This window comes from Rhipicephalus microplus, chromosome X (assembly GCF_043290135.1).
Source record: "Rhipicephalus microplus isolate Deutch F79 chromosome X, USDA_Rmic, whole genome shotgun sequence".
Lineage (NCBI taxonomy): Eukaryota > Metazoa > Arthropoda > Arachnida > Ixodida > Ixodidae > Rhipicephalus > Rhipicephalus microplus.
In genome coordinates this window covers 321,979,297-322,123,475 of record NC_134710.1, presented here as the reverse complement: position 1 = coordinate 322,123,475, position 144,179 = coordinate 321,979,297, and the positions used below count along the sequence as shown (strand labels likewise).

Sequence of the window (144,179 nt, the reverse complement as noted above, 5' to 3'; positions counted from 1 at the left end):
GCGGCAAGCGCTACGAGCTAGTACCGACCACCGGCGGTGCAAAGAACTTGTTTCACAAAAAATGAAGGCTGCTGGGATGTGTAACAGTCTTCTGCGCCTTGCGACCGCAACTGTCAATGACTAACTACAAGGCGAGCGCCGAACGAGGCGGAGTACGATCGTCAGCGATTGCACCGTAAAACTTCGAAGCGGTTCGAAGTAGGCTTCGCTCGACTACGGCAGGCTGGCCGGCAACCAGTCTGCGAGTTGCGCCGGCGACGCGCTCGCCCCGTCTCCGCCGATAGTAGCTTCTCGGAGTGTCACCGGTATTTTACCGGCTGCAACATCTAAGCGGTAGGAAGGCCTCGATATGGCGTCGGTATCAAGCCGGCATCGTATCGAGCTCGCACTGCGCACCGGCCGCCGTGGCGAGCTCTGCGAGCTATACATGCAGTGCATGCGAGCAACGGGAACAGCGACTGCGAACCGTCTCATTCGTTTAAGTCTATCGCTCCGTAGCTTAAACTGCGTGGATAGCGGACACCTATTTCTGTTCATAGGAAAAACGAGACGTAAACTGCACATCAGCAAGCATTTTGTGATCGCCAGCTCTCATTCATCGAATCACCGTGCCGTACTCGTGAGTGAGGCCTAGTCGTCGAACGCGGTAGCGGCGGTCTACCTCGGTTCATCGCTGGAGCTGCTAAATGTGCCTCGTTATTGTGTTCATTCAAGGCCGCGCGCACTTTGTGTATGATTCCGTGCATTTTACGGGTCCACAAACAGCACTGCTAATGCAAATTCAGCCCGTACGACAGAGCGTCAAGTGATGAAACTTTTCGCTATAGTAAAAAAATAATAAATATTAGGCAGGCTTAGGATAAAAGGCATGTGTGTTGAAGTGCGTACATCAGACCACCGCAAGTTCATACTTACGCCGTGCGTATTTATTGCCTAATTAATAGCGAAAAAAAGGCTTTCACCAGGGCTACATGGGAGGTAAAAATGTGGTGCATATATATACCCGGTGACTATAGGGTAGGTGTGTACTGCGTGTGGCAAGCTGTGGTGAGTGCAAGTGTTGTGATATAACGTGAACGTTGTGATAATGTTTGTGTACTGTAATCATTGTTGTGCGCATTAAATGTTATGTAATTAAAGTTACGCTTGCGCATGGTACGGCTGCTGACGTATTTTTTTTTCTTTGTCGATGCAAAAAATTTACTCCCATACTGACCTGAAAAAGTTCCCCAATGGATGTAAATAAAAACTCCCCTGGCACCATACAAAAACCCCCTTCTGATGGGGAGTAAATTTTTTACTCCCTCCGGACGGTTTTTTAAAACTCCCATCTGGGCGTGCGCTAGAGGACAAGGTCATTTACTCCCATCTCGGCTTATTTCTGTTTACAGTGTACCACTCAGTTTAGAAGGAGTCGCTTCAAGATGTTGGCAACAGTGGCAGTAGTCAGCGTTGTGTCGTGTTTGATTAGAAAGACCTTTCACTCTAGTTCGGCTGCCTGTTATTGTTGTTCGCGGGTCGCCGACATGGTTTTGACTAAGTGCCGAAAGCGACTGCTTCTGTTAAAGAAGAAGGTCCTTTTCGCCCAAATTATGCTTGAGGATCAACGCCAGCGGAGGTGGTGGGTGCGCCCGTCATGGCGAACGCGGCACGCCGAGAATGAATTCTTCACCCCGGTACGTATACCAGTTATCGCATTACCGCCAATAAATTACACTGCTAGTTGCGCACGCATTAAACCATTTCGCTAAGCGTTAAAACAAAGCATAATAATAACTCAAGATGGTTCCTCGTCAGAGCTATAAATGTGCATTGCGATTCTATATTTTCTAAGAAAGCGTTGTTTGAAAACGTTCTAGTCTCGTTTGTTTGTGTGATTTTAACGTTCTTCAAAAGTAAGTTGATCATCGACAGTGCGGGTGAGCTGTCAATTAAAAAGTGTTTTGATGGCTTTGATGAAACTGCCGGCACCGATGTAGCCACCTTGTCAGCACAAAAATTTGGCAATATGGCAGCTCCACTAGCTGGTTCACCTGCTTCGTGGCACGTCATCGTGACGTTTTCATCTTCGCGCTGTAATTGGCTGCTGCAATGCGACGGTGCGACGCTGCGACCAAAATATCTGGCCGGTTTGGTGCTCGCTGCACCGGATATGCGGCGGTGCGACGCGATGATACGTCACGAAACGTCACGAAACGTCACCACTCCGGCAGTCGCATTGTCGCACCGCACGCCGAATCGCAGAGAAAATCGCACGTCTGTCTCGCGCTTAATCTGTGGTAACGAGGGACGGGGTCTGGGTTACACAATAAGGTAGCGAAGAAAATACTTCAGTTGGGTGCTCGAGCTGCCTATTCAGACGACGCTGCAGAGGGCATTGTTAACTCCCCCAAGATTGTCTGCTCCATGGTCATTTGAAGCAAAGACATGGGGCGAATTTTCGCTCAGCCGCCGATCTCATCCGAAACACACGCTGGCAGTCACTGTCGTCGTCGCGGAGTCACGGAAACACAGAGAAGTGTTTACGGCTGTTCCATCGTGCCGAAGCACCCTCGACCCTTCGGTGTCTTGGATGGATCGCTACCGTGCGGTGAGGGCGCGAGCGAGTGAATTTCGATAAGATGGCGATAGCACGGTGATGGTTTCAATGAGCGAAGAGGCTCCGACTGTCAACGGGAAGTGCAATCACGACGCTTTCAGCACAGACAGCAGCAATGCCATTATTACGACCTGGATCGTCGTATTAGCTGCCTTGTTGTAGCTTGCGAGGCACTCGTGCGCATCCGTTCATGCAGTTGTCGACGAGGAGGCACTTCACTTCAGATGGGCTGGCTGAACTGGCGTCTATTTCACACGTAAATGTGCGCGAGGCTTCCATGTCATTCCGAACTGCGTCGTTGACTGAAACAGGCTTCACGTTTGATGTGTTGGCGTCTAATTCTGATGAGAGCGTCTGGGCGTCTGCCATTACAGTCGGAATCGCGTTTCTGCAAGGGCAATTGGAACTGGTATGGTGTGTGACAAAAGTGCGATGCATGTGATTGAACGTTAGATGGTGATTTCGAACTTTAATTCGCACATGAGCGTCGACCATGCCAGCAGTGGCGCGTATGATGTAGTGGTTGATTGAATAAAACAAAACAAAAAAGTCACTCTTCTACAACTTTTGCGGGTAGCATGGTTCGGCTCAGCTCTTACAGGGAGAGGGAAAGAGGGATGCAGAAAGGCAGAAGGGAAGACGATAGTTATAGCGCGAGAACAAAACGACGACACAGAGACAAGATGGAGACGTCCTTCTTGTCTCTATGTTGTCGTTTTGTTCTCGTGCTATAACTATCGTCATGCCATACAAATTAGCCTAAGCGGCCGCAGAAGAGAAAGGTAGAGAAAGAGTGCGGCGGCAGGTTGTGGGTGCTGCCCTACGATAGAACAGCCGGAAAAACTCCGCACATTCCATCGCGGGCGCGTGCGTGCGTCACCAGCATGTCACCTATAGGCGTGCACGTCTCTTACAGAGAGGAACCAATAGCGCGCGAGCAGTCCTGATGCTCGCGCCGGCGTCCTCCTCGCACTCTTTTTTTTTTTCCTCTTTCGTGCGATGCAGGGCCAGCAATTCCAAATACGTGGCCACCACGAACTAGTTTTCGCTGTCGCGCGCGCCGACTCAGCAGCAGCCACCCCGGTATCTGTAGCCCCAGATAGGTACCTCGGCTCCAGGGCATCGTCAGGTACAGGCAGGCGGAGCTCCACGGACAGCGTCTGCGCCCGGCGTGACCTACAGCTGGAGCAACAGCCAACGTCTGGACTACCAGGCATGCACTAGGTCCTCGCCTGAAAAGCCAAGACGATCTCCACGGACGGCGCTCTGCTCCGGCGTATCCTTATAGACTAGCTTCCTCGGCTCTCTGCGCGGTCGTTGCTTCGTTTGAGCTTTAAATCAATATGTCACATACCCACTCTGGAGACTGGTCAAGAATTCGCAGTGTGAAATTTTGTTGATAATTTGAAGAAGATTCAATTATACAACAAATATAAATAAAACATAAAATAAAATAAACTGACTTGAGTGAGTGATAGGGAATATACGAATTCAACGTTGTATTTACTATGCGATTGAGATAGTAGACCTGACTGCCGTACTCGCCTGGTGCTAGCGATTTTGAATACTTTCTTTATTTTGATATATTTTCAATGCTCATCGAACATGCGTTGTAGTGCAGATTGAAATATAATACTTTGGGAAGCAATAAAGAAACTACACTGTAAAAAACTACTCGTCATTTTGATTGCCATTTCTTTATTATTTTTGACAAGCTGCCGGCGTCACATAGAGAAAACAGTAAAATCACCGTCAATAGTAGTGGAGAGAGAGCAAAGAGGAGGAGAGCAAGAACCCACGGGCGCTTTGGTTGGTTTCCGTACAGGATACGTCACGGGACGTCACTCAACACGTGTTTTGGTTGTCGGCGCGTCACCTCTCTCTCCCGCTTTCCTCCGAGCCGCCGTCACCGCCATTGCTACCGCGTGTTTTTTTTTTTGTCTGTCTTTTCGTTGTATTGCAGAAACCGCGTGCGCGTTGCGGTTGTGCTCACTTGATTGAATCATTTTGCGTTTTGGAGGCGACACATCGTGGAAATCGTGTTCCAGAAAGCACAGCCCCGAAGCTAATGCGCCTGCAAAAGGTGAGTATTTTTTCCGTGCTTTCATTCTTGCAAAATTCGGGGATAAGCACCGAGCCGTGCTCGCGCCAGGTTTGCAGAAAGTAGTACCATTCTGGCGCGAAAGGGCTTGTGCCCTAATTATCGAGATTTCGGGGATGTCAGGAAAGAACACGAAGCATCAGCTGAACTCAGTGGGGAAAATGTGTCGCAGCCGATAGTCCGGCCAGGCACTGGAAGTTGACGGCTCTGTGGCGCTTGTATACTACGCGTGTACTTCGGCCAGTCGGGATTGGCGTATCTCGTTTTATTCGGCCGCGCGCCTGTCATGCTCTTTTGCAGTACGTTCTTCGTTTGGTGTTGTCTGCAGATCTCAAATGTGCTTTGCTGCCACGGCGGGTGCTGCAGATTGTACTACACGTGCAGGTGCCGCATTGATGAGTACGGATTCGATCGAAACGAGGCGGGCGTAAGACGACCGTTTTCCCGCGTGCTGTCAGTGAAAATAAATAAAAGCCCCTACTCGCACAAAGCTTATTGGCTCATGTTGAGTAGAACTGGGGACACCGTGCATAACATAAGCGATTAATGTTCATGGCACTTCGCTGTCTACAGAAGGGTGCCCTCGTGCAATGGTTTTTCTATCATTCCTGTAATCAAAACTTGAAGTTTAACTGTGTCCAGTCCTTCAGTATATGTGTCTAGAATAAATTGGATGTTCTGAACCAAGGTGAGACGAAAATGCTCTTCTGCTCTTTGTCCTTTATGACCCATGCGGCAAACAGTTCTACCATCGGGTTTGATGGAATAAACCGTAGAACATAAAAAGGGCACGTCATATAATAACCGTGGGGAATAATATCGGCGATCAAGTTAAGAAATCAAATTTTCTGAAGTTGAAAAAAAAACGATGTAGATTGAGATGAGCGTGCCATCTTGGTTTCGAAAAATTTGGCATATTCAGCCACCGATATTCATTAAATGGCACTGACGTCATCCCCAGGGGAGGTGTTGTACGGGGGTTTGAAGCCTCATTAAATGTATGTGTGTTGAGGAAGGTACACAAAACAATCATGGCAGTAGTGGCTATGAGAGTCACTTTGAGGCACAATTTGATGGAGGTGACCTTGAAACACTTGCCAGTGGGGACGTACCATGCACCACTGTTGAATTATTACCTCCAGATGTTCCTAACTCGGTTGTGCAGTCGTGGAAGATAAGAAATGCTGCCCTATTTTCAATGAAGTTAGAATCATTTCACCTTGTACCGTCATCTGTGGTACAGATTATCAGTAAGGAAATCAACTTCATGAGTTCACAGTCACAAGATCACAGGCTTCAAGCTATTGGAAAGCTACTTGAAGAACACAACATAGGTGAAGAAATATCTGCCAAGATCCTGTCATCACTCAGTAATAAAGAAACACCATTCAATCCAGTTGATGGTGTGCTGAGAACCAAATATATGCGGCAAGACTTCTATAAGAAAGAATTCGGTATGATAGAGCCTCTTGAGGTGAGCTTTAAGAACGAACGAAGCTGTCAGTACGTACCAATCAGGCAATCTCTTACAGCTTTTTTTTTCGGATGACATGGTGCGGCAAGAGCTAACCAAGAGCAAAATTTGCGATAGCAAGTATCTTTCTAATTTTAGTAATGGTACTCTTTGCAAGAAATCTTCCTTTTTGAAACGGAACACTACAGTTGTTTAACTGGTCCTGTACCAGGATGCATTTGAAGTTTCAAATGCACTTGGATCAGCTAGAAAAAAAGCACAAAATCATAGGCATGTTATATACTGGCTGCCAGTGGCCCATGTCGAGCCGCGGCGCGTGCGTAAACTGCCGCGCTCAAACACAAACCGCTCTCGCACTCACTGTTTGCAGCATGTGTTGTCAAGTGTGTATAAGACTTCATAATCGCCGAAGATAGAAAAATTCTGATTAAAAATGTTTTATGGCGTTTTCCACATAACCATTTGGTGGCTAGACACTGACAAGTTATTTTTCCGTTGCGCTAAAGAAAATATCTGCCCTAAAAATTAGTTGTCATTTTCGCGCCGTTGAATTTGTAAGGCAATAAGCTCTTCCTGTGAATACATTCCATGAATATTTGAAAAAAAAATGTTTCGGGGCCCTTTTAACGGCAAACCATTTATATACACCATACACTGCGGCGGTCTTCCAACCTTCAAAACATTAGCGCGTTTTCGTTATCCGAACGAGATGGCGCGACGAGCTTGTGTTGGCCACGCTCTCAAGGTCGTCGCCTCCACGAAGTTTCGCCTCCACGGAGCGTGGTCTCTCATGCGCACGCGCTTATCAGACCTGCAATTCGACATCTATAGGACGAAAGCCACTTTTCATGCGGTAGCATTTCTGAAAGGAGCACGCTGCTTACACACGTCGCAAGAAATACTTGTGACAGTTGTTCGCACTTGTCCTGTGTATACTTGTGCGCTGGTTTCGTGCGTTTTTCTTTTAGGGGCAAAGCGCCCAATGGCATGGCTTGTGCGTCCCCCATCGTCATTGTGCGTAACCACCGGTGGCACATACCCGACAGAGGATAGATGGGTATGTGCCACAGGGGAAGGAGAGAGACGATCGCGCGGCTGTGGTCGCGATGAAAAGATGCGAGATGGTGGTACTTGGAGTGTTCACTAGATGGACGGATGAATGAACGAACGGATTGAATGACAGACAAGTAAAAGGACAGATGGATGGACGCGCGGATGGATGGATTGATTGATTGATTGATATATGGGGTTTAACGTCTCAAAACCACTACATGATTATGAGAGACGCCGTAGTGGAGGGCTCCGGAAATTTCGACCACCTGGGGTTCTTTCACGTGCACCCAAATCTGAGCACACGGGCCTACAACATTTCCGCCTCCATCGGAAATGCAGCCACCGCAGCCGGGATTCGAACCCGCGCCCTGCGGGTCAGCAGCCGAGTACCTTAGCCACTAGACCACCGCGGCGGGGCGCGCGGATGGATGTACGCGTGTATGGGTGTATGGACGCACGGACGAACGTAGGGATGGACGCACGGACGGACGAACAGAAGCGCAGACGGACTCACGAACGCTTCGCCCCACTACTCATCATCATTCACTCCGTGGATATGTTGTGATTTTTTTAACAGTACGCTTTAAGCGTCGAGCTGTTATAGTTGTTCGCGCTCGTTTTGTGTATGCTAATTTCATGCGTGCTTTCTCCTTGAGGTGTGCGCTGCGAATTTCGAGCTCTTTTTGGTTTTAACGTGACTTCGTTAGTTCTGCTGAAACAGTTCACAATTAACGCTCAACCAACTCGGTGAAGACACGTTTCACTTTCGTGTTATACCGATTCCTAAGTAAGGGGATCAGCCACTTTTTTTTTTCGTTGTTCACACAGTTCACATGAAAAAGGGAGGCGTCGGTTGGTGAAGCAAGAAAGGGTGCGATATCAATTACTTTCCTTTATGCTACAAAGACAAGGCTGTTTTCCTGAATCCTTTACCATTTGTCAGTCGCCACAGTAGTTTTCCAATGCTACGTTATGACTGACGCCTAATTAAGAAAGGATTTGCGGGCAGCCTACAGCTCCGGTCATGCTCGAAGGCTGTCAGTGGCCACAAAGCAGCCTGCAAAATGCTCGCTATAAGCAATTGCGATTCGAAAAAAAGGAAATTCGCCATCAGTTGTCACGGGGCACCTGTCGAGAAGAAGGCCGTTTCTTTATTTTTTCCGTTCCAGCGAGCATTACGTTTACTGTTGTTCTGACAGGAGACAGGCTGTATATGGCACTTCATCGTGAGCTGCCTGCAGCATTTGTCTATCTGTTTCCCCGTGCGTTCCCAATCTGGTGTATTTATAGCTCTGTCCTCGCGCGCAGCCGTGCGTGTCGAGGGTGAGGGGAGAATATTGCACTTTACAATCACTTTTTTCTCGCGTGCACTCGCCCCTGTGCCATGCGTTACTCATGTCGTTTTGTTTATAATTTCAAGAACCAGCTTTTTTTCCTTCCACCTCGCAAAAGTCTAACTCGGCCCCAAGCACTTACATTAAGGCTTTTGCAAACGCGGATGTACCCTACTTTGAAAATATTACACATCATCTACCCTGACCTATACCCAAGCGAGCTTTGCCCACATTGTGGAGAAATAGCTTAATTAGACGTATACGCTCTGGCAGTGTATCCAAATTGCTCATTTATCGAACATCACCTCTGCCAGATGGGAGGTGGCCATCCGCAGCTCATCCTTGGCAGATCAGCTCTGGGCTGCCCACCAAGCCTGCGAGGCGGCTGAGGAGCTCGGCATCTCAGTCCCCACGTGGGAGCGGCCCGCAAAACAGTGATCTGGGTTATGGAAGACCCAATAAAAGTTTATCCAATCTAATCACTGATTGAACTTCCCACATCTGCGCGAGCACGTGGGCACCAACATGCCAAAAGCTGCAGCGTGTTTTCTGCACGGCATCTGCCTCCGTGCAGCCGAACCCAAAGGACATGTCGACTGACAACAGCGGCAGTGCCATATTTACCATGCGGTGCCCCTTAATCCAGCAGACTGGCTGTGCACATGCTTAAGTTTGGCCACCGTCCGTTATCACTCAGCCTCAGCTATACGCTTATCCGGGTGTGTGCCTGTATATAGAGCTGTCTGTCATGTTATATAATCAAAAGAGTGCATAAATAATTGTTACGTCAGCCTGTTTTAATAAGCGGCTCTCTTGAAGCCTTATTTTTGCAGACATCAAAACTTGTGATTGCATCCTCATACTGCCCACAATTTCAAGAACGTTTCTTGCTTTCCTCCTTTCTTTCTTTCTTTCTCTCTTTCTTTCTCTCTTTCAAGCTCTATCTGTTAAAAATCTGTGTTAAGAGTTTTTGTATCCCTCGAAGTTTTTCGATCATTCTGCTGATTTGAGTGAGAGATGAAGGAAATAGAAACGAAATGCAAGACATTTTATATAAGTAATGACTTCAATGGCGCTTTTGATTTCCTATATTTTAAAAGTGAAATTATTTGTTTCTCTTCTTTTTCCACTTTATCAGCCATGTGGTTTGACAGTTTTCCTTTCCTGCGTTATATGTTGCGATTCGAATGAAGAGCTTCTTGTTTATGATGCATCTGCGCACTTCAGTATAGTGCTGCGATCTCCAGTACTTGCCAGCATATACGTGATAATTACCCGATGCTCGCCGTAGCATTTAGACGATTATTCTATCAGTCGCGTCTCAGCATAAAGTGGTCGATCTGACGTAAGTCTGCTCTTCAGAACAGAGTATCTGTAGATTCCATATTAAGGCAGAAGCCTTGACTTTCGTTGTGGTCACAGCATAGGACCTTCGCTACATTCGAAACATATGTGAGACACAAAAAAAGGTTTTACAATAGACTTCACTATATACATAGTGTGATGTAAAAGTGAAGGCAACCTTTATTAGGCCCAGAAGACACCATGAAGTGACCACGCCCAAGGCACAGACCTCAGACAAGCCAAGTCCCCACAGCAGATGAATATGACGACCACTCATGATGATGAATATGTGTAAAGATAGTAGATGTGCTTAATGAATGCCTACACTAACTCCCCCCCCCCCCCCCACGTGAAAGCGGTCATCCTGACCGCAGTTCTTGGCCGCAGTTTAAAGCGAAGAGGAACGCCGTATGAAAGGCTTCATGCGGGAGACGTGGACTATTTCTGCTGTCCTGTAGCGGTGGTCCGTCGGAAGAAGAACGGGTGCCACGCGAAAATTCACAGGAGACGTTTGCTTCAAGACAGTGTAGGGGCCAATAAAACGTAATTGAAACTTCTCGCACAGTCCGAGAGTGCGAATGGGTGTAAGAAGGAGGACTTCGTCGCCAGGGCTGAAAGACACGGCACGATGAAAGGCATCATATTCAAGCTTGCGATCCTGTTGCTTGGCTTCAGTGTTGACTCGAGCAAGCTGGCGGCAATGAAGTAGACGAGACACGTATTCTTCACTTGAAGATGAACATGGTTTGACAGGCGCAGAGAAGAACGAAACATCGAGGAAAGAAGAGGGGAAGCGACCGTGGACGAGGTAGAACGGCGAGTAACCGGTTGTGCGCTGTACAGAGGTATTATATGCAAAAGTGACAAATGGCAAAATGGTGTCCCAGTTTCTGTATTCGTGTTTGATATACATCGCTATCATATCTGACAGTGTACGATGAAAGCGCTCAGTCAGGCCGTTCGTCTGAGGATAGTAACTGAAGCTTGTTTTCTGTGTAGTGCCGGATGCCTTGAGCACTTCTTCGACGAGTTCTGAAAGATATACTCTTCCACGGTCGCTCAGAATTACACGAGGAGCTCCGTGTCAAAGGATTATTGCTCAAAGGATGAAGTCGGCCACTTCCGAAGCTGATGCAGAAGGCACGGGAGCTGTTTCGGCGTAGCGGGTCAGGTGGTCGACAGCTCCAACTATCCATCGATTGCCCGTGACAGTCATAGGAAGCGGACCATATGGGTCAATGCAAACTACCTCAAATGGTTGCAGGGGACACGGGAGCGGTTGTAATTGTCCACTTCGAGATGATGTAAGTAGCTTGCGACGCTGACAAAGGGCGCATAAGGCAACGTACTTCGCGACACAGGTGGACAAGCCCGGCCAGTAGTAGTGACATCTTATGCGGTCAAACGTTTTCTGGAAGCCCATGTGTCCAGCAGACATGTCATCGTGATATGTTTTGAGGACTTGAGCCCGAAGAGAGTGAGGTAGAACGGGCACCCAGCGTTGACCATGAGGGTGGTAGATATGACGGTACAGGACGTGGTTGTTGAGCTTGAATTGCGTCAGCTGTCGGCGAAGAAGGGCGTTAGGGGGTCGGCAAGTCCCGTCAAGACGGTTCATGATGCGGCGACAGTAAGGGTCAGCACGTTGGTGCGATAGGAACAAACCACACTCGCTTGGAGATGTTGGGTCCACAGTAGCTAATGACGAAACATGTAGGGAAGAGACGGCCGAAAGCTTCTCGAGTGCGGCAGTGGCGGGTTTGTTAAGTGACTCCGAAGAGAGTGGGCAACGCGAAAGTGCGTCGGCGTCTTGATGTTTGTTTCCCGACTTGTATGTGATCGTGAAGTCGTACTCTTGTAAGCGAAGAATCCAGCGACCAAGCTGGCCGGACAAGTTCTTGATTGTCGAGAGCCAGCACAAGGCGTGATGGTCCATAACCACAGTAAAGTGGCAGCCGTGGAGATAAGGTCGAAACTTTTGTATCGACCATACGACCGCTAGGCACTCCTGTTCGGTGATGGTATAATTCTTTTCGGCAGGGGTCAGTGCACGGCTCGCGTATGCGACGACTGTCTCACGTGAAGATTTGTCTCGTAGGAGAATTCCACCAATGCCTCGACCACTAGCGTCTGTATGCAGGAGCGTAGGCGCGGTTTCGTCGAAATGGCAGAGGACTGGTTCGGATGTGAGTGCACACTTCAGTTGAGCAAACGCCACTTCACATTCAGGAGACCACACAAAGGTGACGCCTGATCCGAGCAACTTGTGCAATGGTGAAGCTATTGAGGCGAAGTCTCGAATGAATCGGCGAAAATAAGAAGCGAGGCCGAGGAAACTGCGCAAATCTTTGGCTGTTTCAGGACGCGGGAAGCGTTGGACAGCAGAAATCTTGTCAGGATCGGGACGAATACCATCCTTGCTTACGATGTGGCCTAACACTTTATTCGTCTTGCTCGCAAAACGGCACTTCTTGGTGTTCAGCTGAAGGCGTGCGTTTGCAAGGCACGTAAGAACTTCGTCCAGTCGTTGCAAGTGCTGAGAGAATAATGACGAGAAAATAACGATATCGTCTAAATAGCCCAAGCAAGTCTTCCACTTCAAGCCTCGTAAAACTGTGTCGATCATCCGCTTGAATGTTGCTGGAGCATTGCAAAGGCCGAATGGCATGACGTTGAATTCGTACAGCCCATCTGGTGTTGAAAACGCTGTCTTTTCTTTGTCATCCTCGTGCATGGGTATTTGCCAGTAACCTGAACGCAGGTCTAAGCCTGAGAAGTACTTAGCACCTTGCAGTGAATCCAAAGCATCGTCTATGCGCGGCATGGGGTAAACATTCTTGTGGGTAATCTTAATAAGTTCTGTGTAGTCCACGCAAAATCGCACGGAGCCATCTTTTTTTCTTACTAAAACAACAGGGGATGACCAAGGACTCGCGGAGGGACGTATAATGTTTCGTTGCAGCATATCGGCTACAGTTTGTTCAATGATCTCATGCTCGGACGAAGAGACGCAGTATGGTCGACGGCGTACGATGGAAGTGCCATCGGTCTGGATACGATGCCTAATAATAGACGTCTGTCCCAGAGATGAGGAATGGGTTGTATTGACGATGGTGTTCCAGACACTGCGATCAGACTCAACTCCGTCTTTAAGGTATAAGGCAAAAAATACTTGTTCATTTAACCGCGTTCGGAAGCGCTCTGCTATCACTTGAGCGTCCCCGCATCCCTCGCTCACGCTCTTCTTCTTCTTCGTTTCCTTGTTCCAGTCCAGAACGTGAAAAATAATGAACATTCCCGGCCGCGCAAAGTTAAACACATAGTTCAAGTGGGTACAGTCTTTGTATCGGCCTGATCACAAGGTGACCGCCTTGCAACTTGATCTTGCAAGAACGAATGACACCGTCTGCACTGCGGTACACTTCCGTGACCCTAACAAGCTTCCATAGCTGGCGTGGAGTGTTGTCCGCATGCACGAGAACGATGTCCCCTTGCTTCAATGCTGTATTTGATTTCGTGTCGGCAAAGTGTGCAGATCGTAATTGCAACAGGTATTCTTTTTGCCAACGCTTCCAAAAACTTTCAACCAGCAGCTTCCTGTAGTTGTGTCTGCGTATGGCGTCTGATCGTTCAGAATTACTGCTGACTTCGTCAGTGGTCGCATACGGTATGGAAGTCAATCTTCGTCCAAGGAGAAGTTCGGCTGGCGTCAAAGTGCAAGGTTCTCCTGCATCTGTCTCGATGAAAGTCAGAGGCCTAGAGTTTACGACTGCTTCTACCTCCGCCAGCACTGTCGATATTTCTTCGTAGTTCAGACGAGCTTTGCCGATAATTTTTCGCAGTGGAAGCTTCACTGATTGTACAAGGCGCTCCCACCATCGACCCCACCAAGGAGCATTTGGTGCTATAAACTTCCACGAAATGCCGTTGGTGCTGAGGTGACCAGCGACGTCCTCTTCAGAGAACATTCGGTTTAGCCGCTTTATGTCTGCCGATGTCTTGTGAAAGCTTCGTGCGTTGTCAGAATAGATCACCCTAGGTAATCCTCTCCGAGCTGCAAATCGTCGTAGGCACAGCAGGAAAGCCTCGGATGTCATTTCCGAGAAAAGCTCGAGATGCACGGCTCTAGATACGGCGCACGTAAAAAGTGCAACGTAGCACTTCGTGTCCCCTTTCTCTGTGCGTGCATACAGAGGGCCCGCGAAGTCGACTCCTACAACTTCGAACGGGTTCGTTGGTGTCACTCGATGACTTGTTAACGGAGCAGTCTCAGCAGTTCCTGGGCCCGCACTGAAACGCTTGCATATATTGCAGCCATGCAGCACTCTTTTTACCAAAGAGCGAGCTCGACAAATCCAGTAGCGTTCCCGAAGCTGCGTAAGTGTATCTCTAACTCCTCCATGTAAGACTTGAAGATGGGCTCTGTTTGCCAAAAGTGTCGAAAAGTGGTGACTTGACGGCATTATGATTGGGTGCTTGACATCTTGTGTGGAATGCATGAGGGATAAACGGCCTCCAACCCGAAAAATTCCGTCTTTGTCTATGTAAGGGCGTAGTTCAGCGATTCGAGATATAGACTCGACTGGTTGGCCGTTGGTCAAAGTGGTGAGTTCTTCAAGAAAGCCTTGCTCTTGTGTACATCTTATCCAATACTGTTCAGCGTTCAGGATTTCTGTTGCCACGAGATGTCCTGTATGATTACTTCTTTTTCTGCATTGGTCAGTAAATCTGAAAATCCACGCAGTGACTCTGAGTAGGTGCTGAAGCCTGGTGTACCGTTGAATATCAATTATCGGAACTGAGAAGCGTGTCATTAGTGCGACGTGGACTGTTGTAACTTCACCTTGGGTGGCTTCCGCTATGTCTAGTTTACAGAACTGTAGGGGCCATTAAGTCATCGGTTTAGTTAGCCACTCGGGACCATGCCACCATTTCGAGCTGCACATCAGTCTTTCAAGCGTCGCGCCACGTGTGAGTAGGTCAGCCGGGTTGTCCGTTCCAGGACAGTATCTCCACTTTGATGGATCTGTAGTGCACCTAATTTCATTGACTCTGTTGGCTATGAACTGTTTCCACTTTTTAACGTCACTTTTTATCCATGACAACATCATGGCGGAATCTGTCCACATCGTGTAGTCAACTTGAACATTCCTCAAAGCCCTTTTCACGTATGCCAATATTCTTGAGCCGATTAAGGCAGCCAGCAGCTCCAATCGCGGCAGCGTTGTCTCCTTAATGGGTGCTACACAGAACTTCGCAATCAACAGTATCGGCTTCTCAGGACTTGATACGACGTATATCGCTGTTCCGCATGCCGCTGGACTGGCATCACAGAAAACATGTAGTTGAAGCACATTGGTATTCCTTGCTCCGCCGCCCAGATAGCGAGGAACGACGACGTCTTGCAGTTGCGGCAGGTGGATGACCCAATCATTCCATTCTTTTTGCAGGTCATTGGGTAGGACTTCATCCCACCCAATTCCTCGTATCCACAGTCTCTGAAACAATATTCCTATGGCAATAGTATATGGTCCTACAAATCCCAACGGGTCAAATATTCTTGATGCTGACTGCAAGACAAATCGTTTTGTACCCGTCTGTGCTGTCCAAAACCGGAGTAGGTTTTCAACCGAAAAGTTGAATTCATCCTTTGCAGGATTCCAAACCAAACCCAGGACCTTGACCGATGTCTCGTGAAGACGACCATCTCATTACTAGTAGATTCCACTTGATTTTCAAGCGTGCGCATCAAATTTGCTGAACTTGTTGTCCATTTTCGCAATGTCATGCCGGCCGATTTCATTATTGTGCGCGCTTCTCGGCATAGTTTAGCGGCTTCCTCTTCTGTGTCGGCACCAGTGACTAAGTCATCCACGTAAAACGACTCGGCAAGAGTTTGCGCAGTTTGTGCCATGACAGCCGGTGCTCTTTTCACGTGGTAGAGAATAGTAGCTGTGAGCAAAAATGGGCTACATGTGGCTCCAAAGGGCACTCGTGTCATCCTCCACTCTTGCAGCTTGCCCTTGGATAAATCTCCTTCTGCAAACCAGAGAAAGCGGAAAGCGTCTCTGTCGTCCTCCCGAATCGCAATTTGAAGGAATGCCTTTTCTATGTCCGCAATAACTGCCACCGGGCGCGTTCTGAAGCGTAGCAGAATTTGCACGAGGTCTTGGTATAAGTTGTCTCCCTTCTGAAGGCAGTCACTTGCATCCTTTGGCATGTGACGAAGCGTCAAACACCACTCTCATTTTCGTCGTCAGTGCTTGTTCACGCATGACTTCCTTGTGCGGCATGTAATATAATTTCGTCACCTCTGCAGGTACGTCACTGACTACTTCGGCGTGTCCTGCCCTCAAGTACTCCCTTATGGTACGGTCATACGTTTCGAGCAGTCTTTTTCTGGAGTTGAGACGGTTGACAAGCTTGTCCAGTTGAGTAATGGCTACTTGCCTGTTGCTTGCAAGCTCGAAATTATCCTTCCAAGGGAGGGTCACTTCATATCTTCCGTTTTTGAAGCTAATCGTTTGCTCAAAATGCCTCATGGTGTCGCTCATTTCAGGTGGCTTGTTTATCGCGTCCGTAATTCCTATGTTTTCAAGTTCCCAAAAGGAGCGCAATATCTCGTCGGAATCGGTAGCTTGGGCTTTTAGCACGCACACCATCATTTGTGAAGTAGTTGGGGGGGACACCAAGTGTGATGTGCTTCCCTGGAAGGTCCATCCAAGCTTGGAGTTCAGTGCGATCAATGATTCGTTGCCTTCGCACCGTGAAACTTCGCCGGTCAACACTTTCCACATCTGATCGGACCCGATAAGTACGCTGATGCCACTCTTAGTTATGATAGATGGATGTTGGAGCTCATCGGCAACATCGTTTCCCAGCTTCTTGAAAGACGCAACGAAGGCTACGTCCATTGCAGTCTCTGCGATGTCTTGGCAGATGCTTGGGATCTCTATTGCAGTTAAGACTATTTCCGCGTCGGAAAACTGGCTTCGCAGTCGTAGTTCTACTATGCGACGCCTCTTAGCCTCTTGGTCCGATGTATTTGCGAAAGTATTGAAGGCTATTCGAGTTGCCCCCACGCTTTTCAGCTTGAGGTGCTTGGACAGATCTTCAGTTATGAAAGTCCTCTGACTGCCACCATTGAAAACGCCTCGTATGTAGCGGCAGGTGTCATCATTCATGGCCCATGCTCTGAAAGTCTGAAGAAAAACGGAAGTGGTAGAGTCTTCCTTGACGGGTCTTCTTCCAAGTGATGCACAGACTGTCATAGTTTTTTCGTGGTTCTTGTTAGTATAGTCTGACTTCCGCGAACACCCATCGGGATCGCACATGCTTGTAGCGTGTCGAGCTTGGCATTTGGAGCAGGAAATCCTTTTTTTGCAGTCCCGTGCCCGATGTCCTTTGGTGGTGCAACGGAAACACCTTTTGTCGTTGGAAAGCAGTTCCTTCTTCTGCGTCAGTGACAAGTCAGCTGTGCAGGCTTCCGATCCGTGATGGCTGGACGAGCAGAATACGCAGTTGTCCTTTTTTTCTCGTATCGAGTTGCTGTGAAGCACAGATGACGTCGGTTTTCCACGCCGAGGGTACGTCGACTGACTGGCCACGGGGAGTGATCCATGTTCTCGTCCTTTGGCATCCTTAAAATCACTCTTCTCCAGGCTTTCCAGCTCGATGCACAGGAAGTTCAGCACACGGTCCAGTCCCACGGGTGTAGCTTCAGCTCTCGAGTCATATGCCAACTGGACGGCACATGATCGGTGATACTGCACGACTATATCCCGTGGAAGAGCACGCAGTAGGATGTCGCAGAGCATTGACGAAAATGACGACTTGTGCACACCCAAAGTCTCTAAGCCTCGGATATTCACGAGAACTTGGTCGTACAAGCTGCGTAGCGCTTTGGTGTCAGTCGATGAACGGACAGGGCTTAACATTCGTAGCTTGGCAAAATATTCTTGCTCCAGGCGCGTCTTGTCCCCAAATCGCTTCTGTAGCATTTTGATGGCGTCACTGTAGCGACTTTCTGTCGTCGGAAGGCCTGCATTTACTGATGCAGCGTCTCCTTTAAGATACAGTCGCAGGTAATGAAACTTCTCCGTGGCAGTGATGCGATTGTTACTATGAACAATTTGGTGAAATTGTTCCCAAAATTCGGTCCACTCTCATATATCTCCAAAAAAAGGAGCTATTGTCAGTTTAGGCAATTTAACTCCAGTTCCGTCTGATGGTGCTACGACTGTCTGGGCAACTGTTTCTTGAGTTCCGGTCGATGTCCTTAGCATGCGATCTTTCTTGCTGAGAATCTCAGCGAGAATGCGCGTAGCAACGTCCTCGTGTTGTAAGACAGCGTTATACTCGACCTCGAACTCCTCGTCAGGTATATGCAACTCAATCTCGTTGTTCATGTTTTTAAGCTCTTCGTTATTAGCCTTCAGCCTCTCATATATGGAATTGAGCTGGTCATAGGAGGAAGAGTCGTTAGCGAGGAGCTCACTTGCCTCGTTTATAATCCTCGTGTTCTGTGCTCGCCGCGACGTCCGCTTCGACTTCAGTCGCTCCGTGCCGCTGCAGTTGACTGGTAGCCGTCCGTAGGGTCCTGGTTTTCAATCCCGGGTTTTCAGCACCAATGTTTAGACGATGGCGTTCCAGACACTGCGATCAGACTCAACTCCGTCTTTAAGGTGTAAGGCAAAAAATACTTGTTTATTTAACCGCGTTCGGAAGCGCTCTGCTGTCACTTGAGCGTCCCCGCGTACCTCGCTCGCACTCTTCTTCTTCTTCGTTTCCTTGTCCCAGCCCAGAACGTGAAAAATAATCAACAGGGCATCGAACAATCTTCTATGCTTTTGTAGCAAGGCAAGCAACTCATCTGTCTGTGAAGAGGTCAGTTCTGGACTAATAGTCGCAGCAAGAACAGAAACGCTTGATGAACGTGCAATATAAAGAAGGTCAGAACACGCTGGCATAAGTGGGACAACAGAGACAGGTTGACATTCAGAAATGCAAGCCATTGTGGTGCCTTTAGGAATGAAAATTTTCTCAGAAGTCTGGTTTGTAGCGTAGAGAAGTCCGGAGCCATTGTGAAATCGCGCCAGACCTGAAGCAAGGGCTATACCTCTTTTGAGACAGCGTGCAGATGGTTGGACAAACACGTCACCAGAGTCGATCACATTAGAAGTGATGGCAACTATCCGCTGATGACCAGGTGGTAGCTCGGTATCTTCAGCAGCGAGCAAGCGAACGGGCTCTTCATCCGCATACAGGGCATAGTCAGTTTCCATCATATGAACAACATTTTCTCGACAGCAGATGGAAGCGTTCGCCGCAGACAGAAAATCCCAGCCTAATATAAGCTGGAGGGCACACGAACTCAGCACAGCAAATTGCACAAAATGAAGAAGACCAGCTATGAAAACTCGAGCGGTGCACATAGCGGCAGGTCTAATGGCGTCCCCTTGAGCAGCGTGTAGTGTAGGTCCATCATAAGGGGTGGTGACTTTTCGCAGACGTGAGCACAAAGAACGATCAATCACAGACAAACAAGCACCAGTGTCTATTAAAGCGTCCACGTACACACCTTCTATTAAAACAGATATAGTATCATCTGGACGCACTGGAGAAATTTCTGTCTTTTCGTTCGATGCAGCTTTTCCTCCAAAAGCTGCAGAGGTTAGTTTTCCGGGCGTTGGTTGGTGAATTCCGAGACAGGTCGCATGGAGACGTGTAGCGGTGGAGGGGTGAGGGTGAGCGGCGTCTAGTAGAGCGGTAAGAACTGGTTGGCTCAGATGTCGCAGTTGGAGACGTTGAGCGACGTAGCGGCGGATCATAAGGACGACGTTGGAAAGCGTACTAGCTTGTCCCATTGTCCCGTCCGTAGTTGTCGAATCCACGACGCTCGTCCTGCTGACGCTTCCGACAGACGCGTGCAATGTGGCCCCGATAGCCGCAGTAATAACAGATTGGACAGGGCGGCCACCACGGTGAGTGAAAAGGCTGGCTAGGCGCACTCGGAGTCAACGAAGCCAGCGGGACAGGCGTAGAGTGTGCGGGCATCGGTTGTACGACGGGCGGTGAGCCAGCGAGGACTTGTGCGTACGTCGGCTGGAGTCGAGGTACTGAAGAGTCTACATACGCTGGCCTGGTCAGGGACGCCAGCTCCTCTTTGATAACGTCGCGCAAAGCAGTGTTGGAGGCGGGAGGTGGACTCGGTGTCATTGAGAGGCCGAAAGATTGCAGCTCTTCCCGTATAATCACCCGGATTATGGCACGCAAAGAGGCATCAGTCGTGGTGGTGTTTTCAGCGCTGTCCTGCGGTAACCGTTGGGATTCAAGTTCCTCTAGGCGTTGGCACGTGGCAACAACCTCAGCGACTGTAGTCGGGTTTTGAATGACCAAGGCATTAAACGCGACCGTGCCGATCCCTTCCAATAGATGACGAACTCTCTCTGATTCAGACATGGACGTGCTGAAACGGTGACAGAGGACAAGCACATCCTCTATGTACGATGTGTAAGACTCACCGCATTGTTGCTTGCGAGCATCCAGTGTCTTCTTCGCGAGAGCTGAACGAACCACCGGGTTGCCGAAAATTTGGCGAAGCTGCTGCTTGAAACGTGTTCAGTCCGTAATATCCGTTTCATGATTGAAAAACCATGTTTTTGCTACGCCTGTCAGATAGAAGGAAACACGGCGAAGCTTGGTAGGATCATCCCAGTTGTTAGTGGAACTCGCTCGATTGAACTGGTCCAACCAATCCTTCACATCTTCACCTCGAAGTCCGGCGAACGTGGGCGGCTCACGCTGGTGCGCGGTGATAATCCACAGTGCATAGGCCGCGGTAGCCGGGGCCGTGGAGGTAGACGCAGAAGCACCGGTTGGCTCGTCCTGAGGCATGTTACCCGACACCTGGCACAAACGACGACCTGAGCGGAGCTCCAGGAGGCAGATTGGGCTAGGAGAGGACGGAAAATCGTAGAGCACACTCCACCACTTGTGATGTAACGGTGAAGGCAACCTTTATTAGGCCCAGAAGACACCATGAAGTGACCACACCCAAGGCACAGAACTCAGACAAGCCAAGCCCCACAGCAGATGAAGATGACGAGCACTGATGATGATGAATATGCGTAAAGATAGTATATGTGCTTAATGAATGCCCACAACATAATTATTATATGATAAAAGATTGCTGTTCTCGGCGAAAGTAACCTATCAAGAAAAGTATTGATGAGTTGATCGCTACTAAAAAAGCGCAGGACCAGGGTAATTGGCAGAACGTGACAGAGGCTTTCGCCCTGCGGTGGCCGAAGTAAGGCTGCTGCTACTGCTGGCGCTGCTGATGATAATGAAGAAATTGCGCCTATATGTGGAGGGTTTCGAAGAAAACCTGTACCAAAAAGGCACAGGTCGAGCACCACATGCCCCAACAAAGTACCCATAATAAAATGTTATATCTTGCCACCAGTAAGATGGCGGGTTCTTCTCATTTGAGGTACACCCTTCACTCCAGCAATTTTCGAAATCCTCCTTGAACTGCCTAAGAAGACTGGAAGGCAAAGTAAATTGACATTTCTATATGCACTTTATGTCACTCAATTTAAACTATATAGGGCAATGCTCAGGTAACCTACAGTTATAATCGATACGATACCCACAGCTTCGCCCACTCATGAAGATTAACTTCGTGGAGATGCATGGAGTTTTTCAAGATCTTCGGTGTTGATAGGCTCGATATGGAGCCTGTTTGTGTTTTTGCAACTCACAAACATGAACCCAAAGACGCTCGCACTCTACATCAGAGAAATTGAGTGGAAATTCAGAATCACCAACCACAATTATATGAATAAACAAAAACTCTCACAGCTCCATTTCGTTTTACGTTTTAACGGTCCATCATTATATTGAACTGAATTAAATCAAAAATCAATTCTGGTGTAATATACACTAAAAATTATCTCCATTCGAAGCACGACGAGCATTTATTTTCTTATGGAGAGTATAACGGTGCATTTACTGATTTGAACTCATATGTATGTCTTTTTTAACATCGAAGTGTTTTATGCCACAGCCACAACGGCTCTATGCACTTACTTCTGTCACGGAAGAGACGTTGAAAAATGTAGACTAAGAGACTGCAAATCAAAAATAACAAAAAGGCACGCATTTGCCGCCCGGAATTCAACCAGCAACCTCTCAATTCTCAGTGCATGGTGCTACCCACTACTTCCCGAAGCGTACGTTCCATTGGATGCTAAAAGAAAGCCATATATACACCATATATCATTATACAGACAACAGAGCTTTCCAACGTTAGCGCGTTTTTGATATCAGTGGCGAGATAGCGCAACGGCCTCGCGTTAAGCGTGCTCTACAAGTGGTCGCCTCCACGAGGCGTAGTCTCTTCTGCGGGCGCGCTTCTCAGACTCGTAATTCGGGAGCGGACGAAGGTCACTTCGCGCGTTGCCGCCACCGCGTTTGAGAAAGAAGCGTGCTGCTGACACGCGCCGCAGAAAGCATTGGTACAGTTCGCGCTTGTCCTGTGTGTACTTTTGCATTCGTTCTGTGCGCCTTTTTTCTGTTTGATAAACGCTTCTCAAGTGTCGAGCTATGAAAGTTGATAGTCTGCGCTCGCCACGAGTATGACAATTTTGAGCGTGCGTTTTTTTTAGATGTAGGCTGCAATTTCCCAGCTGCTTACCGTTCTTAACGTGATTTTTAAATTTGTTGGTGTTGGCGAAACAATCCGAAATAATTGCTCAACTTTCTTTGTAAAAACACGTTTTACTTTCGTGTTATATCTATTCCTATAGAGACAGATCAGCCACTTTTTTGTTTTACTGTTTGTTGCGTTCAAAACTTCCTTACCTGTAGAATGCTAAACCGAAAGTTTCTTTGGTGTCACCGCCAAGAAACGAGCAAGCATCGGCTACCGACACTATCGAGAAGTTGTGATAAAGAATATACTTGACGTATACATTGAGTAGAATTCCTTAAGAGGGTGAAGCTCTATAGGGCCTATAGTTTCCTCGGCATCCACCATTCTACACTAAACCAAAACTTACACTGAACACCTGCACAACGAAAAACAAAAAAAACATCTTTAAGAACCAATTTTATGTGTACTATCATGAGCAACATGACCTCGAACTCGTGAGCGCATGGCAAACGGCCTCAAAACCGGCATAGCGTAATACGTGAATGGCGCTGTAGAAACCGGGGCGGAAAGGAGAGGTGCTTTTCTGCTGCCACTCCCGCATCGCTAGCATTGCGGGCAAACAGCTGATGATTGCTCGCAATCTGCCGTTAACGATGCTAACGCGAAGGAAAAGATATATGATAAACAAAGTAAAAGACTTCTATCAAAATGCTCAGCCAACACCATCTACATAGTAATACAGGCATCGCATCACGGCAACCTACATCACAGCCGAGATCTCATAAGCTACATAGCCTGATGGGTCATTGGTTGTGCTTGTGCATGTTATGTGAGTTGATATCACCAGTGGCGGCCACTAACGTGTTATAAGCCACCACTTTGCAGCAACAATACCGAGGCGGGAGTGTCAACAGATATGAGAAGCGCGCCACCTCTTTCACTTTTCTTCCTACAATGAACGCTGCATATCGGCGAGAGTGCGAGGCTATTCGCTACGGGCTTGCGTGTTCAAACTCATATTGCTCACAGAAGTACATCAATAAAGTACATGACAGCACAATACGTGATCACCTGCACCGTCCTTCCATCCGTCCGTCCATTCATTTGTACGTCTGTTTGTCCATTTGTCCGTCCTTTACACTAGTCGACAACTTCAACATATATATGATGGATCTTAGGACATAGCTTCGCCCACTCATCATCATTTACTTCGTGGAGATGCTTAGAATTTTTAGTATTGAAGCTCCTCTCAGTCTAAGCTTGTCTTGTGTCAGGCGTAACCAGCAGTATCAGACAAACAGACTGACAGACAAACAGATAGAAAACCAAGCAGACAGACGGACGGACGGATGGAATGACAGGTGCATGCATGGATGGACGGATGGATGCATGGACGGACGCATCGATGGACGGGCGTACGGGTGGACAGACAGACAGACAGACAGACAGACAGACAGACAGACAGACAGACAGACAGACAGACAGACAGACAGACAGGCGTAGGCTTCACCCCACACAGTATCATTAACTCCGTCGATATGCTAAATTCTTCCCATATTAAATTGAAGCTAGGGAACTTTTGGTGAAAAAGCCACTATGTCATCATGAAGGAAGTCTGGAACTGCACAAAAAGACAAAAACGCGCTTATGCGTTTTTTTCTTTTTACTTTCTGTTCCCTGAAAAACCGACCAAAGCGGCCGATAACGAATTCGCTACGTCGAGATCAGGAGATGAGCGTGCGCTAAGCTACAATATACCGCAGCGGCTGGCACTTTCCTTGCAGCAAGGAAGCGCCGATACGATGGAACAGGCTCCGTAGCTTATTTTATTACAATAATTTCTAGGGGAGCCCCCCCTCTCCCCCTTTCACCCCACATGGTTACACGAGCCCTGTTCAACCCTCACTAAGTTTCGCTCGTTTCTTTTTTTACACCATCATTGTGCGGAGAAGGAACTTGATCAATCAGCACACTTTAAATGGTAGTCAAACAGGCTGGCATATGGTGAGATACATTATTTATTCTGTATATAATTCATAGCTTAGCATATGCATTACTAATGTATTGTCTTTGATTGACATTCTATGCAGAACGTAGCTTGCCGATTTTGCAAGCGGAGCGTTTAAGAAACAGGCTAAAACATCCAAGTCTTCGTAAGCCCTTGAGCAGAGGTTCCTTGTAGAATGCACTGCGTGCTATGGGAACCTCTAGATAAAAAAATTACAGCATATCTACGGAGTGAATGACGATGAGTTGAACAAAGCCTTAGTCCGTCCATCGGTCTATCCGTCCCTCCGTCCGTTGGTACGTCCATCCGTCTCTCTTTGCGCCCGTCTGTCTGTCTGTCTGTCTGTCTGTCTGTCCGCCCGCCCGCCCGCCCGCCCGTTCTTATCATACTACAGCACATATCGGACGGACGGATGGACGGGCGGGCAGGTGGACGGGCACTTGAATTGTGAATTGTGATGAGATGAACCCCTCATCACAATTCACTCCTTGGATATGCTGTGAATTTTTCATTATATAAAAACCACTCATGCTATCTAGTCATATCATTTCCAAGAACAAAAACTCACAACGCCATCTAGTGAGCAATTTTTAAACCAACGAGAAGCGGCTACTACAACATTAAATACGAGGGAATGACCCACACCCTAAGGAGCTTCGCTTCTAAATGTCCGCTGCTGTAACTATTACGCTATGTATGAATGTAACCACATAGGCGAAAAGAACGAACACTACTAATAAGTTCCAGGGTGCCAGGATCCGCATTCAGACAATCGCGTTTTAATTTCGCTATAGTTGCATGGGCCTCACCGGTACAGTGTACTAGAAGGGGGCAGTGGAGTGAACGAGGCGGCTGCGCCGCATCTCGGCTGATTTTCCGGCGGGTGACAGTAGCGGCGGCGCTGTAGTTTCATGGTACTGAAGATCGCGGGAGCGTCTGCATTGGGAGCGCACGCGCCCGAGCCTGCGAAAGCGTGTAATTGCTCGTTTTCAGCGCGTTTAATGAGTTTCTGAGCCTTTATCAGTGGACGCACCTGCTACGCGCCATGGTGAACGAGTAAATATGCAGGCACGCTGAGATTGCGTCGATACATTCACTGTTTCAAGAGCCTGCCGACCCAGAAAGAAAATGTCAATCGAAATTTCCACGGATCCGCCTAGCTCCTTACTCAATCAGCGCTTTGAGCTGCATTACGTCATAGGTGGCTACTGGCGAACTACAAAGAGAGGAGAAGTATCAAAACAATGATTAAATTATGCGCTCGTTTTGTCAGCAGTCACTACGATATCCAGAGCACAGTGTTTCTCATATGAGCCTACATGCGATCGATTGTTTCACAAGAGACCGAGTGTAAGTAACGTTGTCACGACATCAATTGGTGACGACTCTTTTTTATGATGCCAGTTTTGTGGAAGATGATAATTATTGCTTTCCGAAAGGCTTATTACCTGTTAAACTTAATACAACACTCAAACATACTGAAACGTGTCAATTGTATATATAGCCCATCTGTTAATCTGCGTAAACTCATTGCAACCAGTTCCCCGCAGGGGCGCCTGCGCAAGTAGGCGTTTGGTGTGTAGCGACACCACGGACCCGAGCTAACGGGGGAGTTTTGACTCCCTCCGACGCCTAGCCGTGCGTGGCTTTGCCGTGTCCGGGGAAAAGGGGATCCTGGGGGTTGAGCCAATGCTGGGTGATTGGACCTTTAAGGCCCCCCGGCAGAGGTAACACACCCCTTTGGCCCCGGCTTCACGTAGACGGCACCCCTGGGCTAACCCACCCAAGGGAAATCGGCAGTCGCCTTTTCCTATCTCTCTCTGCCTACATCTTCGTCTTTATCTCTTACTATCTATCTGTCCTGTCTTCTACTCTCTTCTGTTTACTTCCATTTTTCCTGGCGGCAAGGGTTAACCCTGTGCAAATAGCCTACCTTGGTCTAGGCGCATTGGGTTATAGTGGCGTTGTACGGCTGGCGTCTGCAGTTTTCAGCGTCTGTAAACTCGTAGCGTCCCCTTGTTGGGCTCCGTGGTGGGTGGCCGCCAACGCTGCTGAACGAAAATAAGACCGGCATGCATGGAGCATTCCCTCAACTGTCTGATCGTACCGGCCTAAAGCGGGTACGCACCGACGACATAAACTTCTTCAACCAGCCAATAGAAACTTTTCCCCACTTCCACGTTATTCACTGTGAAAAAACCGGAAAGCAAGCCAGGGCCGTATCTCCTTTCGTAGTTGCCAGGTGTCTTACGGAAACTCTCGGGGCTGGATACAAAGTAACCAAAATGGCTAGCGGAGACCTTCTTCTCGAAATTCGGGACAAAGCACAATTTGTAAAGCTAGACAGCCTCTCAACGTTTGGTGACGTACCGATCACCGTAACACCACACAGATCCATGAACATCACTGGCGGAGTGGTATCTGATGCAGACTTACTTGAACTCACCGAAACTGAACTTTTGGAAGGGTGGAAGAGCCAAAATGTCAATAATGTACAGAGAATTATCATCAGAAGAGATAATAAGGAAATACCAACGAAACACTTGATACTCACGTTTGCATCCAGTAAACTACCAGATTCCATTCAAACAGGGTACACAAAGACATCTATCAGGCCATATATACCAAACCCTCGTCGTTGCTTCCAATGCCAGAGGTATGGCCATGGCTCTAAAACCTGTCGTGGCCGCCAGACTTGTGCACAATGTGGAGTCCTAGGCCACGTGTCTGAGAACTGCAATCAACCGCCACACTGTGTAAACTGCGAAGAAAACCATGCCGCATATTCACGCTCCTGCACATACTGGAAAAAAGAAAAAGAAATAATTACATTGAAGGTGAAGGAGAACATTACGTTTAAGGAAGCACGGCGAAGAGTCGCTCCATTCTATGGACCTACATACGCTGATGCGGCGCGTCAGGGGGCACCACCGCACCAGCCCTCGCCACCCGTTTGGCCCGCGCATACCGAGCCGGCGGTTGTGGCACTTGCCCCCAAGGCGGCTGTAGCCCAGGCTACACCGCCTACTCCCAAACAGAGACCGGAGACTCCAGAGTCTTCGGGTCTCAAGGCCTCCCCTCACCAGGCAAGGCCCAAAATCCGAAGTAACAGCCCGCACGTGCGGGCATCCAGTGCCTCCGAGGCAATGGATACGTCGGCACCCTTGATGCCGAAAGAGCGGCGTGGCTACTTGGAGCGCGCCAAGAAAACAAAAAAGCAAATAACAGGGACTGGTGACGGCCCTGTTAAGTGAACTCAAACTCCCCGTCTAAACAGCCACTCGCTTTTCGTACACACAGCATTATTTTACATTCATCATGAACACTCAAATTATACAATGGAACGTCACGGGCCTTCTCAGAAACCTTGACGACATCCAAGAACTCTTACACGAACACTCACTCGCTGTGTGTACAAGAAACAGACCTTAATTCAAAACACACAAATTTTCTTCGTAAATACGTTATTTTTCGAAAGGACCGTGATGATGCCATGACATCATCCGGAGGTGTTACCATCATAGCGAATCAAGGAATTGAATGCACACACTTACAACTCCAAACATCCTTTGAGGCAGTGGCTGTTCGAGCGGTTCTTTTTGATAAACTGATCACAATCTGCACTATTTACATTCCTCCTAGCTATCGGGTGCAAAAACGTGATTTACACTCTTTAACTGATGAACTTCCGGAACCTTATGTTCTCCTTAGAGACTTTAATGCGCATAGCAGGCTATGGGGTGACTCTCGGTATGACGTGCGAGGTCGACTGATCGAACAGTTCCTTCTCTCGTCGAGCGCGTGTCTCCTAAATCGAAAAGAACCAACCTATTATAATCTCGCCAATAACACCTACTCCTCCATAGACCTAAGCATAGTATCTCCATCCCTTGTGTCTCTACTACAGTGGAAAGTCGTCAGTAATCTGTACGGAAGTGACAACTTCCCCATAGTTTTGAGCACAAATACAGTAACTGAGTGTCCACCACATGTTCCCAAGTGGCTCATAAACAGAGCCGACTGGGAACAGTTTTGTACCATCGCTCGTCTAGGTTGGAATGACATATGTACTTTGAACATTGATGTTGCTGTCAACTTCTTCACAGCGTTTTTGATTGATGCTGCAACAAAATGCATCCCACAAACAAATGGACACCCTGGAAAACGGCGTATGCCATGGTGGAACTCTGAATGCCGAAACGCGCGCAAACAGCAAAACAGAGCTTGGAGGCAGCTTCGGAACTCACCGACAGCCGAAAATCTTGACACCTTTAAGAAAATAAAGTCTCAAGCTAGGAGAACGCGTCGGCAGGCCAGAAGAGAAAGCTGGCAGAAGTTTTTGTCAGGGGTCAATTCATACACACAAGAGGCCAAAGTCTGGAACATGGTCGGTAGGATAGCAGGGAAACAAGTACACACACTTCCACTCGTAAACACTGAAGGTGATACCTTGGAAGATCAGGCAAACTTCCTCGGGGCACATTTTGAACGGGTATCCAGCTCGTCCCACTATACTGACACTTTCCAGAAATACAGAACAAGAATAGAAAAGCAGAAACTCGAACACAAATCCACTAGATACGAGGCATATAACCAAGCTTTCAGTCTAGCAGAGCTCCGAGCTACCCTAAACTCCTGCAGTGCTTCTGCCCCAGGTTCTGACCGTGTGGTGTATGAAATGTTAAAAAACCTACCAGCCGAAACACGAAAAACCCTACTTTGCTTGTACAATGCTATCTGGTTTTCTGGCACTATCCCTACCTCCTGGAAAGAGGCTATTATTATTCCCATTTTGAAAGAGGGCAAGGACCCTTCTTTAGCTTCAAGTTATAGGCCTATTGCACTTACAAGCTGCTTGTGCAAAGTATTCGAAAAAATGATAAACTGCCGACTTGTACATATCCTTGAAACAAACAATTTGCTCTACCCATTTCAGTGCGGGTTTCGAGAAAGTAGATCCACCACAGACCACCTTGTTCGTATCGAGGCACAGATCAGAGACGCCTTCGTCCATATACAATATTTTCTCTCTGTGTTCCTCGATATCGAAAAGGCGTTTGATACAACATGGCGTTTCGGAATTCTAAGAGACCTGTCCCACCTTGGTGTGCGCGGAAGAATGTTTCATATAATCGAAAGTTACCTGTCAAACCGGACATTCCGTGTCCGTCTGGGCAGTGTGCTCTCCCAAACATTTGTCCAGGAAACAGGCGTGCCACAAGGTGGAGTGCTTAGTTGCACACTTTTTATTATTAAAATGAATTCTTTGCACTTGTCCATTCCCCGCAATATGTTCTATTGTACATATGTCGACGACGTTCAGCTTGGCTTCAAGTCATGCAACTTGGCCATGTGTGAGCGGCAGGTTCAGCTGGGTTTAAATAAGGTCTCCGAATGGGCAGATGAAAACGGATTTCAACTTAACCCACAAAAAAGCGCGTGTGTCTTGTTCTCTCGAAAGAGAGGCATGCACTTGGAACCTGACATTCGACTGAACGGGCAACGTCTGTCCGTCAAAGCCGAGCATAAATTTTTAGGCTTAATCTTGGACAACAAGTTGACCTTCGTACCCCACATAAAGTATTTAAAAACAAAATGTTTAAAAACCATGAATGTTATAAAAGTGTTGTCACGTACTACGTGGGGTAGTGATAGGCAATGCCTCATGAACCTCTATAGAAGCCTTATTCGTACCCGCTTAGATTATGGGGCCGTTGTCTATCAGCCTGCCACTCAAAGTGCCTTGAAAATGCTGGACCCCGTGCACCATTTGGGCATCCGTCTTTCTACGGGTGCTTTTCGCACCAGCCCCGTAGAAAGCCTTTATGTTGAGTCAAATGAGTGGTCGCTTCATCTGCAGAGAACTTACATGTCCTTTGTTTATTTCCTTAAGGTGAAAGCAGACAAGAAGCACCCCTCATACTCTACAATTAATGATTTGTCGAGCTCAACTCTCTTTCAAAACAGGCCTTCGATGAGGCAGCCCTTCTCAGTTCGCCTGAAGTGTCTAGCTGAAGAAACTGAAGTGTCACTTGAACACAGTTTAATGGCTCCTGTAGCATACCCGCCACCGTGGCAGTGGCAGACTATAGACTGCGATGTGTCCTTCCTAGAGGTTACAAAACATGCACCCATTGCCCATATCCGAACATACTTTCTGGAACTTCAACACAAATACCACGTCCTGAGTTCTTCACAGATGCCTCCAAGACTAACTCCTCTGTGTCCTACGCTGCTGTCGGCCCATCGTTTTCGGATGCTGGCCCTCTACATCCACGCACAAGTATCTTCACAGCGGAAGCTTACGCGATACTGGCGGCAGCTAAACACATCAAACAATTACAAATACAAAAAGCAGTAATTTATACAGACTACCTCAGTGTGGTAACGGCTCTGCACAGTCTTAAAAAACAAAAAAACCCAGTCCTTGTCTCACTTTACTCCATTTTGTGCACACTCTACACACACAAACAACATGTTGTAGTGTGCTGGGTGCCAGGGCACCGTGAGATTCAAGGCAACGTGAGGGCGGATCAGCTCGCTGCATCCGTCTATGAGAGCACCGCCATTACATCCATATCAATCCCGGCCCTTGATCTTAAGCCGTCTCTCAAACGAAACCTCAGGGACTACTGGCAGAGCAAGTGGGATACACACACACAAAACAAACTACACGTTACCAAGCCACCCCTTGGCCATTGGCCACCAGTATCAAAATCGCGTCTAACAGAGGTAACACTAACAAGACTCAGGATAGGACACACATACACGACACACACACATCTTTTGTCCGGTGGTGATCCACCATTGTGGGATAAATGTGGTGAGACATTAACAGTTCTTCACGTTTTAATTTAATGTAAACAGTTAGACACTCTAAGAAGACAACACTTTCCATTACCCTACCGACAACATATACCCTTACACCCTGCAATGTTCGTTGGTAGGGAACCATTTTTTAGTCATAAATCATTATTAGCGTATTTAAAGGAAATTCATAATTTTCATATCATATACCCGGGCATACCGTAGCATGACCTCTCTAGAGAGGTTTTTGCTGCGGTGGCTACACAGGAAAGCACTTGCCTCACGGCCCTTGGACGCAAGGGTATGAAGGAGTGAGGTACTTGTGCTAATGACATACATGTCCACCATCGTTTTTCATTATCACTAACTTTTGTCACCTATTCACATCACATACACCTTTCACGACATGGTCATGATTTTATTACTTGTATGTTTTTACCCGCCTTATTGCGAGGAATTTTATGGCCCTTATACAGCCGCTAATCACAATCATTGTCCACATTCTTTGTCCCATGAACTGGCGCTCTTTGGCCATCAAATGGCCCTTGCGCCAAAAAAACACCATATATCATCATATTCATTACAACCAGTTCTCATTTTGTATCGACAGCTTAAATTGTGCAGCTTTCCAAATATTCTATTGGCGTAACGCCATTGCAAGTGAGCAAGTTTATGACGATGTTTTGCATTATAAGCGTAGTTCTACCAACAAGCGTCCAAAGTGTAGGCAGGCAGAGGTGCATCTTGTTTTGAGAAATTTACCTTTCTTTTATATGTACAAAGTAAACACACACACACACACACACACACACACACACACACACACACACACACACACATATATATATATATATATATATATATATATATATATATATATATATATATATATATATATAGTTATATATATAGTGGGAGTAATTATTCAATGGGCCAGTTAGTCTTCGTGAAGGTATGAGATATGGCACAACGGGAGCCTTGTCAACAAGGATAAATATATTTAATTCCCAACAGTTTCGGGAGGGGTCCTCCCTTCATCAGGGGATGAGTTATACTGACATGAGCTTCCAAACTTCGTTGCTGCCGCGTCCCTCTCGCCTTGAAAAATGTTTGCGAGAGTGAGAGGGAACTAGAAAAAGAAAAAAAAATGGAGAAAAAATACGAAAAAGAAAAAGAAAGAAAAGAAAGAAAGTAAAAAAGAGGAAGAACCACTGTCAACACTGAGAACGAAGCCAACTGTCCGTCTACATCCGCATACGGTTCATATCACGTGCTGTTCAGTTCTTGACGTGTGTCGGGCCACCCAAGATTGTCGCCGCGGTGCCGGGAGAGTCCGTGACGGCGTGCATAAAGAAAGGGGTTTCCCCGTAATGGGTCGGTCGGCGGGCGGCGTGCGTAAAGGAAGGAATTCCCGTTAATGGGTCGGTCGGCTATTTACCTTTAATCTCCGTTGACAACGCTCCCGTTGTGCCATATCTCAAAGTTATATATATATATATATATATATATATATATATATATATATATATATATATATATATATATATATATATATATATATATATATATATATATATATTGCAACGAGCAAGGTTGCGTAGAAACACAGGTTATTATTCGAGAAACGTTAGCCGCAACAAGCTGGTACAGGCAGGAACCCGGCAAGCACGAGCCACACACGTACGTCAACGTCTTCTTTGACGCTGGCACAGAGCTGGCGCCACTATGCTTCGGTACAATTACTCCCCAAGCAGAAAGGAGCCAACCTGGCGACCTAGGGAAATGACACGACAAGGGGGTCATAGCACGGTTTGAGGCGTGATACGTGTACTGTTTCACGCCCACGGCAGCGTTGGTCCGAAGGTGGATCAATGGGCTCAACTTCATAGTTGACAGGAGATGTTTGCCGCACCACACGGTAGGGGCCATTGTATTTCGACGAAAGCTTCGGGGAAAGACCGGGAGGGGTAGACGGGACCCAGAGCCAAACCAGCATTCCTGGGTTATAGTGTACGGTAGACGCAGAGGAATCGTGGTCAGTTTTCTGGCGTCATTGGTCTTGTGCAGTAAATGAGCGAGCGAGTTGACGACACTCTTCGGCATAAGCAGCTGCTTCGGAAACAGGCGTCGCTTCGGAAACATCAGGCCTGTAAGGGAGAATGGTGTCCATGGAGCATGATGGCTCACGTCCGTACAGGAGGAAGAAAGGAGAAAAGCCAGTGGTTGTTTGTGGCACAGAGTTGTACGCGTACGTGACAAAAGGGAGCGCTTGGTCCCAATTAGTCTGGTCGTCAGAGGCGTACATGGCAAGCATATCTCCAAGGGTACGGTTAAAGCGTTCCGTCATGCCATTGGTTTGAGGATGGTATGCCGAGGATTTCCGGTGGACAGTGCGACATGCCTTAAGTAGCTCGTCGATGGCGTTCGAGAGTAACACGCGTCCACGGTCACTCAGTAATTCACGAGGTGCACCGTGTCGCAAAATGAGATGGTGAAAACGAAAGGACGCAACGTCTTTCGCAGTGGTAGCAGGCAGTGCAGATGTTTCAGCGTAGCGTGTCAAATGATCCACGGCGACGATAATCCACCGGTTGCTTCGAAGAGACTTGGGTGGAGGATCATAAATATCAATTCCGACGCGGTCGAATGGTCTCGCTGGGCAGGTTAAGGGTTGCAAAGGGCCAGCAGTGCTGTGAGAAGGCGTTTTGCGTCGTTGACACGTGGTGCATGACCGAACGTACTGGCGAACGTGCCGATACATGCCGCGCCCGTAATATCTTAGACGAAGGCGAGAGTAAGTCTTAAATACTCCAGCGTGGCCACACTGGGGGTCATCGTGAAAGGCAGCGCAGATGTCGGAACGCAAATGACGAGGGATGACAAGGAGCCACCTACGGCTGTCCGTCACGTTATTGCGGCGATACAACAAGCCTTCACGGACAGCAAAGAGTCTTGCTTGACGAGAGAGGGAGCGTGAAGTCGTTTCTGACGAACTGTGAGAGAGGACGTCGAGCAAAGAATTGATCCAGGAATCTTTGCGCTGTTCGGATGACATGTCAGTGATGCTCAACGATGACGAATCGCAAATGGCAGTTGATAAGCAGGCAAGGTCAGGAGGCAGTGGAGAACGGGATAGTGCATCGGCGTCTGAATGTCTGCGTCCTGAGCGATAAACAACACGGATATCGTATTCCTGAAGGCGCAAAGCCAAACGAGCGAGATGGCCAGTAGGATCTTTCATGGACGCTAACCAGCATAATGCATAGTGATCTGTGACAACATCAAACTGGCGTCCATAAAGGTAGGTGCGAAATTTTCCTATAGCCCAAATGATAGCCAAGCACTCCTTTTCCGTGACGGAATAGTTGGATGTTCGTTAGTGTACTGCTTCGTTAGTGTACTGCTTCGTTAGTGTACTGCTTCGTTAGTGTACTGCTGGCATAGGCGACAACGTACTCGTCGCAGCCATCCTTGCGTTGAGCGAGAACGGCACCGAGGCCGACACCGCTTGCATCCGTGTGAATTTCAGTGGGTGCATTGCGATCGAAGTGGCGGAGAACTGGCGGAGACGTGAGTAGCCGGCGTAGCACCGTGAATGCCTCATCGCAGTGGGAATTCCAGCCAGAGAGGTCCGCGCTACGGGCGAGAAGTTGAGTCAGAGGGGCAAATATAGACGCAAAATTGCGAATGAAACGCCGAAAATAGGAACACAAGCCTACGAAACTACGAAGCTCCTTTAGGGTAGTAGGCTTGGGGTACTCGGCAACGGCACGCAGTTTGGCAGGGTCTGGTGATATTCCTTCTTTTGAAACGACGTGGCCGAGAATTGCGAGTTTTTGGGCGCCAAAACGACATATCTTCAAGTTTAGTGTCCACCCGGCTGCCGTAAGTCACTGGAAAACTTGTTCTAGACGGGATAGATGAGTTTCGAAATTCGCCGAAAATACAACTATGTCGTCTGATTGGCAAAGACAGATGTGCCATTCAAGTCCCCTGAGGACACTGTCCATCATTCTTTCAAAAGACGCAGGCGCGTTGCAAAGACCAAAGGGCATTACATTAAATTCATATAAGCCGCCAGGGGTCACAAACGCCGTTTTTGGACGGTCTGGTTCCGCCATTGACACTTGCCAATATCCAGAGCGCAGATCCAGTGAACAGAAAAACTCCGCTCCTTGAAGGCAATCCAAGGCGTCATCAATGCGTGGCAGGGGATAAACATCCTTGCGTGTGATGTTGTTTAGTCGACGATAATCCACGCAAATCCTGATGGAGCCATTCTTTTTTCGCACGAGGACCACTGGCGAAGCCCAAGGACTGTGTGATTGCTGAATAACACCACGTTGCAGCATCTCGTCGACGTGTTGAGTGATGACGTCACGCTCAGCCTGCGAGACGCGGTAGGGGCGCTGACGAAGTGGAGTATGATGACCGGTGTCGATATGGTGAGCGACAACTGACGTGCGTCCCAAGGGAGGTTGTCCGTGGTCGAAGGAGGCGCGGAAACGGTCAAGTAGTTGAATGAGCTGATTGCGCTGGTCTTGCGTAAGGCCGATGTCTACGCTGCGCAATAGAACGTCTTCGTCAGGTAGTGAGGGCGCGGTGCCAGCTGTGACAGCATCCACGGACATCGGTGTCGTATCAGAACGGGCATCGAAAGGAAAGATGTCATCATAAGTGTCAATACTCCCAATGCATTCGCCATGCATTAAGGTAGTGGGACAAGGGAACGGATTGCACACGTACACGGCACTGGAGTCATCGGCAAGTGTTATGACGGCAAACGGGATGACAAGGTTCCGGCGACGAGCGCATTCTTGTGACGGCATGAATAGGGCAGTTGAATCGGAAACAGAGTTGCACAAAAGAGATACCGCGGTGACCGAAAAAGCAGAAATGACGACGTCAGCGGCGACGATCACCTTTTTGGGTGAGCGAGGGAGATCTATGAATGTCGTGCTGAGGAAACAAAACGAGTTGAGCACGAGCGCAGTCAACAACCGCATGATTAGCGGAAAGAAAGTTCCATCCCAGGATGATTTCATAAGACGCATGCGGAAGGACGACAAATTCAACAATGTAAAGCACTCCTTGAATCACAAGACGAGCAGTGCATGTGGCAGAAGGTTAGACGTGTTGCGAACTCACTGTGCGTAAAGAAATTTCAACCAGTGAAGTCGTCACTTTGTTCAGTTTGCGGCATAACACTTCACTGATTATACAAATGGCGGCACCTGTGTCGACAAGAGCAGTTGAGCGAAACCGTCCACAAACACGGCCATCTCGTTAGGGGGCGAAAGATGAGGCCTTGGAAATTTCGTCGGTGGCACAGCTCTTGCCTCAGGAACTGCGACTGTTAGTTTTCCTCCTGGGCGTGGTTGGAACGGCGAAGCATGGGGGAAGGAGACCGAAGACGGGGTGAAGGAGATCGACGTCGGCTGAAGTCTGGTCGACGTGAGCGGAGGTCATGTGAATCAGGTGTCACATGCGATTCTGATTGCCGAGGTATGTTGCCGGAATGCTGAACATCATTAAAATAGAATCCACGGCGACGACAGTAGCGCGCGACATGTCCTGGAATACCACAGTTGTAGCAGACGGGCCGGTTATCCGGAGCACGCCAAGAGTTTACAGGTGCTCGAGGTGGTGGAAAGGGCCGATTTACCAGATAAACCGAAACTTGTGACCTGTAGTAGTTGGTGGCTGGACTGTATGAAAGGAGCGGTGGTTGGGCAGGAGGTCGGCGGATGGCTTCTGCATAAGTCAGCGGTGCAGCCACTGATATTGGGGATGCGGGCGAAGAGAGAGCCTCGGCAACTTGCGTCTGAATAGCACGGCGAAGTGAGTGGTCCAGTGTTGTGTGGGTCTCGTTGATGGTGGCGACAAGAGAGAGCTGTCGAGCAACTTCCTCCCGGATGTACTGTTGAATTTGAGGCATTAACACGCTGTAGTCGGGGCCACTGCTTTTGCACTCCAAGGCCGAAATATCAGCTGTTTGCGTATTAGCGCGACGTGTAGAAATTCGTTGCTTGCGCAGCTCATCAAAACTTTGACATAGCTGAATCACGGCCGTGACGGTCTGTGGGTCATTGGCCACAAGCATATGAAAAGCGTCGTCATCAATGCCTTTCATTATATTCTTTATTCTGTCAGCCTCCGTCATCCTGGCATCAACTCGCCTACAGAGGCTGATCACATCCTCAATGTAGCTCGTGAAGCTCTCACCATTTCGCTGAAATCGTCCCCGCAGTCCCAGTTCAGCACGAAGCTTACGCATGGCTGGACGACCGAAAAACGAGGTGACGGCCTCTTTGAAAACAGACCAGGTGGGGATGTCGGCTTGGTGGTTGGTGAACCATAGGTTGGCCAAATCCGTCAAGTAGAAGATGACGTGAGTCAGCTTCGCAGGGTCATCCCACTTGTTAATCGCGCTGGCATGCTCGTACTCTGCTAGCCAGTCCTCGACATCTTGTTCTTCAGTGTCGTTGTATACTGGTGGGTCACGCAGACGAAGTACACCAGAACACATGACAGGTGGCAGCGTGGAAGAGCCTTGTGGGGGATCGACGTGCTCGGTCATCGCGGACTGAGATGGTAGCTTACGGCTGCGGAGCTCCAGGACGTTACCCAGCATGTTTCCACCAAATGCAACGAGCAAGGTTGCGTAGAAACACAGGTTATTATTCGAGAAACGTTAGCCGCAACAAGCTGGTACAGGCAGGAACCCGGCAAGCACGAGCCACACACGGACGTCAACGTCTTCTTTGACGCTGGTACAGAGCTGGCGCCACTATGCTTCGGTACAATATATATATATATATATATATATATATATATATATATATATATATATATATATTCAAGGACCATTAGCACAGGTACTATTTTTAGGCGGTGCATTTCTCGTCCGACTACGTTAGACTTGAACTACATTTGAGACCTCAAACTCTCAAACTCGAAAAGGTGAAATCTACAGTGCGTATTTCTAGAGACACGCTATGTTCCGCTTCACCAACTGTAAGTTATTGGCGCAGGGCTACCCAGGATTTCTTTTTTTTTGAGGGGGTGTGGTTTGCAGGAGAACAGCTAACTTTGGCAATTGGTGATTGCGGTAAATGCCTGTAACTATTTTAGTATACCCTGAAAAGTTAAAAACCAAAACATTTTATAGTGTAGGGGGTTCAGATTCCGCGTTCCTCTCCCCTCTTTCCTAACGGATTTCTGGTTCTGCGTGCGTGTGACACAGTATTTGTTTTTTTTATCTCACAGATTTCTGAGCACAGCTAACTTTCAATAAATCAGCTCAGTTATTCTGAATATTGTAGACGCTTAACCAACGAAGAAAGAGTTAAGAGAGAAGAAATCAGTATAAGACACGCCTTTCTGAATTATTTTCGATCTCTCACAAGGGCTTTTATGGAGCTCAAGTTCACTAAATGGGCGTGTCATACTTCAAGGGCTATGGTATCATGTGCTAGACATAAATTTTGGGCAGGTGCGAAGAAATTTGCATCAAGAAATTACGACGGAGGAGCCAAAGCGCATAGCAGTTCCTGCACGCGGCGCGCGGCTCTTTCAGTACTGTTCGACTGCAGCGCCGCCACTGCGGGCAACGCGGAAGAGATCAAGCGGCGAGGCGCGGTCACGCCAATCAACACTTCTAGTACACTCTATCACCGGTTAGTCATGTGTCATCGTATCAAGCTAGAATGATTTCTGTAATGTTTCTGACCAATATAATTCGCTCAAGATTTTGCGACATTCTTTTAGTGCGGCTGAAGAGAACAAATTAAACAAATTTTGACACGCTGCAACGGTGAAGACTTTTTGTGGTACCAGACATAGCGCACTTGATTTAAGTGAAAGCCAGCGAAGGCTACCTCATTGTGTCAGAATTGTGATAAGCAGGATAATAATGGGTGTTATTTGCATCACACGAAAAAAAAATGAGCTGACGCAATCAAAACGGAGAAGGCAGCGTAATTGTTTCACAGATACAACGGCGGCTAAGGGACGCTAATATGCCGCGTAATAACTACCGAGACAGTGAAACCCCTAGTACTATGAAAAAGTGCGTGCCAAAATCAATAAGCAAATTTATCAGGCTTGTGATAAGACCTCCCTTGCATTTAGAAACACGAATTGCTACATTTCGATCTAAATTTCGGAAAGTAAAGTCGAGATTTTGGTTAAGAGGATGATGCTTTTAGAAATTTTGGCATCTACACGCTCAACGAGATTTGTTAGGAATCCGGTGTATAATATTGTGCTTTTTAATATCTCAATTCATGCTAGAAGAGATGACGTCAAAAAAGAATAGTTCTTTTCAGTTAACATTAGCTGTACAAAATTTATTCAACAATTTTAATTGAATATTTGACAGGAAACAAGAACAAAAAAGAGCAAGAAAACAAGCAGAAGAAAACATTATGAGAGAAGAAAATAGGATCTTCGCAGCGTAATTTGTTGATTTTTTTCTTCATCTTTCATGTTTCCCGTGAAGTCAATAATGAATTTGGCGCAAAAATAGCGAGCTGTTCTCGCATCTCTCACTCTGCGTTGTATTTTCGTTTGTTCAATAATTTTTGGCGAAAGAGCTCACACATTGAAAGAAATCTGTCACTTCACTTTTTTATTTTTTTATTTTTTCATATTGTACCGTCTTTCACTTCAATCAGGGAATAATCATGTGCGCTTATCAGCAAGTGCTTCCGTAGCGAAACGCATATGTTGATTGATTCTACACCACGTAAAAAAGACAGCAGGGGAAGGAACGAGGCGTGAAAGGAGATGGGCTGGTGGGCAACTTCTCGATTCAGTAATGGCAAGACATGTCAAGATGAAGCAGTAAGAATTGTCATGCTACGAACGGGTACTCTATTAGCGACGATGAAAAAAGGATATGATTGGAGAACCCGCTTAGAGTGCCGACGCCAGAGACAACGACAACGTCGAATCACAATAAAGAAAGCAATCATGGTATTCTTTTCAGTCAAGTTAGCTCCTGCGTAAAACAAAAAGAAAAATTAATTCTACTCAGCACTTCTAGATGCCCAGAATTGAGAAATTTGTCTTTCAAAATGGGAACATCTTGTTTTCGTGCATCCATATCTGTAGATAAGTCGATGAAGAAACAGGAAAGCAAGGCCTACCTCACTAAATGCTCCCTTCAATCTGTCTGCCTCAGCGTCCCGTTTAGATGCAAAGCACTCGTAGTTGAGCAGAGTTGAATAAGCGGAGCACACATCAATGAACCCAGGAAGCACGTATTTTCTGAGTATGTGTCACTTTGAGCCATGGGAACATAAAAAAGAAAACTTTCATCGGAAGAGCATTCTTGCAACATTAATTCAACTTTATTGTATTGATCATGTAGCAGTCTGGCATTGTGGGGGCGTTTGAGTTCGGTAACGCGTGCGCGCCGTAATGGGTCGTTCTTGAGTGCTTCAGCTCTCTCAACGCGAAGCGGTGTGGGCACATCACGTAGGAGGGTCTGCTGATCCTGGCCAAGATATCGCAAGCGCCATGGATCGTGCCCTTGTATAATCAAAGTTCACAGTTGCTCTAGTGACACGACTCCCCCCCCCCCTCCCCAACCACCCTTGCCCTAGAGTTTCTTTACGCCACTTAAAATGACTGGGGCATTTGTTCGCTTCTTGAGGAACCATCACGGTGGGCCGCGCATGCGGGATGATGTTAGCGCATGAGTCCTCCATGCAGCAGAGGTGGCCTGCTTGTTTCATTTCTGCTTCAGCCGCATTTGTCGCCACCGCTAGCACGCTCTTACTTGCGGCTTTCTACGGAACATTATGGCGGAGTATACAACAACGACGACGGCAATGGCGAAAACCCACCGAGAGGGTCCACATATTTGCTATCACGATAATATAAACAAATGTGGCTAGTCCACGAAAAAAATGCATATCCAGGTTTGAGGGACACCGACTGTTCAGCGCTTCTAGAGGTCATGGCTGGAAGCTCTCACGTTTTCAATTGAACGGGGTCATTTTTCGACGATTAAAAATTGTATAGGCGGAAATTGGAAAACTTCCTAAAGGAACACGTTATAGGAGCTGTACTGCACATCACAAATGCAGCCTCGTTAACGTCGGATTGATTGATTTGTGGGGTTTAACGTCTCAAAACCACCATATGATTATGAGAGACGCCGTAGTGGAGGGCTCCGGAAATTTTGACCACCTGGGGTTCTTTAACGTGCGCCCAAATCTGAGCACACGGGCCTACAACATTTCCGCCTCCATCGGAAATGCTGCCGCCGCAGCCGGGAATCGAACCCGCGACCTGCGGGTCAGCAGCCGAGTACCTTAGCCACTAGACCACCGCGGCGGGGCTCGTTAACGTCGGAGCTTCCAATTCTGTTCCGACGACGAATTAGGTTTACAAATTGGGACTATGAAGACTACTGAAATGACCCCTTGTTTTTTTTTTGTACAAAAAACGGCCGTCAAAAAAAAAAAAAAGCTAGAGGCACACCTGCAAATTTATCGAAGACCTATTTAGTACGAAGACTAAGCTTGAATTTGCGACTGCGATCATGTTTTGTGTTGCGAAAAATACGGTACAAAATGTAGTTTTCTACAACACAGCGGCGTCTTCGACGCACGTCTTGAACCCTACTATCTTGATAACCCCATTCTTATCGCTGCGCGCCCGGCGGGCGTTATGGCCGAGTTGGTTGAGCGACCGAGCTGGTATCACGTGCGGTCAGTTCGGCGTTGCTTGGCTTTGAATCTGAAGTGAAGTTTTTCATTATTTCATGTTTTTTTTTTCAGAATTTCTGGCAGTGGTTATGGTGCTCAGCTGCCGCTTCGAAGGACACTGGTTCTATCGTGGCCGTGGCTCTAGCATTTCGAGGTAGGTGAGAATCCTAGAGTACTAAAATTGCGATGTGTGTACCATGTGCGTAGGCAAAAATTAACGTGAAAGAACCTCAGATGACCGAAATTTCAGACAATATCATCTGCGCCCTTCTAGCAACAAAGAATAAAAGACGCCCACTACACTCCAAGAGCGTGCTGTAATCGGTAGAGCACAGTTTTTTTTTCTCCAGTCCTCCTCTACACTGTAAGCAAATGTTAGCCGATATGGGAGTTTCTCCTGCACATGAGCCCACAAAACTCTCCTGCCCGAATTATTTACTCCCTGGTAGGAAGTGAACTCGGCCCATGTCGTCATAAATCGTCCCCTGCTTAGTGACCGAGTTTATGAACGGCATGACCTTGTTAAACTCCCCAAGTAGTTTCAGGTCACGTGGTTACAAACTCCCTATGGGAGCTTTAAAAACCCTCTTTGGGCGTGACGTGCGTGTGTTTGTGTGTACGGGCATATGTTTGCACATCGATGTGAAATCCCAGTGCTTTGTGTGGCTAACCGTGTGAGCATCTGTCGACCGGCAATAAAAATATAAGTGCAGTGAATAATTGCAATGACCGGTTGGTGTTTACTGTGAACATTTCATTATAGTTCACACCGTGTAACTATAGTGCCTAGAATATACTCACTAGTGTGCCGACCACGACCATCGCGGTGGCACGGAGAATGATGCCCTCCACCGGCGGCCACCAGATGGCGATAGCCGCAGGGACCGTGCTATGCCGAGCCAATCGCCGAGCGGCCCGAGCCAGAGCCCGAGCGGAGTAATGTCGGCGGCGTCTCTACCACGGCCGCGGCCCTTTCTGCCTACGCACGCGTGCGACAGGCGCCGATGGGCTCTCCCAGCCCACTTAGAACTGTAGAACACTGGTTGGGAAGTGATACGTAATCAAAGTAATTTTTTGTTGCACTGTTACAAACGTACGTACACCCTTTTATTATTATTACGGTATATGATATCTGGTTCTTGATAAAAATTACCAATAAACAAATGAATACGCATGGTTTCCAAGGAAAAAGTCATTTTCAATGAAGTTCGACAAAATTCAACAGGGAAACAAGCGGAATTTGGTTGATTTACTTATGCCAGAACATTTACTTATTATAAGCCAATTTTTTTATTGCTCAAGGTAGGATGAGTTCTTCGCACGAACTTCAATTCTCCAATGACGTTGACGCTAGCTGAGCTTATCAAACGTAAATAGTTTAATTTCATAACTAATATGGTCCGAGTGCTACAGTACATATCATTTTTTATTTTTGAGGATTTTGAACAGATTTATTAGAACACCCATTACCGATGCGGACATTGTCGAGTGGTGCAAGAATAGTAATGAATATTATCGCAACATCATTAAAGAGCTCATTTCATAGAAATGTCGGTGTCGGCCACGCTGGTTTAAGCGAGAAATCATCGTGGCCGTGAAAAGAAATAGAAAGTTGCCAATGAAATGAAGGATAGAAATTTCTCGTTTGAGTTTTTTACGGGTAATTTTAGTGATGACATCATCGACTGTAATTTTTTAAGAGCGCGAAATGTAGCAATGACTAAAATGTTTCTCACTAACGACAGCCGCCGCAGTTAGTATTCCATCCATTCGCTTCATGTTTTTTTTATCCTACTCGGCTCAGCGTTCAAGGTCTGCAGGGCCACTGAATAAAAAGATGCGCTTGTTGTTAGGGCAGTATCCACTCACACAATATGAAAAAAACAAAAACAGTGGTTCTCCTTGCGCCTCCTTTTCTGCGACGACATCCCAGTTTCGTGAACAACCCTTGGTCTTCTATCGTATCGAGCCAAAGCCACCTAGAAGGAGGCGCTGATCGAGCTCGCACTGCGCGCCGACCGCCGTGGCGAGCTCTACGAGCTAGCACCGACTACCGGCGAGGCAAAGAATGTGTTTTACAAAAAATAAAGGCTGCTGCGATGAATAACAGTCTTCTGCGCCTTGCGACCACAGGTGTCAAATGACTAGCTCGAAGGCGAGCCAGGAGAGGGAATTTTCGTATACCATTCATGGGACGTGATATTCGCTCGCAGGGCCGGACGAAGGCCTGGTGTTTGGGGGTGGTATGAAAACATGGCGGGGCATTATAAAAACGCACTGGGGAACGCCATCTTGATGAAGACTGAGGATCCGAGTGGCGTGGGGGAAGGGGGGGGGGGGGTCCAGCCCCAAATTCAATTAGGATGCACCAGCTAGCCAAATGAGCAAGTGGAAGGTATAAGATGGCGAGCGCGCGACCTTCTTCCTGTTTCGCAACCCACCACATAATTAAAACGAGAATCATTGCGTTTTGAGTGAGGAATGTTTGCCCATCCACCTCTTTTCCCACCACTTATTCCAAAAGAGACTGTTTTTTTTTTACGTGTACACATAAATTAGGCAAGAATAAACAGCAGAGTTTGTTTGAATTTTTTATTGCTTAAACGTGCCATTCATAGAGCACAAACACAACTCGAATACTTTACAGTTTTAGTCGCATACAAAAGTGCACCGCACATTCGCACGTGATACTAACTAGGTATAAAGCCAGTGCATATACAACCTACACGAAGACAAAAGAAAAACAGTAATAAATATAGACTAGTTCACAGCACGTACCGCAATATAAAATAATCCCGTGAGTGGTATAAGATAATACGGCACACCGCACAGTCAGTATGCGAGATTAATGAATACAAAAATCATAAGGTAGGCACCAGAGTTAGACAAACTTACATTTTCTATTCAGCAGCAGGTTTTTTGCAAAAGCTTAGGGAAAGATATACAAAATATTGATCCCACACTAGAGCGTTCTGATAAAATAACACGAAAGGTTTATGAATTTTCATTGTAATTGATTTGATTGATATGTGGGGTTTAACATCCCAAAACCACTATATGATTATGAGAGACGCCGTAGTGGAGGGCTCCGGAAATTTAGACCACCTGGGGTTCTTTAACGTGCACTCAAATCTGAGCACACGGGCCTACAACATTTCCGCCTGAATTTTCTTTGTAACATACCTATATTGTTCAATGAAAGAACAAAAACAAAATAAAAGCCATTTGTACACACATATGCCCGCTTCAGAGGCAGATAATCGCGACTTCAAATTATGCATAGAAATCAAAGTTTCAAAAATTTCGGCACTTTTCTGCTGTAGTTACAAGAATTTCCGCATTTTTCGTGCTGCTGCAGATTTCCTGGTTTATTAAAGGTTGAGCCAAAGAGATGTTCACAAATCGTATATGCCGCAACAGACGAATCCTTGAAGAGAGGCGCACAAAGGCTTTCTTGCACTCTTCAGAGCAGAATCTTTGCCTTCCCCTATAACTGTACAAAATGCCTGCCAAAACTTCATTCACATGAGGCAAGTGCACCGCAACACCAATATGTTCCAAAAAGCAAGTTTCCATGGCCCTAATGTCTTGAAAGCAGTCATCAGATGGCACTGTTACATTGCCAAATAAATCTGAGGAGGTGTTGTTTGCCTTAAACATAGCAAAATACTGGTTGATGCAGAAAGCTGGCTGTCGGCATTTTTCAAAAGGGCGCTGCACACACAATCTGGAGGCCTGTGCGACAAAAATTGCCGCACAAGATATCCTCCAACATAGTAGAGAACGTCATCCTCTACTATATCATGGCTAGCCGGCTGTTCCTCGTGAGGAAGCATATCGACTGTTGATGGTGCCTCACAAGTAGTAGCAAGCGAATGAGGTGGCTGTGACATTTGTACCAACACAGTGCTGCGATCCTGTTCGCAGTTTCCTTCCGAAAAAAGGGCAACCAGTTTTCCAACAGATATGTGTTTCAGACCTGATGTGAACTGAAGCACAATTGGGTTGTCATTGCAGCCATGCTCTAACCTAAGCAGCCCGAAAAGATTCTCTAGGGGGTCCTGCTGCAGCCAGCGAGTCAAGAGAACACGGAAATCAAAATCTTGAGAGAAGTCGTCCCAGAGGAGAAGGATAGCCTTTAAGGTGACCTTCCATGCCTAAACTGTGTGTGGTTGCCGAGGCCCGTCAAATTTCCAGCTTTCAACCCACGACAGGCACTCCCACAAAAAGACAACGTGTTCGGACCCTTCCGAAATTGCGTAACGCAACTTGTCACTAGTTTTTTTTTTTACAACAGAGCTATTTAGAAAGTCAAATAGCTTATCCATCCTCTCTAGAATATCAGCTGTTGGTTTGGCAGAGGCCGGCAACACGCCAAGTGCTATGAATACATCAAAGGCTACTGAGACCGATTCACTCATCACCTGGCTCGCATATTTCACTTTCATGTTATTGAAAGGCTTCCGGTAAATGTGGTTGTCTGTTAGTTTTTTCGCCAATTTGAGTTTAAGAGGATGCGAACTTTCGTAAAGTTTCGTAATGAAAGTCTATCCAACAATTTCTTGCCCGATATGGAGCTTGTGCGGGGCTCGAATATTATTCCTAGTGCATTTAGGTAAGTGTTGTGTGTCATACAAAAAATAAATCTTATGGCCTTCAAGCACAAAATATGGTTCTTCGGACGTCACACCTAACTTATTTTCCAAAGCGATGTTCCCCCCCCCCCCTTGTCACTGATGAGCGCCTTCACAAACAACCGGGCTTCCTGCAGCTGCTTGATTAAAGTCGTGATTAGATGATGAAGAGTATCTGCGGGCATTTTTGTCCTTGACACTGTGTAAGCAACAGGCTGAATCCACGTTTTTGAAATGCCTGCCACAAGTATCAGAAGTGCTGAATTTGCCACGGCTGGGGTTCTTTGAGCACCGTTACCTGAGAATCCTGCCACAATGTCATGCTTTGCATCATACTGCAAATGTTGTTTCAGCGACATTTAGTCAAATATTATAGTGCACGCACGATCTGTTAACTGCCAATCTCGGGTAACTTTTTTGAGGGCATCAATAACGGTTGGAATAACTCCGGTAGTCAATGGAATATTTGACAACCACTGTTTTAGCGACCTTACAGTCGGCATGTCAAGCAGTTTTGACAAATGTCTGCACCCTTTCGGACTATGAAAATACAACTTTAAAGCGAGCTGGCGGTGCTCGGGCGACCACCTCCTTCCTTTACGTTTCACACCATTAATTCAAACTTGCGTCTCAAGCAACCTAATAAATGTATTGCGGACGTAGGGCCTGATAGCATTCAACGCGTCTGACTTGCAAGGCTTTTTAACCTTTCTCTTGCCAATTCTTGACAGTGCCTTCCGAAGCTTTGAATTAGTCTTCTCCAGGTTGTTGATTTTTCTGGCTGTCTGGGGCGAGCACCCAGAGGTCTTGTGTTGTTGACTCGATGGAATCGAACCTAAAAGATTTAGTAAGAAACGTTTAATTATACTGCAGTTTTGTGAAATATGACCTCCATTTTTTAAACCTAGCAAAAGTTCTAGCCACTTTTAGAATTGAAGTGATTTTTTCATTGGTAATCATTGTTCATATTTAGTTCTCTATCCTTCAATTATTAAAACTTGAGGCATTGGAAACAGGCTCCTGATAAGCACATTACTGGGCTATTAACGGCATATATCTACACTTAAGGCATATGTAATAGAGAAATCTTCATCGTTGAAAACATGAAGCACCAACTAATTGTTACTGAACATGAGTACTCTTTGCTAACCAACTTTATTGGTTATGCGTTCAAAATGGTATGTTTAAGAAAACTAACGAATTCCTAGTCTTTTCTTTCAAAAACACTAATCCCTCTAAGGAGGCAACAAACAAGCAAGAAAGGATCATACAGGCGCTCGTCTCGTCCAGTCTTTTTGTATACATCGCTCTGGCTCTCACCGGCTAGCAATGTACGAGCTCGCCCAGCTGACACCCTAGGGCACTTTAAGATCTGCTAAATGTTACGTGTCATTAAAATGCTAGCTGCAGGTCACTAATTAATGTGAAATTGTTTTAACAAGCTTGCAAAGTAAACTAATTTGCATACATGATGGCTCAGCATGTTCAACTTCTTCATCGGCGCTGTGAGCGGACATTGTAGTGGTGCTCGTGGGCTGAGGAGAGCCTGTGAAATAAGTGTAACGTAACACAAATTTTAGCGTGACATACATGAAACTAGTATTAGGCATCACAATAAATCATTGCAATTAAAATCACTCAGGGTGTTTTCTTACTATTAACTGGTCTCGTCATGTATTCTGTCTCCAAACTAGTCATGAAAAGGTGCAAACACACGAAAAAAGTACGCTACGCGTCACTCACTAAAAAATGGGTGTCCCAACTATCCTAAATGAAGATTTCAAAAATATTAATGCGCTGTAGTTAGAAAAAGTTAACATCGTGGTACCCGTGATGGCCTTGCGCGTAGCTGTTCTCTTGTCACTTATGCTTATTTGGCCCATTGAAAATAATAGTAAATTATTAGTAGTAAAGCTATAAAAAAGTACTTTTGAGAATCTTAATTTTAAAAACGACATTAAACGAGGGTGTCGTAAATTACATATATTTCTAAAAGCCCACTTCTGTTCCTCCCATTGTCAGAGCTATCGCACAGTTGTTTTAACAGTGGCACCAATTTATCCGCCACTCACTCACCAAGCGCGCAGTCGCTGATAACGTGCCTCATGAGGTAGTCTCTCCAGTTTTTAGGCAATTTTCTTTTTTTGTAAAAGGTTGCGCAGCTGGTAAAATAGCAGGAGCAAATGATTCCGAATCAAGAAGGTTACGTGTAGAGCGTTCTGAAAAAGACGTTTGCTCTAAACTTAACCATTGTGAAGCCGGCAAAATATTTACTGAGCTGGTTATATTTACCAGCATGATTATGCTGGGTAATTCATGGCTGCTGTGTACATGATGCGTTGGTATTGTTGGTGTAATCTACATGCGAATCTCAAAATTACTGACTGATGATAATTGGGACAGGTACACATATTGAATATTAAGACATTTCTGTAAATATATATTAGAGGTATGAAAGCTTACGCTGTTGTTTGTTCATCGTTGGGTAGCACACAAAATAGACGAGACCCAAAAGAAAAGAAGCGGAAGGGACAAGTGCTGGCCTAGCAGTTGTTGGATCAGCGCTTATCCCATCCTCCTCTTTTGTGTCACGTCAATTTTGAGCACCGGCCAAAGATGCATACGGTCCAACTCGCCCACCTTCGAGTCATACTATAGTTGTAAGTTCACTTTACAGTACTCCCACCTGGACTTTCGACGTGTCTCTGCCCTTTGCGAAAGATGGGAACTGTTGGCACGGCACATCTTAGAAGCCTTGTCTGTCCAGTGTCCGCGTAGTGTCTGCTGGTGAAATGGGCAGAGCATAGCCGGTAGCTGCTGTAGATCTGACGAGGTGGTAAATGAGCCAGGTCCTCCCTTCTCGCTTACTGCAGCCAGGCGCGTGATCTGAAACATCAACATGTGCGTTTGTAGGGTTAAAATAAATATATTTGTTTTCCGGCACATATAAGATAATTTTGAGTGAAAACTGGCATATTTATTTGAAATAAGCGTTATGTGATACATTTCAATGATTCCTTCCTTAATTTGATTTTTGTTACAAAGACTGCTAGTCATACCATCAATCCTGAAAGCAAACTTTAAATAAAAACCTGTCTTTATTATTAAGAGACGCGGATACATGCTTCTGTTTGAGTTAAGTAATGTTTGTTGGCTACGACCCCGATTGATTGATATGTGGGGTTTAACGTCCCAAAACCACTATAGGATTATGAGAGACGCCGTAGTGGAGGGCTCCGGATATTTCGACCACCTGGGGTTCTTTAACGTGCACCCAAATCTGAGCACACGGGCCTACAACATTTCCGCCTCCATCGGAAATGCAGCCGCCGCAGCCGGGATTTGAACCCGCGCCCTGCGGGTGTTGGCTACGACCCCAGCTTTCCTCCTAATACAAAATACATTTTTGCATACAATAGCAACCATCCCACACCAGGATCTCTAAACAACTATTCGTGCATATATACCCTCGCTCACTGTGTTTTCTTCGAGTATTCCTCGCAACCAGTTAAAGATCATTAATAAAAACCTTATTAAAACCGGTAATAAATTATTTCCTCACGTAACCATACGTTGTCCAATTATTTATGGGCTCTTAGCTATAACTGCATTCTTGTGAATATATTGTATTTGCACTAAAAGCGGACACTTAAGCATGAAATTTAATTGTACATTAGAAATTGTAAGTACTGTAATTATTAATAAAAATATTATTGTTATAATTAATACTCATAATATTATTAATTTTATTAGAAAGACACAAAGTAACTGCTTAGTTTGTATATTTATTGCTACAAATTCCTATGCAATATGCCGTAGAATCTCGTGAGGCCGAAACGGAAACACAGAACTGAAACGCAGTAATATAAATAGCACCCGCCCAAACTTGCAAGTGTAATATCTTATGTAGTCACTACTTAATTACCATAGTGCTAACAACACATGCTATCAACGTACATGCACCCTCCCTTAGAGCTAAAAGCCCTCCTCCAGCTGTGTACATGGAGAGAGAGAGAGAGGTAAGTAAACGTTTATTCTGAAACAGTGCCCCGAGCAATGCCCGGTGTCACCCTGAGGTGGGAGGGCTCCTTAGTCCAGGAACCCTCTGGCTTCTACTGCCCTCTTGGCCCTGGCGACGAGTTGTTGTTGCTCTTCCAGGTCTTCGAGGGCGAGCATGGAGTTCTAATAAAAATAATGATATCATAATAACTAAAATAAAAATGCATCACGCTTCGAAAACAACATCAAAGCAGGCAATGAAGAGGTAATAAAAGAGTGTGAAGAATTGAAACTGTTCTCTTGTTATGCTATATGTTGCTACAAATACATTTGTTGCATGTCATGCATTCACTTGAGCCAAAATGCAACATCGAAATGCAACGCATGACCAAATGCATTAAATTAACAACGCAAGTACAAGCAATCATGTGTAGCTCGAATCGTATGTAGTCATCGAATTAATTTCCGCATGCTCTGCGGTGCATGTCTAGTATAATTCAAGCAGACTGTAATAAATAAATCATGCACATGTATGCCCAGTTAAATTACACAGATTCTACTGCAATGATATCCTAATATACCGTGCAAGCTTAAAAAACAAAATGAACAGCATGCAGATCGTACAATTGGTCCACCGGGATCTGAAAGAATTTTATGCCGCTGTGGCGTGAAGAATTTCGGCACCACTCAACACAGCACGATTTGTGATGACGGCGCGAATCCATTCATGCGTCTGTTTCGCTGAAGCTTACCAGGGTTTCGCTGAAACAAACTTTACGGTAGTGAAAGCGGCCTTTGGGACTCCGTAGGCCATAGCGCACATGTGCACGCGACAAGAAACGCCCCTTTTTTGTTGTGAGAGAGAGGACGAATGTGCAGTTCCCGTTTCCCACTCCGGGTGGCGCTCATTTTTCGCAATCTCGAACTGTAACCTAGAGGTGGACTTGCGCATTAAAAACTCCGCAGCTAATAAGTAACCTGATAATAAATATAAAATAGAACAACAACGTTCACTTCTACTATAGTACAGCCCCCAAACGTTAGGATCGCTGCGGTCACGGGACATAACGGGACGTGTTTTTTGAGCGCTCCAGATCGACTGCGCAGATAAATGTTTTTGCATGTTTTGAGCTTGTCTTTATAATTATAAGGCAGCGGTTGAAATCTTCGTAGCACTTATTTTATGGTACGGCTTTTTCGGGGGCCAGTCACCAGGTATTTATTAGTTAGTGCGGGTGTGTGTGTTTGAATTTCTTTGTTGTTGTTTTTTTTGCCACCCCGTGGGGAGGTGCGCGTACATTGGACACGCAAATTTTTGTAGTAGAGCTTAGACTTTCTTTTTTTTCGTAGTGCAGGGCTCGAGTTTAGTAATTATCGAGTATAGGGACAATTGGTGTCAGAAAGGCATGGTTAAAAAGACTGTAAAGTGTTCAGGATGTGGAGTGGGTTTGAAAATGGACCCAAGCGTAGAAGCGGATGGAGAAGAAGCTGACGCGAAGTGTAGGCAATGTGAGGTCGAGGAAAAATGGAGAAAATGATGGTTGCCCAGAGGGAACTGCTGATGAGAATCGCCGAGCTCGAGACTGCGTTGGCGACAGAGCAAGAGAAAACGAGGGCAATGGGAGAAAAACTGAAGTCCGCCGAGGAAGCGCTAGCGAAGCTGAACAAAGAAGCGACCTACCGAGAGAACAGTAGGGAACCGGCAACCAGAACGGTGGAGAAGGAAAAGCAAGCAAGTTTGGAAAAAACAGGTTTAGCCGGTTCAACTGTCGCAAGGCCCAGCTTCAGTGAGGTAGTGGTGGGGCAGGGAGGGAACAAAGCAGCCGGCGTCACAGGTGCAAGTAGCCCCAAGGTGCAGAACGCTCCAGCTGAAAAGTCACAGCGTGTGATAATCGCCGGGGACTCGAATTTAAACCGATGCACAGAAGCCATCAAAGAGAGGGTAAGAGGTGACAAGAGGGTTGCAGTAGGGGCGTTCCCAGGACGCAAGCTGGAAGCAGTCATGAGGCAAGCGAGCGCAAAGCTCAAAACGACCGCTGATAGACGAAACCTCGTGATAATTTCAGGCGGTTTAAACGATGTCGTAAATGAAGATGCAGCAGTACTAACAGCCACACTGGCGAAAGGCGTCGATGACATGCGCGCCACTTCTCCTAAGGTACAGGTAGTGATATGCACGATACCGGAGGTACCGGTGCGTGATAGCAACCTGCAAAGAGCGGTGGTCAACGCAAACCAAAAGATATGACGGATGAGTCGAGAGAAAGGCTTTGAGGTGGTGGAAATAAACAGAGAGGTCCATAGGTGGGGGGGTTTTCAACGAGACAGAATTCACTTCGATGGGCGGCTAGGTCATGAGGTGGGTTGGCGACTTGCAGGACGCGCAGTAGCTTTTTTGGGGGGCAAGCGAGCCCTTCGGGGTGCAGGATAGCTGGTAACGAGGAAAACAACCCGGGAGACTCTTCGACAGGTGGTATGGACAGATATGATTCCAGAGTGGCACCAATATCTAAGACAGGTAGAGTCCGGGGCATAAATAGACGTAGCCACGAGCGCCGAGCCAATTCAGACATAGGGTATATTAACATGCAGGGTGGTAGGAACAGGCTGAAGTGGGAAGAGATAGAAGAACAGCTAAGGGAAGAGAGGCCGATGGTATACGGTTTTGTAGAAACACATCTCAGGGACATGGAACAACCTCCGAACAATCCGGACTACGCGTGGGAATATTGTAATAGAACAGAAGGCAGCAGAAAGGGGGGTGGTATTGGGGCATTCATTCATAAAAGTACAGACTGGCAAAGGGTCAAGCAGGCGTGCAAGGAACATTTATGGCTAAAAGGGAAAGTGGCAGGTCAAATGACACTCCTTGGTTTCGTGTACTTGTGGACGAGAGCAAAGGCCAGAGAGGAAAACCAGGCAATGGTAGAGTGTATATCAAAGGACATTCAGGAGTTAGGAAGAGAGTGCGAGATAATTACGCTAGGAGACATGAATGCGCACATAGAAGATATAGATGGGTATACCGACCCGACAGGCAAAATGATCATGGATATGTGTGAAAGGCTTGATTTGATCATTTGCAACAGTAACGAGAAGTGTGAAGGGCAAATAACATGGGAGGTAGGAAGGCTTCAGTCAACGATAGATTATGCACTGATGTCACATAGGATGTATGATAAGCTCAGGGGAATGCACATAGATGAAGGTGGCTCCAGAAGTCTGGGTAGCGATCACAAACGGATCAAGCTAAGTTTTGGAAGAGCAGTGAAAGTGGGAAGGAGAAAAGATGAGCAACTACAGGAAAATTTTTATCTAGAAAGGCAAATTGAAATAGCCACTAAACAAATTGAGAAAGTAATCACGGAGGATAATAAGACAGTGTGGACATACAAGAATCAAATTAGACTCTTTGAGCTAGAGCTTGCTAAGACGCGTGACAAGTCACCCCGGAAAAGAAGACACAAACCGAAAAGTTGGTGGGATGAGGAAGTTAAGAGAGCTATAGCAAAACGTCAGGAAGCCTCTAGGGAACACCAACATGCTAAGCAGCGGGGTGAACCGACAGATGATGTTGAAAGAAAATGGGCAACCTTTCTAAGCTGTAGAAGGGATGCATCCCTTCTGATCAATGAAAAGATTAGAAGGAAGGGAGCTCAGTGGCTGGCAGAAGTACATAAAAAAGATAGAAAGGCAGCTGCGAAATTTTGGAACCATCTAAACTCCCTAATAAATGAGACGAGCCTAGAGCAGAGTTTTATAACTACAGCCCAAGGTGCTAGGCTAGAAGGGGACGAAGCTATTGAATATATAAGAACAAGGGTGACAGAAAAATTTCAACAAAGAAGTACTTTATTCACCACAATAGACAAGGACGAATCATGTGGTGCAATGGCTCCATTTTCACAACAAGAGTGGGAAAGGGCTGAGAAAAGGGTTCCTAGTAGTACATCAACAGGCCCAGATGGCATTCCAATTAGGCTGATAAAGACATTAGGTCCGAAGTCTAAGCAGGCTTTGAGAGAGGCAGTGAGCACAATAATAATTGATAATGAAGTTCCCGATGGATGGAAACTTAGCAGGATGAGCATGATCTATAAAGGAAAGGGGGACAAAGCTGACATAAACAACTACCGTCCTATAACAGTGACATCAGTGGTCTACAGGCTGGCGATGCAGATTATAAAGGAAAGACTGCAGGCATGGATAGAAGATGAGGTGTGCTGGAGGAACTGCAGAATGGGTTTCGGAAACACAGGAGGTTGGAAGGCAATCTGTTCTCACTGACGCAGTGCATTGAAATAGCAGAAAAGGAACACGGGCCCTTTGGCTAGCATTCTTGGATATCAAGGGAGCGTACGATAGCGTGGTTCAAGAGGAATTGTGGGGCATACTGGTTACACTAGGCGTGGAACATGTAGTCACTAATCTTTTAAAGGGTATCTATAAAGGTAACAAGGTAGTTATAAAGTGGGAAAAACAGGTATCCAAGCCTGCAGAGGTAAAACGGGGGCTTAGGCAGGGGTGCCCCCTGTCACCCTTATTATTCATGATGTACCCACAAGGATTAGAGGCAAAATTAGAGGGAAGTGGGCTGGGCTTCAACCTCTCTTTAGTCAAACAAGGAAAACTTATTTATCAGGCACTACCAGCATTAATGTACGCAGATGATATAGTGCTAATGGCCAACAACAAGGAAGATTTGCAGAGATTGATGGACATCTGCGGTAATGAGGGAGGTAGGTTAGATTTTAGATTCAGTAAGGAAAAATCAGCAGTCATGATTTTCAATGACAACGAAGGTAGTGAGCTTAGGATACAGGACGTCACGCTAGAGATAACAGATAAATACAAATATCTGGGCGTATGGATAAGCAATGGGACCGAGTACCTGAGGGAACACGAAATATACGTGACGACGAAAGGTAACAGGAATGCAGCAGTGATGAAAAATAGGGCACTGTGGAATTACAATACGTATAATGTTGTGAGAGGAATATGGAAAGGGGTCATGGTTCCTGGGCTGACATTCGGCAATGCGGTCTTGTGCATGAGATCAGAAGTTGAAGCAAGATTAGAAATTAAGCAACGTGGAATAGGTAGGCTTGCTTTAGGAGCTCACGGGAATACACCAAATCAGGGAGTACAAGGTGATATGGGATGGACATCATTTGAGGACAGGGAAGCTAGCAGCAAGATAAAATTTGAGAAGCGATTGAGAGAAATGAAAGAGGAGCGTTGGGCTAGGAAGGTTTTCAGCTACTTGTACATGAAGAATTTCGATACAAAATGGAGGAAGCGAACCAGGAAGTTGACTGGTAAATACTTAGAAAACAGCAGGTGGCCAAACCAAAAAGAACTATTGGTTAAGAAGAAAGTGAAGGAAACTGAGACTGACATGTGGAAAATGGGCATGAATAAGAAGTCCGCACTAGAGATCTATCGAACTTTTAAGCAGGAAATTGCCAAGGAAAGGATCTATGATTATACTCGGGGTAGTTCTCTACTGTTTGAAACAAGGACGGGAGTACTGCGAACCAAGACATATCGGGCCAAATACGAAGGGGTAGACACAGTATGCAGTGCGTGTGGAGAGGAAGAAGAAACTGCCGAACACTTGATAATGTTCTGTAAGGGGCTTCACCCTATAGTTCAGGATGATGGCGCAGAGTTTTTCAAAGCACTGGGGTTTAGGGACCGGGAGGGCAAAATAGACTTTAAGCGGGTACACTTAACTAGAAGGAGGTTATCTGATTGGTGGCTAAAGTCAAGGCACGAGTGAAAATTAAACTCTTCGCTGCAAAGTACGAATACTCAAACTCACTTTTTAAGGGAAAAAAATAAATATAGTTTTTGGTTCATTAGGTATTACGGCTTGGTGGCGCTAGCCACCGCCCGATCTAAAGGGTACAGCCATATCCATCCATCCATCCATCCATCCATCCATCCATCCATAAAAACCGCGAAGTTTCATCCCCCTGGGCGAGCGCCGAACGTGGTGGAGCATTGCCAGCTAGATTACTAGGCCTGATCACTGCCGCCATGACGTCACTCGTTTTGCTCGAGCGAGCGCACGTACGGGAGTCTGTGAATTCATTGCCCCAACCGTTCAAAGATAAAGCGTTTCTGGCAAGTTTTACATGCTAAACAGCTTTATTCTGCCTTTTGGGTCAAAGAAGGCAGTGGCCTAAGTAATGTATTGCGCTTTAAAGCAATTGAAGTATCACTGTGAACCGTTTCTTCCCCTAAAAAGCCAAAGAGAAAAGCTGTCGAACGTGTGGTCGATCTATAAGAGTGAACTTTTACGAACTAACAAATCGACATATTAGATATGGCAATTTTTATTCATTATTTATTTATTTACACGCGCATATATACACAGACTATCTAGAGTATGCAGAGAAACTCTTCGTTACTCATTTGCAAAGTTTCTGCAGTTCTCATGATTTGTACTTTTTCTATCCTCTGTCTCATAGAAACGTAGTCATCGAGGAGACTGTTTGCTGCTGCCACAAGTATGGTATTCAGCACAATATGACGGCGATGACAATTGCGAGAAAAAAAAACAAAATGTTTCGTTTCACAAAACTTTCTTGTGACCGACTCACGAGGCAGCGTTTCCTCTTTTGCTCTGGCCCCTATCGCACTGGTGCGTAGTCGGTCACATAATTAGGACCTGGAAAAACTGTTAGTGCTGGGTCTACATTGAACCACGTTGCCCACTTGTAGCTTCTACGGAACTACCGGTTCTTGGATCGGTATATTTTTGGTAGTGGTTCTAAATTAATCTAGCTTGAAGTAGAGACTACACACCTGAAAACCAAATATTAAAACGCTTGACCGTAATTGTCTACACGCATTTAAATTTCAAGAAAATATATTAGACAAAGGTGCTGACCAAAATTGTACTGCAACAACATGATTGATTGATTGATTGATTTGTGGGGTTTAACGTCCCAAAACCACCATATGATTATGAGAGACGCCGTAGTGGAGGGCTCCGGAAATTTCGACCACCTGGGGTTCTTTAACGTGCGCCCAAATCTGAGCACACGGGCCTACAACATTTCCGCCTCCATCGGAAATGCAGCCGCCGCAGCCGGGAATCGAACCCGCGACCTGCGGGTCAGCAGCCGAGTACCTTAGCCACTAGACCACCGCGGCGGGGCTGCAACAACATGATATGAACACCGGCAAGAAATTACTATGCACAAAACCGATTGATTGATATGTGGGGTTTAACGTCCCAAAACCACTATATGATTATGAGAGACGCCGTAGTGGAGGGCTTCGGAAATTTAGACCACCTGGGGTTCTTTAACGTGCGCCCAAATCTGAGCACACGGGCCTACAACATTTCCGCCTCCATCGGAAATGCAGCCGCCGCAGCTGGGATTCGAACCCGTGCCCTGCGGGTCAGCAGCCGAGTACCTTAGCCACTAGACCACCGCGGCGGGGCTATGCACAAAACCGAGGCACTAAGTAATGCGAAAAACATTCCTTCCATTTTTTTATCATCCAAGCGAAGAGAGGCAACAGAAGTCCCCGACGCTAATCACCAGCTGAACAATGATTATTGACCCCGAAGGAAAAAGAGCTGTTCTAAAAATGTTCTGCTGAGCACGTTCATTTTTTAATGCCAGGACCTATGGCAACAAGTGAAAAGCAAACATAATACCATCATTTTGCACCAAGAACGGAACATGGTGGCAATGGGGTTATTGGAACGACTTAAAAATATGTAGTACGTACACACGTACCTTCTGGTCATGAAGAAAATGGATGCCGACGTCAGCTTGACGAACGACACGCTCCCATTTCGTTCCTAGGTTGTTCTTAGGAAAGAAGAACACTCGAAGTATTGGTACCTTTGCCACGACAATTCGCCACGCAGCATCCCTCAACCATTCGGATTTCCAGCCGTACAGATTACGAATATCTAGGGCACAAAACACATCGCATATCCACGCTGCAGTTCACGGACACAGAAAAAGATGGTCTTCTCAAGTCGCCAACAAGAGCACTAGCACACCGCGAAAACTTTCGTCGGACTTGGCAACCATGTCTGTCGAGCGACGAGAGCAGCGTAGGCACGTCTGTGCAGCGAAACACACTGGGCAAAACGGAGTGACGTCAGAGCCCTTGGCCGGCACAGTGAGCAGGCCTGAAGTAATCTAGGTGGCGTTGGGCGGAGACACACAGAAACAGCGTACGGCATGCATGTCCATGCAATGCGTGCGAGCAACAGGAACCGCGACTACGAACCGTCTCGTTCGTTTAAGTCTATCGCTCCGTAGCTTAAACTACGTGGATAGCCGACACCTATCTCTGTGCATGGGAAAAATAACGAGACGTAAACTGCACATCAGCAAGTATTTCGTGATGGCCAGCTGTCATTCATCGAATCACCGTGCCGTACTCGTGAGTGAGGCCTAGTCGTCGAACGTGGTAGCGGCGGTATACCTCGGTGAATCGCCAGAGCTGCGGAATGTTCCTCGTTGATGTGTTCATTCTAGGCCGCTTGGGCTTTGTGTATGATTCAGTGCATTTTACGGATCCACAAACAGTACTGCCAATGCCAATTCAGCCCGTACGACAGAGCGCCGACTGATAAAATTATTTTGGTAGGCTTAAAAATTATTAAATATTAGGCAGGTTTAAGATAAAAGGCATGTGTGTTGAAGTGCTTACATCAGGGCACCGGAACTTCATACCTACGCCGTGCGTGGTTATTTATTAATTATCAGCAAAAAAGGGCCCCTCCAGAACTAAATGGGAGGTCAGAATATGGTGCCTCTATATACCCGGTGACTCAGTCGTAGGTGAGCAGCGCGGGTGGCAAGCTGTGGTGAGTGTGAGTGTTGTAACATTACGTGAACGTTTTGTGCATGCTTGTGTACTGTAATCATTATTGTGTGTGTCGAAGGTACACTGGAAGCAAAAATAAGCTCATAAGGGCGTTTTAAGCAGGTTATGTGCGCTTTTTCCAGCCATTTCGAAATACGAACTCCCTTGAAAAAGAAAAAATGGGCTGATACCAATATTTTGCTATGATCATCTAAAATCAAAATATATGTCAATTAAACCAGTCTAAAATGGAAGTGACTGCGAAAAAAAAGAAAAAAAAATGGCGTGGGTGAGAAGGGCGTATCTAAATACGCCCATTTGGACAAGAACAAACAAGCGAGAAGGATTTGTTCTAAGCCTCATCGTCAATGTCGCCAAAGTTATTTCATTAGAGTAGTTTGAAATAGCCCGTGCCTCGCCAGAGCTCTTCTAAATGTTCATAAACCGCGCCTTACGATCCGGCGTATCAAGAACAAGCACGCGCGGCGAAGAAAGTGGTTCGGACTATGCCATCTTGTGTACTCCTTCGGAGCGCGGGAAAGTGCGTCGCTTCTGTACGACCTTCTGTTCGTCGAGGCAGCCAGCGGCGGCCGGGACGAAGTTGTCGGTGTTGTCAAATTTTCAAGCGGAGGACACATGGTAAGTAAATCCGAATGAACTTTGTGCGTTATTTGTTCGTATGTGTGTGCGATACGGCAACCCAATCAGTTGCTAGAAGGCGCGCGCTTGGTTCAAATTCGACATTTGTTTTCTCCGGAGCGAAAGCGGCAAAACTCACCGGGAATTCACTCGCTTCGCGGCCTAAGCCGCCGGAAACTTACGCCGCGAAGCTGGAACGAAGAAATTGGTCCTACTTTCCCGTCAAGCGAAAGCGGATCTTCTTTCCGATTCACGGCCGACTAGCTAAAAATCACGTGATCTGAATAGCCGGCCGCAAATGCAAAATGGCGGCGAAAGCGTCGGCTTGTAACGGCTCTAATTGCAAACACCTCGTGCAGCTCGACAAAGCTTAACGGCCTCGACGAGGGCGAGTTCATCGAGATCCTGGTTTGCATTACGATCGCCGAGAACACTTGAAGTAGACGGTGCAGCAGCAGCGAGTCGGCATGCCCGAACGTGTCTCGTTTTTGTGCGCAGCCGGCTGAATCTGGCGCCGTGGCTGCCGGTGCATTCGCTCGCGCCGTTTCTGCTGGCGTATATCACCCCAATAAAGTTTCAAAAGTGCTGGCTGTATCTTTACAGTACTTTGCGTGAAAACTGGAATTAGGTACAGAACATGGCGCTCAGAAAGCAGGCAAACTCGAAATAATCCGCGAAAGCATTGATTGATACGTGTGGTTTAACGTCCCAAAATCACCATATGATTATGAGAGACGCCGTAGTGGAGGGCTCCGGAAGTTTCGACCACCTGGGGTTCTTTAACGTGCACCCAAATCTGAGCACACGGTCCGCAACATTTCCGCCTCCATCGGAAATGCAGCCGGGATTCGAACCCGCGACCTGCTGGTCAGCAGCCGAGTACCTTAGCCACTAGACCACCATGGCAGGGCTAATCCGCGAAAGCAGTGGCGGCCGGATCATTTCCCGGGCCCATAACAAATGCGAACATTTTTGACGCGTGCGGAGGCGGTTTTCCGGCCACTCTGGTGTTTTCGTTTCACTTCTCAACAGTGGCGTAGCCAGAGGGTGCCACACCGCCCCCCCCCCTCAAATTTTTGTTCATTGGCATAGAGAGCAGAAAATGGCCATTTTGAAAAAGTGCCCCCCCCTCCCCCGCGAAAGAAAATTCTGGCTAAACACCTATTCCTCAATTGTGAATGCGGCATGTGTCATGTGCGTGGCAAGCGCGTACTCTTAATAGCTTCGGTCGAGGGGAAGGAAAATCAGGAATGACCATACATGCAAAAAGTGTGTCAAGCAAATGTGCAGTTTTGTTGCCAAGGCCACCTTGGGGTAGTCGTTACACCTCTTGAGATCATCGAAAACCTCGCATTGCTTTGGTGTGCTTCTGTTTGGTGCTGCTAACGCTCGGTGTTTCGAGCGACGGCGTGTAGCGTTCGGCCAGAAACTTCTTTCATGCAGAGCGAACTTACTTGATTTGCTGGCCCCGCCGCGGTGGTCTAGTGGCTAAGGTACTCGGCTGCTGACCCGCAGGTCGCGGGCTCGATTCCCGGCTGCGGCGGCTGCATTTCCGATGGAGGCGGAAATGTTGTAGGCCCGTGTGCTCAGATTTGGGCGCACGTTAAAGAACGCCAGGTGGTCGAAATTTCCGGAGCCCTCCACTACGGCGTCTCTCATAAACATATGGTGGTTTTGGGACGTTAAACACCACAAATCAATCATACTTGATTTGCTGTAGCGTGCGATCACTCAGAATGCGTGCGTTTAATAATATTCATCTGATTGAAATTAACCATAAACAGTGCTTTTCGCAAGTTCAAGTGTAGTTTTTTTTTTGTAAAAGTAATGCGAAAAGAGAGGCTGATTCTTAGCTACGATTTGAAACATGTGCTGTAGGAGCATAGCGGCCGTTAAGTTGAGACGTCGCTTCATCTGTTTTTCCTCAACACATCTGAACCATGTGAGTCAACAGTCAACACATGTGAGACCTAAATAAGCTTATTTAGTATTCATTCAGTTTAAGAGTAGTCAGCCTCTTCCTGGTCTTTTCTTTTCTGGCTCATGAGGAACTCGACTTCAATTATTCTACCGCGATTAGGTTTGCCTTATCGAGGCTAATTATGCTTGGCTAAATGAAGTGATACCATTATCAAATATGCCTAATTAGATTTGGATGTACTTACCTTGACTCAACTCGGCTTTGTTAAGCGTTACATGAAATAACACAAAAACAGCAAACGACTATGCCCAATTAAAATTAGCCTAATTTAATCTCCTTACGCTTGTCTTTTACTGGTAATATTATGCTACACTATGCTTGAGTAGTTTTTACTACAGCTTGGTGCAACAAGGCAAGTTTAACTTGGCTTAATGTGACAATGGCAAGCCAGGCTTAGAAAATTTAATTTTTATGCTTGGCGTCAATTCGTTATATGGTGCTAGCTATGCTTAGTTTAGGCTAACTGGTGAAAAAAAAAAGCTCTGCGCTCCGCATTTCAATTGGCACTGCCTAAGCAGCTGCGTGAAAGAGCCGCATAGATTTGACAGAGCAAAGAAAGCAACACTCGGTGGATGTTTTGGCTATGAGCGCCGTAACTTCGTCAAACAAAGTGCTGTGCGAGGCCACCTGATTACAACTGGACAGGCATGCACACTGCAGTAGGCAGTATGCAAAAATGCCACGTTGAAGCGTTCTGCCACACAACCCTTGGTCTGCACACTTTTACTTAAGCCTATACGTTTAAGACACGCTGCAAGCATTACTAGGTTAGTGCTGCATTCAATAACATTTTTATAAATGTGTGAGCTCTTAATAGTAGCCTAAACAGTGCAATAATCACTTGCTGCTGCATGTTTTGTGTTTGTTACAGTCATAATTCATATTTTTGCTGTGTTTTTGAGTCGCATTCATTTATTACTAGCTGGTGAGCAACTTAATTGCTGCAACAATATATATTTGACACTCAACTCTGGCACCTTTCAGAAAGAAGATGCAGACTCATAGCCAAATGTCACTTGACCTATCGGTGTTCCGTTTTGTGGTAACGTATGCATTAGTTGTCATCTGCCTACTCATGTTTCTTTCATTTCTATCAAGCTGTGGCCATCATGTTTCATTGTGACTGCTTTTTCATGCGTGCAGCAGTGATGAGAAAACTGTGAGAACTCGGCAGGATTTGTGTATAAGTTAGCCCATCATACTGTCTGTTGATGAAGTACGCAAAGAAAATTTTGAGCACAGCTCATGTATATAGAGGCGAGCACTAGCATTCAAAAACTCTGTAAAAAGCTTTCCAAACTATACTTCACAATGTTTCCTCCATCACTGTATTATTGTGGATGTGTGCTGGGCTGAGAGAGTATTGCATGATTAAAAGGCATTCAGCTGCAAAGTGAACATTGCAAGGGATTTGATTGGCTTCCTCATGGCTCTTCTTTTTCAAATAAATATTGTAGGCATAATATAGAGCTTACTGGCAATGTGAATTCACTGTACCTGGCAGGGAAGCAGCAGGAGAGTTGGTAAATTATTTTCTGCAGTAGTGCCTGCTGGGCTGCTACCTCTGGTTTGATGTTTTGAACTTTTTTGCACTTTGATTATGTTACCATTACATATCTGTGTTGTTTCAACACCTGTGAACCTTCATGGGATTAATTTATTGCCTGAACTGCTATTTGACATTCTTCTTTCAAGGACTTCGGCACTTGGCAACAATTGTTCAGCTGAGACGTAGACCTAGTTTGAGCCCATTTTGAATGGGGCTCAATAGCATTGAGACATAACAAAATTTAAGTGCAAGAAAAGCATTGGCATATTAGTCTTTTGCACATAAGTTGTGTATCAAGTGTAGGTTTTTGCCACGATGCAATGCATAGCAATTAATGTAGTCAAACTATTTGATATTTTGAAAAACTTAAATTCTCACATTTTTATTCATGGCATTTCAAAATTGTCTGCACCCACAAGACATGGCTTGAATAAAATTCCTACCGAATATCTGTGTGGTGAACAAAATATTTGAACCAGATTTTTTTAACAGTGGATGTAAAAATAGTTGACATCTAAAGGGTCTGCTGTATGGATACTGTATGTCCGCTTTCCAAAAGCTATTAAAGACTTCACGCAGCCTTGCAATTATGAATCGGATTTTATGTACCCGATTCTCATATACGTTTGTGTCACAGTGTGTATGAAGAAACCTAATAAAATCCACTGAATGAGCTAACCTATTTTCTTAATAAAGCAAAACTGAATCAATTTTAGCATGAGTGAACAAAAGAGGAATAGCAAATAATTATAGGCAAAGTGAAAGGAATGTTAGCATCGTGGTGCAAGCTTTTGTATAATGTTTTATTGCCAAGCAGTATAGGAATGTTGATAGCTGCAGATGGTCCTAGAATCAAAATATTGCCTATAAATAAAAAACATTTCCGGTCAACATATTATTTGCCTTTTCACTGCAGTGCCATTGCTGCTAGTGTGCAACAATTAATCTGGCAATCAGGGTAGGACCTGTGTCACAGAGCCTCCTGGAAAATACCCACAATGATGTGGTGGCTTCATACAGACATTGCATGTGCCATAACCACAAGGGCAGCTAGGAATCGGAAAGTTCGGTAAGTAGCGATTTTCTTTCTCCAGCCGAGTCACGCTCCTGTCTGCAGATCAGATAAATTGAACTCTGAAGTTGAGAGCTTTCAATCCTATGTTGAGAGTTTGGAGCTTCAGGGCAAGTGACATAGGGGAATAGAAGAAATCATACCTAATTTTACCAATAATTGGCATTGAAGCATAAGAAATTCACAAGAATTTGGTTCTGTTATTGCCAGAAGAAAAACTCTTTATGGAAGTAAGATAACTAGTTCAAATTTATTGCTTCTCGAAGATGTCTGTATTTGTGGAAAGGTCTAAATTCAGTCATAAATTTCAGCTTTACAATGCAAGTGACAAATATTTGTAGAAGATTTGAAGGACCCAACCCAGAAATGTAGTTGTTCTGGTGGTTGATCTGCACGGCAAAATGATAGCTTGAATTCAACCCGTGTTTCAAATTGTCTGCTTTCGACAAAAGACAGACCACATTACAAATTGCTGAAATAAAAGTTGGAAACCTGGAGAAGAACTTAAATGCAGTGAATATGAAAAGAAGCATTGCCGAAGGTGCTGTGGCTCCCCTGAAGGCACTGAAGCAAGAAGCTCAATGTGAATAAGGCCAAGAAATGGAACTGGTGTAGCTGTCGCAAGGCCCAAGTGCCAGAAGATTGCTGTGACAAAAGGCACTCATGCTAGCTATACTCATCAACAAAACCTGGGACAAATAAGGATGAATGAAGGCTAAATGCATGCAATAATAAATAAAACCACCAGAGAAACATGAATACACTCCAAGCAACTGTTCAGTCGCACCAGCAAAAAAAAAAAAAAAAGAGGAGTTACTCTTACGGGGAAGTGCCGCGGTTCTTAAATTAAGGAGGACATGTGGCCACAGCAGCCATTATATGTGGAAGTATGCTACGAAACACTAAATTGTCGGGCTGGTTAGTTTACATTTGGGCTAGAGGAGCGAAGGCTTGGAATCAAAGAAAGACTACTTAGAAGACGCTCAACTTGCAACCGAGTTTATTCTGAAAAGCATCTCAGCACAAAAAGAAATGCACAGGTGCAGTCACGCCTGATTTTCGCTGAGCCAACAACAAATATCTGGGTAAAAAAATGTCGAATCTGTCCAAAATTGCGCCGTTCGATTCATTCACTCCCAGTACTCATACGACATCAGTATTTCATCCTTGAAAGCACAATCCGGTTTATCACCCCTCTCTGTTCGCCGCCGTATCGCCACCCTTTCTCTCTTTCATAAATTTTTTCATTCTTCTCTCAATGCAGCTCCTTACATCCTCCCCCCGACATACATTTCACACCGCACAAGCCATCCACTTCAAGTGTCCCATTATCGTAACAGAACTGCCACTTTTTCCGCTTCTTTTTTCCTCGCGCCGTCAAGGATTGGAACGACCTTCCCTGCTTCACTGCTTCAACCACCTGCCCATTATCCTTCGCGACAAATGTTACACATCATCTATGCTGCGAAAACTAACGTGCTCAAATGTTCCCTTTTCCTGTGTATCCACCCCTTATCTAATACCCCCGAGTGGGGTCCTTAAGGAAATGAAATGAAATGTATTAACAATATACAATACCGTAAAGGAGTCATGTTTAATTATTTTTTTTATTTAACTGCATTCAAGAAAGTTTATTTTCTTCATTGTCAGGTTCACCCATGATGCACTCATGCATGCATCTGTGGCAATTCTAATCTTTCCTGCCTATACTATTTTGTGCTCACACGTGCCCTTAGCCCTGCCCTTGACATTTGCCTCCTCGAAAAGTGCATTACAGCCAAATGTACTGCAATGCGCAGGAAAGTGCGCCCCATTGTTCCGAGCATTCACCGTAGTTGGGTGCTCTCCGAGTCTATCGTTAGGGCATTGGCCTGTTTGGGCAATGTACGCTTTACCACAGCTAAATGGTATATTATATACCATTTCCGTACCACAGCGGACAAATGGATTCTTATGCTTTTTTCGACATACTTCTTTCTCTGTTCTTTCACCTGCAAGAACTGCACAGAGGGAAAAGCTTTTAGGGTGCTGTGAAGACGAGGTCTATGGCCTGCTTTGAAGCTATCCTCTTATGGTTGCTTTAAATCCTGTAATTGTTGGGAATTGCAGCAAACTTGTTCAACTTGTTGGACTTCTGTCAAGTAGGCTTGCTGAGCGAAACCGCACTCTGCTTCAGAAGGGAGGATGCTATGGCAACGAGCAATGTGGAAAGAAAACCCGAAGTTCGAAGGTACAAAATCTGGTTGTCGAAGCTGAAGGTGACCTGAAGAGAGCATGACTTGGCCAGAGCCGAGTTGAGGCATGAAGAAGCAATCCGACTTTTCACCAGTGTTGTATAGAAAGAGTCAAATGGGAGGATAGCTTTTTTTTTTTTGACCGTGGCTTATACTCCCAGGAAATGTGGTCATCCCATGTTTTGTGGATCGCACATTTTTCAGAAGGTCCATCGTAAAGGATAATGAGGGTGAACCCTGCTTAAAGCACTGTTCAACCAACAACAATACGATCCAGTTTCTGATTTAGCATTGTTTTTAAATTATGATGACCCAATTTTCAATTATGATGACCGCATGTGCTGGGAGTCACAGCCACGATCAAAAAAAAAAGAAAAGCTATCCTCTCATATGACCCTTCCCATGCTATACTGGTAAAAAGAGGGATTGCTTCTTCATGCGTCAACATGACTCTGACCAAGCCCTGCTATCATAAGGACAGTCTTAGCTCTGACTGCCAGATTTTACACCTTCTAACTTCAGGTTTTCCTTCCACATTGCTCCTTGCCATAGCATTCTCCCTTTTTAAGCAGGCTGTGACTTCACTGAGCATGCCAACACGACAGAAGTCCAACATTGTTGTAATTCCTTAAATACACATGATTTCACACAACCTTAAGAGAATCTTCAAAGCATAATGAAGACTTCGTCTTCATAGCACCCTTAAAACTTTTTCATTTATGCACTGTTGCGGGGGCCCAACAGAGAAAGAAGTCTGTTGAAAGAAAAATAAGAAGCCATTTGTCCTCTGTGCTACGGAAGCGGTATATAAGATACTACTCAATTGTGGCAAAGCTTACAATGGCCAAACAGGCTGATGCAATAAAGATGGACTAGGTGTGCACCTAAACTACAGTGAATGCTCGAAACAATGGGGTGCACATTCCTGTGCATTGCAGTACATTTGGCTGCAAGGCACTTTTCGAGGAGGCGAACGTCAAGGATAGTGCTAAGGGCACGTGTGAGCACAATATCATGCAAGTGGGAAAGATTAAAATTGCCACAGATGCATTCATTAGTGCATCGTCGGTGCATTTGACAATGAAAGAAATAAACTACCTTGAATGCAGTGAAGTCTTGAAACTGATTAAGCACGCCCCGTTCATGGAATCGTACACTGTTGACACAATTTTTTTACCCAGATATTTGTTGTTGGTTCAGTGGAAATCAGGTATGACATTACCTGCACATTTATTTTTGCGCTAATATACTTTTCAAAATGAACTCCGTTGCAAATTGAGCATGTTCTAGTCTTCTTTTGATTTCAAGCCTTCACTCCTGTAGGCCAAATCGAAACTAACTAGCTGAACAATTCACTATTTTGAAGCATACTTCCACATATAATGGCTGCTGTGGCCACATGTCCACCTTAATTTAAGAATCAGGGCACTTCCCGGTAGAAGACGCCTCACAATGTTTTTTTTATGGTGTGACTGCACAGTTGTTTGGAGTGTGTTCATGTTTCTCTGAGGGATTTCATAAAAAACTACATGCATTTAGCCTTCATTATTCTTGTTCATCACATGCTTTATTGATGCCTTCAAAAGATTGTGTCAGTGTGAAAAGCAGTAGAGCTTTAACAGTCAGGTATTATGTTTTGGCTGCAAGCTACACTATGCTGCTCCTAACGGTGATTACCGAATCCATGATTTTAAAGAAAGTCAAGAGGGTGATGTGTGACAACTGTTGAGCCAGTTGTGGTGCCTCACTTTCATACTGTCACACGTCAACCCAAGAGAGTGGTTAATACCCACGATATATATCTCTATGGCTTTTTCTGTATAAAACAAGCTTGTTAAGCAGTGCTACTGTATATGCAGTAGTGGGGGGGGGGGGGGTAGTAGACACTAGTCAAGCATGAAGTCTGCTATATCCTGCGCAGCACTTTTGATACACTCGATACCTCATTCTAGTAGCAAGACCTGCATCGGGTAAACTGGCCATTGAGTAATTGAGCAACTTAAGGAATATGCACAATGTGTAATTAGAGTAGGAAGACATCTTGTTGCTCATCTCAACTATACTGCTGCAGCTGTGCCTCATAATTTTGTGAGACACTGATTTTTGGCAGAAGCAAGAGTAAATATGTTGCTTGCACTGAAGCTCGCCACAACAAAAAAAAAGTGGTAAAGCTTCGTATCATTGATACTTCTATATTTTTTTCAAACCTGTTAGTTTTCAATTCGTCCCCGCCGCAGTGGTCTAGTGGCTAAGGTACTCGGCTGGTGACTCGCAGGTCGCGGGTTCAATTCCCGGCTGCGGCGGCTGCATTTCCGATGGAGACGCAATTGTTGTAGGCTCGTGTGCTCAGATTTGGGCGCACGTTAAAGAACCCCGGGTAGTCGAAATTTCCAGAGCCCTCCACTACGACGTCTCTCATAATCATATGGTGGTTTTGGGATGTTATACCCCACAAATCAATCAATCAATCAATTAGTTTTCAATTTATGCATTCACTTCATTGTTAACTATCTCTGTGTTGGTATGCAATGTTTTGCTGCATATGCACTGTTATGTAGCTGTTTGTTCACATTCGGCAAGAACCGTTGAGAAATCTGAATAATCGAGAGTCTGAAAAAAAGGACTCGCCAGAAAAAAAAGCATCTTTATTGGCTCCGTGGCTAGAAAAATTAGTGCATGTCTGCACACAAGCACAATTACAGGCGACTAAGTCTGCCTGTATTTTAGCTAGTGTTTGGCCATAACTCTAGGTCATAGCACTGTTAAGGCATATGCTAAATATGCATAGCATTTGTGTGGGCGGTCCTTCAGGAGAGTCATCATAAGCCATTGTTCACCCATCGTTGTCCAACTCAAACTCCTAAGCAGCATCAGATTGAAGTCTACCTACTTTGGTCTTGCAAATTACTACAGCTTCTTTCAACGCCATTTGTGTCTTGTAAATTCTGAATTCTCTTGTTAGTGCCAATGACGCAGATAGAATTAGTAGCATTGGAGCCTTTTTAGCAGGCCTTGCAACAAGTAAGAGAGCAAAACACAAAACACGCGTGACCACAGAAATAATTGACAAGCAAACTCTCAAATGCCAAAAGGAACTAAGTTGCATAAAGCTAGTTCATGCTGCAGCACACGTGTTTCTTTGTTTGGTGCGTACGTGTGGCTGATTCGAGCGATCAAGAAGCTGATTCTGAGTATGGCTTGGCTTGGCTTGCAGTTTGGTTGGGGTAGTCATTGAATGAATACTCTGCCAAAAATGGCCATTACGTTATGCCTAAAAATGCATGGCTTTTGAAATCTGCATTTCTGCATTGACTTTTACCCTGACACAATCTTCAGCCATAGCCACTGCAACCTTTTAGTGCTGGCAACCTAGTGAAACTACTGTAAAAAAAACGCGGGCAGCTGGTCATGGCATTTAATGCCGCACTCGGTCAGGCAGCCGTAGTCTAGAAAATCTGAGCAGTGCACCGGAGGCATCCAAATTCTTGGTCTTGAGTTTGCAATGCTTCAATGAGATAAGTGGCGGGGCCACAGAGATGACCGAATGAATGGGCATGTTCGAAATTTCAACGTCCAAAAAAACGGTGGGTGACTGTACATGTTGCAAAAAGAAGAAAGTTGTTAGTGCCCGTGCTGGTCTTTTTATTTTTTGGGGGGTCTGCCTGGCTTGCACTCAGGACTTCTCTATAAAAAAAATGTGCTTTGTGACAGAAAATTATAAATATATATAGACAGTGTGTGTATGTGTATATAAAAAGTATAAGAAATAACTTTTTTTCTGGCATGATTACATTGCAGGCACACTTCCATCGCGCATGCACTGTGGTGACACATGTAACCTCCCTTACTTGCAAAATGTCAGCCATCTCAGTGTTTTGTCAGGCTAGTTCAAGTTTTAGTGGACTCGTGTTTAGGGACTGTGAATAATACAGCAACCGAATAAACAGAAACATGACTAAGCATCAACGTTTGAGTTCGCCTCCCAATACATGACCACCTGACCTAAACGAAGTCTCAACGATTCCCCGATTCCCTCACTGCACTTACTTAGCACCAGCAGACTCTTTCCTGTTCCCCAAAGTGAAATCTACTTGCAATGCACACCACCATGCGCCTTCAGGGAAACTTATGCGCGTGCCCTTTAAGGACTCCTGGTAGCGAAAGATATGTTTGCAACTTTTTTACAAGAATTTGTAGCTTTGCTTGTGGTAATACTGACATTGAAACAGATTGTATAATCAATACTAGTGCATTATGATATTGTGTTGATTGAAAACACCCACCTAAGTATCGTGAGAGACAAGCACCACACAGTGTCAAATTGCCTGAGACTGCATGCGCTAAAGCATTGCTCGGGAGAGCGATGCTTCAGTGCATGCAGTCTCAAAAATCGGCAGACCTGCAGGTGGTGAAGAATGAATAAACAATGGGAGGCTTCTTATTATATTTCCTGAGATAGAAAAAAGACAACTACTGCTGTAAGCAGCCAAAACCACTGTGGGAGCAGTTTGGCAACAGAGTAAGCGTTGAGTGTTTCTTTACTTTGTGTTTGTGTTATTTACGGCCAAAGCATGTCAGTAAGCAAGTACCAACTAGGCCAACAATCAGTATTGTTACAAAATGTTTTCTGTTGTCGACAATACTCCCCTGACTCACAGAACGTCACGCGCAACCTGTTTGCATCAAATCAGAGATGTCGATTGGTGCTAATAACTTGGATGCGCACTCACCCTTACTTTAAAACCAAATTAAAAAATTTTATGGGCAGCACTCTTCAATAATAATTGGTCATAAGTGCCTCCGCATGCTGGACTGTTGGACAACTTGAGTATTTAGAATTTCCAATTTGGTGTCAAGGGTCGTTTAAAAATCTTTCAGAATTAATCTACAAGGATGCATTTTAGTAATGAAAAAGCCATTGGCAAAACTGTGTCGGTGCTCAATACTTCAAAAGCTTTAGAATGACTTAGCAGCTTCTTGAATAAACTTGTTTTACCAAAACCTCTTCATATACAAAATGCTTATCAATGTGAGCTTGAATTTTCAGGGAAAGAACACAGAGACACACAGAAGTACAGGTTGCAAGGAATATATGGCTACACGACCCATGTACTTGCTGGGAGTGTTAACACTGCTATTAACTATGACAGTGAGTATGGAACACTTTTCCCGGCTGCTGGAATGCTAAAGCATGTAATATTTTATGAGTTGGAAGCTGATTAATAATCTTTATACTAGCTGAGGGCATCCAGTCTGACAGTATGGGACCCTCACTATGACTGAACAGAATAAGGGAACCTTTAAGGGCTTGTACACCTGCGTTAGGTACGTTTGTTAGAACTAATAAGCAAGTTGGTGGAGCAAGGGACATATTCCAAGTTGGCATGTTTGGTCTCTGCCAAAGGAAAACTATCTTTCTGTGCATCTTTCTCACAATTACATGATAATTACTTGAAATAACACCACCTATATTTTTATTGGTTTTCTTGTTATTATTAACATTTTGTTATGGTTGGAAAACGAGCTATTAGCATTTCCCTTTTTTGTTCATTCGATACTACAAAGGGATTTGATGATGATGAGCACTTTGCATGAAACAAAGGTCTAGCATGCATCTTTTCACAGGCACTCAGGTTTCACCACCCAAATTAAGACATAAATATTAGGAGGGGCTCAGAAAACAGTGAGCTCATTGACCTCTGTCTACCCTATTTTCAAATTCGAATGGCGAGGCAATACTTCCAACTTTCTTGTTGGGCGCTTCAGCAACAAGCTTCGATTTTTTTTTTTTGAGAAACTTGTTTTCGTTTTTGAAACTAGCCTTTTACTTTACCTTACATCACCACAGTCTGAATTAGTGGCGATAGTCAGTAATGAACCAATTTAAAAATTCTTTCAGTACAATCTCCCTTTCGTATGCCGGTTCTTTTAAAACTCTGCTGTGCCCCATTTTATGCCATTTCTGCTCACCAAGCACTTGACATGTTCTTCATGCAAAACAAATATATTTGTCCGTGATAGAACAAAAATAAGACACTGTTGTGAAACATGCCTTGTTAACCTTAGTTGGACAGATCATGCGTGGTCAAAGAATATTTTTCTATTTGTTCAACAGCATCAACACTGAAGGTTACAATTTTGCTCAGTTTTGTTTAGTGTTGCAATAGTGTTGCGCCTGTGCTAGTCTGTTCCTATCTGATATTAGTCTTGTCTCACTGCACTGCTCGCAATGACTTCTATGTCCAAACACGAAGTAGTCCAATCATTAGCTCTTTTTTTTAATGTGTTGCTTTCTTTCTTCTATCACAGGAGCAAGGGCAGTTTCGGCCTTACCTGGTGCAGAAAAACATATTGTCCCTGCGCTTCATTATGATCGACAGCTTGTTTTTCAAGCGTAATCGCTACTTCTGGCATAGCCTACCTTCTTGTGCCTAATGTGGAATACACTTGAAAAAGCACACAGAGAATTGTTCACAGAGCATGCATTATTCAACGTTTATACAAATAGCTGCATTCTGAAGCTCTTTACATGAATTAAAAAAACAGTGGTGATTATTTTGCCCTGCTGCTCTTTTTTTTTCCCTCAAAAGGGCTTCTCTCCTGGTATTAGCTTGATAAGTTTGATTGCAGTTAACGGTAACATTTTCATTGACATTACCTTTGCCTAAAAAGTGATGGCAGGGTATTTAAACCAACACATAAGTGTTGTATGAATGCTGACCCAATATAATTTTTCATGGAGTCATTGTTTCTGAATACTCTACTGGTTTTGTGACTGGGCGCAGATAGGTTATTGACCTGTGCATGCATGTTTAGTTTGTTGTGCCTTGCAAACCAGTGCAAGAAAGCTCAATGCAAAATTTTGGTAAATGTAACAGGTTGTTTGTGTTATATTCAGTGCAGCATTGATTTTTCACCTGCCACGATCTCTAATTGACACCATAATTATTACACTATAGTTGATAGTTATTGTCCACACTATTTTTTTCCTGGCCTAATTGTCAATTGAATCACTGTTGTCGTGTCTAATTAAAAAAAAAATAAGCCCCTCTGAAATGCTTTAATTTTTTTGTGAATTTGCATTAAGTTAGCACATTATAACTGGGTCATGACGTGCCAAGTCAACCAGCGTTCTTCAGGCCATCACAAATATGGCTGAAAAAATTTCATATTTTCAAAGAACTCGTCCTGGTTGTTTATTTTGGTTGCCAAACGTTTTCGTGCCTATTGTAAGTCATTAGTTCTGTGCCGACTGAGCTAGAAAGCATCAAAAAACTATTTTTTCATAGAATTATTTGTAATTCACTCGATAAAATGGTATTTGTGGCAAAGTAATGAAGAAATGTAACTGTAAACTTAATGACTCATCTCCGAGAGCTATATAAATTTTCTGAGAGCTTTCCACAACAGCAAATTTGAATAGTTGCCAAATTCGTTTTTTTTTTTTTCAGGAAACGTGGCAAGCTCAAAGGGCAGATATAGATTAGGTGCAGCTAGCCTCTTTGGCATGCTTAAGAATAAATATAATTTAGGCTCTGAAAGTACAGCAGATCATCTCAGAAAAAGTGCGATTTTTCCTTTTTTGCGGGGGCTGGAAAAGCTCTGTATTCAGCGTCAAAAGTCACCTTGGTGCTTGGGCCAAAAATATGCATGATATCTCACTTGAAAGCATTATGTATTAGTTGAACATAGGTGCAGTTACTAGAGAGTATTATTTTTAAACTAAACTATATTTTTAAAAATATAATGTTTCTTTTACAGCTCTTGACCTATCCAACTCTGCTGCATGATGCACTTACAAAGGCAATCTTCAGCCCAAGCCCACTGATAGACATGTAGACGGCAATCTTGGCGCCATCTATAAAGCAACCGTAAAGGAAATAGAGTTATCATCTGTGTTCTACTGTCAACACGGGTGCACTACAAGGAAAGTGGCTAGAGTGTGGCGACACGTAGCATAGCAAAAGAATTATTTTTTGTGTGAAGTTGTGTGGAGAAAAAAAGTGTCAGCCTTACTTTAGGTACATTCATGTGTGTATTTGTATCTGTAGAGTTGTATATGCTTATGAATAACTGAAACTGAAAAATATCTGAACAGCAATGGGGGGAGGGGGAGTCGAGCAGCTCTCTCTTCTTTTCTAGTGATGACTCCGAGATGAGCTATCAAGCCATTAAACTAGTATAGAATACACAATAACACTACAATACCCACAACACAAGCGAGAGAAGACAGTAAGCTAGCCTCTGAGTTCTTAATATAAAGCTATTCCCTTTTGTGTTGTCATATCATAGGGTTTGGGTCTCAAAGAGCAAGGTTGTCTCCTGAAAGCTGAAAAAAAAAATGAATTTGTATTAAGACTGCGTTCATCAGTGTATTTTGTCAATGGTACTTGCATACTAAATAAGAATCAACTTTCTTTATTAGGTGTGTAAAACACGCCTTCTACATTCGCAGAAGTTCATAAGAAAATATCATTTGTGACTTCAAGTCTCTTACGCTAGATGGTTCACCTGAAGTCAGCACATTGACCACATTCACTGTTATGCATTTCTGTTAGCAATAGAATGCAGATAATAAATCCATTTCCTTGTAGATAGTACAAAGTTTGCCATCTGCATCCTAGGCCAGTTGGCTTGAGTTGAAGATTGCTTTTGTGAATGCAACATGCTGCTTGAGTTGCATAGATAAAAAGCTGTAAGGAATGCTCATTTTCAAAAAAATAAATATTCCTGAAGTTAAAAAATAATACTGCCTAGTAACTGCATCTATGTTTAGCTCATATATAACACTTTTAAATGAGCTGTTGTGTATATTTTTAGTACATCAAGGTTACTTTTTGCTGTTGTATACAGAGCTTTACAGAAAAAAAGTGAAATTTGCATTTTTTCAGATAAGCTTTTACACCTTGAGCACCTAAATTACTTTTAATTTGTAGCATGTCAAACCGACTGATTGCACATAATCTGTGTGCTCTTTGAGCTAGACAATATCCTGGAAAAATATGCTACAAGAAATCCATACATTTTGCTCATGTGGAAAGCCCTCAAAGAATTGATATACATAAATAAGTCATTATTTTTGCAGTTGCATCAATTCATTACCTTGCCGTAAATACCAATTTATTGAAAGCATTCCACAAACATCTTTTGAAAAAAAATTGTTTTTAACGCCCTCTAGCTCATCGGCGAAAAACTACAGACTCTTATAAATATGCAGGAAAGTTTTCGGCAATGGAAATAAATGAGCAGGACAAGTTTCGAGCTTCAAAAACTACGTCGAATCTATTTCAGCTATAATCGTGATGGTGGATAACTGCTGAATGATTTGAAATGGCATGACGCAATAGCCTGCAAGTATGCTAGATGATGTCAGTGACGATTTATTATTGTGTAGTGCAAGTTCTGGTGCTGTAATGCTGCATTTTTTATTTGCTGTGTGTGCGTTTGCTGGTTTGCCCCATTGCCATTTTAAATGCAATATGCTAGACAATTTCGAATGTATTCATTAAGAAGCATTAGCAGAGCATACATCAGAAAATGAGACAAAAAAAGCTGTTTGCTAGTTCTGTCTAGTTTCCCGGTGTTATATGTTTTGTTATTACTTTTAATGCATTACCCAGTTCTATGGAATGTGCGTTTCTTCATATGTTCATGCATGTCTTCTTTGAGCTTGATCGATATGGTCGCTAATAGTACTGGAGCAACAAATTCATTGTAGTACACTCTTCAACCTCTCTTGTACTATTGTGATTTGAAGCTGATTTGGGATAGTCTCGTGAAAATGGCTTTGTTGTAACTTGAAAGGTTATATAATAGAGCCTTCAGGTTTTTTTATTTTCTTAGAGAAAAATGTAGGTGCATCCTTCTAATGCATTTGAGGATGGCCCTTCTATTCTATATGTTATATCTGTGCCTCGGGAAAAATGCCCAGAAATCTCCAAGTGAACTTTAGTCACTGGTATAGCATTTAATTGAAACAAGTGCCATAAGTTGACCTCTTGACACATTATAATTAGGCTCTACATATATGTTATGGGGCATAGTCATCTACAGCACCAGAGCAGCAGAGATGTGCGTTTACTGTAATCAGGAGGAAACGATGGGTCATATTTTAATATTTTGTCGCCGTTTTAACTTATTCAAGAAATGCATACTAGCGCCACCTCTTCGAAAACTCTGCCTGTATATCAAAACCTGCTCTTTCTTTTGGATCCTCTACACTGGGGTATAGCCACAGGAATGTTTGATTTGGAATTCAGCCATATATCACTGCGAATAAAGGATTTTCTTGTTAAGTTGTGTGTGCAGTACCTAATTTCAAACTGGCAATTAGAACTTCGAACAATCATAATTGAGTAACTAGCATTCCTAGGAATGAAGCAATGTGGATTGAGAAAATTCACTTATACTCTGCCGATCCCCTCCATTCGGTGAGAGCCATGACCGGGGGAAACCAACAACAACCCATGTTTCCATTACTTGATCTCAGTATGAACAACACTACATATTTTGGCAATGACGGTTTACGAGCCCATGTGCTACCAGTCTCACCTTCATTTCCGTGAGTTTTGTTTGCCTGTCGTCATTTACGATCAATGACTTAGGGCTACAACCACCACCCCCGTTCCCGTCATCACCGGGACACCAGGCCGTTCCTTGGGAGCAATGAATCCGAGCACAGAAAAATTATACGGTAGCTTCGGGTACCTTGGACCTACTTGCCCTTTGTCGGAAGGTGCATTCTGCTCAACTGTTTAGGCCTCGAAAGACAACGCATAGCGACGCGAGAAAGTTTTATCAAGAGCAAGGTTAAGGTTACTACAGCACGTCACCGGATCCGTCGACGTACACGAGCTCCAGGTGACACTGCGGCAGATTACATCACTGCACTGAGAAGTTTCGTTGGAGCATGCGTTTTTCAGTAACATGGCGGGTGACCTGCTACGCAACCAGCTGATAAAGAAAACGACCAGTGGGTGTTTACAAAAGCGGCTTCTGCTGAAAGAGCCTCTTACGCTTGCAAGGGTCATTACTGTTGATAAACAACATGTTCGAGTGACAAGTGAGGCTATGGAGAATTCTCTCGAAAGGAATAACAAGGTAATTGTGTTAAAGATGATTGAAATGAGAGAGATAAGCGTTGTGACACGAGTACGTTCAATAAGACGCGTAATCAGAGTCACCGACCCTCGAAAGAGCAAGAATGTTTTCGATAAGGTTTGGCAGAGCACCTTGCTAACAGCTCTCAGTGCAAGACCAAGGCACATAAGTGCCACAAATGTGTGAAAATTGGCCACTTTGAAAAGCTGTGTAAGTCGCTAGGAACATTCGCAAGAAATGTTCAGCATGCCGTGGATGATCACAATATATCTGACCCAGACAATAAGTGTGTGTCACATCTGGAGCTGCAAGAAAGTAGTTTACACGGTATTAGATATTCAGGGAATTTAGGTCACATTCTTGATTGACACTGGATCGTCGGTTAATTATATTCAATTCTGGCCGACGGTCTTTATTACTTTTCTAATCTTTACCCTCTGACGTCTACTCCCGTTCAGCTCCTCAATTACTCAGTCCACTATTCTTATTCAAGCACGTTTCATTACTGTGACCTTGATCAATTATAGATGCGCATCTATATTACTGTACGCTGTGCATGGAGAAACCATAATTTATAGAATGACATCGCGGCTCTGGGTATAGAAATTCAAGGCTCTCCACTCAAGCGTATTCTCCTGTCACAAGAAACACCGGTACTTCCTTCAGAGTTAGGTTGTAAATTTGAGTACCTGTTTTCAAAAGAACTCGAAGCCGTTAAAGGTGTCTATCAGAAGGTCAAAGTTCGCGCTTCAGTGCAGCCAGTGGCGAGCAAGCTCAGACGCCTACATAGACATATCTCCCGAGGATGAGGGGGCAAGGGGGGCGCTGGCCTCTCCACTAAAAAAAGTAAGGGGGGGCTGAGCCCCCCCCCCCTTTCGGCCGTGTTCATCAAATGTCGGCTGCCCACTGAGACACGAACTGAGGCAAAGTTTTGATTTAGTGGAGCAGTGACGTAATTATTTATAATGAGATTTTATAACATGCATTTCCTAGACTTCCGCAGAGAATGTTTTTTTTCCTGTGTCTCGTGATCAAGCACTGTGGGCTTTCTGCTTTCTGCGTTACAAGCCACCTATCCAACACTTTTGCGCTTTAAACTCGAACATTGCAGATGAAGCTACCATCACTCAGCAGGGGCTCAAGAACGTTAGACCATTCCATCATTGTAATTTGCGTTACCTGAAATTTACATCACGAACGACGTAGGCTCAGCCGGAAACCAAACAGGAAACGCTATGTGGACCAATTACGCACTCTTCTCGCCTAAAAAAAATATAATTCTCTGAAAACGAAATGAATCACTGCTGCTTTATATCCCAGCGGCCGTGAGTCAACAAGGGCTTATAAAAGCGTGTTTGAGGGGTGCCGAGTCAGAAGAGCCATAAATAGTTCATACATTAATTTATAGCCGTTTTGGGACGTTAAACCCCACAAATCAATAAACATTAATTTATAGCGTACTATCCTCGCTTATACAGAGGGAATCCCATCTTTAAGGCTTACCCCGTAACTTGATCAATATGTGCGATCGGCAAAAGAATCGCTTTTCATCGGCTTCTTTGGGGCGCTGCATTACAATGCGATTGAGAACGCTGTCGTGTGGTACTTTTCATATTTTGTGGGGATCGTTTATCACTCGGAAAAACTGAGTACGCAATTCATACGTTGCAGAAAATAGCGCAGTTTGGTGCCTCACGTAGTTGACTACAACTGCCTCATTGCTGCTTCAACGATTAGAACAGTAGTTCTAAAATTATATGTTCAAATTTTCAGATCAATAAATATAATTTACCAAAAATACTATCAGCTAGTCCATTGTCCTAGGAACAACACGCAGTAGGTTTTTTTTTCAAGTAACGCTGGCGGTTTCTTTTTAAATCGTACTGTGAGTAATCTGTATGTATGTATATATATATATATATATATATATATATATATATATATATATATATATATATATATATATATATTTATTTATTTATTTATTTATTTATTTATTTATAAGGGAAATCAGTGTATACTGAAGGGGTCGTTTTTCCGTGTTTCTGACACAATAATAATGAGATCTAACAGACAATGATGCCAAGGAATGTTTATTAAACCAATTGTAGTTTAAATGTGAAGAAAGAAAAGTGGGTGAAAAGATAACTTGCCGTAAGCAGGAACCCTACCTGCGACCTTCGAATAACGCGTTCGATGCCCTACCATGTATTGTGTCTCTTACAGAAGCAGGCTGTCATGTTGGCTAGAGCTGCGCCACCCAAAAAAAGCCTCTTGGCGGTTTATTTCGAGCCCTTTTAAAGCAAACGATATGAAAGAGGGAAAGGGAACAAAGGGAGGACAGAATAAGTGTGACGTACAGTCACACTGATAAGCTGCAATCTGATACATGTTCTCGTGCTGATTAAAACAAACATTTTAGAAAACTTGATGAAAGTTGTCGTAATGCAATCGTCAAGGTTCCGCACGTTTCCTGTTAAACTTTCGTGCACTTGAAAAATTGAAATTGTCCCCTTCATGGTGGGCACCTTGCGTTATAGCTGTGGGATCCGCTATGCCTTGTTTGTCTCCGTGCGCTTGTTCGCCAGGTGTATTGCTGTCCTGGCTTTTGTCCCGATTGACCATGTTTTCAGGGCTGTCGGCGTCTTGGTCTTCTTCATCCTCGCTTGTACCGTTTCCGGGTATGCGCAGCAGGTGTTGCCTGTTTCGCCTTAGCATCCGCTGGTCCTCGGTCTTCACCATGTAAGATCTTGGTGCTGCTTGCTCGCTTACTGTCGCTGTGCGTGACCAGTGTCCATTGTGAATGCGTACTGCAGTTCCACTTCCGAGCGGTGGTAATGCCTTTCCCTTCGAAGACTGGCGACGCTTTTCCACTGTAGTACCGGGATCGCCTTGGTACTCGGGAAGGGTCGTGCAAAGGTGCCGGCCTTGCAGTAGTTCACCCGGAGAGCGACCTACGTCTAGTGGGGATTACCGATAGGCTAAAAGCCCCAACCAAAAGTCCCCGTTGGAGTCGTTGGTCTTCTTTAGGATGCGCTTAAAAACCGAACCCCCTTTTCTGCCAGTCCAACACGCTGACTGACACGTGGGAGTGTCAGTCAGCGCCCTCAGTAACCATGGCGCCGAGTGTGGCACACTCTTTATGAGCCTGATTGGCGTCACGTAGCACGTAAATTTATTACAATCGAGCTTACAGCTGACCAATAGTCCCCCGTATATAGCCTAACGACCCCAAGTCTGCCAGTGCGAAAGGGCGCTCACTGACACTCGTACGTTCAAATTCACATATATACCCAATAAAGTGGCTGGGAGGATAGCCGCTGTGGTAGCTCAGTGGTAGAGCATCAAACGCGTTATTCGAAGGTCACAGGTTCGGTTCCTGCTCACGGGAAGTTGTGTTTTCACCCACTTTTATTTCTTCACGTTTACACTACAATTGCTCTAATAACTTTCCCTATACATGCCTTGGCATTATTGTGTGTTAAGTCTCTCTCTCTCTCCCCCTCCCCACACACACACACACACACACACACACACACACATATATATATATATATATATATATATATATATATATATATATATATATATATATATATATATATATACATATAAGAAGCTGGTACACATACAAGAAAGCAACCAGTTTATAAATTTACGTTTCAGCCGTCCTATTTGTTTGATTTTCCAGCCTGCGACCAGTCTGCACTTGCTTCTACAGCGCCAAGGCAATCCGTTTCTCTTCCTGGCAATGCCTAGGAGAAAGTTCCAATCGACATCGAAGACATTTCACACGAGCGTCAGCCGAGTGTCGTTTTGCTATCACGGTCATTGACTACTACAGAAAGTGGCCTAAAGTGACTTTCCTGAGTGATGTGACCACATCTACAGTGACAAAATTTTTACTTGCACGTTTTGCTCGAGAAAGATATCCACGTGGTCTGTGATCATGGGCTACACTATTTAGCAGCGAATTTTCAAGAATTTAACAGAATTCGGAAATACACACTATAACTCTTCTGTGCCCTACCCGAAAGCTAACTGTTCGGTGGAAAGATTTATTAGGCTATTGAAGTCCTATATCTAACTAGCTCTTTTTGAACGCCGCGACATCAAGCGGCCATACTTGATTACCTGGAAATATATTGCTGTACGCCTCACGGAACTACTGGTGCTGCGCCCACGGTTCTTCATGGGCACCAACCTCGCGTAAGAATCGATATAGTTGGCATGCCTGACGAACGCTTCAGCACATACCCAACAAGGGTGATTGAGCAGCTGGGAGAGCGTGTCAAAAAACAGGCAAGCCAGGTCGAAGAGCTATACAGATTAAAAAACGCGGTGCTAAGGACCCAAACTTCATCGTTGGTGATTATGTGCGGGTAAATTATGTGCTGTTTGTGGAAGGATTTATTTGGTTTACCGCGCCCAATAAAATCGTTGAAAAGCGTGGTTCATGCTCATACCTTGTGAAAGATGGGCGGGTGTGGAACGCGTCCATGTTAGCCGCTGTTCACCCTGCAGCTGTGCTCCGCAGCGGTGGGCTGGTCGCTAAGGTACTGGGCTGCTGACCCGCAGGTGGCGGGATATAATTCCGGTTGCGGCGGATGCAATTCCGGTTGCGGTGGCTGCAGAGGGTAACTTACGCCTGTGCTCATAGATACGCGTATGCTAGCCCACCTTGCTTTAACAAGATGGGAGAAAGAGGTCTCTAGTTTCATCCTCAATATAGGAAGACATTCTACGTCCTGGTGGCCTCTGTCAGGTTTCTAGTAGGCATGATATTCACCCGTTGACAACATTGCGTTTCGGCGGTGATTGTTTCAGCAGTTTTACTAGTCGGTGCTATCATGCTCGAAGTATACTGTACGTGCCGGAAAACCCCATTGGTGTGTGTGAAAGCTGCACTACTATAAAGACGAGCAGTACTTCACTTCACCGCTCACAAGCGGCGACACCGCCTCGCAACCCAAGAGCACCATGTGATTCTGGGAGAGATACAACGCACGTTTGGGAAGCCTTGTACCAGTGCGTTGGTGGCGCAATAAGTATAACCACTGGCAGCTGTCACCGAGGGCCACGAAGTCGTGGGTTTGATTCCCGGTAACGGAACTTTTGCCGTCAAATTTTTCCTCAACACCCGTTTTTTGTATTTTATTAATGTCATATCCATGACGGAAACGCATAAGTGAACTCTAAGTCGGCCCTTGTAATACACACTTTCGTGGTAAAACAGAAGAAAGAAAACATTTATTCAGCGTTTCAATTATGGACTGGTCTTTTTCAGGAATGGATTAGGGCAGTTCAGGCAGTAAAACTATACACGTTTGCTCACAGAGTGGTGTGAGCAAAGAAGTCTATTGCAATAACAAGATAAGGACAATTGAACCAGCCAAAAAAAACATAAAGTATGTTCACTTGCCGTCAGATATATGCGGTTTTCAATGCGGTTTAAGAAGGATGACGGAACACAATCAATAAATTTGAGGAAGGGACTGCTTGACTGTTTTCAATTCTTCTTCTTCTTCTTCTTCTTCTTCTTCTTCTTCTTCTTCTTCTTCTTCTTCTTCTTCTTCTTCTTCTTCTTCTTCTTCTTCTTCTTCTTCTTCTTCTTCTTCTTCTTCTTCTTCTTCTTCTTCTTCTTCTTCTTCTTCTTCTTCTTCTTCTTCTTCTTCTTCTTCTTCTTTTTCTTCTCCTTCTTCTTCTTATTCTTCTTCAAGCACGCGCGAGCTCGGCGCCGATCTTCCTCGTTTTCATCGCGCCAAGGCGCAGGAAGCACACGAAACGTCGTCTGCTATCGCTCTTGTCAAAAAACGATAGCGAAAACACCGTAGTATAGCGCACTAACAGAAGGAAGAGTGGGAGAGGCGTGACCATATTGTAGTGTACAAAAGTTTTAAAAGTTGACAAAGTTGAGCTTTATCCTAAGGCAACTGGAAGGCGAAAGGCATATTTTTATTTTTAGCGAAATAATCATTTCTGCTTTTATCATATAAGTTTTTCATATTGAACCATGCAGCAGATATGCACTGTTTGTAAAGCTGGGCTTTTATCATTAGGTGATATGTAATTGAAGAATATAAGCCATTAATAATAAAAATTCAATCCAAAGAGTTGAGGTCAATGACCTACTAAATATAATAATGAAGAAAAGCGGGGAAGCGTGTGAAATGCAAAGTACATGATGAGACAGTAATTATCAATGTGACAGCTTTAACTACTTAGAGGGTTATTAAAATATAGAGCGGTAAAATGTAGAGGGGTAAAATGCGTAACCATTGAAGGAAAAAGCCTGCTGCACTGTTGGTAATGTATTAAGTTATACAATCGGGGACCCGACTTCCCGTAAGACATGAGGAGCAGCAGTGTGTGAGAAGCACGCACCCGTAAGTGGGGAAGCGTGTCAAATGAAAAGTACATGAGGGTTATAGACAGTTATTATAAACGTGATAACTTCATTATTTAGAGGGGTAAAATATAGAGCGGTACAATGTATAGGGGTAAACCGTGTAACAATTTAAGACCAAAAGTCTGCTGAACAATTGGTAATGCATTCAGGTTTACAATCGGGAACCCCACTTCTCGTAAGACAGGACGGGCAGCAGTGTGCGAGAAGCACGTAAATGCCTAGACGTTCCCAAACTATTCAACTGTTCCTCGCCCCACCCCCTGAAGCTTTCTGCACCTCACACAGCGATGTACTCCGTCAAAGTTCAGTCTCCAAGTACGCGTTCTTGTGACGGCATACGATGCCCTCGTGTGAAGTCATGAAGACTTCAGAATGATGTCACGCGTTTCTGCAATTTATGACATTGTTATGGCATTACATGGTGGTACTATGCCATGACGTTCCCAGTGACGTAAATCACGTGGGTGTTTCTACCACATCATTCGCCAGCCGTGTTTCGCTCAAGGGGCCTGCTGAATAAGGCACTTAAACGTTCCTCGTTCATGTTTAAATAACTTCAATTATCACTACCACATTGCCATGTATTACGAAACAAACCCGAAAACTGTTAACCATTACTCCATGAACGCATGTGGTGGTTGAGCGTTTTGGACACCCTTTTGGTCCTGAGTTTTTTTTTTTTTAACGGGGAGATATTTTTGTTTCTTATTGATATGGAGTTACTGCAAGTTGAAGAACGCGAAAATATTTTTTTCTTGGCATCCCATCGGTGTACGTAGTGGTTGTAAAGTGAAATTTGGTGAATTTATATACATCTATTTATTTAACCTGTTAGTGCAAGTTATCGTTGTGAAACTAACATATAGCAACCACGTATTAGTTACAGCGCCTAAACTGTTTAGTAAGAAGTCTTTGCGCTCGTGATGCACAGCTCCTTAATGCATTTGAATGGCTACCATTTAAATATTGAACAGTTTGGAAGATCCAACTTTATAAAAAATTGCCATACTCTGCTTTGCGGAGCCAGTATTAATTTCGCCCATACTTCTAAGGGCAAGCTGATTGAACTACACCTTATCATCGTCTTCTTCTAGCTCCATCACGCACCATTATTATATTTATTAAAACAAATTAAAAACTTTTACATACTATACTGCTATTACACACCCGTTACATATAATCTAAGTGATGTGGGCAGGTTTATCGACCAGAATAACAAGAAATTGGGAGCTTTTACAAGAGCTACACATCTGGATAAGCCTAAATGCATTCAGAGGTCTGGCAATAACTGCGCCCTAGTGTCCTATGTTTGGGAGATGAATATTGTTCACCACTGCGTGCGATACGTTAGTGTTAACAAAGACCCGCTCTGTAAATAGCAAGTTAGACGTCTCAGAAGTAACGTCAAAAAATACGATAGCTATTGATATATCAGTCAACCAGTTAGGTGTCATTTATTATTTCGTTGTGGCGAGTGTCATAGTTATCGCACTTTGCCATTTTGTTTTCTACTTTGCAGAGTTCCAAAGAAGACGATGACGAAAATAATACTACTTATGCTTGCGCAGGTGTATTTAGAATAGTTCGGATATCTTTTTCAATTTCTGACTTAATTGTGTCACATTTGGCAGCAAAGTTGATTCATGTTATTTTTATAGAACGCTAGAGTCGAAAGGGTTAAACATTTTTCTTTGTCCAGTCGACAGTTTGTTCATACACTACACACCTTTTGATTATGTCACAGTCACATGGATCACGCCAGCTCGACTCTACGTCCCCGCTTCATGCTGCGAACGTTGGGGCGTTGGTCTCCTAAATACAATTCAGTATGCCACATTAACTTTTGTTCTTTCAAAACCTAACAAATTACGCAAAGAATTTTCTTAAGAGAACATGCTTGAAACCAGGACCGTACGTCGCAGGTGAAAAATGTGTCCTTGTTCAACGAAGATTCAACTTACAACGCGCGGTTGATGAGCGTGATTTTTACAGTACCACTTGTGGTATATACAGTCCTCTACATACATTTACGTCTTAGTACATTCGCTCCTTATTAAAGATGATAGGCCTTCTTGGGGACTTTTGACGCAAAAATTTTGGTCTGTCTGTCTGTCTGTCTGTCTGTCTGTCTGTCTGTCTGTCTGTCTGTCTGTCTGTCTGTCTGTCTGTCTGTCTGACTGTCTATCTGTCTTTCTGTACATTTGTCTGTTTGTCCACCGTTAATGGTACCATAAACGCCACCAAAGTGACCAAACATTACTCCAAACGGCCGACCCTATCCGCAGCGCCCACCGATATTGCTCAAGGTTGAGCGTTCATATTTCTTAGTTTTTCGAAAAACTCTTTTTAGCATTTAGGGGCAGTCCAAACTGGAGCACCCCAGATACCTGTTTAATAATTTGGCGCATGCCCCGCCGTGGTGGTCTAGTGCCTAAGGTACTCGGCTGCTGACCCACAGGTCGTGGGATCGAATCCCGGCTGCGGCGGCTGCATTTCCGATGGAGGCGGAAATGTTGTAGGCCGGTGTGCTCAGATTTGGGTGCACGTTAAAGAACCCCAGTGGTCGAAATTTTTGAGCCCTCCACTACGGCGTCTCTCATAATCATATGGGGGTTTTGGGACGTTAAGCCCCACGTATAAATTAGTATTTTGGGGCATGGATATCTCGAATAAAAGGCTGGTTAGGATTTATGCTAAGCGGAGCTAACCTTACTATTTAGTAAACGACTTCAAGTTTATGTTAAAGATAAACGGCTATTTTTCGGGCTAGTTGTTTGAAGTTTGTGTTAAAAGGGTTTGCAGCGAGAGTCCTGGAAGTAAAGCGTACGGAAGGCGAAGGACGGTAGGCTTCAAGCTTATAACTGCAGAGTGTTCCCCCACTGCCATCTAAAGAAAGACTGTTATTCTTGTGTGGTTAACTATACCTGTATAATGTGCTCTCTCACTCCGACAATTTACACATTTTTTCCCAGTGAACAGAGCTCCCTACAACGCGCAAGTAGAAGAAAAAATAAAAGAAAAAATTGAGCCACGATATTGAACTTCTTAGAAACGCTGATAAATGCTTATCTGCAGAATTAAAACCATTCGGTGTATTAATAAATTACACTTGGTTGCTGTAGCTATCACCAAAAACTATTCTTGAATTCCGTCGCCATTCGGGCAAAGTAAACTGCGGAGTATTTTTTCCGCGTTTTCTTTTTCTCCGATCATATAGAGGCTCATACGCGCCTGGAGCCATCGTGCCAACAGGGATCGCCAGAGGTGACGACGAAGTAGCACGGACTGCACCCGGCACGTGCCGCCACTCGCAGCTCGAATCGTCCAGCAGTGCAGGTTCTCGGATTGCTGCAGCATGGCCACTGGTGGTCGTTTGCCCGCGCTGGAGCGCATCTCCAAGGAGTTCATAGACATCGACCGAGCTCCACCAGCCAACTGCAAGGCGGCTCCGGTGAACCCCAGTGACATGTTCAAGTGGGAGGCCACCATCCAGGGTCCGAGGGGAAGTGCGTTCGAAGGTGGCACCTTCAAGCTTGACATCACGTTCCCGGCCGACTATCCATTTCGGCCGCCTCAGGTGACAGTTATTTACTCTAACTGCTTGAGTAACCGCCATCATGGTCTCTAGCTTATTTGACCAGGGCCTATCGCATGTTTGTAAATGGTGTTAGGCGCCGTCGACATACTGAGGTGGTCGTATAGGCGTCACGGCACACGGTCTCTATCGAGCCCAAAGCTCTCCACCGCCAGTTATCTTCATGTGACTGCCGGCACAACAGCTGCAATGCTGCCTCTGAGCAGAGCACGTCGGGGAGACGGCTCCTTGCCGACGCACTGTGCTCGTCGGCAGCATTGCAGCTGCTGTGTGGAAAGCGCGTTAGTATGTCGATGGACGCCTATCACCATTCACAAACATGACATAACCCTATAACACGCGCATCGAGAAGAACAATTAAAAAAAGAGAAACGTGGTAAAGGCTGCTGAAGACACTGCGTGGGTCTTTTTCAACCTTCATTTGTCACTCTGTGAGCTGGTGTTGCCTAAGCGGTTTTTAGCGATGCCATAACACAGGACCATGATGCAACCGTTTGGCTCTTATTTGGCGGTTACATTTTAAGCGCTCAGCACTTTAGAGACCCGGCTTCTCATTCATCTGTAGATCTCGTGTGGTGGCTACACGCGAATAATTAACTGGCCGGTGCAGGCTTAAAGCTAAGCTGTTTATTCTCAAAGCTGCTTTGTTATAAAAGAAGTAGTTCTAAAATAAAGTACATTGATTTTTACGCGTGCAGGGTGTTTCACGTAAATGAAACCTATTACTTTTGAAAAAAAGGGTAACTATAACTGAATGAAACCATCATTACGTTGCACTCATTACAGTATCTTTTTATTGTGCCTCATAAATTTATAAACGAGAATAAATTATGGAAATTATTCTTTTTAATGCTAAGTGTGTTTTTTTTCTTTTAGAGGGCATTTCAGAACAACTGATCCTATTGTTTGTGGCAACATACATTTTGCGTGCTGATTCAAGTTTCTCGACATTTAAAAAAAGCATGCGACATATGAAATAGGACCACGTTATTGCTCTCATGCGCTGAATCACTGCAGCGCTCTGATTTGAGCTCCAACCGAAGCAAGCGGTGCCATAAGACAGTCAACTTATCGCTAATCAGTGACAACTGCGCTTTCTTGCCGTTGGCACCTGTTATTAATACTGATGGACCGACAAGCCATGGCCAGGCCACTCATTTCGTCATGGTCCGCCCAATGGTTGCTTCGCTTGAAGGACGTTTGAGAGCGCTGCAGTACAGTAGTACACGAGCAATGACACGTGGTTTTATTTCCTACATCGCGGGCGTTGTTTCTTGATCCAAGTTAACTAATTAAGCAAAGGACAAAATTATCCCAACGAGCACCGCATGATAGAGGAGCACATGCACTTTATTTTGCGGTGGTTAAGTAACTTTTGTTTATCATGAAGGTGTTTTATTCTCGGGTCCACCGAGGATCCGTGATGTACTTACGTCACCCATATGACGTTGTGAAACATTTACCAACAGATTGCAATAAAAAAACGAGAAGGAAAGGTTCCGGAGCGGCGGGTTGAGCCAGCGGCCTCACGTTCCTCAGTGTCCGCCGCTAACCATTACACTACAGAGCGACCCTCCTCTAACTTGGTGCTGAACTTCCCCAGCTATGGCGGTCCTGACAGCTCAGAAACTTAACCTTGTTTTAGTAATCAGTAGCGAGACGACACGACGGGCGGGTGTTGGGATCGCCTGCTCTAAAGGCCGTTGGGCCGCCCTACTTCGCACGTCGCTATGCACGCGCCTCCACATGGCGTGGTCAAAGTACGTATAGATGTTTTCTAGCGTTGTGGCTCACTCGCGCGCTCGCTTATCTCGGGAATCAGGTGCTTCGTACTTCTTGTGCTTCTAAGACAGTCTGCTTTGAAGGTATAGTAGTTAGAGAGAACGTGGACGTCATTTCACTCGCTGCCATGTTCACGAAAGGAACTCGATGCTCACACATGATGCCATTGTTGTGGCAGTTGCTGTTTCGCACTTGTCATGTGTGTGCTCATTTCGTGCGTGCGCTCTACTTGGTGTGCGCCTCAAGTTTCGAGTTGCTTGCCGTTCTTCGCGTGACATTGCAATTTGTTACGGCAGCATTCATTGCATCTCCCGTGTGGTGAAAGAATGCACAAGGAGTGATCAACTACATCTGCGATGAAACGTTTCACTTCCGTGTTATCATAATCATCATCAGCCTGACTACATCCACTGCATGACAAAGGCCTCCCCCATGATAAACCAGTCAACTCCGTCCTGTGCTTGCTGCTGCCACTTTATAGGCGCAATCTTTTTAATCTCATCTGCCCACCTAACTTTCTGTCTCCCCCTAACCCGCTTGTCTTCTCTAGGAATTAAGTTACCCTTAATGACCAGTGGTTATCCTGTCTACGTGCTCCATGCCCGGCCCATGTCCATTTCCTCTTCTTGATTTCAGCTATGATATCCTTAACCCCCGTTTGTTCTCTAATCTCTGTTAACTTCTTGTCTCTTGCTGCGTTGTCCTCAAATTAAGCTGAACCCTCTTTGTAAGTCTCCGGGTTTCTCCTCCGTAGCTAAGTACCAGCAAGATACAGCTGTTATATACCTTCCTCTTGAGCTATAGTGGCAATCTACCTGTCAATATTTGAGAGTGCTCTCCAAATATGCTCCACCCCATTCCTACTCTTCTAGTTACTTCAATCTTGAGGTTCAGCTCCGTGGTTATTAGGTGTCCCGAGACATATTCTTTTACAACTTCAAGGGTGCTATTACCTATCTCGAAGCACTGCTCTCTTCCGAGGTGGTTGTACATTACTTTCTCTTTCTGCAGATCTTCTTAAGACTCTCCTTTCTGCTCTCCTTGTCTAACTCCGTAATCATGAGTTCCGATTTGTCCCCTTAGTTCCTCAGCAACGCAATTTGATCAGCGAAGCGCAGGTTACTATGGTGCTTCTCATTAAATCTTATCCCTAACTCTTCCCATTATAGAAGCAGTGATGGCGTAGTTGTTAGGGTGTCAACCTCGCGTGCAAGACCTGGTTCAAATCCTGGTGCTGTGCAGTTTCCAACCGCATTTAAAAATATCTGCGCCATGATGGAATGTAATCAAGAATCTAGGGGTTCGGCCTCAATGGTGACCACCGCCTGTAACGCACTCCCTCACCAGAGAAAGATTGGCCACACTTACTGGTACAGTATCTGGCCACTACCTCCCACATGCACACGTCAATTTCGTGTTATACCGATTTTTAAAAAGTTAATTCAACCACGTTTTTTAAATACTTGGTTCTAGTTACGTGATACTAATCAGGCTGTCATTAACTTGATTAGTATATGTGCTATACCTGAATGATGCCGGTGTATGTAAATATTTTTTTTGCTGGTTCAAAGTGATAACGAGTAAAATGTTGCTTCAACGGTCACATACAAGCGTGCACTTTAGCTCTCCCAGGGATTTTTGTGTGACGTAAGCAAGCAGCATATGTTTGAGAGCATTACACATTTTCATGGTTTTTCATGGTGCGTAATAAACGGTACTGCAATCTGCCTTGACGCCTAAGCGCTAGTACTTCACCGAAGTTTTCGATGCTCGCTTTCTTTTAAGGTCGATTGTTTTTTCAATTCAAGATTAGATTTGCACGTTACGCCAACTTCGGTGTTTTCGTCCCTAATTGTTCTCGAGAACTTTAGTTTTTTGCTTATTCTGCATTGCAGGTCAAGTTCAAAAGCAAGATCAACCACCCCAACATCGATTGGGACGGCAACATTTGCCTCAACATGCTCACATCGAACTGGACTCCCGCTCAGTCCATCTCCAAGCTTCTCACCGCCATTTGTTGGCTGATGAGCAACCCGAGCGTCACCGACCCCCGCGCGACCAACGGGGCCTCCGGCTTCCGGAAGAATCGGGGCCACTACAGGAACACGGCGCGGGAGTGGACCAAGAAGCACGGCTTCAGGAAATGACTACTGCCATCCACACGAGCCATGCCAGCTGCAGCATGCAAAGTCCTCTCATGCTGCCTAGCTTGAGGACCCTTAAGCTTAAAACATATTCACCTGTCCAAAAAGCTTCCACAGTGGGCATGTGCTGTTCTTTTTTTAAAATTTTTTTTCTTGTACGTGAATAGCCCCAAAGGTGCATTTTGAAGCTAATAAAACAAGGGTCCACTTTCGCGCGCGGCTAACTTTGACACCTTATTCATTGCTGATGTCGCAGTTGTGTGCAAAGCAATCTGCTTTCATGATTAGAATTTTCGCTCCTTCGTATACAGCGTGATTAGTTAAGACCTCGCTTCGCGGAAATTCCGGCGTCAGCGTCGGTTTTGTTGTGAGTGAAAAAACATCTTGTCAATGACAAAAAAATCGAAATTTGCAAATAAAAAGTGGGGGACTTTTAAGCGTGGCCTTTAAGAGTTAGTTGAACGCGATAGCTATATCCTGTTCCTTGTGCGTACTGAGTACAAAATGACTTGTGTCAGTGCAGGTTTCGCATACGGCTGCATTTTGTGTAATGAGTAGCAGCTTGGTAACGAGCTAGTAAGCAGTGCAATTAACATCTTATATATGCAAAATATTCAAAATGAAGCAAATCAAAATATACATTTTACATATAGAGTACCCAGGAACAGTACGAAAATAATTAAGTATTGTAGAAAAAGTTTCCATTCACATAGACAAAGAAAATCGGAATCAAGGTGCTGCTTCATTGGTCTTGCCATGCGGCGAAGCATTGCATGGTCTTAGAGAGAAAGCTGTTATGAGATCACAATACGGGTCACGCGCAGCGCCGTAGTTGTCCGCAACCACCGCCAATGTCTGTAACTATTGCTGCACAAAATAAGGAAAGAAACTCAAATGAAAAACACCAAATAATTGTGGTGTCATAGTCAGATTCGAACCCTGGTCCACTGCGTGCCAGTGAGGCATGCCAATGCTTGTGATTCGTACACAAACTTTTTTTAAGCAGGCTTGATCTCAGAAAAAAGATTGCGTTATTATGAGCAATAAAGTGTTTTAGAACGGCAAAAAATCGGCGTCACATAATGCGAATAGCGTAAGGAGTGGGTCGTCCATTACTCCAACACATTACAAAAGATTGTTCTTCATCACCTGTGGCAGATACCCACTTCAGGCGCAATTCCTCATCGTCGTCAGCTACTGAATGAATCACAAAATTCGTTAAAGATGTTTAGCGGATACCACCCGTCTCTGAAAATTGACGAAGGGTAGCATACTAAGTGCTGGCCTAATATGCTGAAATTATGAATATTTTGGCGTAGTGAATACCAAACAATGATGCTTCTAGCATTTACACAAAGATTGTTGGAAAAGCATATGAAAGGCCTTTGCTGTGACTGTGCTGTGCTTCCGCGCAGGCCAGGAGGTTTTTGTTTTTTGTGACACAAGTGAACTCGTACAAATTTCTCAGTAAATTTTTGTTTTTGTTTACGTTGAGAGCCTGCATGTGTTCATGTATACTATGAATTCCTGTGGTGTGAATAATCCTTCTGTACATAAGATGTCCAATGCACTTCGATATTTTGTCTAGCGTCAACTCTCTCTATGAGCCACCTCACTTCACATTAGTTGGCGTCCAATATATGCATCCAATCATATTTCTCTGCAATTCACACTCTGCAATAAAAAAAAAAACTATCGCACGCAGTTCTGAAACGTTTGATCTGCTTCGCCCTCCAAGCCAAGATGTCCTCTGGTGGCCTTCTTGTCATGAGAAAATGCTCTGCAGCCAGCGCCCGCACATCGCACCTATAGCTACTTATGGACCTCGCACGTAACCACAGTGCCCAAACGTCAGCAGCTACACAATTGCTGCTGAGGAGACAACTTAAGGTACACACTTGCTGCGGAAGAGCCAACTTGAGGCCGTAAATAAAACAAACTCATGAATGGCTGCATATGTGTCAGGCTGACGCATAACATCGTCGCCATCAAACTTGAAGCGAAGGTGCTGTCATCATCGGACTCTTTAGGCTCGTCTTCACGCAGTTCAGATGCGGTTGCACGACAGTTTTGAGTGGCCCTATTTTTTTTTTTTTTGCAGCGCAAATGCGAACTCATACGCGCGTAACCACGGCTACGTAAGAGCCACTAGTGACACTAGTTGCGGCTCTTTGTCTGAGACAACAATGGAAGCGAAACCAAAGCAGCTGGAAACTGACAGAAAAGTTCACCTCCACTCTTTTGACACACGGAAGACCTTCGGAAATACATTTTGTGGAATAAATTTTTCCTGACTCCTAGGAAGAGCTCACCGATGACTAGCTGGCATAAATTTCTGGCAAATAATACTGCTCTACACTGTCATATTGCGAAGCTTGCACCTTAGCTTGACAGTTGACTTGAAAAAGTGCTTTTGATTAGAGAACTTTGATGTTACTGTAGCATAATCACGACAGGCACAGACTTCGGTCCAGTTCGCCTGTCAGGTGCATTTCAATTTGCACGCACATTGGTTCGCGCAAAGGTCCGCTGAAAAAACTATGCTGCCAAAACCTGCAAATTCAAAATTATCCTGAAAGTTCAGTGGCTTGAATAGGCAATAGAAAGTGCTGGGTGCACGAAAAACGTATTCAACATTTCCAAATTGACGATGTTAGCGTCAATTACCGGTGATCTATTTGACCAGGCGTGGTAGCAAAAGTGTTAAGAGAAAAGGTGCAGTAACGTGTGTGGCTTTCGTAGTGAATGACCCACTTTAAACAATGAATTCATGATAATCGCATATTATGACGGCAGATTGTAATAACCGCTTGTACCATGCTTTATTACGGTGATGTTACATATTGCCTAGTGAAGCATGCATACAGGACGCATGTGTGTATAAAGCATATATCTTACTTTCGCTTGCATTTCCAAGCAGAGAAAGTTATTTTCACTGTAGTCCCAAACAGTCGTGTGACTCTGTGGTAGAATCCTTGCTTGCCCCGAAAACAACCTGGTGTCGAACATCACTGAGAACCACAAGTTTTATTGACAATTATATTTGCATCTTTCTCGATTGTTCGGTCATGCGCAAGATGATGATTTTTCACTCACATCCGCCGACCCCAGTGCCGACACCGACCCCAGCATTTTTGCGAAAGGAAATCTTTAACGCTATCTGTTAATAAAAAAAATGGCAGACCCCACCTTGGGAATCGATGTTATTCGAAGCAAGCGGAGGGAAGGTTCTTTTGCTGTAATTTTATAATTGAAAAAAACGTTATCAAATGGCACAAAAGATATGTACAAATGTAGGCACAGACGTTGGTTGAATAGTTGTATATGTTTTCTACAGCCAGTTGTTTATATTTGCGTGAAGATGCCAGCAGTAACATGAGTAATACCAGCACCAGAAGCAGTAAGCTGATTGGTAGCACTCGTGCTTGCGAGCTTGTAGCCCTGGATAGTGGTACATAAACTAAATTCTATTGGAAGGCTCTCAACTACTAACGACGTCGACGTTAACCAGACGTGACTCGCTACTATAGGAGTACATGTGTAAAGTATGTTTAGCAGAACTGCTACCACAGATGATGTTTCATCAACATTATAAGCTTGCATTAGTGTATTTTTCCCCAGCAGTTTCAACACCAGAAGTGGTTTCGTGGTAGAAGACTGGATTGCTACGCAGTATGTTGGCTTCGAACCCTGCTGTGACCCTGATATTTATAGTTTGCATTTGTCAAGTCAACGCTTCTGATGCCAGTTTTTCTTACCGCTCTCGCATTTACATTACCCACGTCTGTTTTTGCCGTTCCTGTGCAAGTATAAACTGTATCACCCATGGCAAATACCTGCAGGCCTTGGCCCGCAATATATGGGTATATGCGACAGGATTTTAGAAGAAAAAGTTTCATGACCTACGCGGCAGAATTTTTATATTATTCATGTCATGACCTGCATACATATTCATGAAACCTTCTTGCCTATTTATAACAATTTCTATCTACCCCAAGTTGAGAAAGCAACGAGGAGCACCCAGACGTAAGCGACCAGATAGATAGACACATACGTTGATAGAAACGCTCAAAGTACCAGCAGTTCGCTAGGAAATGCTTCACTAATAATCATCAAACTCTTTGGCTCAAGTCAGAATGAAACTCAAACTATCTGCGTGGCCACCAGATTTTTTATCACACACCCACATTTTCACTGCAACAACTGTTATGAGAACACAACTAGGGCTGTTTTGGGCACCGTTTACTTGTCCGCTGCCGGCTGTGTCCGAAACCGCTATAGCACAAATTGACAAAAGTTCAACGGAATAAGCAAAAGTATCCAGGGTAGAACTGGGTTTGAACGTTGGTCCGCAACTGCGGGAGCCCATTGTTCTATCATAGAGACCCAACTGCATGTGCTCAGAATACTTTCACAAAAAGAGCTTATATCAGCGTAAAGTGGGAAAAGAACCACGTTGACATGTAAGAAAGAAGTGCCAACTTAAGGGCTCGTTTTTCTTTGTTACACACAATAATAATCGGAACTAACACACAATGATGCCGAGGGAAGAATAAGAGGTGGTATTAAAAGTAACTGTAATGTAAATGTGAAGAAAGTGGATGAAAAAAGAACTTGCCGCCGGCAGGCACCGAGCCTGTAACTTTCGAATAACGCGTTCGATACTCTACCCGCGGGCTACGACGGCGGTCATCGCTTCATCTACTTTATAGGGTGTATATGAGAATTTAAGCGCAGAAGCGTCAGTCAGCGCCGCCAGCCATTACGACGAGTATCAAACCGCTATATTTGCAATGAAAGCTCTTATGAGACCAAGGCAAGGGTCAGATCTGGTGGTTCCGCCACCGCTGCCGGGTATCTGTAACCACTATCACACGGAATAACAACAAAAACTAACCAAATAAAAACCCCGAGGACAAAATGAGAATAAAAGCGGGTCTTGTGCGTGACAGGCGAATACTATACTCTAGAGCTGCACCGGTGCCGAAAGCTCCGTTGCAAACAGGTTTCATGTCGCGCGAGGAATCACGTTAACAATCATAAGAAAGCGTTTTAGAACAATATACACTAACAACCAGGCATCACACAACGGGAATTGCATGAAGATTTGGTCGTTCAATGCTCAAACCCATTGCAAACGCCTCAGGCCTTCTTCTTCATCGTCGTCGGCCACATAATCAAGAAAGCTCATGCAATGCCGTACAAATGTGTAGCGGATACAACACGTATCCGAAGAATGACAAATTGTGGCCCTGTGGACACTTCACACTACGCAAAAGTTTTGATGATTTTTGGTATAGAGGCATATATGCATATGTACCTGTCCTTCTTTGTTCAAGAATGTTTGAAAAGGCTCTAAAAGGCTGCTCTTCCAGTGTTCGCTCTGCATGTGTTGCGTGTTCTGCGCCTACGTGGAGTTTTTTGTTCTTCGTTTTCTTTTATTTTGACATGTTAGCGACTGGTAGCATGAGATCTTAAGAGCTGGAAGTTTACCAATAATACCTCGCATACTACCTGAAGGCATCAAGCCTGCCAGACTGAGACCCTCGCTATAGATTAAAGAAAAAAGCGTAAATATAATGGCACAATTTTTTCCGATGAACAATAATAAAGGAGCTTTCCGACGCATAAAAGCCTCAATCCTGACCTCATTAACTTGAAGTGGCGCTCGCCAGAACCACTGCAAGCGGAAATTACGATGAACGGCGCAGACCTGTAATTCGATAAATGTAACGTTAGATGTAACCGTGACATTGCATGAGACTAGTGATTACTATCGTTTTTTTTATTTCTTTAGCATGACTTTTCACGTAATTCGGAAGGGACTAAAGCTCTCCGACTTTTTGAGCTTGAAAACTGCAAAGCCGGCAAAAGAATACGCTGAATGCCACGGCCCTGAAGAAAACGCGCCAGAGATGACCGCGGGCGCCGTTGTTTCGAAAATGTGAAGGAGGAAATGTAAGAGCGTTTATATATAGACGCCGTCGCAACAAGAAAGATCAGCAAAACTACCAAACGTTATGGAAGCATTCGCGAGATACCTCGTTTCGTACGTGCAGTTCACTCTTCAAGCATCGAATTTTAACCATCGCAACGGCGTCTTCAATACGTTGGAAATAACGGGCAATATGGTGTGCAAGCTTCCTGTACATAAGAGTACTCGTTTAATTTCAGTAGAGGGTCATCGTATGCGTTACAGGGGGAAACTTCGTGAGGTGTCAGCGCGAAAATTGAGCTAAAGGTAGGCGGGCACTTTATTGTATTTTAAAATATATAGATTGATTGATTGATAATTAAGATTCAACGTCCTGAAACCACCATATGATTATGAGAGACGCCGTAGTGGAGGGCTCTGGAGGGCTCTGGGGTTCTTTAATGTACATCCAAATCGTAGCACACGGGCCTACAACATTTTCGCCTCCATCGGAAATGCAACCGCCGCTGCCGGGATTCGATCGCGCGACCTGCGGGTCAGCAGCCGAGTACCTTAGCCACTAGACCACCGCGGCGGGTCTTAAAACTTAGAGGCTGAATAACTTTGAACTGCGTGCTCCTATCACTGCCACTCTTTCTTCACTAATAAACAGTTATAGTTTACCGGGCATAGCGGGATATTCAGCTTATCGTGATAGCAGCATCGAAGTGCACATGCGTAGTAACGTACGTGACCCGTACCGTTCACCATACGCACGCTATTTTTTCAGAATTAACGTTACCGTGTCAGCGTGGTCTATGTAGTGTACGTAAGCATGGTGGAGCTTTCGGACTCCTACTCCGAAGTAATTTTGGCGTTGTTGTTGAAAGATTAACTTCGTTCACAGCAAACGACTGTTTAAAATGCCTCCGCTTGCCCTCAGTTAGCTTCGATGACCAAGTCTTATTGATAAGTTAGCTTAATTTTTCAGATAGCTTCCCATTTTGAACGTCTGTCGGCCAAACTAGAAGAGCGATGTAAAGAAATCGGTAGAATAAATGTTTTCACGTGTTGTGTATGGTTCATATTTATTTCCTTTTATTATTACTAAAATAAACTTGTAAAATTATTTCGCGTTGCAACATGTGCACATGCAAACATTCCTGCTTTCTTTTGCTTTTCACTGTTCTTCAACCTATTAACCATCCAATAGGTGGAGCCAACATCCCAGCTGGGGCCCGTAAAAAACGTAAATGCTATCCCGCTAAACTAGAATGTGCCGTTGGAAACTAACGCTTGTGAAATGGTAACTGTACTCCCTTAAACCACGCTATCACGCTAACGGTAAACTATATTTCTCTAATATCTTTAGCCTTCAGTTGACGGAACTTGCAAGTGAAACATGTAAAGCAATGAGATCTTGAAAAGTGCTTAAGGGACCCTAATTAGAACTACTGGTCAATGATATGAGGAGAAGTCATTGAAAGAAAGAAAAGTGGTTGAAAAGATAACTTGTCGCCGGCGGGGACCGAACCTGTGACCCTCAAGTAACGCGTCCGATGCTCTACCACTGAGCTACGGTGGTGGTCATCACTTCGTCCACTTTATAGTTATATATGTGCATTTATACTTGGGAGAGTCAGAAAGTGTCTCCAGTATATCGATTATGGCGAGTGTGGAGCAGTCTATTTTTTTTTCGCTTGTTGGCATCACGTAGCATGTGATCTTACTGCGAGCCGACAGTTAACGAATAATTTCTCGCATACTTTCTGAAGGCATGAAGTCTGCCAGAACGCTCATTGGCCATTTTAGGATAGTTTGGAAAAAGGCAATGTTACGCTCATGGTCTTTCGTTTCTTATACGGCATGGTTCAGGCATGCACGGAGAAACGAAACCAGGCTACCGATCGGAAAGGCGATAAGCATGGGGCCCGACTACGCAACCTCATTCTACTTTGGAAGGCGAAGCTGGGGGATCTTTTAGGAAGTTTTTGAACACAGTCTGCCCAGTGCCTCTGAACAGACCTGATGTTATCTGATTCGCATCAGCGGTTTTGCTTCTTAATAGCTGGTCAATAAGAGCAACAGAAGGGATTCCAAGAAAAGGTAAAGGTGCTAGGGGAAGACTTTACATTATGTTGACCGATAAAATCAACTAATTTGATGGTATTAAGTGGACACAGTAAGTACAGGGCTAGGTTGATTAAAAGAACCTATGTAGGAAAAGCCTTTGACCGCAGTAGGCGCAGTCAGGCTGATCACAATTAGCAGTGTAAAAATAACCTTGTTTTCAAAGTGGGTATAAAATTTTTCAAATTCAAAGCATCCTTGTAGTGGTGTGTTGCAAAATTATTTAGGTAAAATTAAGCTATACTGATGCCATCGTTCCTGGCAAATGCATAGTCAAACAAATTCAAATAGTGCATTGGCATTTGCCTGCAACCTCAGAGGGGTCGTTTTTACCAAGTTTTAATCTCCTGCCCGTGCCCGTTTTGCCGATGTCGCTAGTAGAGGTATTTTATCGTTCTCAGCAGCGCATTTGTTAACTTTAAGCTCAGCCCTCACTGCGAATCAAGGTTTACGCATTTCATGTATATTGCTGATGCGCTTTCTCTCTCTTTTTTGAAACCCTAATTCTGCAACCTAAGTTTTGTGATCAAATGACCATGTATTTGGCCTAATATTGGGTCACACCAGGCTCACATGGTTCTATTTATCCCACAGAAAATGTCTCGAAGGCAGAAGCGATCTTGTTTTTTCCTTGGTCTCATTATAATGTACCGATTCCCATGATGTGCAAGTCTTTTGCACCTAGCGTGGTTCTACATGGCCTCCTGGATTGGAGGCATTGCCGGCTTTCTGCGCGCTATGTGCCTCCAAGATTGGCCCACCCATTACCAAGTGATTATGTCAGGTCATTAAGTCACGATATGACGTCACAGTTTCTTCACTATGACGTCATGATAATAAAATACGGCGACGTAATCACATGATGATGATTTTTTTGCTTCACTCATGTTGACACCCACGCCGACGGCAACGTTCCGTGTTCAATAAGCCATGCAAAGCTTTCGCCTTAAATATACTAGATAGCACGCCTAGACAGCTTCTTATGAGCCCCGCTTCCTAGTTCAACAATATTTCGTCAGTTTTCACAGCTCCTCTGGAGATCACAAGGCTTGTACTTGTTCAATAAGCATGGAGGGTCTCGTTAACTAAGTCAACTGCAAAAGTCAGCAGCAATAGTAGGCGCTAGAAGAGGACAGGACAGGCCGCTTTTTTATGAGTCAACTTGTATTTGGGCGAACCTATGCCCGGAAAACGGGACGTCACTTAACAAGCAATACACACTGCAACCTGATAGCAGCGAAAATAGAGCATCGGCCGTCGATATTCTGCCAAGCAGCGAAGTGCGCTGCCATTTATACATGTGCCACCGAAGACTGCAGCGTTATCGCTATAGCGGCAGCGTAAGTTACAGAACAAACACTAATGTGCATGTTGTGTGCGTAATCGCATCGGAGGGTTCTAAGATTATTTAGATGGTTCCTAGTCGTTCGGGCGCGTTTTTCGGAAAGGAGCGTTACACGCAAAATAGTGCGGTAAGAAAAATGGAAAGGAGCGCGTGTGGCATGCATTTCCATTACAACATTACAAATTGTTGTTATTGCCGTCATCGCTTCACCAGGGAGACTGATCTTTTGTTTTTCTTTAGTTTATATTGCTCGATGGTCTTCACCGCACAGCGCTCGGTGCTTGGTAGTTGCTCGATAAAGGTTCGGCGAGTTTTTTTGCAACACCACTGCCGTCTTTTTGCTTTCACGAACAGATTTCGCTGTCAAAACACATATAGAGTCACGTAATAAGGTATGCACACGAACACCGCCTCAACAAGATTCATGCATTCTGTTCACGTGGCGCAAGATATATGCATGAACCGAATTACGACGTGGCCGAACTAATTTGATATGAACGCGCTTGCGTCATTCCTGCAGCCCATGAGTGTTGAGTGTTGCTCAGCCGATGATAAAACTCGACTAAATTTGGCATTGCACGCGCAAATATCCGTTTAGGCACAGCTTGGCACAACATGTCAGATTGGCGTAGAATGGCCTAATTGGCGCGGCAATTCCACTTCTGGGTTTGGGAACGTAAAACCTCCCAAATTTTCTTATTTACTATCACATGCTCTTATATTTGTTTAGTGTGAACTTTCATTAATTTTCTTACGCATCATTTCCTGTTTTCCTGCTATTTTGACACGGGGTCGTGACAGGACGAAGAGAGCAGACTCGATGTGCAGATGAAACTGTTTATACGGCCGAACTTGTGGCCAGTAAATGTGAAGTCAAATTACTGCAACACACTTTCAGTAATTCCGGCGAAAGAGCATTGACCCTCAGTCATCTGACAAGTGGTGAAGCGCGTTGACATGTAAGCCTTAACCGCGTGCACGCAACTTCTGCACGACAGCGACAAACCACAGATTGATTGATTTGTGGGGTTTAGCGCCCCCAAACCACCACATGATTATGAGAGACGCCATAGTGTAGGGCTCTGGAAATTTTGACCACCTGTGGGTATTTTAACGTGCACCCAAATCTGAGTACAAGGGCCTACAACCTTTCCGCCTACATCGGAAATGCAGCCGCCAGAGCCGGGATTTGATCCTGCGACCTGCAGGTCAGGAGCCGAGTACCTTAGCTGCTAGACCTTCATGGCCGGGCGTGACAAACAGTAACGAGGTACAATATTTGCTGTCGAGGAGGCCCATCCCTCACCGCCGCTTGTCGCGTCGCGCGTTTCTGGAAAGCTATAAAAGATCTGTTGTCGCCCGGAAGCCAACGTGGCGACTTCCAGCAACAAGGCCGCGCCTCTGGTCCTCGATTTGTTTGCAATTTACTTTCGATGCCTGTTATCCGCGTGTAATTCAAGGAGTACAAGTTACCCGCTACCTCTTAAAGACGATACTCTTTCTTTGGGACCTTCAACGCCAAAATTTTGGAATGTCTTTGTCTCTGCCTGCCTGCCCATTTGTCTGTTTGTCCGCGGTAACAATCCCCCTAAAAGCACCAAACGATCCCTAAAACGGCAAACCCCATCCGCAGGGCCCACCAATTTGCTCAAGTTTCAGCATCCATACTTGTGCGATTGTCAATGAAAAAGCCACTATTGCGCATGTCGGGGGCACCATAACAAAACGTCGATGTTTTGTATGGGTGCCTTTATACTAGAGAAGGCATAAATAAGTAATTTTAAGGACCGTAGCGTTTATCACGCTGAGCTGACAGTGTAACTCGATGCTCAAATAGGCAAGTGTTTCCAACGCTTTGCATAGATGAAATGGCGGTGGCACCTGCCCGTCGCTTTGAGTTCTACTCCTGATCGCCTCCGACACAGGCGCGCATATTTCTCCGCTGGCGCTCACGCCTTCCTTCGTTTACAAAGATAACTGCCAGATGGCGTTCGTGTCTAACGTCGTCGATGCACTCGTTCGCCTTCGCTGCATGGTTCGAGACTCTAACGCAGCGCTTCCAGAATACAATTCACCGATTTTTTCCCGCAGAACAATAAATAAACATTTTGTTCTTTCTCTCCACGCACAAGACTATCGTCTTTCGACAAAATTTGCAGTGAAACATGCAGATACGGGGAAACATTTTTTTACATTCTCATCTCACGTGGAGAGTGAGAGAGCGGCCGTATTTTGACCTAAATCTCGTTATCGAAGGTTTGTTTTGATGTCTCGACGGTAGCTTGTGACAATATGATCACTTGCTGCAATGCGAATTTGTCGTGTGAAGTGCATCGTAGACGTCGTCGCGTACGCTTCTGGGCAGCCTGCCGTGGTTAAACCAAAGATTGTGAAAAAATGTGATAAAATGCCTTTGCACCTTCCTTATTTCACACAAGACAGTAATAAATTTCGCATGTTGTAGATAGATATGTGGGGTTTAACGTCCCGAAACCACCATATGATTATGAAAGACGCTGTACTGGTGGGCTCCGGAAATTTCGACCTCCTGGGGTTGTTTAACGTGCACCCAAATCTGAGCACACGGGCCCACAACATTTCCGCCTCCATCGGAATTGTAGCCGCCGCAGCCGGGATTTGAACCCGCGACCTGTGGGTCAGCAGCCGTGTACCTTAGCCACTAGACCACCGCGGCGGGGCATTTTTTCGCGTGTTGTTGTCCACAACTTTTAACATTCGATTCGCACATTAGGGGTACGTACGTGATAGTTTCCATTCAAGCAGCAAGGACACTTTGTCGCTGACATGCGCTTGCAGCCGTCGTGATGCGATGGCATGACGGAGCAAGTTTGTCGCGGTCACTAGGAAATCGCGTGCATGTGGTTAGGGCTTTATACATGTGCTGTCTAATATTCCAGTCTTATTCTTGATTGTCGCGCAAGCTCTGGAATAATGTCGAGTGTTAGCGTCTTGCGCGCGATCTCGACAGAACAATCTTCTCTTTAAGATCGCGAACCTTCTCGAACAATGAGGCGCAGTTTTCACTGAGCATTCTTAACCCAAGTTTCATGGGTGAAAACCTAATCAAACAAAAGTTAAAATAAGAAACGCGCGTGTCAATATTGCGAAATTTTCGTCATTTGTACTTGTCGCCTCCTAATTGTGGAGTGTTTTCGCACTGAAAAATTACATTCATCCTAATTATAAAAAAGGAAAATAATCGCACAGCCTAGTCACGGGAAGGTGGGGAGTTTTAGAGTCAGTTGTGTACAGAAACAGCACGGCTTCTGTAATATTTTGTAAGAAATATTCAAGAGCCACAATTTCTTAAATGGCCGAGAGGAAAAGGCATCCGTGGTGGGCTGTTTCTTATTTATTTTATAGATTTTGGCAGAACAATAAACGTGAGACCATACTCACAGTCTTTAGCGGGTACAAAAGTGAGAGATAGTAGCGTTGTTGAAAAAAAACATGGCAAGAATAATAGAAACCTGACAGTGAATGAACCTATTTTAACGCTCTTCTATGATATGCAGTGTATACGAGAAACGGGCAAGTCTCAGCTTGTGACGTGACAGCTTGCGCGCCGACTGCGCAGGAATGTCGTTAGCAAGTTGCTCATTGCGCAAATCCTGCGCAGCGCGCCTGCTTTGTTCTTCATTTTCGCACTTTATGGAAGAGTTGTCATATCTGATTTATAGATTTTTTCACACTATATTGCACTTGATGTCACTGTCTGTGCACACCGCCATCTTCTTTCTACAACCGCCCGTGACAGAACCCTGAGGGGTGGCAGTATGTATAAAAATAATAGCCTGTCGATATAGTTTGCGTGCCTAGCGAAAAAAACATCGCACAGAGAGTGAGCTAATTGTTTGTATTTGGCTCACATAATTATTGATGGCACAAACAAGCATGACATAGACCAAGAACGACTAGCTTGGAGCACACTCGATCACAGATAAAATCTGGCTTAATGTACAGTCAAAGATCTCTTGGATCAACAGTCTCCCTGAGCAATCTAAACATTGATGTGGTCAAATATTGCTAAATTGCATAAGCACTTGATTTATAATTCATGCGTGCGTGCGTGAGTAAGTGTGGATGCATAAAAATACCCTCATCCACAAACGTGCTCTCGCACGCCGATTGGTATTAAAGTGCATCTCACACCTCGCGATATATGACCACCAAGTTTGTTCAGCTTCCTCGGCGACACTAGTAACTTGCAGATCAGAACCACGTGTTCCTATCTTTGCGTTTGCGTGCGTATGTATGTATGTATGTATGTATGTATGTATGTATGTATGTATGTATGTATGTATGTATGTATGTATGTATGTATGTATGTATGTATGTATGTATGTATGCATGTATGTATGTATGTGTGTGTGTGTGCGTGAGTGCGTGTGTGTGTGTGCGTGTGGGCGTGTTTGGGTGTGTGCGTGCGTGTGTGTGTGCGTGCGAGTGTGTGTGTGCATGCGTGCGTGCGCGTGTGTGTGCGTGCTTGCGTGTGTGTGTGTGTGTGTGCGTGTGTGCGTGTGTGTGTGCATGTGTGCGTGTGTGTTTGTGTGCGTGTGTGTGCGTGCGTGCGTGTGTGTGCGTGCGTGTGTGTGTGTGTGTGTTATTTAAGTAACCATGCAGATGAATGAATGTGCTCAACAGCCCATGCAAACTCAGAAACAGAGAAAATCAAGTTACCATGTTTGTGGGAAGAGAGCTAGGAGTGAATTTTTATTAGTCAAAATAGTGTCACGAAAAAAATGACAGACACCACATACAATAAAAATTGATTATATGTGAAGCACGAATGAGGAAGGTTGATATGCAACTTTAAAATCAGCACAACGTTATACGAGTCGAACAGCCGTAGTACACAAAACACAATTACAAATATTATGCGCACTCTTGTGCCTAACATGAAAGTATGTTGTTTATAGTCACGTAACAACAGCACTCTAATTTAGAAGTGTGGCAGCTTGGGCTAGTTGGTATGGCATGACGATAGTTATAGTGCGAGAACAAAACGATGACACAGAGACAAGAAGGTCACGAAGGACACGAGCACTCGTGTCCTTCGTGTCCTTCTTCTCCCTGTGTCGTCGTTTTGCTCTCGTGCTATAACTATTGGCACTCTAAACTTTAAAATACAAGCACCAGCAGTGGTAGGAATGTAAATTGTGCCGTGCATGACTTCCATGCCGTGATTATCATATCTGCGCCTGACATTTAAGTTCGTCGTTCAGTCACGTCAGGTAATGTCAAATTTTGTTTATATGGAGCCAGCGTAACGGCCGCGAGCACGCTATGAGCGTATCATGTAGTGAAGTTGTACATCACATGGATGTGATGATTATCATGTACAGACGTGTCATATACCTTCGGCCTCCATTCACATCAGGTAATACGAAATTTGGTATCTCAAAAGCTAGCCAAATGGCCACGCGCGCATCATGCGCGTGTCTGTAGTCATGTTCTTACATGACACGGATCTTGTGATTATCGTGTTCGCACCAGCCATATACGTTCGTCATCCATTCTTGTCTCGTAATACCAAATTTAGTATATGTCAAGCTATAGCGAAAGGATCATGAGCACAACATAAGCGTGGCGTGTATTCATGACATGCCTGACATGCATGTCATTATTTTCACGTTAAGGCCCGTCAGTTATGTTTGCCGTGCAGCCATGTCATACGCCAGTTTTGCAATATGTGATGTGAAGAAAGCCAACCTGAGATAAGCAAGATCATGACAATGTAAATCATGACATTCATGGCATAGACGTCATGATTTTCGCGTTATGACTAGTCATTTATGCTCGTCATACACTCATGTTATGTCATACCAATATCGGTATAGATGCCAATATCCAAAAGGCCAGGATAGCTAAAAGTCGTAGGTGGCTAGATAGATAGACAGATAGATAGATCAATAGATAGATAGATAGATAGATAGATAGATAGATAGATAGATAGATAGATAGATAGATAGATAGATAGATAGATAGATAGATAGATAGATAGATAGATAGATAGATGAGTTCGACGACGGCCCATACTTTTGTGCATATTGTATTGTTATCGCATAGTTTACGTTGAAGCCATGTACAGCTCGGAGGACACTCGCTGCACCGGCCAAGTTTACGTAAGCCAGTGTTGTTCATCAATGCCCTAAGTCTTATGATAAAGAAATAAGCTTCTTTGCCGGTTACGTCGTGTAACGTTCCAATGCGTTGCTGTCGCATTCAGTGCCTTGCCCTTGCGTCGAAATATTGACCTTTTTATTTCTACAAAATATACATGTGGACAATTAGGTAGAGTCAAACAACATTTTTGACAGTTAGTTTGCATTTGATGAAGTGCAGAACAAACCTACGTGCTCTTAGTGAGAGTCTTGTTTTCTCGCGTGCTCACTACAATGCAGGCGCTCTTTCTGTCGTCATCAGCCCGAAAACAGAACGTTTTAACTATAATATAAATAATTTAGGCATGTAGACTGCATCCTGGCTTGACATAGCTATGCACGAATAGCCAGCGCTTCATCGGAATAATTTCATCCGCATAAAACATTGGAACACAAACAGAAACAAACGCTGAAACCACACAAAAACAAGCGAAACTGTACTTTCCAGGGGTGGTTTTCCGGTGAACGCACAATGTTGCTAGAGACCGGCAGGCTCTGGCGAAACCGTGTATAGTACATCATCTTGTTTATAGCAACACCTACTTCGTGGAAAACAAAAACATTCTTCAATTAATTTTTGCCTTGAGTTGAACAGACTTTTTGCCTTGAGTGGAACCCTCAGTAACCATGGCGCCGAGTGTGGCCACTCTTTATGAGCCTGTTTGGCGTCACGTAGCACATCGATTTATTACAATCGAGCTTACAGCTGATCAATAGTCCGTCGTATTCAGCCTAAAGACCCCTAGTCTGCCAGTGCGAAAGATGCTGACTGACACTCCCACGTTCAAATTCATATATATACCCAATAAAGTGGCTGGGAGGATAGCCGCCATGGTAGCTCAGTGGTAGAGCATCGAACGCGTTATCCGAAGGTCGCAGGTTCGGTTCCTGCTCACGGTAACTTGTGTTTTCACCCACTTTTATATCTTCACGTTTACACTACAATTGGTCAAATAACTTCTCTATACATTCCTTGGCATTATTGTCTGTTAAGTCTCTCTCTCTCTCTCTCTCTCTCACACGCACACACACATACATACATACATAACTACATACATACATACATACATACATACATACAAACATACATACATAAAAGAAGCTGGTACACGTACAAGAAAGCAAGCAGTTTATAGATTTACGTTTCAGCCGTCCCACTTGTGTGATTTTCCTGCCTGCGACCAGTCTACACTTGCTTCTAAAGCGCCAAGGCAACCTGTTCCTCTTCCTGGCAATGCCTGGGTGAAAGTTGCAATCGACATCGAAGACATTTCACACAAGCGTCAGCCGAGTGTCGTTTTGATATTACGGTCATTGACTACTACAGAAAGTGGCCTAAAGTGACTTTCCTGAATGATGCGACCACATCTACACTGAGGAAATTTTTACTTGAACATATTGCTCGAGAAAGATACCCACGTGGTCTGTGATCATGGGCTACACTATTCAGCAGCGAATTTTCAAGAATTTAACAGAATTCGGAAATACACACTATAACTTTTCTGTGCCCTACCCGAAAGCTAACTGTTTGGTGGAAAGATTTATTAGGCGTTTGAAGTCCTATATCCAACTAGCTCTTTTTGAACGCTGCGACATCAAGTGGCTATACTTGATTACCTGGAAATATATTGCTGTACGCCTCACGGAACTACTGGTGCTGCGCCCACTGTTCTTCATGGACACCAACCTCGCGCAAGAATCGACATAGTTGGCATGCCTGACGAATGCTTCAGCACAGACCCAACAAGGATGATTGAGCAGCTGGGAGAGCGTGTCAAAAAACAGGCAAGCGAAGTCGAAGAGCTATACAGAATAAAAAACGCGGTGCTAAGGACCCAAACTTCATCGTTGGTGATTATGCGCGGGTAAATCATCTGCTGTTTATGGAAGGCTTTATTCGGTTTACCGCGCCCAACAAAATTGTTGAAAAGCGTGGTTCATGCTCATAACTTTTGGAAGATGGGCGCTTGTGGAACGCGTCCATGTTACCCGCTGTTCACCCTGCAGCGTTGCTCCGCAGTGGTGGTCTAGTCGCTAAGGTACTGGGCTCCTGACCTGCAGGTGGAGGGATATAATTCCGGCTGCGGTGGCTGCAAGTATGATGAAGGCGAAAATTCTGTAGTCCCGTGTGCTCAGATCTGAGTGCTCGCTAAAAAACCCCAGGTGGTCGAAATCACCGTATCCCTTCACTACGGCTTCTCTCATAATCATATGGTGGTTTTGGGACGTTAAACCTTATATATCAATCATTCAATCAATCAATCAATCAATCAATCAATCGATCCTGCAGCTGTAAGCAAAATGCGACCCGGCACCTGTGCTGTCATAAGCTGGTCACCGGCATCTACACAATCTTCTGCTACAGCTATAAGCGACTTATCATCCAGGAACATCAAGAGCGGACGATCGTGAAACTGTGAACCTTCCTGAGCCGCCCGCAATAGGCAGTCTTGTGCAAGTTTCACCCAACTTTTCGTGATGTCAAGCACCATATAGAAAAATCACACGAGAGAAGTTGAAGCACTGTATTAGATAGTAATTTTTTTCGCAAAAGGGAATATGTGGTATAAGGCGTCAATGCACACTACGGCGCCAGCAGATGGCACGTACTCGGCGGCCACCTCAGCAAAGACGATGAAGATGGAATGAACAGTAGAAACAAAATGTTTCCATTGATGTGTCTTAGCACACACGACAGAACACAAATTAGGACAGAACAATATAGCACACAAATACCTGATTCTAAGCCTACGTCAAGGTCACTAAGAATGACATAACCTACAATCTTATTTCTCATGCACTCGGTTTCAGACAACAGAGTTCCTAAGGGACAGTTGATCGCAGAGAAAAAATGAAAACACGGGTAAACCCCCTAACGTACGTCAGTGATGAAGTTGCCTTAGCATGAAGTGTGGAGGTTGAGGAGGTAGCCACTGCCATCGGTGTTGAGTGTCTCGAGGTTGTGCTGTATTGGGCAGCCTTCCTAGGCTACCGGTGGATGCTGGACAGGTAGCGCTGACTTTGAGAATGTGTTGAAGCCGCACAGCCACGCACAAGCTTGAACCCGAAGCCCGATTGCGCAGACCTGCACATGAGCACAGGAATGTTTTCCCGACGGCAGCACATGAGTGACCCACGGCAAAAAACAGCAGGTACCCTGGAGGTCACTAGAGTCGCCGGTCGAAAAAGGTAGAGGCCTTTGCTCGGCTCCGAAACCAGTTGGTCAAGACGCGTGACCCGTATTTCCCGCTGCTTGCTGTTGTTCTTGTTCACGCTATACTGAGGCTTACACCCACTGTTGAGGATTGGTGAAAATTGCGTGATTTGGTTGCTTGCTTGACCCTTTACAATGGCTCGTACGAACAACAGGCATTGGCTTATGAATTGGTAATTAACATAACCAAGAAAATTCAGTATTATGTGAAGGAAAAAAAATTGATTGGTAGTGTAGGGAATATTAATTTTGTAGAGCTATAGTATAAAATGTACGACTTAAGTGTAGTGTAGGGAATATTATTTTGTAGAGCTATAGTATAAAATGCATAACAAAGTAATGCACTTTGAGTGGGAATAACTTCACAAGTTATCCTTCTTGAGCCTCAAAAAATTCTCATACGTCAATGGAGACTTTCCTGTAGCTGAGTCCCTGAGTGGAAACCTCAAGGCAAAGAATGTTTCTAGAAATAAATGTAATTTTTATATCCAGAATAAAATGGCTAGTGAAACGACGACAAGTAGGTAAAAAGTGATCCATGTTTTCGGTCTCTGGACAGTAAAAACATTAGGAAGATGACACTAGACCAGACCTGCAAGAAAGAAAAAACGAAGACAGAGATTACAGCGTCAAAATTACGTGAATGACATGCACTTCCAGTATACGAGGGGAACAACATTCATTTTTTCAAAAAAAAAAGAAATAGATGACTTTATGTTTGAACTATTAACCTGTATTTCATAAAATCTTGAAGTAAGGTATATTTACAAAATCTCAATTCAGTAATAGAAACAGTATCAGGTACAATGGCTATGACAGGACGATCCCCTGCCACTCCTTCTTCGCTTCTTTCGCTCTCCTCTCTGCGTGCTTCCACACGATCACCGTGGCTCTCTGGAAATTGTTATTTACATTTATTTGTTATTTTTGCTCTTTCGTCTCCATGCAGGTTTTTTCTTCATAGGCTATGACATACATGTCATGGCGCGCACTTTGACAATCCGCGCACTTCACCACAATCTGAAATGACCTTGGTGCTCTAGCGGCCATTTATTTTGGCTCAAATATACCACGATTTATATGACAAGGCATTTCGGTATGACTAACAAAAATGACAGGTCATAATATAAAAAATATGTCATGACATTCATGTAAATCATGACATAAATACCATGCTTATGAGGACTTCGCGGCTGTTTCGCCAGCTGAACATGTACCAAAAGTTGTGTTGGGTAAAATGGCTGCATATCAAACATTACTTTCTGGTGGTAACATGAAATTATCACATTAATTTCATGTACAGCATATTTTAGTGGCTACACCTACGGTGCTTTCGCGTCTGGTTCACTAGATATATATACACCAAAACTGGTGTTGCGCAACGTGACCGTAGGACGAACTGAAATACCAGGTGGTGGTTTAAAAATTGTGACGTTCACGTCATGTGCAAAGTGCTTTGCATTCCACGCTCATCGTGTGCTCATGGCCGTTTCGCTATTGCTGTACGCCAAATTTTGTATTGCGTGACACTACTGTAAGACGAACCCAAATGACTGCTTCTAACATGCATATCAAGATATTCATGTTATGTACAGTATGAATTCCTTTTGGCAGGCTTTTTCGCATTAAATCAATTCGCATAATGTCTAGGATCTGGCGCTTTTTAAAGATCTTTTTCACGGGAATTTTTCAATAAAAATATCTTGTGTTAGCAGCGTCGTTTAATAAAAATGTCTACTAGAGTTCAGCTAATGATGATTCGTATTTCAAGATACGAGATAGAAAGATGTCACGTAGAGCAGCGATGATGTGAGATTGTGATGTTAAAAGCATTGAAATCATAGTGAATAAGCTACTTACATGTATATGCGATTATGAATCGTCTCAATGAGCATCACTCAAGATCAGATGACACCTTGAGAATCAGTCTGAGTGAGTTCGGTTCAAGAAAATTTCGGTGTGTCGTAAGCCGAGTGAGCCGTATACGCTTAAAACATTTCTTACGCGTGGGTCAGAGTGAGGTCCACATTTTTCACCGACCTACGGGAATGACTGAAGCCTTTCAGCTCTTTACAAATAAAAAAAACTTTCGACACTTGCGACTTGAAAAATAAGGACAGAAACTAACGAGTGCATGTTAAGGCAATTTTCGAAAGTGATATTTATGCCCATTCCGCCACATACCCTCTGACTGCTTTTCTAGAGACAAGTCAGTTCAGAGCCCCTGAAAATAATAAAGTAGGCAAGTTCTGTGTCACTTGTCCTGCTTTCGATCAAACTCAGATGCGGTAGCGTCTCTGCCATTGAACTGTACGACGATCAGTTTACGTAACACTCGAACGAGTCATCAGGCCAGGATATCCCGCTCTCTTTAGTTTTGAATAGAGTTTCATGTTCTTCGCACCCCGAGCGCTCGTGGTCACCGACGTCAGCGTGACAAATGAAAGCATCGCAGGGCTCTTGGGGTAGTGAAGAGTGTCTATAGGCGAAAAAATTGGAATGTTATATCTCATTGATTATCATCGCTGTCACGAAGTCTAGACGAAGGCTAAGTAAACTTCATCTTACAAATTCTGGAGGCGCAGAGGGGGAGGGGGGGAGCCTGACGGTGGTCATGGGAGTTCGGTTGTACGCTATGGTGCGCCAACGCGACCAACATTGGTTTATTCTGCACAAGTAACAATAAAGCATGAATATTAGTCTGGCGTATGCTGTTCGCATCAACCCTTCCTCCCTGTTCCTCCTTGCCTGTCATGCCTAGGTCATCCTCCTGGACTTACATGCTCTAATTCACGAGTGGGCTAGCTTGCCCGCACATTCTTGGTGTGAAAGTGGTGTCGATGCCTGCTCATTTCACTGCTCTTGTCTGTTGTCGGTTCAAAAACCATTTCGTAACTTTATCCGAGATCTCAACCTGCGCCTGGAGGGTAGAGCGAATGGCATGGGACGTGGTGGGTTTCCTTATGACATCAGCTTCGGCGTAGTATGAACATGATACAGAATGCTGCGGCCATTTAGATACCAACTATTGTGAATATGTTATTGTGGTGCATATTTTGATGGGTCTACTCTTCCTTTGAATGGTGATCGGTGGCACATACTCGGCGAGCATGTTGTAGAGAGGGCCCATAGGTCCGGTATACTTTTGTTCTAGAATTGTTCGTTAGAGTAAACTCCTGCCAATTCGAATGTTCGAAGTGTTACTGGAGAATGAAGCTATAGCAAAAGGGCAGGGTCAGTAACCGACGAAACTTTGGGGAATATTGCAGCAGAGTGTTTTTGAAGCCACGCTTTCTTGCATACATAAACCTCTAAATTGAGATCGCGTTTTTTATTTTTCCTATTTTGCTTGATTGTCTAATAAATAAATGGAAAAATAAATAAATGAATAAATAAATACATAAGTAAATAAATAATAAAAAACTCATTTAGCTATACTCTTCAATATTTCTTCATATTAAATCGTCTGTAGTCCTGTGGGCGTGTCATTTCATTTTGCTTGCGCAATAAGGTGAAGCAATACTTGAGGCCTCCATCATGTTTTTTTTAATTTCTTTCTGAGCAATGGCACTAATTAGGCTACAAATCAACGGACCATTTTTTGTCCTTATTCACTCTATTTACAATGTATCACGAACAAAACGAAATGTATTTCCTTTCCTATGTGCCGAAGACTTTATCCGAGCGGAATAACTTCCCTGCCTCCATCGCCAGAAACCCTGATCGTTGAACATTCAAGACATTCATTTTAAACTTCTAACACTGCTCCTCTCTTTATCACCATGGATCACTTTGAGAATAAACAAATAAATTGTAACCTGATGCTCGAAAAAAAACATTAGCATTGCATTAGAATCATAGGTATTGCGTCTACTTCACCTACTGTTCCCTAAAATCGTCTACCCAAACAGCATGCTTGCGTACAATGACTGCGAACAGTCATGGCTATTTAGAACACAACGGTGCATAAAGATGCAGCAAAGAAGTTCAATCTTCGAAATAGATACTTCAATGAAGTACAATATTTTAAAAAAAATGTTGTCAACCTAAGGTGGAAAAAGAAGTTTTGGCAACATCGAAATTCCTTTTGCTTCTGCCGGGCTGACTGCTTGGGCTTGAAATCTAGACCCCTTAAAACTTCTTCACAAATTGCATATGGCTGTTCGCTATCTTGTCACCGCAAATTCTGCTATCTTTGAGGTGTTATTTTTTTATTGCTCAATGAATACGGTGGATTCGCAAAATCAATTTCGCGAGTTCCCCTATACAGAGTCATTGCCTGAGGCTTCTGAAGCGATGGCGTTGTGCAAAACGCACGACTGCGATCAAGCCACGTATATGTTAATCATATAGTGGTTTTGGGACGTTAAACCCCACATATCAATCAATCAAGCCACGTATATGTAGGCGAATGTGGTTTTCGTCATTTTACTGTCTAATTCGCGTCTGCAAGTGATGCTTTTTTTTTTTCATTCTATTCGACGTTTACATGGTGTCTCCTGTCTACGGTTGTCTTTTTCTATTCTGCATCTGCTCAAGCGTTTTTGTTACAGTGCACTTGTCGTATGTCTTCCCGCACGATAGAGTTTTGATTTAGATAAATAGCGAGACTACGCGAACTTTGCGTATTCTAATTTATGATGGTGGCAGTACTATGAAACGTATATTTGCGTGAAAAAATATTGCTTGAAATATAGCGAAAAAAAACAACGCTTACCTTAAATATGACTTTCGCAATGAACGGTGCGGCAATATCAATTCCGTTTTCGCTCCCTGTAGTCTTCGTTTCTTGAGGCAGGCTTTCACTGGTCTGGCGTCTTAATATGGAGGTTTCGCTCAACCTAAAGACGCCATTAAAAATGAATATCTGTTAGCATAAGTGCTCTTTTAAATACCCTTTTTTTGTTTCTTTGTGCTTTCAATGAGCCTGAATCTTGTGATTTTTCTGCTCTAAACTCCAACAGTAGTCTAGGGAGTGGTTGAGGAACCTCCCAAAAGACGTGGAGCCTCGACCCATGACAACTCTGTTTGCGAAAATAATTAGCGCCTGTGGCTGACTGCGCAAAGCTGACTTTTTTTCCTTTTTTACGGGAGTAAAATGTGCGAATTCACGTCTTCTTTTGTGAGGACGTTGTCCATTTCACCACCGTGAGTGAAAGCTACCTTGGGTCAGTGTCCTTAGGCTTTAAGCAAAGATTGAGGGTTGCCTTTAGATCAACGCCAGAAGAAGTTACGGAAGATTTAGTCTGTTTGTGTATACACTCACGATACGCTTTGTTCCCCTTCTTTCTTTTTGTGAGTAGTTTTTGTGAAATATAAATTTTTTTGGGGCTTCCACTGGGCAGCATTCTCTCTCTCTAGGTTTTTAAAACCTTTGTATTCCAGTGTCCACATATAGAAACAATACATATCAGGGGAGTCGCTTCAGGCCAGCCGAGGCCCCACCTAAAAAATATATTTGAAATTTTGGCATTACTTCAGCATTTCATGAAATCACTATATTTGATTTCATGGAAAACAGTGATACGTTCGCCCTAAACAATGACCTTCTTTTAAAGTCACTTGTATAAGTGTATGCATCAGATTCATCAGTTATCTCGAACTTCTCAAGAGTTCATAGAATTTGCTGCATTTGTCAATAAAAAGAAGGGCTTATGTTGTTTTTGTACGAGTTCTTTTGTAATTAGGGTGACTATTGTTTTGTGGGCTACGTCGTCAATGTAGCTTCCACGTTGGTAGAGGTCAAGTATACCCAGTTTGTGTGGGAAGCTGATGAAATGTGGCCCAGCTCACTGCATGCGACTTTGCACACAACATTACCCTCAATTTAGCTACATATTGTTCTCAGATTTGGTGATTAACATTTCAGACCTGGTGACTCCCTCATTGATTCGGTGAATAACAAGTAATGCGAAGTGCAGGCACTTTTACAAAAAAAGAAACATTGCCCATAGGAGACAGCATAGCACGAAAGTAAAACGTGTCTTCACCGAAAGCAGGTGCACATTACTTTTATTGATACAAGAGAACTTGTACGATGCCTATTGGTGTTTGAAATCCATAGCCCCGTTTGACATGGAAGCATCCATGTTCAAGCCTAATGGCACATATCCATCCTTAAACCTACGCTTCGGCAGCCGTATTTTCGTTGGACGCGAAAATGATCGAGTCCCGTTTGCTCAGATAGAGGTGCAGGTTCAAGAACCCCAGAGGGCAGAAATTCCCGGAACCCTCCGTACATCGTATCTCGTAATGATATCGTGGTTTCGGGAAGCTAAATCCTAAAATCTGATTAACGTGCAGGATCATGACTTAACAGGGTACGGTAGCTGACGTTGTTAACTTGTACCTGGTACATAATACACAGTGGTACTCGATGCACGCTCTGCGAGAGCGTCGTCAATTGAGGAGAAAAACGGAAATGTTTGTGCTCTCGAGTAAGAGGGTAACTTACGCCTGTGCTCATAGATACGTGTATGCTACCCCACCTTGCTTCAACAAGATGGGAGAAAAAGGTCTCTAGTTTCATTCTCAATATGAGAAGACATTCTACGTCATGGTGGCCTCTGTCAGGTTTCGAGTAGGCATGATATTAACCCGTTGACAACATTGCGTTTTGGCGGCGATTGTTGCAGCAGTTTTACTAGTCGGTGCTATCATGCTCGAAGTGTAGTGTACGTGAGGAAAACCACATTGGTGCACGTGGAAGCTGCACTACTATAAAAACGAGCAGTACTTCACTTCACCACTCACAAGCGGCGACACCGCCTCGCAACCCAAGAGCACCATGTGATTGTGGGAGAGATACAACACACGTTTGGGAAGCCTTGTACCAGTGCGTTGGTGGCGCAATAAGTAAAACCACTGGCAGCTGTCACCGAGGACCACGAAGTCATGGGTTTGATTCCCGGTAACGAAACTTTTGCCGTCTAATTTTTCTTCAACACCCGTTTTTTTTTATTTTACTAATGTCATATCCATGACGGAAACGCATAAGTGAACTCTAGGTCGGCCCTTGCAATACACACTTTCGTGGTAAAACAGAACAAAGAAAAACATTTATTCAGCGTTTCAATTATGGACTGGTATTTTTCAGGAATGGATTAGGGCAGTTCAGGCGGTAAAACTATACACGTTCGCTCACAGAGTGGTGTGAGCAAAGAAGTCTATTGCAATAACAAGATAAGGACAATTGAACCAGCCAAAAAAAACATAAAGTATGTTCACTTGCCGTCAGATATATGCGGTTTCCAATGCGGTTTAAGACGGATGACCGAATACAATCAATAAATTTGAGGAAGGGACTGCTTCACTGTTTCCAATTCTTCTTCTTCTTCTTTTTTTTCTTCTTCTTCTTCTTCTTCTTCTTCTTCTTCTTCTTCTTCTTCTTCTTCTTCTTCTTCTTCTTCTTCTTCTTCTTCTTCTTCTTCTTCTTCTTCTTCTTCTTGTTCTTCTTGTTCTTCTTCTCCTTCTTGTTCTTCTTGTTCTTCTTGTTCTTCTTCTTGTTCTTCTTGTTCTTCTTCTTGGTCTTCTTGTTCTTCTTCTTGTTCTTCTTCTTCTTCTTCTGCGTTTGCATCGCGCCAAGGCGCGAGAAGCACACCAAACGTAGTCTGCTATCGCTTTCGTCAAAAAACGATAGCGAAAACACCGTAGTATAGCGCACTAACAGAAGGAAAAGTGGGATAGGCGTGACCATATTGTAGTGTACAAAAGTTTTAAAAGTTGACAAAGTTGAGCTTTATCCTAAGGCAACTGGAAGGCGAAAGGCATATTTTTATTTTTAGCGAAATATTCATTTCTGCTTTTATAGTATAAGTTTTTCATATTGAACCATGCAGCAGATATGCACTGTTTGCAAAGCTGGGCTTTTATCATTAGGTGATATGTAATTGAAGAATATAAGCCATTAATAATAAAAATTCAATCCAAAAAGTTGAGGTCAATGACCTACTAAATATAATAATGAAGAAAAGCGGGGAAGCGTGTGAAATGCAAAGTACACGATGGCTATAGATAGTAATTATCAATTTGACAGCTTTAACTACTTAGAGGGTTAAATTATAGAGCGGTAAATTGTAGAGGTGTAAAATGCGTAACCATATAAGGAAAACGCTTGCTGCACTGTGGGTAATGTACAAAGTTATACAATCGGGGACCCAACTTCCCGTAAGACATGAGGACAGCAGTGTGTGAGAAGCACGCACCTGTAAGTGGGGAAGCGTGTCAAACGAAAAGTACATGAGGGTTATAGACAGTTATTATAAATGTGATAACTTCATTATTTAGAGGCGTAAAATATAGAGCGGTACATTGTATAGGGGTAAACCGTGTTACAATTTAAGACCAAAAGTCTGCTGAACAATTGGTAATGCATTCAGGTTTATAATCGGGAACGCCACTTCTCGTAAGACAGGACGGGCAGCAGTGTGCGAGAAGCACGCATTACAATGTATATGCCTAGACGTTCCCAAATATTGAACTGTTCCTTGCCCCACCCCCTGAAGCTTTCTGCACCTCACATAGCGATGTACTCCGTCAAAGATCAGTCTCCAAGTACGCGTTCTTGTGACGTCATACGATGCCCTCGTGTGATGTCATGAAGACTTCAGAATGATGTCACGCGTTTCTGCAATTTATGACATTGTTATGGCATTGCATGGTGGTACCATGCCATGACGTTCCCAGTGACGTAGATCACGTGGGTGTTTGTACCACATCATTCGTCTGCCGTGTTTCGCCCATGGGGCCTGCTGAATAAGGCACTTAAACGTTCCTCGTTCATGTTTAATTAACTTCAATTATCACTACCACATTGCTATATATTGAGAAACAAACCCTAAAACTGTTAACCATTACTTTATGTATGCATGTGGTGGTTGAGCGTTTTGGACATCCTTTTGGTCCTGAGTTTTTTTTAACTGGCAGATATTTTTGTTTCTTATTGATAAGGAGTTACTGCAAGTTGAAGAACACGAAAATATTTTTTCTGGGAATCCCATCGGTGTACGTAGTGGTTGTAAAGTGAAATTTGGTGAATTTATATACATGTATTTATTTAACCCTGTTAGTGCAAGTCATCATTGTGAAACTAACATATAGCAACCACGTATTAGTTACAGCGCTTAAACTGTTTAATAAGAAGTGTTTGCGCTCGTGATTCACAGCTCCTCGATGCATTTGAATGGCTACCATCTAAATATTGAACAGTTTGGAAGATCCAACTTTAAAAAAAATTGCCGTACTCTGCTTTGCGGAGCCCGTATTAATTTCGCTCATACTTGTAAGGGCAAGCTGATTGAACTACACGTTATCATCGTCTTCTTCTAGCTCCATCACGCACCATTATTATATTTATCAAAACAAATTAAAAACATTTACATACTATACTGCTATTAGACACCCGTTACATATAATGTAAGTGAAGTGGGCAGGTTTATCGACCAGAATAATAAGAAATTGGGAGCTTTTACTAGAGCTACACATCTAGATTAGCCTCAATGCATTCAGAGGTCTGGCAATACTGCGTCCTAGTGTCCTATGTTTGGGAGGTGAATATTGTTCACCACTGCGTGCGATACGTTAGTGTTAACAAAAACCCGCTCTGTAATTAGCAAGTTAGACGTCTCAGAAGTAACGTCAAAAAATACGATAGCTATTGATACATCAGTCAACCAGTTAGGTGTCATTTATTATTTCGTTGTGGCGAGTATCATAGTTGTCGCACTTTGCCATTTTGTTTTCCACTTTGCAGAGTTCCAAAGAAGACGATGACGAAAATAATACTACTTATACTTGCGCAGGTCTCAATTAGGTTCTAATATAGTATAATTTCAACGGATGCATCTATGAGTGGCGAGAAGGCAGGTGTGGGTATTTTTTCTCTCTCATTATTCTGGTCATTTTCATTACGCCTCCCAGATTATAGACCAATATTTGAAGCGGAATTAATGGCCGTTATACTAGCTATTCGTAAACTTCCTGCGACTCAATCGACAGCTGTGATAGTGTCTGACTCGTATTCCGTGTGTTCATTCTTATCATCGTCGTCGACATCAGCAGTACTAGAGACTTTTAAATCATTAATCCCAGCAAACATTCGTCTAGTGCGAATGATATGGGTGCCAAGCTATCGTAGTATATTTATAAACTAGATGGCTGACAGACACACTTGCGCGAACATCTCTTGATCTTGCGATTGTGCCAATCTTGCCTCCTACAGCTTATGTAACAGCAGCGAGGTTTAGAAAACTTTCCCTTCTTGAAGACTCATCAAAAATCATGATACCCAATTCAGATTTTTCGCACCTGCACTTCACATGGAATAATAAATGGTGTCCCACGCGTAAATTGGAAGTCTTGATAACAAAATTACGTTGCCGTGTACCACCTCTTAATTTCTACTTAAACAGGTCTGGTCTGGTGCCCTCTCCTATGTGCTCAAGCTGTAACGAACCTGAACATATCGACCATTTTCTTATCACATGTCACCGATTCAAAAATAAAAAAAAACTGCTTCAAAATTTTATTCCGAAAATTATGAATATGACCTAATACTCGCAATATTTTGTCTTTTGGGGCCACTTCATTGGGACACAGCGACAGGAACATCTGCGGAGCTCTTTGCGAATTCATATATAACACAAGAAGATTACCTTGCTGAGTCAGCGATCAGCTCTCGAATTTTACTAGCCACACTACCACTTATTATTTAGCTGATACACTGCAATCATTGAACTTTCAGGAGAATTTCTTATAACGATTCCACCTCAGATATTCAACAAATTCTATTATTTCTTCCCCCCCCCCTTTTTTTCTTTTTTTTCACATTGCGCCAAAATATATTTCACAGTCAAAACACAGTATTCATATTCCCCTAGTCTAGAAAACCTAAAGGTATTGACTTGCATTATTCAACGGCTTCTTGGCCAATCCCCCTTAGTGGGTGAGAGCCACAAAAGAAAGGAACAAGCAAGCAAGCAAGCAACCTTGCGCAGGTGTATTCAGAAAAGTTCAGATACCTTTTTGGATTTCTGATTTCATTGTGTCACATTTGGCAGCAAAGTTGATTCATGTTATTTTTATAGAACGCTAGAGCCGAAAGGGTTAAACATTTTTCTTTGTCCAGTCGACAGTTTGTTCATACACTACACACCTTTTGATTATGTCACAGTCACATGGATCACGCCAGCTCGACTCTACGTCCCCGCTTCATGCTGCGAACGTTGGGGCGTTGGTCTCCTAAATACAATTCAGTATGCCACATTAACTTTTGTTCTTTCAAAACCTAACAAATTACGCAAACAATTTTCTTAAAAGAACATGCTTGAAACCAGGACCGTACGTCGCAGGTGCAAAATGTGTCCTTGTTCAACGAAGATTCAACTTACAAAGCGCGGTTGATGAGCATAATTTTTACAGTACCGCCTGTGGTATATACGGTCCTCTACAAATATTTACGTCTTAATACATTCGCTTCTTATTAAAGATGATAGGCCTTCTTGGGGACCTTCGACGCAAAAATTTTGGTCTGTCTGTCTGTCTGTCTGTCTGTCTGTCTGTCTGTCTGTCTGTCTGTCTGTCTGTCTGTCTGTCTGTCTGTCTGTTGGTCGGTCGGTCGGTCAGTCGGTCGGTCTGTCTGTCTGTCTACCTGTCTGTCCACCGGTCTGTCTACCTGTCTGTACATTTGTCTGTTTGTCCACCCTTAATATTACACTAAACGGCACGAAAGTGACCAAACGTTACTCCAAACGGCCGACCCTATCCGCAGCGCCCACCGATATTGCTCAAGGTTCAGCGTTCATGTTTCTCAGTTTTTCGAAAAACTCTTTTTAGCATTTAGGGGCAGTCCAAACTGGAGAACCCCAGATACCTGTTTAATAATTTGGGGCATGCCCCGCCCTGGTGATGTAGTGCCTAAGGTACTCGGCTGCTGACCTACTGGTCGTGGGATCTTATCCGGGCTGCGACGGCTGCATCTCCGATGGAGGCGGAAATGTGGTAGGCCCATGTGCTCAGATTTGGGTGCACGTTAAAGAACCCCAGGTGGTTGAAATTTCCGTCGCCCTCTACTACGGTGTCTCTCATAATCATATGGGGGTTTAGGGACGTTAAGCCCCACATATAAATTAGTATTTTAGGGCATGGATATCTCGAACAAAGTGCTGGTTAGGATTTATGCCAAGTGGAGCTAACCTTACTATTTAGTAAACGACTTCAAGTTTATGTTAAAGATAAACGGCTATTTTTCGGGCTAGTTGGTTGAATTTTGTGTTAAAAGGGTTTGCAGCGCAAGCACGAAAGTCCTGGAAGTAAAGCGTACGGAAGGAGAAGGACGGTAGGCTTCAAGCTTATAACTGCAGAGTGTTCCCCCACTGCCATATAAAGAAACACTGTTATTCTTGTGTGGTTAACTATACCTGTATAATGCTCTCTCTCGCTCAGACAATTCACACATTTTTCCCAGTGAACAGAGCTCCCTACAACGGGCAAGTAGAAGAAAAAATAAAAGAAGAAAAATAGAGCCACGATATTGAACTGCTTAGAAACGCTGATAAATGCTTATCTGCAGAATGAAAACCATTCGGTGTAATATTAAATTACACTTGGTTGCCTTAGTTATCCCCAAAAACTTTTTTTGAATTCCCTCGCTATTCGGGCAAAATAAATTGCGGAGTATTTTTTCCGTGTTTTCTGTTTCTCCGATGATAAAGAGGCTCATACGCGCCTGGAGCCATCGTGCCAACAGGGCTCGCCAGAGGTGACGACGAAGTAGCACGGACTGCACCCGGCACGTGCCGCCGCTCGCAGCCCGAATCGTCCAGCAGGGCAGGTTCTCGAATTGCTGCAGCATGGCCACCGGTGGTCGTTTGCCCGCGCTGGAGCGCATCTCCAAGGAGTTCATAGACATCGACCGAGCTCCACCTGCCAACTGCAAGGCGGCTCCGGTGAACCCCAGTGACATGTTCAAGTGGGAGGCCACCATCCAGGGTCCGAGGGGAAGTGCGTTCGAAGATGGCACCTTCAAGCTTGACATCACGGTCCCGGCCGACTATCCATTTCGGCCACCTCAGGTGACAGTTACTTACTCTAACTGCTTGAGTAACCGCTATCAAGGTCTCTAGCTTTTTTTACCAGGGCCTATCACAAGTTTGTAATTGGTGTTAGGCGCCGTCGACATACTGAGGTGGTCGTATAGGCGTCACAGCATGCGGTCTCTATCGAGCCCAAAGCTCTCCACCGCCAGTTATCGTCATGTGACTGCCGGCACAGCAGCTGCAAAGCTGCCTCTGAGCAGAGCGCGTCGGGAAGACGGCTCCTTGCCGACGCACTGTGCACGTCGGCAGCATTGCAGCTGCTGTGTGGAAAGCGCGTCAGTATGTCGATGGACGCCTACCACCATTTACAAACATGACATAAGTCTATAACACGCGCATTGAGTAGAACAGTTTAAAAAAACAGAAACGTGGGATAGGATGCTGAGGACACTGCGTGGGTCTTTTCCCACCTTCTTTTGTCGCTCTGTGAGCTGGTGTTGCCTATGCGGTTCTTAGCGATGCCATAACACACGACCATGATGCAACCGTTTGGCTCTTATTTGGCGGTTACATTTTAAGCACTCAGCACTTTAGAGACTCGCCTTCTCATTCATGTGTAGAACTCGTGTGGTGGCTACACGCGAATAATTAACTGGCCAGTGCAGGCTTAAAGCTAAGCTGTTTATTCTCAAGGCTGGTTTGTTATAAAAGAAGTAGTTCTAAAATAATGTAGATGGTTTTTTACGCGTGCAGGGTGTTTCTCATAAATGAAACCTATTACTTTTGAAAAAAAGGACTATAACTGAATGAAACCATCATTACGTGGCACTCATTACAGTATCTTTTTATTGTGCCTTATAAGTTTATAAACGAGGATAAATTATGGAAATTATTCTTTTTAATGCTAAGTGTGTTTTTTTTTCATTTAGAGGGCATTTCAGAACAACTGATTCTATTGCTTGTAGCAACATACATTTTCCGTGCTGATTCAAGTTTTCCGACATTTAAAGAAAGCATGCGACATATGAAATAGGACCACGTGATTGCACTCATGCGCTGAATCACTGCAGCGCTCTGATTTGAGCTCCAACCGAAGCAAGCGGTGCCATGAGACAGTCAACCTATCGCTAATCAGTGACATTTGCGCTTTCTTGCCGTTGGCACCTGTTATAAATACTGATGGACCGACAAGCCGAGAGCCAAGGCCACTCATTTCGTCATAGTCCGCCCAATGGTTGTTTTGCTTGAAGTACGTTTGAGAGCGCTGCAGTACGGTAGTACACGAGCAATGTCACGTGGTTTTATTTCCTACATCGCGGGCGTTGTTTCTTGATCCAAGTTAACTAATTAAGCACAGGACAAAATCATCCCAACGAGCACCGCACGATAGAGAAGCACATGCACTTTATTTTGCGGTGGTTAAGTAACTTTTGTTTAATATGACGGTGTTTTATTCTCGGGTCCACCGAGAATCCGTGATGTATTTACGTCACCCATATGACGTTGTAAAACATTTACCAACAGATTGCAATCAAAAAACGAGAAGGAAAGGTTCCGGAGTGGTGGGTTGAGCCAGCGGCCTCACGTTCCTCAGCATCCGGCGCTAACCATTACATTACAGAGCGACCCTTCTCTAACTTGGTGCTGAACTTCCCGAGCTATGGCGGTCCTGACAGCTCAGAAACTTAAGCTTGTTTTAGTAATCAGTAGCGAGACGACACGACGGGCGGCTGTTGGGATCACTTGCTCTAAAGGCCGTTGGGCCGCCCTAATTCGCACGTCGCTATGCACGCGCCTCCACATGGCGTGGTATAGATGTTTTCTAGCGTTGTGGCTCACTCGCGCGCGCGCTTATCTCGGGATTCAGGTGCTTCGTACTTCTTGTGCTTCTAAGACAGTCTGCTTTGAAGGTATAGTAGTTAGAGAGAACGTGGACCTCATTTCACTCGCTGCCATGTTCACGAAAGGAATTCGATGCACACACATGATGCGACTGTTGTGGCAGTTGCTTGTTCGCGCTCGTCATGTGTGTGCTCATTTCGTGCGTGCGCTCTACTTGGTGTGTGCCTCAAGTTTCGAGTTGCTTGCCATTCTTCGCGTGACATTGCAATTTGTTACTGCAGCATTCATTTCATAACCCGTGTGGTGAAACGATGCACAAGGAATGATCAACTACATCTGCGATGAAACGTTTCACTTCCGTGTTATCATAATCATCATCAGCCTGACTACATCCACTGCATGACAAAGGCCTCCCCCATGATAAACCAGTCAACTCCGTCCTGTGCTTGCTGCTGCCACTTTATAGGCGCAATCTTCTTAATCTCATCTGCCCACCTAACTTTCTGTCTCCCCCTAACCCGCTTGTCTTCTCTAAGAATTAAGTTACCCTTAATAACCAGTGGTTATCCTGTCTACGTGCTCCATGCCCGTTCATTTCCTCTTCTTGATTTCAGCTATGACATCCTTAACCCCCGTTTGTTCTCTAATCTCTGTTAACTTCTTGTCTCTTGCTGCGTTGTCCTCAAATTAAGCTGAACCCTCTTTGTAAGTCTCCGGGTTTCTGCTCCGTAGCTAAGTACCAGCAAGATACAGCTGTTATATACCTTCCTCTTGAGGTATAGTGGCAATCTACCTGTCAATATTTGAGAGTGCTCTCCAAATATGCTTCACCCCATTCCTACTCTTCTAGTTACTTCAATCTTGAGATTCAGCTCCGTGGTTATTAGCTGTCCTGAGACATATTCTTTTACAACTTCAAGGGCGCTATTACCTATCTCAAAGCATTGCTCTCTTCCGAGGTGGTTGTACATTACTTTCTCTTTCTGCAGATCTTGTTAAGACTCTCCTTTCTGCTCTCCTTGTCTAACTCCGTAATCATGAGTTCCAATTTGTACCCTGAGTTTCTCATCAACGCAATGTGATCAGCGAAGCGCAGGTTACTATGGTGCTTCCCATTAAATCTTATCCCTAACTCTTCCCAATATAGAAGCAGCGATGGCGTAGTGGTTAGGGTGTCAACCTCGCGTGCAAGACGTGGTTCCAATCCTGGTGCTGTGCAGTTTCCAACCACATTTAAAAATATCTGCGCCATGATGGAATGGAATCAAGAATCTAGGGGTGCGGCCTTAAAGGTGACCACCGCCTGTAACGCACTCCCTCACCAGAGAAAGATTGGCCACACTTACCGGTACAGTATCTGGCCACTACCTCCCACATGCACACGTCAATTTCGTGTTATACCGATTTTTAAAAAGTGAGTTCAACCACGTTTTTTAAATACTTGGTCCTAGTTACGTGATACTAATCAGGCTGTCATTCACTTGATTAGTATATGTGCTATACCTGAATGATGCCGGCGTATGTAAATATTTTTTTGCTGGTTCAAAGTGATAACGAGTAAAATGTTGCTTCGACGGTCACATACAAACGTGCACTTTAGCTCTCCCAGGGATTTTTGTGTGACGTAAGCAAGTAGCATATATTTGAGAGCATTACACATTTTCATGGTTTCTCATGGTGCGTAATAAACGGTACTGCAATCTGCCTTGATGTCTAAGCGCTAGTACTTCACCGAAGTTTTCGATGCTCGCTTTCTTTTAAGGTCGATTCTTTTTTCAATTGAAGATTAGATTTGCACGTTACGCCAACTTCGGCGTTTTCGTCCTTATTTTTTCTCGAGAACTTTCGTTTTGTGCTTATTCTGCATTGCAGGTCAAGTTCAAAAGCAAGATCAACCACCCCAACATCGATTGGGACGGCAGCATTTGCCTCAACATGCTCACATCGATTTGGACTCTCGCTCAGTCCATTTCCAAGCTTCTCACTGCCATTTGCTGGCTGATGAGCAACCCGAGCGTCACCGACCCCCGCGCGACCAACGGGGCCTCTGGCTACCAGAAGAATCGGGGCCACTGCAAGAACACGGCGCGTGAGTGGACCAAGAAGCACAGCTTCAGGAAATGACCACTGCTATCCACACGAGCCATGCCAGCTGCAGCACGCAAACTCCTGTCATGCTGCCTAGCTTGAGGACACTTCAGCTTAAAACACATTCAGATGTCCAAAAAGCTTCCACAGTGGGCATGTGCTGTTCTTTTTTTTAAATTTTTTTTCTTGTACGTGGATAGCCCCAAATGTGCATTTTCAAGCTAATAAAACAAAGGTCCACTTTCGCGCGCGGCTAACTTTGACACCTTATTCATTGCTGATGTCGCAGTTGTGTGCAAAGCAATCTGCTTTCAAGATGAGAATTTTCGCTCCTTCGTATACAGCGTGATTAGTTAAGACCTCGCTTCGCGGAAATTCCGACGTCAGCGTCGGTTTTGTTGTGAGTGAAAAAACATCTTGTCTATGACCGAAAAATCGAAATGTGCAAATGGAAAGTGGGCGACTTTTAAGCGTGGCCTTTAGGAGTTAGTTGAACGCGATAGCTTTATCCTGTTCCTTGTGCGTACTGAGTACAAAATGACTTGCGTCAGTGCAGGTTTCGCATTCGGCTGCATTTTGTGTAATGAGTAGCAGCTTGGTAACGAGCTAGTAAGCAGTGCATATAACATCTTATATATGCAAATATTCAAAATGAAACAAATCAAAATATACATATTTCATATAGAGAACCCAGGAACAGTACGAAAATAATTAAGTGTTGTAGGAAAAGTTTCCATTCACATTGACAAAGAAAATCGGAATCAAGGTGCTGCTTCATTGGTCTTGCCATGCGGTGAAGCATTGCATGGTCTTACAGAGAAAGCTGTTATGAGATCACAATACGGGTCACGCGCAGCGCCGTAGTTGTCCGCAACCGCCGCCGCCGGTGTCTGTAACTACTGCTGCACAAAATAATGAAGGAAACTCAAATGAAAAGCACCAAATACTTGTGGTGTCATAGTCAGATTCGAACCCTGGTCCACTGCGTGCCAGTGAGGCATGCCAGTGCTTGTGATTCGTACACAAATTTTTTTTAAGCAGGCTTCATCTCAGAAAAAAGATTGCGTTAATATGAGCAATAAGGTGTTTTAGAACGGCAAAAAAAAAAAACGGCGTCACATAATGCGAATAGCGTGAGGAGTGGGTCGTCCATTACTCCAACACATTACAAAAGCTTGATCTTCATCACCTGTGGCACATACCCACTTCAGGCGCAATTCTTCATCGTCGTCAGCTACTGAATGAATCACAAAATTCGTTACAGATGTTTAGCGGATACCACCCGTCTCCGAAAAATGGCGAAGAGTAGCATACTAAATGCCGGCCTAATATGCTGAAATTATGAATATTTTGGCCTAGTGAATACCTAGCAATGGTGCTTCTAGCATTTACACAAAGATTGTTAGAAAAGCATATGAAAGGCCTTTGCTGTGACTGTGCTGTGCTTCCGCGCAGGCCACAAGGTTTTTTTTTTGTGACACAAGTGAACTCGTACAAATTTCTCAGTAAATTTTTGTTTTTGTTTACGTTGAGAGCCTGAATGTGTTCAAGTATAGTATGAATTCTCGTGGTGTGAATAATCCTTCTGTACATAATATGTCTAATGCACTTCGCTATTTTGTCTAGCGTCAACTCTCTCTATGAGCCACCTCACTTCGCATTAGTTGGCGTCCAATATATGCATCCAATCATATTTCTCTGCATTTCGCACCCTGTAATAAAAAAAAACTATCGCACGCAGTTCTGAAACGTTTGATCTGCTTCGCCCTCCAAGCCGAGATGTCCTCTGGTGGCCTTCTTGTTATGAGAATAAGCTCTGCAGCCAGCGCCAGCACATCGCACGCTATAGCTACGTATGGACCTCGCACGTAACCACAGTGCCCAAACGTCAGCAGCTACACACTTGCTGCTGAGGAGGCAACTTGAGGTACACGCTTGCTGCAGAAGAGACAACTTGAGGCCGTAAATAAAACAAACTCATGAATGGCTGCATATGTGTCAGGCTGACGCATAACATCGTCGCCATCAAACTTGAAGCGAAGGTGCTGTCATCATCGGACTCTTTAGGCTCGTCTTCACTCAATTCAGATGCGGTTGCAAGACAGTTTGGAGTGGCCCGATTTTTTTTTTTTTTTTGCAGCGCAAATGCGCACTCATACGCGCGTGACCACGGCTACGTAAGAGCCACTAGTAAAACTAGTCGCGGCTCTCTGTCTGATACAACAATAGAAGCGAAACCAAAGCAGCTGGAAACTGACTGAGAAGTTCACCTCCACTCTTTAGACACACGGAAGACCTTCGGAAATACTTTTTGTAGAATAAATTTTCCCTGACTCCTAGCAAGAGCTCACGGATGACTAGCTGGCATAAATTTCTGGCAAATATTACTGCTCTACACTGTCATATTGCGAAGCTAGAACCTTAGCTTGACAGTTGACTTGCAAAAGTGCTTTTGATTAGAGAACTTTGATGTTACTGTAGCAAAATCACGACACGCACAGACTTCTGTCAAGTTTGCCTGTAAGGTGCATTCCAATTTGCACGCACATTGGTTTGCGCAAAGGTCCGCTAAAAAACTATGCTGCCGAAACCGTCAAATTGAAAATTATCCTGAATGTTCAGTGGCTGAAATAGGCAATAGAAAGTTCTGGGTGCACGAAAAACGTATTCAACATTCCCAAATTGACGATGTAAGCGTCAATCACCGGTGATCGATTTGACCAGGCATGGTAGCAAAAGTGTTAAGAGAAAAGGTGCAGTAACGTGATTGCCTTTCGTAGTGAATGACCCACTTTGAACAATGAATTCATGATAATCGCATGTTATGACGCCAGATTGTAATAACCGCTTGTACCACGCTTTATTACGGTGATATTACATATTGCCTAGTGAAGCATGCATTCAGGACGCGTGTATTTATAAAGCATGTGTCTTACTTTCGCTTGCATTTCCAAGCAGAGAAAGTTATTTTCACTGTAGTCCCAAACAGTCGTGTGACTCTGTGGTAGAATCCTTGCTTGCCCCGAAAACAACCTGGTGTCGAACCTCACTCAGAACCACAAGTTTTATTGACAATTATATTTGCATCTTTCTCGATGGTTCGGTCATGCGCAAGATGATGATTTTTCACTCACATCCGCCGACCCCAGTGCCGACACCGACCCCAGCATTTTTGCGAAAGGAAATCTTTAACGCTATCTGTTAATAAAAAAAACGGCAGATCCCACCTTGGGAATCGATGTTATTCGAAGCAAGCGGAGGGAAGGTTCTTTTGTTGTAATTTTATAATTGAAAAAAACGTTATCAAATGGCGCAAAAGATATGTACAAATGTAGGCACAGACGTTTGTTGAATAGTTGTATATGTTTTCTACAGCCAGTTGTTTACATTTGCGTGAAGATGCCAGCAGTAACATGAGTAATACCAGCACCAGAAGCAGTAAGCTGATTGGTAGCGCTCGTGCTTGCGAGCTTGTAGCCCTGGATAGTGGTACATAAACCAACTTCTATTGGAAGGCTCCCAACTACTAACAACGTCGACGTTAACCAGACGTGACTCGCTACTATAGGAGTACATGTGTAAAGTATGTTTGGCAGAACTGCTACCACAGTTGATGTTTCATCAACATTATAAGCTTGCATTAGTGTATTTTTCCCCAGCAGTTTCAACACCAGAAGTGGTTTCGTGGTAGAAGACTGGATTGCTACGCGGTATGTTGGCTTCGAACCCTGCTGTGACCCTGAAAATCATAGTTTGCATTTGTCGAGTCAACGCTTCTGATGCCAGTTTTTCTTACCGCTCTCGCATTTACATTACCCACGTCTGTTTTCGCCGTTCCTGGGCAAGTATAAACTGTATCACCCATGGAAAATACCTGCAGGCCTTTGCCCGCAATATATAGATATATGCTACAGGATTTTAGAGAGAAAAGTTTCACGACGTACGCGGCAGAATTTTTATATTATTCATGTCATGACCTGCATACATATTCATGAAACCTTCTCACCTATCTATAACAATTTATATCTACCCCAAGTGTAGAAAGCAACGAGGAGCACCCAGACGTAAGCGACCAGATAGACAGACAGATACGTTGATAGAAACGCTCAAAGTACTAGCAGTTCGCTAGGAAATGTTTCACTAATAATCATCAAACTCTTTGGCTCAAGTCAGAATGAAACTCAAACTGTTTGCGTGGCCTACAGATTTTTTAGCAGACACCAACATTTTCACTGCAACAACTGTCATCAGAACACAACTAGGGCCGTTTTCGGCACCGTTTAGTTGTCCGCCGCTGGCTGTGTCCGAAACCGCTATAGCACAAAATGAGAAAAGTTCAACGTAATAAGCAAAAATATCCAGTGTAGAACTGCGTATGAACGTGGGTCCGCAACTGTGGGAGCCCAGTGTTCTATTATAGAGACCCAACTGCATGTGCTCAGAACACTTTCACAAAAAGAGCTTATATCGGCGTAAAGTTGGAAAGGGACCACGTTGACATGTAAGAAAGAAGTGCAAACTTAAGGGCTCACTTTTCTTTGTTAGACGCAATAATAGTGCGAACTAACAATGATGCCGAGGGAAGTATAAGAGGTGGTGTTAAAAGTAACTTTATTGTAAATGTGAAGAAAGTGGACGAAAAAAGAACTTTCCGCCGGCAGGCACCGAGCCTGTAACTTTCGAATAACGCGTTCGATACTCTACCAGCGGGCTACGACGGCGGTCATCGCTTCATCTACTTTATAGAGTGTATATGAGAATTTAAGCGCAGAAGCGTCAGTCAGCGCCGCCAGCCATTACGACGAGTGTCAAACCCATATTTTTGCAGTGAAAGCTCTTATGAGATCAAGACAAGGGTCAGATCTGGTGGTTTCGCCACCGCTGCCGGTGTCTGTGACCACTATCACACGAATAACAGCAAAAACTAACCAAATAAAAACCCCGAGGACAAAATGAGAATAAAACCGGGTCTTGTGCGTGACAGGCGAACACTATACCGTAGAGCTGCGCTGGTGCCGAAAGCTCCGTTGCGAACAGGCTTCATGTCGCGCGAAGAATCACGTTAACATGCATAAGAAAACGTTTTAGAACAATATACAGTGACAACAAGGCATCACACAACGGGAATTGCATAAATATTAGGTCGTTCAATGCTCAAACCCACTGCAAACGCCTCAGGCTTTCTTCTTAATCGTCGTCGGCCACATAATCAAGAAAGCTCATGCAATGCCGTACAAATGTGTAGCGGATACAACACGTATCCAAAGAATGAAAAATAGTGGCCTTGTGGACACTTCCCACTACGCAAATGTTTAATGAATTTTGGCATAGAGGCTACTATGCATATGTACCTGTCCTTGTTTTTTCAAGAATGTTTGAAAAGGCTTTAAATGGCTGCTCTTCCAGTGTTGGCTCTGCATGTGCTCCGTGTTCCGCGCCTACGTGGAGTTTTTTGTTCTTCGTTTTTGTTTTTTTTCGACATGTCAGCGACTGGTAGCATGAGATCTTAAGAGCTGGGAGTTTACCAATAATACCTCGCATACTACCTGAAGGCTTCAAGCCTGCCAGACTGAGACCCTCGCTATAGATTAAAGAAAGAAGCGTAAATTTAATGGCACGATTTTCTCCGATGAACAATAATAAAGGAGCCTTCCGACGCATCAAAGCCTCGATGCTGACCTCATCAACTTGTAGTGGCGCTCGCCAGAACTACTGCAAGGGGAAATTACGATGAACGGCGCAGACCTGCGATTCGGTAAATGCAACGTTAGATGTAACCGTGGCATTGCATAAGACTAGTGAATATTATCATTTTTTATTTCTTTAGCATGGCTTTTCACAATTCGGAAGGGACTAAAGCTCTACGACTTTTTGAGCTTGAAAACTGCAAAGCCGGCAAAAGAATACGCTGAATGCCACGGCCCTGCAGGAGGAAACGCGCCGGGGATGACCGCGTGCGCCGTTGTTTCGAAAATGTAAAGGAGGAAATGTAAGAGCGTTTATATACAGACGCCGTCGCAACAAGAAAGATCAGCAAAACTACCAAACGTTATGGAAGCATTCGCGAGATACCTCGTTTCGTACGTGCAGTTCACTCTTCAAGCATCAAATTTTAACCATCGCAATGGCGTCTTCAATACGTTGGAAGTAACAGGCAATATGGGGTGCAAGCTTCTTGTACATAAGAGTTCTCGTTTAATTTCAGTGAAGGGTCATCATATACGTTACAGGATGAAACGTGGTGAGGTACCGCGCGAAAATCGAGTTAAAGGTAGGCAGGCAGTTTATTGTATTTTAAAAATATATAGATTGATTGATTGCTAAATGGGGTTTATCATCCCAAAACCACCATATGATTGAGAGACGCCGCAGAGGAGGGCTCCGGAAATTTCGACTACCTGGGGTTTTTTGACGTACATCGAAATCGGAGCACACGTGCCTACAACATTTCCGCCTCCATCGTAAATGCAACCGCCGCAGCTGGGATTCGATCGCGCGACCTGCGGGTCAGCAGCCGAGTACCTTAGCCACTAGACCACCGCGGCGGGTCTTAAAACTCAGAGGCTGAATAACTTTGAACTGCGTGCTCCTATCACTGCCACTCTTTCTTCACAAATAAACAGTTAGAGTTTACCGGGCTTAGCGGGATATCCAGCTTATGGTGATAGCAGCATCGAAGTGCACAAGCGTAGTAACGTACATGACCCATACCGTTCACCATACGCACGCTATTTTTTCAGAGTTAACGTTACCGTGTCAGCTGGGTCTATGTAGGGTACGTAAGCATGGTGGCGCTTTTGGACTCCCGCTGCGAAGTAGTTTTGGCGTTGTTGTTGAAAGATTAACTTCGTTCACAGCAAACGACTGTTTAAAATGGCTTCGATTGCCCCCAGTTAGCTTCGATGACCAAGTATTATTGATAAGTTAGCTTAATTTTTCAGATAGCTTCCCATTTTGAACGTCTGTCAGCCAAACTGGACGAGCGATGTAAACAAATCGGTAGAATAAATGTTTTCACGTTTTGTGCATGGTTCATATTTATTTGCTTTTATTATTACTAAAATAAACTTGTAAAGTTCCTTCGAACAGCGACACATGCAAACATTCCTGCTTTCTGTTGCTTTTCATTGTTCTTCAACTTCTTAGCCATCCAAAATGTGGCCCAATATCCCAGCTAGGGCCCGTAAAAAACGTAAATGCAATCCCGTTAAACTAGAAGGCGCCGTTGGAAACTAACGCTTGTGAAATGGTAACTGTACTCCCTTAAACCACGCTATCACGCTAACGGTAAACTATATTTCTCTAATATCTTTAGCCTTCAGTCGACGGAACTCGCAAGTTAAACACGTAAATCAATGAGACCTTGAAAAGTGCTTAAGGGACCCTAATTAGAACTACTGGTCAATGATATGAGGAGAAGTATAGTGGATATCATTGGAAGAAAGAAAAGTGGTTGAAAAGATAACTTGCCGCCAACGGGGACCGAACCTGTGACCCTCAAGTAACGCGTCCGATGCTTTACCACTGAGCTACGGTGGTGGTCATCGCTTAGTCCACTTCATAGGTATATATGTGCATTTATACTTGGGAGCGTCAGAAAGCGTCTCTAGTATATCGATTATGGCGAGTGTGGAGCAGTCTAATTTTTTCGCTTGTTGGCATCACGTAGCATGTGATCTTACTGCGAGCTGGCAGTTGACCAATAATTCCTCGCATACTTTCTGAAAGCATGAAGTCTGCCAGAACACGCAGTGGGCATTTTAGGATAGTTTGGAAAAAGGCAATGTTACGCTCATGGTCTTTCGTTTCTTATACGGCATGGTTGAGGCATGCACGGAGAAACGAAACCAGGCTACTGATCGGAAAGGCGATAGGCATGGGGCCCGATTACGCAACCTCATTCTACATTGGAAGGCGAAGCTCAGGGGTCTTCTAGGTTGTTTTTGAACACAGTCTGTCCAGTGCCTCTGAACAGACCTGATGTTATCTGATTCGCATCAGCGGTTTTGCTTCTTAATAGCTGGTCAATAAGAGCAACAGAAGGGATTCCAAGAAAAGGTAAAGGTGCTAGGGGAAGACTTTACATTATGTTGGCCGATAAAATCAACTAATTTGACGGTATTAGGTGGACACAGCAAGTACAAGGCTAGATTGATTAACAGAACGTATGAAGGAAAAGCCTTTGACCGCAGTAGGTGCAGTGAGGCTGATCACAATTAGCAGTGTAAAAATAACCTTGTTTTTAAAGTGGGTATAAAATTTTTGAAATTCAAGGCATCCTTGTAGTGGTGTGTTGCAAAATTATTTAGGTTAAACTATGCTATACTGATACAATCCTTTCTGGCAAATGCATAGTCAAACAAATTCAAATATTGCATTGGCATTTGCCTGCAACCTCAGAGGGGTCGTTTTTACCAAGTTTTAATCTCCTGCCTGTGTACGTTTTGCCGATGTCTCTAGTAGACGTATTTTAGCGTTCTCAGCAGCACATTTGTTAACCTTAAGCTCAGCCCTCACTGCGAATCAAGGTTCAAGCATTTCTTGTATATTTCTGATGCGCTTTCTCTCTCTTTTTTTGAAACCCTAATTCTGCAACCTAAGTTTTGTGATCAAATGACCATGTAATTGGCCTAATATTGGGTCACACCAGGCTCACAGGGTTCTATTTAACCTACAGAAAATGACTCGAAGGCAAAAGCGATCTTGTTTTTTCCTTGGTCTCATTATATTGTACCGATTCCCAAGATGTGCAAGTCTTTAGCACCTAGCGTGGTTCTACATGGCCTCCTGGATTGGAGACATTGCAGGCTTTCTGCGCGCTATGTGCCTCCAAGATTGGCCCACCCATGACCAAGTGATTATGTCATGTCATTAGGTCATCATATGACATCACAGTTTCTTCACTATGACGTCATGATAATAAAATACGACGACATAATCACATGATGATGATTTCTTTTGCTTCACTCGTGTTGACACTCACGCCGACGGCAACGTTCCGTGTTCAATAAGCCATGCAAAGCTTTCGCCTTAAATATACTACATAGCACGCCTAGACAGCTTCTTAAGAGCCCCGCTTCCTATTTCAACAATATTTCGTCAGTTTTCACAACTCCTCCGGAGATCACAAGGCTTGTACTTGTTCAATAAGCATGGAGAGTCTCGTTAACCAATTGAACTGCAAGAGTCAGCAGCAATAGTAGGCGCTAGAAGAGGACACGCAGGCCGCTTTTTTTATGAGACAACTTGTACTTGGTCGAACCTATGCCCGGAAAACGGGAAATCACTCAGCAAGCAACACACACTGCAAACTGATAGCAGCGAACTTAGAGCATCGGCCGTCGATATTCTCCCAAGCAGCGAAGTGCGCTGCCATTTATACACGTGCCACCGTAGACCCCAGCGTTATCGCTATAGTGACAGCGTAAGTTACAGAACAAACACTAATGTGCATGTTGTGCGCGTAACGCATCGGAGGGTTCTAAGATTATTTAGATGGTTCCTCATTCGGGCGCGTTTTTTCGGAAAGGAAAGTTACACGCAAAATGGTGCGGTAAGAAAAATGGAAAGGAGCGCGTTAGGCATGCATTTCCATTACAACATTACAAATTGTTGTTATTGCCGTCATCGCTTCACCGGGGAGACTGATCTTTTGTTTTTCTTTAGTTTATATGGCTCGATGGTCTTCACCGCAGAGCGCTCGGTGCTTGTTGGTTGCTCGCTAAAGGTTCGGTGAGTTTTTTTGCAACACCACTGCCGTCTTTATGCTTTGACGAACAGATTTTGCTGTCAAAACACTTATAGAGTCACGTAATAAGGTACGCACACGAACGCCGCCTTAACAAGATTCATGCATTCTGTTCACATGGCGCAAGATATATGCATGAACCGAATTACGACGTGGCCGAACTAACTTGATATGAACGCGCTTGCGACGTTCGTGCAGCCCACGAGTGTTGCTCAGCCGTTAATAAAACTCGACTAAATTTGGCGTTGCACGTGCAAATATCCGTTTAGGCACAGCTTGGCACAACATGTCAGATTGGCGCAGAATGGCCTTATTGGCGCGGCAATTTCACCCCTGGGTCTGGGAATGTAACACCTCCCAAACTTTTTTATTTACTATCACATGTTCTTATATTTGTTTAGTGTAAACTTTCATATATTTTCTTACACATCATTTTCTGTTTTCCTGCTATTTTGTCACGGGGTCGTGACAGAACGAAAGGAGCAGACTCGATGTTCAGATGAAACTGTTTATACGGCCGAACTTGTGGCCAGTAAATGTGAAGTAAAATTACTGCAACACACTTTCAGTGATTCCGGCGAAAGAGCATTGACCCTCGGTCATCTGACAAATGGTGTAGCGCGTTGACATGTAAGCCTTAACCGCGTGCACGCAACTTCCACACGACAGCGACAAACCACAGATTGATTGATTTGTGTGGTTTAGCGCCCACAAACCACCACATGATTATGAGAGACACCATAGTGGAGGGCTCCGGAAATTTCGACTACCTGAGGTAATGTAACGTGCACCCAAATCTGAGTACATGGGCCTACAACTTTCCGCCTACATCGGAAATGCAGCCGCCACAGCCGGGATTTGATGCTGCGACCTGCAGGTCAGGAGCCGAGTACCTTAGCTGCTAGACCACCGTGGCCGGGCGCGACAAACCACAGCAACGAGCTACAAGATTTGCTGTCTCGGAGGCCCATCTCTTACCGCCGTTTGTCGCGTCGCGCGTTTCTGGAAAGCTATAAAAGATCTCTTGTCGCCCGGAAGCCAGCGTGGCGACTTCCAGCAACATGGCCGCGCCTCTGGTCCTCGATTTGTTTGCAATTTACTTTCGATGCCTGTTATCCGCGTGTACTTCAAGGAGTACAAGTTACCCGCTACTTTTTAAAGACGATATTCTTTCTTGGGGACCTTCAACGCCAAAATTTTGGGATGTCTTTGTCTCTGCCTGCCTGCCCATTTGTCTGTTTGTTCGTGGTAAATATCCCCCTAAAGGCACCAAACGATCCCTGAGATGGCCAACCCCATCCGCAGCGCCCACCAATTTGCTCAAGTTTGAGCGTTCACACTTGTGCGATTGTGAATGAAAAAGCCACTATTGTCGGGGGCAACATAACAAAACGTCGATGTTTTGTATGGGTGCCTTTATACTAGAGAAGGCATACATAAGTAATTCTAAGGGCCATAGTGTTTATCACGCTGAGCTGACAGTGTAACGCGATGCTCAAATAGGCAAGTGTTTCCAACGCTTTGCATAGATGAAATGGCGGTGGCACCTGCCCGTTGCTTTGAGTTCTACTCGTGATCGCCTCCGACACAGGCGCGCATATTTCTCCGCTGGCGCTCACGCCTTCCTTCGTTTTCAAAGGTAACTGCCACATGGCGCTCGTGTCTAACGTCGTTGATGCGCTCGTTCGCCTTCGCTGCATGGTTCGAGACTCTCTAACGCAGCGCTTCCAGAATACTATTCACAGATTTTTTTTCCCGCAGAATATTAAATAAACAATTTGTTCTTTCTCTCCACACACAAGACTATCATCTTTCGACGAAATTTGCAGTGAAACATGCAGATAAGGGGACAATATTTTTACATTCTCATCTCACGCGGAGAGTGAGAGAGCGGCCGTATTTTGTCCTAAATCTCGTTATCGAAGGTTTGTTTTGATGTCTCGACGGTAGCTTGTGACAATTTGATCACTTGCTGTAATGCGAACTCGTGCGAAGTGCGTGCTAGCCGTCGTAGCGTATACGCTTCTGGGCAGCCTGCCGTGGTTAAACCAAAGATTGTGCAAAAAGGTCATTAAATGCCTTTGCGCCTTCCTTATGTCACAGAAGAGAGTAATAAATTTCGCATGTTGTCATCTACAACTTTAAAAATTCAATTCGCAATTTACGGGTACGTACGCGATAGTTTCCATTCAAGCAGCAAGGACACTTTTTCGCTGACATGCGCTTGCAGCCGTCGTGATGCGATGGCATGACGGAGCAAGTTTGTCGCGGTCGCTAGGAAATCGCGTGCATGTGGTTAGGGCTTTATACATGTGCTGTCTAATATTCCAGTCTTATTCTTGATTGTCGCGCAAGCTCTGGAATAATGTCGAGTGTTAGCGTCTTGCGCGCGATCTCGACAGAACAATCTTCTCTTTAAGATCGCGAACCTTCTCGAACAATGAGGCGCAGTTTTCACTGAGCATTCTTAACCCAAGTTTCATGGGTGAAAACCTAATCAAACAAAAGTTAAAATAAGAAACGCGCGTGTCAATATTGCGAAATTTTCGTCATTTGTACTTGTCGCCTCCTAATTGTGGAGTGTTTTCGCACTGAAAAATTACATTCATCCTAATTATAAAAAAGGAAAATAATCGCACAGGCCAGTCACGGGAAGGTGGGGAGTTTTAGAGTCAGTTGTGTACAGAAACAGCACGGCTTCTGTAATATTTTGTAAGAAATATTCAAGAGCCACAATTTTTTTATTGGCCGAGAAGAAAAGGCTTGCGTGGTGGGCTGTTTCTTATTTATTTATTGATTGTGGCAGAACAACAAACGTAAGACCATACTCACTGTCTTTAGCGGGTACACAAGTGAGAGAGAGTAGCGTTATTGAAAAAAAAAACATGGCAAGAATAATAGAAACTTAACAGTGAATGAACCTATTTTAACGCTCTTCTATGATATGCAGTGTATACGAGAAACGGGCAAGTCTCAGCTTGTGACGAGACAGTTTGCGCGCCGACTGCACAGGAATGTCGTTAGCAAGTTGCTCATTGCGCAAATCCTGCGCAACGCGCCTGCTGTGTTCTTCGATTTCGCACTTTATGAAAGAGTTGTCATAGCTGATTTATAGATTTTTTCACACTATATTGCACTTGATGTCCCTGTCTGTGCACACCGCCGTCTTCTTTCTACAACCGCCCGTGACAGAACCCTGAGGGGCGGCAGTATCTATAAAAATAATAGCCTGTCGATATAGTTTACATGTCTTGCGAAAAAAAAATCGCGCAGAGAGTGAGCTAATTGTTTGTACTTGGCTCGCATAATGATTGATGGCACAAACAAGCATGACATAGACCAAGAACGACTAGCTTGGAGCACTATCGATCACAGATAAAATCTGGCTTATTGTAGAGTCAAAGATCTCATGGATCAACAGTCTCCCTGAGCAATCTAAACATTGATGTGGTCAAATAGTACTAAATTGCATAAGCACTTGATTTATATTTGATGCGTGCGCGCGTGAGTAAGTGTGGGTGCATAAAAATACCCTCACTCACAAACGTGCTCTCGCACGCCGATTGGTATTAAAGTGCATCTCACACCTCGCGATATATGACCACCAAGTTTGTTCAGCTTCCTCGGTGACACTTGTAACTTGCAGATCACAACCACGTGTTCCTATCTTTGCGTTTGCGTGCGTGCGTATGTATGTATGTATGTATGTATGTATGTATGTATGTATGTATGTATGTATGTATGTATGTATGTATGTATGTATGTACGTATGTATGTATGTATGTATGTATGTATGTATGTATGTACGTGTGTATGTATGTATGTATGTATGTATGTATGTATGTATGTACACAGTAAAAAATTTTACACCCAGAAGGGTGTAAAAAGGGTGCTTTTAGGAGAAAGCACCCTTTGCAACACCCTTTAACACCCACAAATGGTCGATTGAAAAAAAAGCACCCATTTGTTTGGGTGCTTGCCTCGATAGCACCCTAAAATAGGCTCTAAGGGTGCTTTTGTGCCTGAGAAGGGTGTAGGTGACGATTCATCAGATGGAATATGCAGCATAAGAAGAACACATAATTATAATATTTGTGATTTTACGTCTCAAAAACCTCGATATGATTATGAGGGTCGTCGTAGTGGAAAGCTCTAGAGATTTTGACCATTTGGTGTTCTTTAATGGGCGCTGATATCGCACAGGCTTCCTACCTTTTCGCCTCCATCTGAATTCGACTGCCACGGCGGGCATCGAACCCGCCACCTTCGGATTGGCGGCCGAGCAGCGTAGCTACTGCACGAATATGTGGACCTTGCGTTAAATGACGGCCTAGACTTAGAATGTGTGAAGGTGCTCTCCGAATACAGCAGAATGCCAGCGGAAGCAAATCGCGTTTCATCTATAATGGCAATTAACTGCAATCCACGTTACGAAAGCTCACCTTAGCGTTGGTTATAAGCTACATGTTTGCTGTGGATTATATACAGGAACATAATGTTCGCCCGAGTATGGGTGTGTGTGCGTGAGCCTGCGCATGTGTTCGCGTTTAAGCGCGATTGTGTGTACACCCGTGCATGTGTGCGTGCGCGTGTATGTGCGAGTCCGTGCTTGTGTTAAGCGTGCCTGTGCACATGTGTACGCCCATGCATGCGTGCGTTTACGGTCGCGTGTGTGTGTTGCCGTATGTGTGTGCGCCTGTGAATAAGTATGCGTGTGTATCAGCCCGTGCGCCCTCAAATTTCGTGTGTGTGTGCGGGGGGGGGGGGCACTGCTTCTTAGTGTTTAAGGTCCCACACCTGTTCAGACTGGGAGTCTATATGGGAAGTGGCTTAAGAAATGGCGGTGGTCAACGCACTGTACACGGACTATTCAGTACATGGAAAACAGCTGCACATTTTCATACCTCATCATTGCTTACGAACTTGCTGTGGTAGCTGATTAGGTCTGCTGAGGCGCTTCTACGCTCGAAAACGTGGGTTATATAAGACCAATTCACACGGAAAGCTGTCACTGCACTTATGCACAACCATCGTTTATATTAACAACGTTTAACAAGAACGTGCCCTGCCTTTGCTACAGGTGCTTAGCTAGTTCATTGGGCAACCATATGGAATTATGTGCTGATCATGTGGTCAGCAAAAAGTTTGTTATAACAACCTCGGCACGTTTCGTGGTGCGTGACAAGCCTTCTAAACATCCGCGACTGTGGATTAATTTATTCCAGCTTCGACTACGCATTCAGCTTCGACTACGCGACTACGCATTTGCGGCACCATACGCGGAATTGCCAGACACAGACAATGTGAAAAGAAATTCCTTTGGAAAAAGGTGTAGCGATGCTCTCCCGCTAATGCCACCGAGGACGAAATAATTATTGTTTCTGGCCATTCCATGGTGCACTTTGTTTTCCGCAAGTTTTGCTTCACTATTTTTCGCCCACTGCAATCGCATTCCGTCACAATACTCAAAGAACCCGAGGCTGGTAAATAACCTGCGTCGCTGTGCTACTGGCTGGAAGGAGAGTTGCCGTTTACAAGGGGTCATTCCGCGCCGAACGGCCGTCCGCCGTATGCGCCATAGCGCTTGCCTTTCGGCGCCGTCTAGGCGGAGGCACCGCCGCCAGTGCCTCCTCCTTCTCTCTCTCTACGTTGCTCTCTCTGTCTCATCGTCTTTCAAATGCGTTGCGTTGGTCTGGGGCCTTGGTCGCTGTGTGTGTTCTAGCAAACAGGCGCATATTCAATGGTGGTCACGAACGACGCCGTGTTCGAAGTGACGCTCGGATTAAGGAATATTCATGGAGTGGCGGACACGGACAACGTGGGCCTGTTAACGGTGAGTGTACTGTTTTCGTAGGTAGTAATCATACAGCGCTAGCTGGGCGCCTGCAGCAGCGCTGCCGAAGTAGGCTGCCAGCCATTTACAACAGCATGCGTTCGCGGGCCTGTTGCAGATGCCCGATTAAACGTGTGACTTAACGAGTTCACACTGCTTTGCGCGATGTTGTGTAAGTGCCTGCATCACTCATACAGTGAGTGATGTGATCACTTAACAAGGGCGGGATTAGTTGCTGATCGCACATTGTCTCCACACTGCACAAAGTGATTGATATTGTTTTAAGATGTGCTTTGGGCTACATCGTAATAATATTTCTATTAATACTCAAATGTGCAACGTGCTTCTGTAGGTGTAAGCGTAAAAAAAGAAAGAAAAAGAAAAAAATTATGTACAGAGGCGCACTGTACGAAATGGCTTTTTTTTTTTGCTTAAAAACGGTATAGTTGGAGGTGCTGATCTACCGCGATGCTCCCAGCACGTGCGCCTCGGTCTTTTAAGCTATTTAGCACAAGTGTCACCAGCAACAGGGAAAGATCTTGCAGACTTCCAAAGGCGCGTTGTTGTGGCCATCGCCGTGCGTTGTTTTCCCTCGTTTCTGTTTGCTGTTTTCGTGCTTTGCCTTCATCTGCGATAACGTTCGGCGTTATAACAGAATCGAGAGAGCATACGTGACTGAGGGAGCTATGTGTGGTTGCTCTAGCATAAGCCATGGCTGCTGCAACGTAGACGGCGTCCGCGCGCGTTGGTGTCGTTCGAGCG

The 144,179-nt window shown here is 44.6% G+C and overlaps 3 protein-coding genes and 2 long non-coding RNA genes across 6 annotated transcripts in view; 4 read left to right on the top strand and 1 right to left on the bottom strand.

Moving 5' to 3' along the window:
• Positions 1 to 42,187: 42,187 nt before the first annotated feature.
• Positions 42,188 to 93,784, top strand: LOC142777239 (ubiquitin-conjugating enzyme E2 D4-like). Its single transcript, XM_075881567.1, has 3 exons — positions 42,188 to 42,253; positions 87,781 to 88,140; positions 91,836 to 93,784. Exons 2-3 carry the CDS (start codon positions 87,919 to 87,921, stop codon positions 92,085 to 92,087), a joined length of 474 nt encoding a protein of 157 aa, XP_075737682.1. The 5' UTR covers positions 42,188 to 42,253; positions 87,781 to 87,918; the 3' UTR covers positions 92,088 to 93,784.
• Positions 46,960 to 58,804, bottom strand: LOC142777238 (uncharacterized). Its single transcript, XR_012887983.1, has 5 exons — positions 58,493 to 58,804; positions 50,804 to 50,915; positions 49,420 to 49,619; positions 48,202 to 48,279; positions 46,960 to 47,568 (listed from the first exon to the last, which is right to left on the bottom strand). It is a non-coding gene; the product is annotated as an uncharacterized LOC142777238 (long non-coding RNA).
• LOC119162358 (uncharacterized) lies at positions 60,123 to 77,349 on the top strand. Of its 2 annotated transcripts, XR_005108568.2 has the most exons (5): positions 60,123 to 60,218; positions 63,184 to 63,241; positions 64,665 to 64,817; positions 72,102 to 72,203; positions 73,364 to 77,349. It is a non-coding gene; the product is annotated as an uncharacterized LOC119162358 (long non-coding RNA). The 2 variants fall into 2 exon arrangements; XR_012887402.1 differs by lacking the exon at positions 72,102 to 72,203 and having other exon boundaries at positions 60,130 to 60,218.
• A 29,855-nt stretch (positions 93,785 to 123,639) lies between the features above and the next one.
• On the top strand, positions 123,640 to 128,077 carry LOC119162084 (ubiquitin-conjugating enzyme E2 D4). Its single transcript, XM_037414562.2, has 2 exons — positions 123,640 to 123,942; positions 127,621 to 128,077. The coding sequence occupies exons 1-2, from the start codon at positions 123,721 to 123,723 to the stop codon at positions 127,870 to 127,872; spliced, it is 474 nt and encodes a 157-aa protein (XP_037270459.2). The 5' UTR covers positions 123,640 to 123,720; the 3' UTR covers positions 127,873 to 128,077.
• Positions 128,078 to 137,888: 9,811 nt separating this feature from the next.
• The window catches only part of LOC142775319 (uncharacterized), a 10,521-nt gene continuing 4,230 nt past the window's right edge, over positions 137,889 to 144,179 (top strand). Inside the window, exons 1-2 of the mRNA XM_075876668.1 lie at positions 137,889 to 137,931; positions 143,190 to 143,417. Coding sequence (XP_075732783.1) covers positions 137,889 to 137,931; positions 143,190 to 143,417 — 271 coding nt within the window. The remainder of the gene's footprint in view (positions 137,932 to 143,189; positions 143,418 to 144,179) is intronic.

Coding starts and splice junctions, on each gene's coding strand:
- LOC142777239 (XM_075881567.1), top strand. CDS start 87,919: ATGGCCACTGGTGGTCGTTTGCCCGCGCTGGAGCGCATCTCCAAGGAG. Junction 88,141..91,835: donor ATCCATTTCGGCCGCCTCAG/GTGACAGTTATT, acceptor TCTGCATTGCAG/GTCAAGTTCAAAAGCAAGAT.
- LOC119162084 (XM_037414562.2), top strand. CDS start 123,721: ATGGCCACCGGTGGTCGTTTGCCCGCGCTGGAGCGCATCTCCAAGGAG. Junction 123,943..127,620: donor ATCCATTTCGGCCACCTCAG/GTGACAGTTACT, acceptor TCTGCATTGCAG/GTCAAGTTCAAAAGCAAGAT.